The 144179-nt window shown below is 48.9% G+C and overlaps 3 protein-coding genes and 1 long non-coding RNA gene across 16 annotated transcripts; 2 read left to right on the forward strand and 2 right to left on the reverse strand.

Annotated features, from left to right (window-relative positions):
- Nucleotides 1-6375: 6375 nt before the first annotated feature.
- MAPRE3 (microtubule associated protein RP/EB family member 3) lies at nt 6376-87351 on the forward strand. 12 transcript variants are annotated; one of them, XM_044288968.1, is made up of 9 exons: nt 6376-6504; nt 45766-45819; nt 51228-51356; nt 67516-67643; nt 67809-67954; nt 72008-72209; nt 72789-72937; nt 81779-81931; nt 82344-83739. In XM_044288968.1, exons 3-9 carry the CDS (start codon nt 51277-51279, stop codon nt 82410-82412), a joined length of 927 nt encoding a protein of 308 aa, XP_044144903.1. In that variant the 5' UTR covers nt 6376-6504; nt 45766-45819; nt 51228-51276; the 3' UTR covers nt 82413-83739. The 12 variants fall into 12 exon arrangements, 10 of the variants coding, with proteins under 10 accessions (XP_044144903.1, XP_044144907.1, XP_044144906.1 ...); XM_044288971.1 differs by lacking the exon at nt 6376-6504 and adding an exon at nt 27644-27659; XM_044288970.1 differs by lacking the exon at nt 6376-6504 and adding an exon at nt 45354-45569.
- On the reverse strand, nt 19013-21469 carry LOC122935199 (extensin-like). Its single transcript, XM_044290962.1, has one exon. The coding sequence runs from the start codon at nt 21467-21469 to the stop codon at nt 19013-19015; it is 2457 nt and encodes an 818-aa protein (XP_044146897.1).
- LOC122933914 lies at nt 82911-87302 on the reverse strand. The gene is made up of 3 exons (XR_006388578.1): nt 84850-87302; nt 84298-84540; nt 82911-83644 (listed from the first exon to the last, which is right to left on the reverse strand). It is a non-coding gene; the product is annotated as an uncharacterized LOC122933914 (long non-coding RNA).
- Nucleotides 87352-98030: 10679 nt separating the features above from the next.
- On the forward strand, nt 98031-116570 carry TMEM214 (transmembrane protein 214). Of its 2 annotated transcripts, none has more exons than XM_044288873.1 (17): nt 98031-98200; nt 100101-100315; nt 100844-100994; nt 101189-101323; nt 106443-106531; nt 107213-107318; nt 107408-107489; nt 107568-107669; nt 107898-108039; nt 108124-108215; nt 109951-109999; nt 110187-110297; nt 111147-111264; nt 111433-111529; nt 111612-111780; nt 113016-113167; nt 115477-116570. In XM_044288873.1, the coding sequence occupies exons 1-17, from the start codon at nt 98080-98082 to the stop codon at nt 115601-115603; spliced, it is 2058 nt and encodes a 685-aa protein (XP_044144808.1). In that variant the 5' UTR covers nt 98031-98079; the 3' UTR covers nt 115604-116570. The 2 variants fall into 2 exon arrangements, with proteins under 2 accessions (XP_044144808.1, XP_044144809.1); XM_044288874.1 differs by having other exon boundaries at nt 106443-106525.
- Nucleotides 116571-144179: the final 27609 nt, after the last annotated feature.

The raw sequence follows: 144179 nt of genomic DNA on the forward strand, positions 1-144179 counted from the left end.
TGTTCTGCCATTATAGGACACTATTATTGGGGCACTGAATGGCAGCATTGGCTAGATGTATTATTTGGGTATTGTAAGGCAGTATATTTTGGGCAATGAATGGCAGTATTGTGTGGGCACTGTATTGAACGGCAGTGTATCTTCCAGGGCCAGGGCTTCCTGTACACGGGCCAGTCTGGAGGCTGTGTGAGAAAGCACAAGGTCGCGTACTAGAGGTGAAAGAGAAGCGGGTACAGAGCTTGTGGCGCTGCACGTCTTCACCCGGCCTCCGGTCTTTCGGACATGGCTTCAGACACCGCAACACAAAATAAAGCTAAATTACTTGGTATATTGTGAGTAAAATGTAAACTTGGAAAGAGAGAATCATAACTATCTGACAACTGCTCCAAAGCAGGGGGGGGGAGAGGAGGATGGGAACGGCCAGGATAAGACCAGACCAAGGAAAGCCTGGCCGACAAAACTAATCTCGCCCACCTATATCTACCCTCTTATACCCGCTATATACTATATCCCCTTCTTGTGTCCCCACTCATCATGGCCACCAACCGAGTACATAATGATCCAATGCTCTGAGCCTTAATACTAGGAGCATCAGGCACTCATGGACCTGTCGGCCTCAGGACGATGATACAGTTGAATACTGCAGCGGGGTCGGTGGTATTTTCTGCTGCACTGTGGTATTCAATTGTGCTGGGGCGGTATTTCTGGCCTCGCCATGTGTCAGTTTGGACCCTGATGTTGGAGGAGAGGACCTGGCTCCCAATCTCCATTATGGGGTTGAGGTCAGGGCTCTGTGGGGACAGCCACCAGACCCCCCCCCCCCCTTCCCCATCCATGCTGCCATGGAGCCTGCTTTGTGCACAGGGGCCCAGTCATGCTGGAAAAGAATTGTCCAAAATGTCTTCTCTGATGAAAAATTAAGATTAACCTTCCCTGGAATTAAGGGTCCGACCCCTGAAGAACACCCCACAGCATTACCCCTCCCCCAGCCGGCACAATGCAGTCAGGCAGGTGACGTTCTCCTGGCTTTCACCAGACTCCAGAGAAGTGTGATCCATCACTCCACAGAAGACGTGTCCACTGCTCCACAGTCCAGTGGTGACGGCTTTATACCGCTCCATCTGATGCCCGGCTTGGTGATGGAAGGCTGGCATGCATCTGCTCGGCCATGGAGACCCCTGTCATGAAGCTCTGGGCACAGAGAAGGTCTGGACTCTGCAAACATGGAGTCTGCAGAGCGGTGGTGACTTTTATGCTCCTCAGCACTCTGTGACCTCGCTCTATAACTTTACGTGGTCTCCATTTCGTGGCTGAGTTGCTGTGGTTCCTTCCACTTTACAATAATGCCACTCATAAGTGATGGTAGAATATCTAGGAGGGAAGACATTTCTGGAAGTGAATTGTAGCAGCGGTGACTCCTACTGCAGAACCATTACAGCTGGGATTAATTGAGCTCTTTACAATGAGCCATTTTTCACAAATGTCTGTAAAGGCAACTGCATGGCTGGTGGCTGGATGTTATACACCTGTGGTAATGGCAGACTGCATGGCTAGAAGCTGGATGTTATACACCTGTGGTAATAGCAGACTGCATGGCTGGTGGCTGGATGTTATACACCTGTGGTAATAGCAGACTGCATGGCTGGTGGTTATACACCTGTGGTAATGGCAGACTGCATGGCTAGAAGCTGGATGTTATACACTGTGGTAATCGCAGACTGCATGGCTAGAAGCTGGATGTTATACACCTGTGGTAATAGCAGACTGCATGGCTGGATGTTATACACCTGTGGTAATGGCAGACTGCATGGCTAGAAGCTGGATGTTATACACCTGTGGTAATAGCAGACTGCATGGCTGGATGTTATACACCTGTGGTAATGGCAGACTGCATGGCTAGAAGCTGGATGTTATACACCTGTGGTAATGGCAGACTGCATGGCTGGATCTTATACACCTGTGGTAATGGCAGACTGCATGGCTAGAATCTGGATCTTATACACCTGTGGTAATGGCAGACTGCATGGCTAGAATCTGGATCTTATACACCTGTGGTAATCGCAGACTACATGGCTAGAAGCTGGATCTTATACACCTGTGGTAATCGCAGACTGCATGGCTAGAATCTGGATCTTATACACCTGTGGTAATCACAGACTGCATGGCTAGAGGCTGGATGTTATACACCTGTGGTATTCACAGACTGTATATTATCCAGCACCTAGCCATGCAGTCTGTGATTACCACAGGTGTATAAGATCCAGATTCTAGCCATGCAGTCTGCGATTACCACAGGTGTATAAGATCCAGATTCTAGCCATGCAGTCTGCCATTACCACAGGTGTATAAGATCCAGATTCTAGCCATGCAGTCTGCCATTACCACAGGTGTATAAGATCCAGCCATGCAGTCTGCCATTACCACAGGTGTATAACATCCAGCTTCTAGCCATACAGTCTCTCATTACCACATTGTATATTATCCAGCACCTAGCCATGCAATGTGGTAATGAGAGACTGTATGGCTAGAAGCTGGATGTTATTCACCTGTGGTAATGGCAGACTGCATGGCTAGAAGCTGGATGTTATTCACCTGTGGTAATGGCAGACTGCATGGCTAGAAGCTGGATGTTATACACCTGTGGTAATGGCAGACTGCATGGCTGGTGGCTGGATCTTATACACCTGTGGTAATGGCAGACTGCATGGCTAGAAGCTGGATGTTATACACCTGTGGTAATCACAGACTGCATGGCTAGGTGCTGGATAATATACAATGTGGTAATGAGAGACTGTATGGCTAGAAGCTGGATGTTATACACCTGTGGTACTGGCAGACTGCATGGGTAGAAGCTGGATGTTATTCACCTGTGGTAATGGCAGACTACATGGCTAGGGGCTGGATCTTATACACCTGTGGTAATCGCAAACTGCATGGCTAGGGGTTGGATGTTATACACCTGTGATACTAGCAGACTGCATGGCTAGGGGCTGGATGTTATACACCTGTAGTAATGGCAGACTGCTCGGCTAGGGGTTGGATGTTATACACCTGTGGTAATGGCAGACTGCATGGCTAGTGGCTGGATGTTATACAACTGTGGCAATGGCAGACTGCAAGGCTAGAAGCTGGATGTTATACACCTGTGGTAATGGCAGACTGCATGGCTAGGGGCTGGATGCTATACACTGTGGTAATGGCAGACTGCACGGCTAGGGGTTGGATGGTATACACCTGTAATAATAGCAGACTGCACGGCTAGGGGTTGGATGTTATACACCTGTGATAATAGCAGACTGCATGGCTGGTGACTGGATGTGTAATACACCTGTGGTAATAGCAGATTGCACTGCTAGGGGCTGGATGTTATACACATGTGGTAATGGCAGACTTCCTAGCTAGGGGCTGGATGTTATTCACCTGTGGAAATAGCAGACTGCATGGCTAGGGGCTGGATGTTATACACCTGTGATAATAGCAGACTGCATAGCTGGTGGCTGGATGTTATACACCTGTGGTAATGGCAGACTGTATGGCTAGGTGCTTGATGATATACAATGTAGTAATGACAGACTGTATGAATAGAGGCTGGATGTTATAAACCTGTGGGAATGAGATTGAATGAAACATCTAAAGTCCATAATTAAGGTCAGAGGCCTAATACTTTTCTCCATATAGTGTACGTCCCTCGTGGTATCCCCTATATTTTGTATCCTCACTCCTCCCCTCCTATATCCCTGTGCCTTCATGTGCCTCATGTATTCCCTCATTCTTCCTGCGTCTTCCTCCTGTAAATACTCTTTTGCGTCTCTCCCTCCGGTGCTTCTTCACTCTTGCGTCCTCCTTTATCCCCTCTCATTCTGATGTCTCCCCCTCCTATATTTGCTCCCCTCATATGTCTCCACCCTATATCTCTCCCACTTCTAGTATCTCTTCTACCCCCTTGTGTCTCCCACTCCTTACTTCCCCTGTTGTACCCATCTCTCCCCTTATATGTCTCCCCTGTTGTACTCCCCCAGACTTTGTGTCCCCCTCTGGTATCTCCTCTCCTGTATTATTTTCTTCTCCTATGTCTCCCCCTCCTGTAATCTTATTCTCTTTGTGTTCCCCTCTTACCCCTGGTCTTTCCCTCTTATAATCTCCACATATGTCTCCCCCTCCTATATCCCCCTTCCTCTCATATGTCTCCCTCTTCTGTACCCTCCGCCTCTCTTGTATCCCCCTCTTCCCTCTGGCGTCTCCCCTCCTGTAACCTCCTCTTCTCCCATATGTCTCCCCTCCTGTATCCCCAATCCTTCTAGTGTCAGTTTCTCCCCTCTGGTTTCGATTCTCCTGTATTCCCATCATTCTTGTGTCCCCCTCTTCGCTCTGGTATCTCCCCTCCTGTATGCCCCTCTCCTCTCATATCCCCCCCCCCCTGTACCCTCCATACTTTTTGAGCCATCCTGTCCCTTTTGGTGTCTCCCCTCTTGTATCCTCCACTTCTCCTCCCGCTGTCTTTCTGTATACCCCCCCATCCTTCTTGTGTCCCCCTCTTATGTCAACCCTCCTGTATCCCCCTCTTCTCCGATGACTCCACTTTCTGGTATCTTCTATCCTCATTATGTCCCTTCTCCCTTCTGGTGTCTCCTCTACCATGTCCCCCTCTACCCTCTGGTGTCTCCCCATCCTATATCCCCTTTCTGTACCCCCATTCTTCTCATGTCCCCTCTCTCCTCTATGGTGTCTCCCCTCCTATATCCCCCTCTTCTCTCATATTTCTTCCCTTCCTGTACCCCCCATCCTTTAGTCCCCATTTCTGGTCTGCTGTCTCCTCTCTCCTAAGTATCCCCTCTTGTACCTTCCATGTTTCTTGCATTCCCCTCTACCCTCTGGTATGTCCTCATCCTATCTTATTTTCTACTCTCATATATCTCACCCTTCTGTACCCCTTTGTTTCCCCCTCTACTCTTTGGGTTCTCCTCTCTTGTATCCCCTCTCTCCTCTTCTATGCCTCCCCTTCCCGGACCCTCAATTTATCTTGTGTCTCCTTCTCCTGTATGCCATCTTCTCACGTTTCCCATTCCTGTGCCCTCCGCTCTAGTCCTCCCCTCCTGTATCACCATCTCCTCTTACATGTCTCCCCCTCCTGTACCCTCCATACCTCTTGTGTCTCCCTCTCCCTGGTGTCTCCCCTCCTGTATCCCCCTCCATCCTTCTTGTATCCTCCTTTGCTCTCTGGTGTCTCCTTTCTGGTGTCAGCTCTACCATGCTCCCCTCTGGTGTCTCCCCATTCTATATTCCTTTGTTCTCTCATGTCTCACCCTTCTGTACCCCAATCCTTTTCGTGTCCCCCTCTCCAATATTCCCTCTCATATGCCTCCCCCTCCTCTACCCTCCATCCTCCTTGCGTCCCTTTCTATCCTCTCACCATCCTATATTCTCCTAGTCTCTCATATGTCTCTACTTCAGGTATGTCCCCTTCTTCATTCTGGTGTCTCCTCTACCATGTTCCCCACTCCCCTCTACTGTTTCCCAATCCAATATCCCCCCCTTCTCTAATGTCTTCCCTTCCTGTACCCTCAATTTGTCTTGTCTTCCCCTTCTGTATCCCCTCTTCTCTCATATGTCTACCCTTCTGTACCCCCATTCTTTTTGTGTCCCCCTCTCCCCTGGTGTCCCCTCTTATATCCCTCTGTTCTCTTACGTCTCCCCTTCCTATACCTTCAATTCCTCCTGTCCCCCTCTCACCTCAGGTGTTTGCCCCTCCTGAATCCCCTTCCTGTACCCCCATGCTTCTTGTGTCCCCCTCTCCAGTCTGGTGTCTCCCCCTCCTATATCCCTCTTCTCTCATATGTCTCCCCTTCCTGTACCCTCAATTCCTCGTGTCCCGATCTCACCTTAGGTATCTCCCCCTCCTGTATGCTCTCTTCTCCCCTTCCTGTACCCCCATCCTTCTTGTGTCCCCCTCTCACCTCAGGTCTCCCCCTCCTATGACTATTCTTCCATATTCCATCCCCCAGGTGTCTACCATATTCCCCTGTCCCTCAGGTGTCTCCCCTCCTGTACCCCCATCTTTCCTGTGTCCCCCTCTCCTCTCTGTTGCCCCCTCTTCTCTCATGTCTCTCCTTCTTGTGTCCCCCTCCTATGCCTATCCTTCTATATTCCATCCCCCCAGGTGTCTTCCATATTCCCCTATCCCTCAGGTGTCCCCCCTCCGGTATCCCCTCTTCTCTCACGTCTCCCTGTACCCCCGTCCTTCCAGTGTCCTCCTCTCCGGTGTCTCCCCATCCCTCAGATGCCCCCGTTCTGCAGTGGCCCCCCCCTCCTCCGTCCCCCTCCCGTCCAGCGCACCCCTCCCGCCCAGTCTCGGCTCCGGTCTCGCACATGCGCAGTCTTCTGTGAGTTGAAGCCGCACATTGCGGCGGCCTGACCGGGATCCGGTGCCACAGGCGGGGAGCAGGGACCAGCGAACCGGGAGCCGGGAGGCCGGGTGTATGGAGGAGGCGTGATCCACACAGCGCGGTGCGTGCACGACCTGACAGCATGACAGCATGACACAGCATCTCTGCACAACCTGACACACAGGCACCGCACAACCTGACACACAGGCACCGCACAACCTGACACCCAGGCACCGCACAACCTGACACACAGGCACCGCACAACCTGACAACATGACACAGCATCTCTGCACAACGTGATACACAGGCACCGCACAACCTGACACACAGGCACCGCACAACCTGACACACAGGCACCGCACAACCTGACACACAGGCACCGCACAACCTGACACACAGGCACCGCACAACCTGACACCCAGGCACCGCACAACCTGACACACAGGCACCGCACAACCTGACAACATGACACAGCATCTCTGCACAACGTGATACACAGGCACCGCACAACCTGACACACAGGCACCGCACAACCTGACACACAGGCACCGCACAACCTGACAACATGACACAGCATCTCTGCACAACGTGATACACAGGCACCGCACAACCTGACACACAGGCACCGCACAACCTGACACACAGCATCTCTGCACAACCTGACACACAGGCACCGCACAACCTGACACACAGGCACTGCACAACCTGACACACAGCATCTCTGCACAACCTGACACACAGGCACCGCACAACGTGACACACAGGCCCCGCACAACCTGACACACAGGCACCGCACAACCTGTCACACAGGCACCGCACAACCTGTCGCACAGGCACCGCACAACCTGTAACACAGGCACCGCACAACCTGTAACACAGGCACCGCACAACCTGACACACAGGCACTGCACAACCTGACACACAGCATCTCTGCACAACCTGACACACAGGCACCGCACAACGTGACACACAGGCACCGCACAAACTGACACACAGGCACCGCACAAACTGACACACAGGCACCGCACAACCTGACACACAGGCACCGCACAACGTGACACACAGGCACCGCACAACCTGACAACATGACACAGCATCTCTGCACAACCTGACACACAGGCACCGCACAACCTGACACACAGGCACCGCACAACCTGACACCCAGGCACCGCACAACCTGACACCCAGGCACCGCACAACCTGACACACAGGCACCGCACAACCTGACACACAGGCACCGCACAACCTGACAACATGACACAGCATCTCTGCACAACGTGATACACAGGCACCGCACAACCTGACACACAGGCACCGCACAACCTGACACACAGGCACTGCACAACCTGACACACAGCATCTCTGCACAACCTGACACACAGGCACCGCACAACGTGACACACAGGCACCGCACAACCTGACACACAGGCACCGCACAACCTGTCACACAGGCACCGCACAACCTGTCGCACAGGCACCGCACAACCTGTAACACAGGCACCGCACAACCTGTAACACAGGCACCGCACAACCTGTAACACAGGCACTGCACAACCTGACACACAGGCACTGCACAACCTGACACACAGCATCTCTGCACAACCTGACACACAGGCACCGCACAACGTGACACACAGGCACCGCACAAACTGACACACAGGCACTGCACAACCTGACACACAGGCACTGCACAACCTGACACACAGGCACTGCACAACCTGACACACAGGCACCGCACAACCTGACACACAGGCACTGCACAACCTGACACACAGGCACTGCACAACCTGACACACAGCATCTCTGCACAACGTGACACACAGCATCTCTGCACAACGTGACACACAGGCACCGCACAACGTGACACACAGGCACCGCACAACGTGACACACAGGCACCGCACAACCTGACACACAGGCACCACACAACCTGACACACAGGCACCGCACAACCTGACACACAGGCACCGCACAACCTGACACACAGGCACCGCACAAACTGACACACAGGCACTGCACAAACTGACAACATGACACAGCATCTCTGCACAACGTGACACACAGGCACCGCACAACGTGACACACAGGCACCGCACAACCTGTCACACAGGCACCGCACAACCTGACACACAGGCACCACACAACCTGTCACACAGGCACCGCACAACGTGACACCCAGGCACCGCACAACGTGACACCCAGGCACCGCACAACGTGACACCCAGGCACCGCACAACGTGACAACATGACACAGCATCTCTGCACAACCTGACACACAGGCACCGCACAACCTGACACACAGGCACCGCACAACCTGACACACAGGCACCGCACAACCTGACACACAGGCACCGCACAACCTGACACACAGGCAGAGCACAACCTGACACACAGGCAGAGCACAACCTGACAACATGACACCGCATCTCTGCACAACCTGACCCACAGGCACCGCACAACCTGACCCACAGGCACCGCACAACCTGACCCACAGGCACCGCACAACCTGACCCACAGGCACCGCACAACCTGACCCACAGGCACCGCACAACCTGACCCACAGGCACCGCACAACCTGACCCACAGGCACCGCACAACCTGATACACAGCATCTCTGCACAACCTGATACACAGCATCTCTGCACAACCTGACAACATGACACAGCATCTCTGCACAACCTGACACACAGGCACCGCACAACCTGACACACAGGCACCGCACAACCTGACACACAGGCACCGCACAACCTGACACACAGGCACCGCACAACCTGACACACAGGCACCGCACAAACTGACAACATGATACAGCATCTCTGCACAACGTGACACACAGGCACCGCACAACCTGACACACAGGTCACCGCACAATCTGACACACAGGTCACCGCACAATCTGAAACACAGGTCACCGCACAACCTGACACACCATAATATAATATCACAGCTATCAGCACAGCACAGTACAGTACGATATCACGGCACAATGTGCACACAGCCCAGTGTCAGGTATTTTCCTGTGACTTTGATATAATGTTGAGCTAATTGAATGGTTTCTCCGACTGCACTGTCCCCAGGATCCGTCTCCTTTCCTGGATCTTCATGTATCTGCAACCAAATTGTATTATTGCTTAACTGTATCTAAAAGGGCACGCCCATGAAATAGTCTGCGTTAGAAATCTCTTGAGTTTTGTACTGACAGCACCTGTTAAGCGTTGTGTCTCCATGGTGACAGACTACAAACAACTCCTGTGTAGTCTGATCCTGCAGCCAGGTGCCCTTTCCTCTATTATTTCCCAGTAAGAAATGAGGACCGGACGGAAGAGAATGTGACGTCAGGATGAGACTGCGCGGGGAGCGTTTACAGTCAGTTACCATGGAAACACATCAGCTGTGATCTCTGTAATTTAGGATTAAATACGAGGACAACCTTAGGCAGTCATTATTATATTGATGATTATCGGAAACCACTGGTGGGGGCAATCTTGCTATATCAACCCCAGGAAACATGGAGGGGTGTGAATAATTTTGCAAACCGAATGTGATCATTCTGACGATCGAAACAGTTTGATCCAGTGGATTAGACGCTGGCTGTGACCTGTCAACTAGGGGTCAATATATCTATAGGCAAACGCTATGGTAATGAGGTAGCAATGGCGGACAATCGGTCATCAACTATAGGGAAGGAAAACTCCTGGCAGGGGGCAGTATGTGCGAAATCAAAGACAAGGCGAGGCCTGAAGACACCTTTGGGGCAATTTTTTCTGATTGCATTTTACTCATTTTGGACTAAAAAAAAATCATTTTTTCAATGGTCTTTATTAAATACGTCCAGCAGTTTTTGTGATACATGGGGTTAAAAAGCAGTCTATTTGCAGACTGTCCCTCCTGAGTTCCGTCAGCTGACGTCTCATATGAAGTATTAATTCTGATCTCCGGACCTCAAACACTCACTAAGCCATATTCTTATCAGTTTATGAGGTCAGAAGATCAGAGATGAGGCTTCACATGAGCCGTCAGCTGACAGAACTCAAGAGCGACAGTTTCCCAATTGACCCTATTTATCACAAAAACTACTGACATTTTTTTTATAAAGACAATAAAATAATATTTTTAGCCAAAAATGAGTAAAATGCATGAATTAAAAAAATTGCTCCGAAGGTGTCCATAGCTTTTAAGATTTCCACCAATGGCAGTGAGCTGCACTACATGCCACACACGACGCCACGTATAAACAGAAAACCTCAATTTGAGGCACGTGTCAAAACATACTGAATGATAGTAGATTATACAGGAGGGGCTAATACCCTTATACTCCAGATGCTCCTCTTACTCTAACTAGTAATACACAATAGTGATATGCGTACTTCAAGATGATAGTAATATTGGATAAGGGCTCATGTACGCAGAACTATTAATTTCAATGGGGCCGCCGCAAAAACAGTAGTGTACGTTCCATGTCTGTAAGTCCTTAAAAAAAGAGAATAAAACATGTCTTTTTATTGTCTGAATTATGGACAAGGATAGGACTGTTCTATTATGGGCCGGCCGTTCCCTTTCGCAAGATGCAGAACGCACACGGCCGGTATCCGTGTTTTCCGGATCCGCAATTTGCGCCCTGCAAAACAACAATTACCGTGTGCATGATCCCTAATACTGTATCTGATATCCCCCTGAATCCTCAATTATAATATACAGTAATATAGAGGTAATACTATCATAGGTATCACCGGATAATGTCTGATAACCCCTCACATGTAATATAGAGGTAATAATATCACAGGTATCACCGGGTTAATATCTGATAACCCCTCACATGTAATATACAGGTAATAATATCACAGGTATCACCGGGTTAATATCTGATAACCCCTCACATGTAATATACAGGTAATAATATCACAGGTATCACCGGCTAATATCTGATAACCCCTCACATGTAATATACAGGTAATAATATCACAGGTATCACCAGATAATATCTGATAATCCCTCACATGTAATATACAGTAATAGAGGTAATAATATCACAGGTATCACCGGATAATATCTGATAACCCCTCACAGGTAATATAGAGGTAATTATATCACAGGTATTACCAGATAATATCTGATAACCTGTCACATGTAATATACAGTAATATAGAGGTAATACTATCACAGGTATCACCGGATAATGTCTGATAACCCCTCACAGGTAATATAGAGGTAATAATATCACAAGTATCACCGGATAATGTCTGATAACCCCTCACAGGTAATATAGAGGTAATAATATCACAGGTATCACAGGATAATGTCTGATAACCCCTCACAGGTAATATAGAGGTAATAATATCACAGGTATCACCGGATAATGTCTGATAACCCCCTCACAGGTAATATAGAGGTAATAATATCACAGGTATAACCGGATAATGTCTGATAACCCCTCACAGGTAATATAGAGGTAATAATATCGCAGTTATCACCGGATAATGTCTGATAACCCCTCACAGGTAATATACAGGTAATAATATCACAGGTATCACCGGATAATATCTGATAACCCCTCACAGGTAATATACAGGTAATAATATCACAGGTATCACCGGATAATATCTGATAACCCCTCACAGGTAATATAGAGGTAATAATGTCACAGGTATCACCGGCTAATATCTAATAACCCCTCACAGGTAATATAGAGGTAATAATATCACAGGTATCACTGGATAATGTCTGATAACCCCTCACAGGTAATATAGAGGTAATAATATCACAGGTATCACCGGGTTAATATCTGATAACCCCTCACAGGTAATATAGAGGTAATAATGTCACAGGTATCACCGGCTAATATCTGATAACCCCTCACAGGTAATATAGAGGTAATAATGTCACAGGTATCACCGGCTAATATCTGATAACCCCTCACAGGTAATATAGAGGTAATAATGTCACAGGTATCACCGGCTAATATCTGATAACCTCTCACAGGTAATATAGAGGTAATAATATCACAGGTATCACCGGATAATATCTGATAACCCTTCACAGGTAATATAGAGGTAATAATGTCACAGGTATCAACGGATAATATCTGATAACCCCTCACAGGTAATATAGAGGTAATAATGTCACAGGTATCACCGGCTAATATCTGATAACCCCTCACAGGTAATATAGAGGTAATAATGTCACAGGTATCACCGGATAATATCTGATAACCCCTCACAGGTAATATACATATGTGACACATATGATAATTTCCCGCTCTCACAGGTGGCGTTATATGGGGATTCTTGTGCCCCATGACATCATGGAGAACTCAGAGTACTTTCACACTAGCGTTTTAGTTTTCCGGTATTGAGTTCAGTCATAGGGGCTCAATACCAGAAAAAAAAAACGCTTCAGTTTTGTCCCTATTCATTGTCAATGGGGACACAACTGAACAGTATAACAATAGCAGAGACAGGTGCACTCTGCGGTCTGACTAAGGCTACTTTCACACTTGCGTTCGGGGCTCCGCTTGTGAGTTCCGTTTGAAGGCTCTCACAAGCGGCCCCGAACGGATCCGTCCAGCCCTAATGCATTCTGAGTGGATGCGGATCCGCTCAGAATGCCTCAGTCTGGCAGCGTTTGTCCTCCGCTCCGCTCAGCAGGCGGACACCTGAACGCAGCTTGCAGCGTTCGGGGGTCCGCCTGGCCGTGCGGAGCCAAACGGAACAGTCCAGACTTACAATGGAAGTCAATGGGGGCGGATCCGTTCAAAGGTGACACAATATGGTGCATTTTTCAAACGGATCCGTCCCCCATTGACTTTCAATGTAAAGTCTGGACGGATCCGTTTGCAAACAGATCCGTTCTGAACGGATCTAAGCGTTTGCAGTATAGGTGCGGATCCGTCTGTACAGATACCAGACGGATCCGCACCGAACGCAAGTGTGAAAATAGCCTTAACCCTCAAACTGATGATACAATTTAGAGATTAGCCAACATGTCCTACGGTGGAGGACATGTCTGAGCCCGGGCACCGCGCCAAGGTTTCTCAAGTAGCTCGGGACCTAACACTCATCTACCTGTGCCATGTGGGCGATACCAGGAGCCAGTGGGGCATGAGTCCGACTCACAGACCACTCACTAGTCACCTCCAGCATGTAGCCATGCCAGCAATGGGAGGAGGGAGGAGGCTGCGAGTCCCACTCCAGACTGGCTGATATGGCCCAGGCCTCACAGGTCACCTAAATGTGGCCTGTAGATGGAGAGCTGGGGATCGTCATTAGCAACGGGCCACAAGTGCAGGATCTGCTCCCCTGTATATATGCACGACTGCATGTGGGTCTGAGCACCTCCTGCTAATACCGCGCCATTCTTTTCAGTTTGTATATATAGAGATGTCTGGAGGTGAATAAACTCCAATGTAAATGAGCCTGTCTTCCATCTACAGACCACATGTAGGTGACCTGTGAGGCCTGGGCCATATCAGCCAGTCTGGAGTGGGACTCGCAGACTCCTCCCTCCTCCCATTACTGGCATGGCTACATGCTGGAGGTAACTGGTGAGGTGACTGTGAGTCGGCCTCACGCTCCTGTAATTGCCCATACGGCCCAGGTAAGTGAGTGAGTGTTAGGTGATGCAGACGCTTGGATTATCAGTAACGGAAGCGTTTTTTCTCAACCCTGCCGGATCCAGTAGACAACACTAGTGTGAAAGTAGCCTTACCTCAGTCTCCTGCTGGATCTGATGGTCACTTACCTCAGTCTCCTGCTGGATCTGATGGTCACTTGCCTCAGTCTCCTGCTGGATCTGATGGTCACTTGCCTCAGTCTCCTGCTGGATCTGATGGTCACTTGCCTCAGTCTCCTGCTGGATCTGATGGTCACTTGCCTCAGTCTCCTGCTGGATCTGATGGTCACTTGCCTCAGTCTCCTGCTGGATCTGATGGTCACTTGCCTCAGTCTCCTGCTGGATCTGATGGTCACTTGCCTCAGTCTCCTGCTGGATCTGATGGTCACTTGCCTCAGTCTCCTGCTGGATCTGATGGTCACTTGCCTCAGTCTCCTGCTGGATCTGATGGTCACTTGCCTCAGTCTCCTGCTGGATCTGATGGTCACTTGCCTCAGTCTCCTGCTGGATCTGATGGTCACTTGCCTCAGTCTCCTGCTGGATCTGATGGTCACTTGCCTCAGTCTCCTGCTGGATCTGATGGTCACTTGCCTCAGTCTCCTGCTGGATCTGATGGTCACTTGCCTCAGTCTCCTGCTGGATCTGATGGTCACTTGCCTCAGTCTTCTGCTGGATCTGATGGTCACTTGCCTCAGTCTCCTGCTGGATCTGATGGTCACTTGCCTCAGTCTCCTGCTGGATCTGATGGTCACTTGCCTCAGTCTCCTGCTGGATCTGATGGTCACTTGCCTCAGTCTCCTGCTGGATCTGATGGTCACTTGCCTCAGTCTCCTGCTGGATCTGATGGTCACTTGCCTCAGTCTCCTGCTGGATCTGATGGTCACTTGCCTGAGTCTCCTGCTGGATCTGATGGTCACTTGCCTCAGTCTCCTGCTGGATCTGATGGTCACTTACCTCACACAGTGCAGTGATAGGAGGAGCCAGGCGTTGGCTCCACCTCTTATGCTACTTTCACATCTGCAGAGGATCGCACCCGTTTGACTAATAGAACTGGCGGCATCCGTTCAGAACTGGTCGCATTATATTGAAAATGAATGTGCCGGATCCGGCATCAAATACCATTGTAAGAAGTAAATGAACGCTGGATCCGTTTTTTTGTGTTTTGAAAAAAACTGATCCGACACCATTGACCTAGGCCTTATGCACACGACCTTTGTGTGTTTTGCGGTCCTCAAATTGCGGATCTGCAAAACACGGATGGCGTCCGTGTGCGTTCTGCAATTTGCGGAACGGCACGGACATCCATCTTTTGCGGCCCCATTGAAGTGAATGGGTTTGCATCCGAGCCACAAAAACTGCGGCTCGGATGCGGACCAAAACAATGGTCGTGTGCAAGAGGCCTTACCTGTTTATTTTATGCCGCCATGTTCCGTTTTCCATGCCGCACACAGTAACGCTGCTTGCAGCATTTTTCTGCCCGGCTTGGGAACACCACAAAGCCTAACGGAAAGCCTTCCGCTGCGCTGCGCTCCGTTTTGACAATAAATGGGACACAACTGAAGCGTTTTGTGATCCTCTGCCGGAAAGGAAAACTCTGATGTAAAAGTAGCCTTAGACGCCACTGTGTCCATGGCAACCATAACACTGCTAATGCGACCAGTACCTAGGGACGTTGCCAGGGCTTCAAAGGATCTGGGGCCCAAGGCCAAATGCTAAGGGGATACATTTGTGTTCAAAATAATAGCAGTGTGTTTAACCCTTTAAGGACCCTGGGATTTTCCATTTTTTGCGTTTTTCACTCCTCGCCTTCCCATAGTTCTAACTTATTATATTATTTTTCCATTCACATAGCCTTATGAGGGCTTATTTTTTGCGGGACAAGTTGTACTTCCACATGGGGTAGAATAAAAAAAAAAAATATTATGATATAAAGGTTTTTATATATTATTTTTTTTTACACTCTACACTATGCGGTAAAACTGACCTGTTATCTTCATTCTTCAGGTCCGTACGGTTCCAACGATACCACACTAGTATAATTGTTCTTGCGTTTTAATACGAAAAAAAAAATTAAAACCTTTGAGGAAAAACATTTTTTTTTCTTAACCATATTCTGACCCCTATAACTTTTTTGAGGCTGTGTGAGGGCTCATTTTTTGCAGGACGGTCTGTTCTTTTCAGCAATCCCAATTTTAAGTGTGTGCAACTTTTTGATCACTTTTTATTAAAAAATTATTGGGTAGTTGAAGTGACAAAAAATTGCAAATTGGCTGTTTTTATTTTTTCCCCCGCTACGCCTTTTGCCGTATGCCATTAATATTGTTATATTTTATTAGTATCGGCATTTTCGCACGTGGCGATGCCCATGATGTTTGAGGGTGATTTTGAACTTTTTATATATATATAATTTGTAAAATAATTTTTTTACTTTTTTTTTAAGTGACCTTGGGTGACAATAACTGGCAATCATTCCATTGCCCATAGTATTCAGTGATGGCCACCATTGAAGACTTCATTTGCACTATATCAATACAAGGCTGCCACCTAGTGGCCTGTATTGATATATACATCTAATGGACTCGGAAGCCTGCTTGAGGCTTCGGTCAATTAGTGCAAGGTAACAGGTTCCCTGATCTCAGCCGGGGAAAGCTGTTACCGGACCGGAAGCGCGCAGATGCCGTGGCCACATTTGACCACGGCATCTGAAGAGTAAGATGTATGCGATCACCCTTATGGCTGATTGCATACATGTGCCGCGGGTCTCTGCTATTTAAAATAGAAGAAACCCTGCGGCTAAGGCGCCCGCTGCACGTGCGAGAGGGCGCCATGTTGAGGGATTGGACCCATGACGTACAGCTATGTCATGTGTGCTTAAAGGGTTAAAAAAGTGAATAAAGCTTAAAATCATTCTATTTCCATACACACAAATGCATTGGGAACACTACACATTCTTTTCCAAATCAAAACATGAAGAAAAATATATCAAATTAGTGTTGTTCCTCTACATTTTTTTTTAAGAAAAGTGAATATTAGACTGTTAAAAATAGCAGTGTTTGTATTCTTCTTTACAAACTCAAACATTCTCTATATAAACTGAGAAATGTTTGAAGATTTTGCTTTCCTCTGAATCACTTCACTAATATTTCTGAGATCTGCTGGACGTCTGTGGTGCTTGGAGTCACCACCTTCTGCCCCTGTGACCAGGTTCTCCAGCCCAGGATGATTGGACGACATTCCACAGTTCTTCTCTATTTCTTGGTTTTGCCCACAAGTTTTCTATTGGATTAAGATCCGGGGATTGGGCCGGCCGCTCCATAACATCAATCTTGTTGGTCTGGAACCAAGATGTTGCCCGTTTACTGGTGAGTTTGGGGTCCTTGTCTTGTTGGAACACCCATTTCAAGGGCATTTCCTCTTCGGCATAAGGCAGCATGACCTCTTCCAGTATTCTGATGGATTCAGACTGATCCATGATCCCTGGTCTGCGATAAATAGGCCCAACACCGTAGTATGAGACACATCCCCATAGCATGACGCTTGTCCACCATGCTTCACAGTGTACTGTGGCTTGTATTCAGTGTTTGGGGGTCGTCTGACAAACTGTCTCCGGCCACTAGACCCAAAAAGAACAAAAATGTTCCACAAAATGTCTCTTTAGGCCGTCGCTGTGCTCTTTGGCAGATTGTAACCTCTTCAGCACGTCTGGGACTTTGCGGGGGCTTCTGGCAGATCGCTTGGCTTCACATAGGCCTCTTCTAATAGTAACAGTACTCACAGGGAACTTTACACCTTCTGTTATCTTCCTGGAGCTGATTGTTGGCTGAGTCCTTGCCATTCTTCTATCCATTTGAATGGTAGTTTTTCGCTTTCTTCCACGTCTTTCAGGTTTTGGTTGCCATTTTAAAGCATTTGCGATCATTTTAGCCAAGCAGCCTATCATTTTCTGCACTTCTTTATATGGTTTCCCTTCTCTAATCAACTTTTTAATCAAGGTACGCTGTTCTTCTGAAACGCACTGTAACCAGCATGTACATTTGCTGCCTTCCTTCCTTAAATAAGGGCAATAATTGCCACCTGTTTTTCAAAGAATGAATGACCTCACTCATTGAACTCCACACTGCTGTTATTTTGAACATGCCCCTTTTAATAAGTGAGAATCGGCAGCATGCATGTCCTGACTGTTGGGTCTGTTGGGTTTCTATTACTCTACTACACCTGCTAGTAAATTATTTGCCGTGTAGAAATATCATTTCTACCAAAAACAGTGATTGATCAGGTTAGTGATGTCTGACTGCTATTATTTTGAACACAACTGTATGTGGACAGCAGCAATCGGCACCACATTCCCCTATTAGGAGAGGTGCCCCTCATATTGAGCCCAATAATAATAATGACCCCAGTAGGCATACATCACCCCAAAGTGTCTCTAGTACTTATAGTGGCCCCCCTGTAGTGCTCCCTAGTAATTATAGTGGCCCCCATAGTGTCCCTAGTACCTATAGTGACCCCTCTGTACTGCCCCCCAGTACTTATAGTACCCTCTAGTACTTATAGTGCCCCTCCCCCGTTGTGAGCCCAGTACCTATAGTAGCCTTCCTGTAGTGACCCCAGTACTTATAGTGGACCTCTGTAGTGCCCTCCAGTACTTAAAGTAGCCCAGCCCCCCCGTAGTGCCCCCAGTACTTATAGTTGCCCCCCCCTGTAATACCCCAGGCACTTTTAGTGGCCCCCTGCAGTTCCCCCTAGTACTTATAGTTGCTCCCACTGTAGTGCCCTCTAGTACTTATAGTCCCCCCCCATAGTGACCCCCTACTACCAGCTTCCTCCAATGCCAGCTTCCGGCTGGCATCTGTGATGCAGGCCACTGGCGTCCCCAGCTGCAGCCTGTCCCTGGCTTCTGGGCTCAGGTGGTCATATTGAAGTCAACGTTCCGGCTGTGGCTCGGCCTAGGGGTGCGTGATAGTGTAGTCACACCGCCTGAGAGCCTGTGCAGCCAGCTCCTCAGGGACCTCCTGCACTCTTCTACTCTCTCTTAGGCTTCTGGCCTAGTGGGCTGTGTCCTGTGAGAACGGGTGGTATGGCGATGGCGGGGGGCTCCTTTGTCCTGTGAGAACGGGTGGTATGGCGGGGGGCTCCTGTGTCCTGTGAGAACGGGCGGCATGGCGGGGGGCTCCTGTGTCCTGTGAGAACAGGCGGTATGGCGGGGGGCTCCTGTGTCCTGTGAGGACGGGCGGCATGGCGGGGGGCTCCTGTGTCCTGTGAGAACGGGTGGTATGGCGGGGGGCTCCTGTGTCTTGTGAGAATGGGCGGTATGGCGGGGGGCTCCTGTGTCCTGTGAGAACGGGCGGTATGGCGGGGGGCTCCTGTGTCCTGTGAGAACGGGTGGTATGGCGGGGGGCTCCTGTGTCCTGTGAGAACGGGCGGCATGGCGGGGGGCTCCTGTGTCCTGTGAGAACGGACGGCATGGCGGGGGGCTCCTGTGTCCTGTGAGAACGGGCGGCATGGCGGGGGGCTCCTGTGTCCTGTGAGAACGGGCGGTATGGCGGGGGGCTCCTGTGTCCTGTGAGGACGGGCGGCATGGCGGGGGGCTCCTGTGTCCTGTGAGAACGGGTGGTATGGCGGGGGGCTCCTGTGTCCTGTGAGAGTGGGCGGTATGGCGGGGGGCTCCTGTGTCCTGTGAGAACGGGCGGCATGGCGGGGGGCTCCTGTGTCCTGTGAGAACGGGCGGCATGGCGGGGGGCTCCTGTGTCCTGTGAGAACGGGCGGTATGGCGGGGGGCTCCTGTGTCCTGTGAGGACGGGCGGCATGGCGGGGGGCTCCTGTGTCCTGTGAGAACGGGTGGTATGGCGGGGGGCTCCTGTGTCCTGTGAGAGTGGGCGGTATGGCGGGGGGCTCCTGTGTCCTGTGAGAGTGGGCGGTATGGCGGGGGGCTCCTGTGTCCTGTGAGAACGGGCGGTATGGCGGGGGGCTCCTGTGTCCTGTGAGAACGGGTGGTATGGCGGGGGGCTCCTGGGTCCTGTGAGAACGGGAGGTATGGCGGGGGGCTCCTGTGTCCTGTGAGAACGGGCGGCATGGCGGGGGGCTCCTGTGTCCTGTGAGAACGGACGGCATGGCGGGGGGCTCCTGTGTCCTGTGAGAACGGGCGGCATGGCGGGGGGCTCCTGTGTCCTGTGAGAACGGGTGGTATGGCGGGGGGCTCCTGTGTCCTGTGAGAATGGGCGGTATGGCGGGGGGCTCCTGTGTCCTGTGAGAACGGGCGGTATGGCGGGGGGCTCCTGTGTCCTGTGAGAACGGGTGGTATGGCGGGGGGCTCCTGTGTCCTGTGAGAACGGGCGCCATGGCGGGGGGCTCCTGTGTCCTGTGAGAATGGGCGGTATGGCGGGGGGCTCCTGTGTCCTGTGAGAACGGGTGGTATGGCGGGGGGCTCCTGTGTCCTGTGAGAATGGGCGGTATGGCGGGGGGCTCCTGTGTCCTGTGAGAACGGGCGGTATGGCGGGGGGCTCCTGTGTCCTGTGAGAACGGGTGGTATGGCGGGTGGCTCCTGTGTCCTGTGAGAACGGGCGCCATGGCGGGGGGCTCCTGTGTCCTGTGAGAATGGGCGGCATGGCGGGGGGCTCCTGTGTCCTGTGAGAACGGGCGGCATGGCGGGGGGCTCCTGTGTCCTGTGAGAACGGGCGGCATGGCGGGGGGCTCCTGTGTCCTGTGAGAACGGGCGGTATGGCGGGGGGCTCCTGTGTCCTGTGAGGACGGGCGGCATGGCGGGGGGCTCCTGTGTCCTGTGAGAACGGGTGGTATGGCGGGGGGCTCCTGTGTCCTGTGAGAGTGGGCGGTATGGCGGGGGGCTCCTGTGTCCTGTGAGAACGGGCGGCATGGCGGGGGGCTCCTGTGTCCTGTGAGAACGGGCGGTATGGCGGGGGGCTCCTGTGTCCTGTGAGGACGGGCGGCATGGCGGGGGGCTCCTGTGTCCTGTGAGAACGGGTGGTATGGCGGGGGGCTCCTGTGTCCTGTGAGAGTGGGCGGTATGGCGGGGGGCTCCTGTGTCCTGTGAGAACGGGCGGTATGGCGGGGGGCTCCTGTGTCCTGTGAGAACGGGTGGTATGGCGGGGGGCTCCTGTGTCCTGTGAGAACGGGCGCCATGGCGGGGGGCTCCTGTGTCTTGTGAGAATGGTCGGTATGGCGGGGGGCTCCTGTGTCCTGTGAGAACGGGCGGTATGGCGGGGGGCTCCTGTGTCCTGTGAGGACGGGCGGCATGGCGGGGGGCACCTGTGTCCTGTGAGAACGGGTGGTATGGCGGGGGGCTCCTGTGTCCTGTGAGAACGGGTGGTATGGCGGGGGGCTCCTGTGTCCTGTGAGAATGGGCGGTATGGCGGGGGGCTCCTGTGTCCTGTGAGAACGGGCGGTATGGCGGGGGGCTCCTGTGTCCTGTGAGAACGGGTGGTATGGCGGGGGGCTCCTGTGTCCTGTGAGAACGGGCGCCATGGCGGGGGGCTCCTGTGTCCTGTGAGAATGGGCGGTATGGCGGGGGGCTCCTGTGTCCTGTGAGAACAGGCGGTATGGCGGGGGGCTCCTGTGTCCTGTGAGAACGGGTGGTATGGCGGGGGGCTCCTGTGTCCTGTGAGAACGGGTGGTATGGCGGGGGGCTCCTGTGTCCTGTGAGAACGGGGGGCATGGCGGGGGGCTCCTGTGTCCTGTGAGAACAGGCGGTATGGCGGGGGGCTCCTGTGTCCTGTGAGAACGGGCGGTATGACGGGGGGCTCCTGTGTCCTAAGGACGGCTTTACAGTTGAAAAGATCCACAATCCTGTACCAGGCAACAGTCTGGTGATCTGCCTGTCAGGGAATTCTGGGTGATGTGGTTCTACAGATGCTGTTTTTTCATGGTGTGTGTGTGAAAGTAATGGGGGCGCTGTGGATGTCACTGTCATGGGGCGCTGTGGATGTCACTGTTATGGGGGGCACTGTGGATGTCACTGTTATGGGGGCGCTGTGGATGTCACTGTTATGGGGGCACTGTGGATGTTACCGTTATGGGGGTACTGTGGATGTTACCGTTATGGGGGCACTGTGGATGTTACCGTTATGGGGGCACTGTGGATGTCACTGTTATGGGGGCACTGTGGATGTTACCGTTATGGGGGCACTGTGGATGTTACTGTCATGGGGCGCTGTGGATGTCACTGTTATGGGGGCACTGTGGATGTCACTGTTATGGGAGCACTGTGGATGTCACTGTTATGGGGGCACTGTGGATGTCACTGTTATGGGGGCGCTGTGGATGTCACTGTTATGGGGGCACTGTGGATGTTACCGTTATGGGGGCACTGTGGATGTCACTGTAATGGGGGCGCTGTGGATGTCGCTGTTATGGGGGCGCTGTGGATGTTACTGTTATGGGGGCACTGTGGATGTCACTGTTATGGGAGCATTGTGGATGTCACTGTTATGGGAGCATTGTGGATGTCACTGTTATGGGAGCATTGTGGATGTCACTGTTATGGGAGCACTGTGGATGTCACTGTTATGGGGGGCACTGTGGATGTCACTGTTATGGGGGGCACTGTGGATTTCACTGTTATGGGGGCACTGTGGATGTCACTGTTATGGGGGCGCTGTGGATGTCACTGTTATGGGAGCACTGTGGATGTCACTGTTATGGGGGCGCTGTGGATGTCACTGTTATGGGGGCGCTGTGGATGTCACTGTTATGGGGGGCGCTGTGGATGTCACTGTTATGGGGGCGCTGTGGATGTCACTGTTATGGGGGCGCTGTGGATGTCACTGTTATGGGGGCGCTGTGGATGTCACTGTTATGGGGGCACTGTGGATGTCACTGTTATGGGGGCACTGTGGATGTCACTGTTATGGGGGCACTGTGGATGTCACTGTTATGGGGGCACTGTGGATGTCACTGTTATGGGGGCGCTGTGGATGTCACTGTTATGAGGGCGCTGTGGATGTCACTGTTATGGGGGCACTGTGGATGTCACTGTTATGGGGGCACTGTGGATGTCACTGTTATGGGGGCGCTGTGGATGTCACTGTTATGGGGGCACTGTGGATGTCACTGTTATGGGGGCACTGTGGATGTCACTGTTATGGGGGCGCTGTGGATGTCACTGTTATAAGGGGCACTGTGGATGTCACTGTTATGGGGGCACTGTGGATGTCACTGTTATAAGGGGCACTGTGGATGTCACTGTTATAAGGGGCACTGTCACTGGGGCAGGAAGAGGACAGAAGGTACATGTGGTCCATCTGGAGCCTGGGAGCATACCCTTCAGGATTCTGGGCTGAAGAGCTTACAATCTGCTCAGGAGCTGCAGCGTGGCTGTTGATCTGAGTGCGAACAGCAGGGAAGTTTCCAGCAGAATCAGGACTGAGTATAATCCTCAGCATTGTGTGCGGATCAGTGGATCTGATGGTGGTGATGACCCTGCAAATACTGTTCAGTGCGATAGATGGTGGAGTGCGGTGTGATGTGTACCGCCTGGTGGATGGAGACGAATGTCACTTGTTACGTCATATACTCCAGTCACATCCAGAGCTGCATTTCCAGGATAACTGTAAGGTCTGGAGGCTCGTCCAGGATCTGGCATCAGCAAGGTGACCACAGTGTCTGCGGGCTGCGGTACATGGCGGCAGTATTCTGCTGACGGACAGCCTGGTGACGCTCTCCTGTGTGTATTCCTGACGAGATCTGCCTCTCCATCTGATACCATTGTGTCAGGTGATCAGTGGGCGCCCGCTGACAGTACCACATTGTTCTATAACTGGTGCCCGGGGGCATCGGCGCTCGCTGCCAAGTGTTGTGCCATACTTAATATACTCCCCATTCATGTATCACATGTAGCCAGTGTTAAAGGGCTGCTTTCTCCAGCAGCACAGAGGATTTCAGGAAAGGAGTATGCTTTCAAGAGAGTGAAGCCATCAGCCATAACAATAAAACCACTACCGGGTGACGTGAATGACACTGATCACCTGGGGACAATGGCACCTGTCGGGGGAGATAATTCAGGCAGCAAGTGAACAGTCAGTTCTGGAAGTTGATATATTGAAAGCAGGAATAATGAGCAAGCGCGAGGATTGGAGCGACAGTGACTAGATCATGATTGTGGGGTGTTATCGGGATGTAGGGGTTAGTACCTACCAAAAGTGGTCCAAGGAAGGACAACCAGGGACCAGGGACAGGATCATGGCCACCCATGGCTCATTGATGAGTGTGAGGGGGTGAAGGCTAGCCCGTCTGGTCCCGTCCCACAGAACAGCACCAGGTGCACTATGGTCTGATGAATCGCATTACATCATGTGGATGGCTGTGTGCACGGGAGTCACTTACCTGAAGAAGAGATGGCACCAGGTGCTCTGTGGGAAGAAGGCGGCCTGGTCTGATAAATCACATCACATTATGTGGATGGCTGGACCCACGGATGCCGCACTGACCACGTACAAGATGTGACTCCTCAGGACACCCGTGAGATCTGGTGGAGTCCGGGCCTCCATAGATCAGTGCACAGTATCGGGCAGGTGGTCGTACGTGTGTTATGACCACCTCTAGGGGAAGCCATGTTTGTGCATCTCCTGTCCTCATGTGAGACCTTTCTGTGACGGCCTGATAATCTGGAATATCTGATAATCCGGAATATCTGATAATCCGGCACCTGTTGGTCTCGTAGATGAAAGGTATTGTACTGCGGTGTATGGGAACGAGGTCACACGCAGGGAGACAGTCAGCAGTCTCATTAATGGCCTGTCACCAGGAATGTGATGAGGCGGCACATTTGGCCGTGTTTTGTTTCGGTGACCCCCAGAGAGGCCGCCGTCCTTGTATCTCCACAGTAAATTGTCTAATAACATGTAGCAAATAAGAGGGAGGTAAGTGGCCCTGGGGGATCTTCATGGCTAGAAGTGGTTACTGTCTCTACTGTGCGGGGATATTGCGGCGTATACTTCATCCTTAAAGGGGAAGACCACCGGTGGCACCCTGCAGGACCATGGGTGACAGTGGTGTGGCTGTATGTATGAGAATGGTGCAGCCGGCGTATGCCGCACACTGCTCCGGGGCCACACTGCCTTCCTCCTCACCTCATGTCACATTAGAAATTACTGCCCTCATGGTCAATATTCAGTATGGCGGTATTATTATTGGCACCCATCCAGGGCTGTATATAGCTCGTGCTGCCCTAGGCACTGAGTCTGAATCCTTTCTATCAGGGCCAGGATGGGGGGGCACAGTGCGGCACAATATACTGCACCCAGCATAACCAAGTACCACAGTGCGGCACAATATACTGCACCCAGCATAACCAAGTACCACAGTGCGGCACAATATACTGCACCCAGCATAACCAAGTACCACAGTGCGGCACAATATACTGCACCCAGCAGAACCAAGTACCACAGTGCGGCACAATATACTGCCCCAGCAGAACCAAGTACCACAGTGCGGCACAATATACTGCCCCAGCAGAACCATATACCACAGTGCGGCACAATATACTGCACCCAGCATAACCAAGTACCTCAGTGCGGCACAATATACTGCACCCAGCATAACCAAGTACCACAGTGCGGCACAATATACTGCACCCAGCAGAACCAAGTACCACAGTGCGGCACAATATACTGCCCCAGCAGAACCAAATACCACAGTGCGGCACAATATACTGCACCCAGCAGAACCAAGTACCACAGTGCGGCACAATATACTGCCCCAGCAGAACCAAATACCACAGTGCGGCACAATATACTGCACCCAGCATAACCAAGTACCACAGTGCGGCACAATATACTGCACCCAGCATAACCAAGTACCACAGTGCGGCACAATATACTGCACCCAGCAGAACCAAGTACCACAGTGCGGCACAATATACTGCCCCAGCATAACCAAGTACCACAGTGCGGCACAATATACTGCCCCAGCAGAACCATATACCACAGTGCGGCACAATATACTGCCCCAGCAGAACCAAGTACCACAGTGCGGCACAATATACTGCCCCAGCAGAACCATATACCACAGTGCGGCACAATATACTGCACCCAGCAGAACCAAGTACCACAGTGCGGCACAATATACTGCACCCAGCATAACCAAGTACCACAGTGCGGCACAATATACTGCACCCAGCATAACCAAGTACCACAGTGCGGCACAATATACTGCACCCAGCAGAACCAAGTACCACAGTGCGGCACAATATACTGCCCCAGCAGAACCATATACCACAGTGCGGCACAATATACTGCCCCAGCAGAACCATATACCACAGTGCGGCACAATATACTGCCCCAGCAGAACCAAGTACCACAGTGCGGCACAATATACTGCCCCAGCAGAACCATATACCACAGTGCGGCACAATATACTGCCCCAGCAGAACCAAGTACCTCAGTGCAGCACAATATACCGCCCCAGCAGAACCATATACCACAGTGCGGCACAATATACTGCCCCAGCAGAACCATATACCACAGTGCGGCACAATATACTGCACCCAGCAGAACAAAGTACCACAGTGCGGCACAATATACCGCCCCAGCAGAACAAAGTACCACAGTGCAGCACAATATACCGCCCCAGCAGAACCAGATACCACATTTGACTGTGGCAAATATAACTGTGTGGCCCCCCGTGTCCTGCTGTGACTGTGTGCCCCCCCCCAAGTCCTGCTGTGACTGTGTGCCCCCCCAAGTCCTGCTGTGACTGTGTGCCCCCCCAAGTCCTGCTGTGACTGTGTGCCCCCCCAAGTCCTGCTGTGACTGTGTGCCCCCCCATGTCCTGCTGTGACTGTGTGCCCCCCCATGTCCTGCTGTGACTGTGTGCCCCCCCCATGTCCTCCTGTGACTCCCTGCCCCTGTGCCCCCCATGTCCTGCTGCGACTGTGCCCCCCCCATGTCCTGCTGCGACTGTGCCCCCCCATGTCCTGCTGTGACTGTTTGCCCCCCCCATGTCCTGCTGTGACTGTGTGCCCCCCCATGTCCTCCTGTGACTGTGTGCCCCCCCGTGTCCTCCTGTGACTGTGTGCCCCCCCGTGTCCTCCTGTGACTGTGTGCCCCCCCGTGTCCTCCTGTGACTGTGTGCCCCCCCCCCCCGTGTCCTCCTGTGACTGTGTGCCCCCCCGTGTCCTCCTGTGACTGTGTGCCCCCCCCCATGTCCTGCTGTGACTGTGTGCCCCCCCATGTCCTGCTGTGACTGTGTGCCCCCCCATGTCCTGCTGTGACTGTGTGCCCCCCCATGTCCTGCTGTGACTGTGTGCCCCCCATGTCCTGCTGTGACTGTGTGCCCCCCCCATGTCCTGCTGTGACTGTGCCCTCCCCCCCATGTCCTGCTGTGACTGTGTGCCGCCCCATGTCCTGCTGTGACTGTGTGCCCCCCCATGTCCTGCTGTGACTGTGCCCCCCCCCCATGTCCTGCTGTGACTGTGTGCCCCCCCATGTCCTGCTGTGACTGTGTGCCGCCCCATGTCCTGCTGTGACTGTGTGCCCCCCCATGTCCTGCTGTGACTGTGCCCCCCCCCCCCATGTCCTCCTGTGACTCCCTGCCCCTGTGCCCCCTCCCCTCGGTCAGTTGTCTTACAGTAATAGTTTGGTTTGCAGCCGCTGACCAAGGAGCAGCACATTCCTGGGTCACATAGTAACAGCGCGCAGGGGCTGCTGCCTCCGGCCGGGTAAGTGGCTGTGCACGCTCACCTACATCAGGAGATCATTTATTTACTCCATGCATCAGCGTCCTGTACCCCGGGTGTGAGCGTCCTGTACCCAGAGTGTGAGCGTCCTGTACCCCGGGTGTGAGCCTCCTGTACCCAGAGTGTGAGCGTCCTGTACCCCGGGTGTGAGCCTCCTGTACCCAGAGTGTGAGCGTCCTGTACCCAGGGTGTGAGCGTCCTGTACCCCGGGTGTGAGCCTCCTGTACCCAGAGTGTGAGCGTCCTGTACCCAGAGTGTGAGCGTCCTGTACCCAGAGTGTGAGCGTCCTGTACCCAGAGTGTGAGCGTCCTGTACCCAGAGTGTGAGCGTCCTGTACCCAGAGTGTGAGCGTCCTGTACCCAGAGTGTGAGCGTCCTGTACCCAGAGTGTGAGCGTCCTGTACCCAGAGTGTGAGCGTCCTGTACCCAGAGTGTGAGCGTCCTGTACCCAGAGTGTGAGCGTCCTGTACCCAGAGTGTGAGCGTCCTGTACCCAGAGTGTGAGCGTCCTGTACCCAGAGTGTGAGCGTCCTGTACCCAGAGTGTGAGCGTCCTGTACCCAGAGTGTGAGCGTCCTGTACCCAGAGTGTGAGCGTCCTGTACCCAGAGTGTGAGCGTCCTGTACCCAGAGTGTGAGCGTCCTGTACCCAGAGTGTGAGCGTCCTGTACCCAGAGTGTGAGCGTCCTGTACCCCGGGTGTGAGCCTCCTGTACCCAGAGTGTGAGCGTCCTGTACCCAGGGTGTGAGCGTCCTGTACCCCGAGTGTGAGCGTCCTGTACCCCGGGTGTGAGCGTCCTGTACCCCGGGTGTGAGCGTCCTGTACCCAGAGTGTGAGCGTCCTGTACCCAGAGTGTGAGCGTCCTGTACCCAGAGTGTGAGCGTCCTGTACCCAGAGTGTGAGCGTCCTGTACCCAGAGTGTGAGCGTCCTGTACCCAGAGTGTGAGCGTCCTGTACCCAGGGTGTGAGCGTCCTGTACCCAGGGTGTGAGCGTCCTGTACCCAGGGTGTGAGCGTCCTGTACCCAGGGTGTGAGCGTCCTGTACCCAGGGTGTGAGCGTCCTGTACCCAGAGTGTGAGCGTCCTGTACCCAGAGTGTGAGCGTCCTGTACCCAGAGTGTGAGCGTCCTGTACCCAGGGTGTGAGCGTCCTGTACCCAGGGTGTGAGCGTCCTGTACCCAGGGTGTGAGCGTCCTGTACCCAGGGTGTGAGCGTCCTGTACCCAGGGTGTGAGCGTCCTGTACCCAGGGTGTGAGCGTCCTGTACCCAGGGTGTGAGCGTCCTGTACCCAGGGTGTGAGCGTCCTGTACCCAGGGTGTGAGCGTCCTGTACCCAGGGTGTGAGCGTCCTGTACCCAGGGTGTGAGCGTCCTGTACCCAGGGTGTGAGCGTCCTGTACCCAGGGTGTGAGCGTCCTGTACCCAGGGTGTGAGCGTCCTGTACCCAGGGTGTGAGCGTCCTGTACCCAGGGTGTGAGCGTCCTGTACCCAGGGTGTGAGCGTCCTGTACCCAGGGTGTGAGCGTCCTGTACCCAGGGTGTGAGCGTCCTGTACCCAGGGTGTGAGCGTCCTGTACCCCGGGTCTGTATTGAGAATTGGGGTTCGGGGGTGCTCTCTCCTTGCAGTTGTCACTGCACACTCATGTACGGCGAATCTCCTGACCATGAATGACAGGATGTCCTGTCACTGTCACTCCCAGTCCTGCATATGAAGAGTTAATAGCCGCAGACTGATTCCTCGTCAGTCAGGAGAAGGTAACGCGGCAGATTACAGGGCGTCCTCGTAGCATCCTAGTGTAGATGAGCCAACCAGAAAGCAGGACTGAACCCCACAGGTATGTACTGTAATGTACACCTACCGACCCTAGTGACAGGAAGATTACAGGGAGATGTGGATTAGATGTATATGTGGATTAGATGTATATGTGGATTAGATGTATATGTGGATTAGGTGTATATAAGATATAGGAGGATTAGGGGTATATGTGGATTAGATGTATATGTGGATTAGATGTATATGTGGATTAGATGTATATGTGGATTAGATGTATATAAAATATATGAGGATTAGATGTATATGTGGATTAGATGTTCTGTGGCTTAGCTGTATATACATCTCGGGGATTGATGTTGTGCGGATTAGATGTTTGCGGATTAGGTGTATCTAGATATGTGAGGGTTGATGTATTTAGGTTAGATGTATATAGATATAGGAGGATTAGGGTATATGTGGCTTAGTGTATTGAGGATTAGCATGTATCTGTGGATTAGCTGTCTGTGGGCTTCAGCTGTATATAACTTATGGGTTTAGATGTACTATGCGATATTGTGGATTAGCTGTATATGGCTTAGATGTCTGTGGGCTTCGCTGTATATGTGGATTCGGTGTTATCGCTATCGGGTTCGATGTTATTTCGGCTTAGTGTATCTCCGCATCGGCGGCTTCGGGGTCTCTGTGGCTTCGCTGTCTCTGCGCTTCGCTGTCTCTGTGGCTTCGCTGTCTCTGGGGCATCGCTGTCTCTGCGCTCTCTGTGGCTTCGCGTCCTGTGCTTCGATGTCTGCTCCGTGGCTTCGCTGTTCTGTGGCTTTCTGTTTCTCCCCTCTCTGCGGCTTCGCCTGTCTCTGGGGCTTCGCTGTGTCTGGGGTCTCTGTGCTTCGCTTTCTCTGCGGCTTCGCTGTCTCTGGGGCTTCGCTGTGTCTGGGGTCTCTGTGGCTTCGCTTTCTCTCGGCTTCGCTGTCTCTGGGTCTCTGTGCTTCTCTGTCTCTCCTGTCCTCTGCCGTTCTCTGTGTCTGCGGCTTCTCTGTGTCTTCGGCTTCGCTGCTCTGCTCTGCTCTGCGGCTTCTCTTGTCTGCGGCTTAGCTGTCTCTGGGCTTCAGCTGTCTCTCGCTCTGCGGCTTCGACTGTCTATGGGGCTTCGATGTCTCTGCGCTCTGCGGCTTCGCTGTCTCGTGGCTTCGCTGTCTCTGGGGTCTCTGCCGGTTCGCTGTCTCTGTGGCTTCCTGTTCTGGGGTCTCTGCGGCTTCGCTGTCTCTGTGGCTTCGCTGTCTCTGTGGCTTCGCTGTCTCTGTGGCTTCGCTGTCTCTCCCCTCTGCGGCTTCGCTGTCCTGTGGCTTCGCTGTCTCTGTGGCTTCGCTGTCTCCTCCCCTCTGGGGCTTCGCTGTCTCTGCGGCTTCGCTGTCTGTGCGGCTTCGCTGTCTCTGCGGCTTCGGTGTCTCTCCGCTCTGTGCGGGTTCGCTGTCTCTTCGGCTTCGCTGTCTCTCCGCTCTCGGCGCTTCGGGGTCTCTTGCTTCGCTTTCTGCCGCTTCGCTGTCTCTGTGGCTTCGCTGTCTCTGGGGCTTCGCTGTCTCTGCGCTCTCATGTGGCTTCCGCTTTCTCTGTGGCTTCGCTGTCGCTCCGTGGCTTCGCTGTCTCTGTGGCTTCGCTGTTTCTCCCCTATCTGGCTTCGCTGTCTCTGGGGACTTCGCTGTCTCTGGGGTCTCTGTGGCTTCGCTTTCTCTGCGGCTTTCGCTGTCTCTAGGGGTCTCTGTGGATTCTCTGTTCTCTGCGCTGTCTCTGCGGCTTCTCTGTGTTTCTGCGGCTTCGCTGTCTCTGCGCTGTGTCTGCGGCTTCTCTGTGTCTGCGGCTTCTCTGTGTCTGCGCTTCGCTGCTCTGGGCTTCGCTGTCTCTGCGCTCTGCGGCTTCGCTGTCTGGGGCTTCGCTGTATGCGCTCTCTGCGGCTTCGCTTCTGTGGCTTCGCTGTATCGGGGTCTCTGCGCTTCGCTGTCTCTGCGGCTTCTGTACTCTGGGTCTCTCGGCTTCGCTGTTCTCTGCGGTCTATGCGCTTCGCTGTCTTGGGTGTCTGCGGCTTCTCTGTCTCTGCGGCTTTGCTGTCTCTCTGTGGCTTCCCTGTGTCTGCGGCTTCGCTGTGTCTGCGCTCTCTGGGGCTTCTCTGTCTGTGGTGTGTCTGCTATGGGCTATGTAAGGGGATATGTGGTGATGTGTATGCGGATTAGCGTGTCTATGGCTTATTCGCTGTATGGATTGGGATTAGATGTAGATGGGGTATATGTGGATTAGATGTATATGAGGTTGTTCTGAGGTTCGATGTCTTGCGATGTGTAGCTGGGGTCTTCGGATTAGCTGTATGGGATCTGATGTAGATGGGGATTGTGGATTGATGTATGCGATATGCGGTTAGATGTACGATGGGGTATATGTGGTTAGTGTTGAGCTATGGCTTAGATGTGATGGGGTCTATGTGGTTAGATGTAGAGTTGGGATGTGTAGATGGGGTATATGTGGATTAGATGTGTATGAGGATGAGGTATGAGATATATGAGGATTATATGTGAGGATTATATATTGAATGGACTAGAAAAGCTGCAGAATCGATGTAACAAGTACATCAGTCTGAGGGGGACTATGTTGACTAAATGTGTAGTTTCAAAACTCTGACTCTATTCTTTCAGCATCCCCTCGTATCTAATATATAAAGCTGAGTGTGTGTATGTCCGCTAAAGGAATCCGCACCGTCACATTTACAGTCACGAAATTTGGCACACAGGTACATCAGGTGTCCGGGAAGGTTTTAGACCGGTCTCAGCTCCCTAGCATGTACTGTTCCTGAGATATTCCCCCAAAAAATGAATAAGCCAATAGAAGCCTGGTCACATGACCCTTATCAGCCAATAGAAGTTCACAGGCCCTTAGTCTCCACATACACACAGTTTTACACCAGGTTTCCATAACAAACCAGCCATTTTTCTTCACTGCTGTAGGTCAGCTTTAAAGCGGCGGGCGCTGTGGAGGTCTCTGTTAAGGGGGAAGGGAACAGTGGAGGTCACAGTTAAGGGGGCGATCTGCTATGGAGGTCAGTGTTAAGGGGCGAGGTGCTGTAGAGATCACTGTTAAGGGGGCGGGTGTTGTGGAGGTCACATTTTAAGGGAACGGAGCTCTGTGGAGGTCACTGTTAAGGGGGCGGGTTATTGTCCAAATAGCTGTTAACGAGACGGGGTACTGTGGAGGTCACTAATAAAGGGGCAGCCGCTGTGGAGGTCACTGTTGGGGTCCATTCACATGTCCGCAACTGTTTTGCGGTCCACAAATTTTGGATACACAAAAACACGGAGACCGGCCATGTGCGTTCTGCATTTTGCGGATTGCACATGGCCAGCACTATTCTTGTCTGCGGACAAGAATAGGACATGTTCTATTTTTTTGCGGGGCTGCGGAACAGAAGTGCGGATGCATCTTTTTGCGGCCCCATTGAAAATAAATGGGTCCGCACCCGTTCCGCAAAATTGAAGAACGGATGTGGACCCATTTTGCGGACGTGTGAATGGACCCTTAAAGGGGAGGGCACTGTGGATGTTACTGTTAAGGGGGCAGGCTGCTGTGGAGGTCACTGTTAAAGGGGCAGAGTACTGTAGATGTCACTGTTATAGTGGATACTGTGGATATCTTTTAACGACACACACAAACATTAAATGAGATTAAATATACCCGTGAGAAGCCAGGTCCTTCTGCTAGTATTAGATATACAGTACAGACCAAAAGTTTGGACACACCTTCTCATTCAAAGAGTTTTCTTTATTTTCATGACTATGAAAATTGTAGATTCACACTGAAGGCATCAAAACTATGAATTAACACATGTGGAATTATATACATAACAAAAAAGTGTGAAACAACTGAAAATATGTCATATTCTAGGTTCTTCAAAGTAGCCACCTTTTGCTTTGATTACTGCTTTGCACACTCTTGGCATTCTCTTGATGAGCTTCAAGAGGTAGTCACCTGAAATGGTTTTCACTTCACAGGTGTGCCCTGTCAGGTTTAATAAGTGGGATTTCTTGCCTTATAAATGGGGTTGGGACCATCAGTTGCGTTGTGGAGAAGTCAGGTGGATACACAGCTGATAGTCCTACTGAATAGACCGTTAGAATTTGTATTATGGCAAGAAAAAAGCAGCTAAGTAAAGAAAAACGAGTGCCCATCATTACTTTAAGAAATGAAGGTCAGTCAGTCCGAAAAATTGGGAAAACTTTGAAAGTGTCCCCAAGTGCAGTCACAAAAACCATCAAGCGCTACAAAGAAACTGGCTCACATGCGGACCGCCCCAGGAAAGGAAGACCAAGAGTCACCTCTGCTGCGGAGGATAAGTTCATCCGAGTCACCAGCCTCAGAAATCGCAGGTTAACAGCAGCTCAGATTAGAGACCAGGTCAATGCCACACAGAGTTCTAGCAGCAGACACATCTCTGGAACAACTGTTAAGAGGAGACTGTGTGAATCAGGCCTTCATGGTAAAATATCTGCTAGGAAACCACTGCTAAGGACACGCAACAAGCAGAAGAGACTTGTTTGGGCTAAAGAACACAAGGAATGGACATTAGACCAGTGGAAATCTGTGCTTTGGTCTGATGAGTCCAAATTTGAGATCTTTGGTTCCAACCACCATGTCTTTGTGCGACGCAGAAAAGGTGAACGGATGGCCTCCACAGTCACCGGACCTGAACCCAATCGAGATGGTTTGGGGTGAGCTGGACCACAGAGTGAAGGCAAAAGGGCCAACAAGTGCTGAGCATCTCTGGGAACTCCTTCAAGTCTGTTGGAAGACCATTTCAGGTGACTACCGCTTGAAGCTCATCAAGAGAATGCCACGAGTGTGCAAAGCAGTAATCAAAGCAAAAGGTGGCTACTTTGAAGAACCTAGAATATGACATATTTTCAGTTGTTTCACACTTTGTTGTTATGTATATAATTCCACATGTGTTAATTCATAGTTTTGATTCCTTCAGTGTGAATCTACAATTTTCATAGTCATGAAAATAAAGAAAACTCATTGAATGAGAAGGTGTGTACAAATTTTTCCTTATATACATCTATGTGGACTCTAGTTTCTCAGTTTTTTAGTTGGTGCTCTTTACAGGTTCCCTGGGAAATACTATAATTTCGGACTTTGGCATTAGTTGTGAAGCTTTCTTGAGTGTTGATGTTACACAGATTCCCTGCTGTCCTCTGCTAGGCCGCATCTGAAGCCTGTACTGAGCCGTTCTGTCCTCTGGCTCTTCATGGTTAGTACAGAGACACACTTACAGTTACCACTTGGCCAGTAAACCTATCCTAGCCAGTAGTTGTCTTCCTTTTTTTTTTTTTTTTTTGCTGGTGCTTCAGTCCAATAAAGTGCCAGTATTTTTACTGCTCTGCTTTTGGAGTCTGTGACAAAAATGTAACGGATCTCCTGGCACCCCGACCTGGTACCTCCGTTGAATGATGCTCCTAGCACTTCCCGAGGACTCCAAGCACTCCACTTGACACCGTAAGCACTGTAGACCCCACGAACCGCTGAAGCTTGGTTGAGGTCTCGCCGTTGAGGTCTCCACTGCTCCCGGAACAGATACCTGTGGTCTCCACTGCTCCCGGTACAGATACCTGTGGTCTCTACTGCTCCCGGTACAGATACCTGTGGTCTCTACTGCTCCCGGTACAGATACCTGTGGTCTCTACTGCTCCCGGTACAGATACCTGTGGTCTCTACTGCTCCCGGTACAGATACCCGTGGTCTCCACTGCTCCCGGTACAGATACCCGTGGTCTCCACTGCTCCCGGTACAGATACCCGTGGTCTCCACTGCTCCCGGTACAGATACCTGTGGTCTGCACTGCTCCCGGTACAGATACCTGTGGTGCCCACTGCTCCCGGTACAGATACCCGTGGTGTCCACTGCTCCCGGTACAGATACCTGTGGTGTCCACTGCTCCCGGTACAGATGCCTGTGGTGTCCACTGCTCCCGGTACAGATACCTGTGGTGTCCACTGCTCCTGGTACAGATACCTGTGGTGTCCACTGCTCCTGGTACAGATACCTGTGGTGTCCACTGCTCCCGGTACAGATACCTGTGGTGTCCACTGCTCCCGGTACAGATACCTGTGGTGTCCACTGCTCTCCGGTACAGATACCTGTGGTGTCCACTGCTCCCGGTACAGATACCTGTGGTGTCCACTGCTCCCGGTACAGATACCTGTGGTGTCCACTGCTCCCGGTACAGATACCTGTGGTGTCCACTGCTCCCGGTACAGATACCTGTGGTGTCCACTGCTCCCGGTACAGATACCTGTGGTGTCCACTGCTCCCGGTACAGATACCTGTGGTGTCCACTGCTCCCGGTACAGATACCTGTGGTGTCCACTGCTCCCGGTACAGATACCTGTGGTGTCCACTGCTCCAGGTACAGATACCTGTGGTGTCCACTGCTCCCGGTACAGATACCTGTGGTGTCCACTGCTCCCGGTACAGATACCTGTGGTGTCCACTGCTCCCGGTACAGATACCTGTGGTGTCCACTGCTCCCGGTACAGATACCTGTGGTGTCCACTGCTCCCGTACAGATACCTGTGGTGTCCACTGCTCCCGGTACAGATACCTGTGGTGTCCACTGCTCCCGGTACAGATACCTGTGGTGTCCACTGCTCCCGGTACAGATACCTGTGGTGTCCACTGCTCCCGGTACAGATACCTGTGGTGTCCACTGCTCCCGGTACAGATACCTGTGGTGTCCACTGCTCCCGGTACAGATACCTGTGGTGTCCACTGCTCCCGGTACAGATACCTGTGGTGTCCACTGCTCCCGGTACAGATACCTGTGGTGTCCACTGCTCCCGGTACAGATACCTGTGGTGTCCACTGCTCCCGGTACAGATACCTGTGTTGCGCGGCATTTGGTTCCACTGCTCCCGGTACAGATACCTGTGGTGTCCACTGCTCCCGGTACAGATACCTGTGGTGTCCCTGCTCCCGGTACAGATACCTGTGGTGTCCACTGCTCCCGGTACAGATACCTGTGGTGTCCACTGCTCCCGGTACAGATACCTGTGGTGTCCACTGCTCCCGGTACAGATACCTGTGGTGTCCACTGCTCCCGGTACAGATACCTGTGGTGTCCACTGCTCCGGTACAGATACCTGTGGTGTCCACTGCTCCCGGTACAGATACCTGTGGTGTCCACTGCTCCCGGTACAGATACCTGTGGTGTCCACTGCTCCCGGTACAGATACCTGTGGTGTCCACTGCTCCCGGTACAGATACCTGTGGTGTCCACTGCTCCCGGTACAGATACCTGTGGTGTCCACTGCTCCCGGTACAGATACCTGTGGTGTCCACTGCTCCCGGTACAGATACCTGTGGTGTCCACTGCTCCCGGTACAGATACCTGTGGTGTCCACTGCTCCCGGTACAGATACCTGTGGTGTCCACTGCTCCCGGTACAGATACCTGTGGTGTCCACTGCTCCCGGTACAGATACCTGTGGTGTCCACTGCTCCCGGTACAGATACCTGTGGTGTCCACTGCTCCCGGTACAGATACCTGTGGTGTCCACTGCTCCCGGTACAGATACCTGTGGTGTCCACTGCTCCGGTACAGATACCTGTGGTGTCCACTGCTCCCGGTACAGATACCTGTGGTGTCCACTGCTCCCGGTACAGATACCTGTGGTGTCCACTGCTCCCGGTACAGATACCTGTGGTGTCCACTGCTCCCGGTACAGATACCTGTGGTGTCCACTGCTCCCGGTACAGATACCTGTGGTGTCCACTGCTCCCGGTACAGATACCTGTGGTGTCCACTGCTCCCGGTACAGATACCTGTGGTGTCCACTGCTCCGGTACAGATACCTGTGGTGTCCACTGCTCCAGGTACAGATACCTGTGGTGTCCACTGCTCCCCGGTACAGATACCTGTGGTGTCCACTGCTCCCGGTACAGATACCTGTGGTGTCCACTGCTCCCGGTACAGATACCTGTGGTGTCCACTGCTCCCGGTACAGATACCTGTGGTGTCCACTGCTCCCGGTACAGATACCTGTGGTGTCCACTGCTCCCGGTACAGATACCTGTGGTGTCCACTGCTCCCGGTACAGATACCTGTGGTGTCCACTGCTCCCGGTACAGATACCTGTGGTGTCCACTGCTCCCGGTACAGATACCTGTGGTGTCCACTGCTCCCGGTACAGATACCTGTGGTGTCCACTGCTCCCGGTACAGATACCTGTGGTGTCCACTGCTCCCGGTACAGATACCTGTGGTGTCCACTGCTCCCGGTACAGATACCTGTGGTGTCCACTGCTCCCGGTACAGATACCTGTGGTGTCCACTGCTCCCGGTACAGATACCTGTGGTGTCCACTGCTCCCGTACAGATACCTGTGGTGTCCACTGCTCCCGGTACAGATACCTGTGGTGTCCACTGCTCCCGGTACAGATACCTGTGGTGTCCACTGCTCCCGGTACAGATACCTGTGGTGTCCACTGCTCCCGGTACAGATACCTGTGGTGTCCACTGCTCCCGGTACAGATACCTGTGGTGTCCACTGCTCCCGGTACAGATACCTGTGGTGTCCACTGCTCCCGGTACAGATACCTGTGGTGTCCACTGCTCCCGGTACAGATACCTGTGGTGTCCACTGCTCCCGGTACAGATACCTGTGGTGTCCACTGCTCCCGGTACAGATACCTGTGGTGTCCACTGCTCCCGGTACAGATACCTGTGGTGTCCACTGCTCCCGGTACAGATACCTGTGGTGTCCACTGCTCCCGGTACAGATACCTGTGGTGTCCACTGCTCCCGGTACAGATACCTGTGGTGTCCACTGCTCCCGGTACAGATACCTGTGGTGTCCACTGCTCCCGGTACAGATACCTGTGGTGTCCACTGCTCCCGGTACAGATACCTGTGGTGTCCACTGCTCCCGGTACAGATACCTGTGGTGTCCACTGCTCCCGGTACAGATACCTGTGGTGTCCACTGCTCCCGGTACAGATACCTGTGGTGTCCACTGCTCCCGGTACAGATACCTGTGGTGTCCACTGCTCCCGGTACAGATACCTGTGGTGTCCACTGCTCCCGGTACAGATACCTGTGGTGTCCACTGCTCCCGGTACAGATACCTGTGGTGTCCACTGCTCCCGGTACAGATACCTGTGGTGTCCACTGCTCCCGGTACAGATACCTGTGGTGTCCACTGCTCCCGGTACAGATACCTGTGGTGTCCACTGCTCCCGGTACAGATACCTGTGGTGTCCACTGCTCCCGGTACAGATACCTGTGGTGTCCACTGCTCCCGGTACAGATACCTGTGGTGTCCACTGCTCCCGGTACAGATACCTGTGGTGTCCACTGCTCCCGGTACAGATACCTGTGGTGTCCACTGCTCCCGGTACAGATACCTGTGGTGTCCACTGCTCCCGGTACAGATACCTGTGGTGTCCACTGCTCCCGGTACAGATACCTGTGGTGTCCACTGCTCCCGGTACAGATACCTGTGGTGTCCACTGCTCCCGGTACAGATACCTGTGGTGTCCACTGCTCCCGGTACAGATACCTGTGGTGTCCACTGCTCCCGGTACAGATACCTGTGGTGTCCACTGCTCCCGGTACAGATACCTGTGGTGTCCACTGCTCCCGGTACAGATACCTGTGGTGTCCACTGCTCCCGGTACAGATACCTGTGGTGTCCACTGCTCCCGGTACAGATACCTGTGGTGTCCACTGCTCCCGGTACAGATACCTGTGGTGTCCACTGCTCCCGGTACAGATACCTGTGGTGTCCACTGCTCCCGGTACAGATACCTGTGGTGTCCACTGCTCCCGGTACAGATACCTGTGGTGTCCACTGCTCCCGGTACAGATACCTGTGGTGTCCACTGCTCCCGGTACAGATACCTGTGGTGTCCACTGCTCCCGGTACAGATACCTGTGGTGTCCACTGCTCCCGGTACAGATACCTGTGGTGTCCACTGCTCCCGGTACAGATACCTGTGGTGTCCACTGCTCCCGGTACAGATACCTGTGGTGTCCACTGCTCCCGGTACAGATACCTGTGGTGTCCACTGCTCCCGGTACAGATACCTGTGGTGTCCACTGCTCCCGGTACAGATACCTGTGGTGTCCACTGCTCCCGGTACAGATACCTGTGGTGTCCACTGCTCCCGGTACAGATACCTGTGGTGTCCACTGCTCCCGGTACAGATACCTGTGGTGTCCACTGCTCCCGGTACAGATACCTGTGGTGTCCACTGCTCCCGGTACAGATACCTGTGGTGTCCACTGCTCCCGGTACAGATACTGTGGTGTCCACTGCTCCCGGTACAGATACCTGTGGTGTCCACTGCTCCCGGTACAGATACCTGTGGTGTCCACTGCTCCCGGTACAGATACCTGTGGTGTCCACTGCTCCCGGTACAGATACCTGTGGTGTCCACTGCTCCCGGTACAGATACCTGTGGTGTCCACTGCTCCCGGTACAGATACCTGTGGTGTCCACTGCTCCCGGTACAGATACCTGTGGTGTCCACTGCTCCCGGTACAGATACCTGTGGTGTCCACTGCTCCCGGTACAGATACCTGTGGTCCGCACTGCTCCCGGTACAGATACCTGTGGTCCGCACTGCTCCCGGTACAGATACCTGTGGTCCGCACTGCTCCCGGTACAGATACCTGTGGTCCGCACTGCTCCCTGTACAGATACCTGTGGTCCGCACTGCTCCCGGTACAGATACCTGTGGTCCCCACTGCTCCCGGTACAGATACCTGTGGTCCCCACTGCTCCCGGTACAGATACCTGTGGTCTCCACTGCTCCCGGTACAGATACCTGTGGTCCCCACTGCTCCCGGTACAGATACCTGTGGTCTCCACTGCTCCCGGTACAGATACCTGTGGTCTCCACTGCTCCCGGTACAGATACCTGTGGTCTCCACTGCTCCCGGTACAGATACCTGTGGTCTCCACTGCTCCCGGTACAGATACCTGTGGTCTCCACTGCTCCCGGTACAGATACCTGTGGTCCCCACTGCTCCCGGTACAGATACCTGTGGTCCCCACTGCTCCCGGTACAGATACCTGTGGTCCCCACTGCTCCCGGTACAGATACCTGTGGTCCCCACTGCTCCCGGTACAGATACCTGTGGTCCCCACTGCTCCCGGTACAGATACCTGTGGTCCCCACTGCTCCCGGTACAGATACCTGTGGTCCCCACTGCTCCCGGTACAGATACCTGTGGTCCCCACTGCTCCCGGTACAGATACCTGTGGTCTCCACTGCTCCCGGTACAGATACCTGTGGTCTCCACTGCTCCCGGTACAGATCCTTGTTGCACCCCGCTGCTGACTTTAACCCATCTTGACTATGTACCATTCACAACTACTCATTGTCCTCTGCCCCATAACCAGTTCTTCATCCATGTGCAGATATTGTCCCCTAGTCCCTGCATTTGTAGCTTCAGCACAAGGCTCTTGTGTGGCAATCTATTAAATGTGTTTACAAAATCCAGATACATTGCCGCACCATCTACCGTATGACCAAAATCCAAATTTGCACTTACCTCCTCATAGAAACCAATCATGTTGGTTAGGCGCAAACAGTTTTGCATGAATACACACAGGATATCAGTTATTAGTTTATTCACCATTTTATACTCCTGCAGCTCGTCTCTGAGAGTACCTTCAAATATTCTACATACCACAGGCATCAGACTTACCGGTCAGTCGTTATGCAGTTCCACCTTTTTACCCTTATTAAATATTGGTACCACATCAGCCCCCCCCCCCCCCAGTACTGTGGTACTGACCTTGTTACAAAAAAGTAAAAGACGATGAGATACAATGGTCTTTACCAAACTTAGTTCCCTCTGTACCCATGGATGAATTCCATCTGGGTCAGGGCTTTATCAATAGTCAGTTTGCTCAGCCATAGCTGCACCTCTCCTTGTTTTATGATAGCGCCCTCCTGAATGATATCTGGCTCTGGCAACTCCCTGAAGAGTTTGATGTCTCTGCCTTCACTTTGTCCTCTGCAGTTATATCCCTGTGGTTTTATCTTTTAGAGAGCCAGTGTTATTACATTCTGTAGGAGAACTCTTTCTGGCAATGCATATAGGGGACGTTTGATTGTCTTTTGATATAAGGGACCTCTGGTTGGCATTGTTATTAGGGGGACCTCTCAGGGCCACTGTTTATTGGGGACCTCTAGGTGGTAGTCTTCATAGGAGACCTACAGCTGTCAGCCTTCACAGAGGACCTCTTTCTTGCACTGTTATATAGGGGACCTCTGGTTTGCACTGTTTGTAATGTAACTAGGTGGCACTGTTTATAGGGGACCCATTTTTCAAATGCTGTTTTTCCCGGGTCAAAAATGTTGTGTCAAAACAGGACAGCATGGTGGCTTAGTGGTTAGCCCTGTTGCCTTGAAGCGCTGGGGTCCTAGGTTCAAATCTGACCAAGAACAATATTTGCATGGAGTCTGTATGTTCTGCATGGGTTTCCTCCATGCTCCAAAGAACTTGGATAGGCACTGTTTATTGGGGACCTTTAGGTGGCACTTTTCAAAGGAGACAGCTGTCAGCCTTTATAGAGGACATTCTGCTGGAACTGCTTATAGGAGACATATGGCTGTTACTCTTTAGAGAGGTCCCCTGTGGTCCTCCTACTGACACTGCTGATACGGGACCTCTGGGTTGACTGTTTATAGGGGACCTTTAGGTGGCACTCTTCATAGGAGAGATACAGCTGTCCGCCTTTATTGAGGACCTCTTCAGGCACTGTTTATGGAGGACCTATGGCTGTTAATCTTCAGAGGGGTTCTCCGTGGTCGTCCTATTGACACTGCTGATACGGGACCTCTGGGTTGACTGTTTATAGGGGACCTTTAGGTGGCACTCCTCATAGGAGAGATACAGCTGTCAGCCTTTATTGAGGACCTCTTCGGGCACTGTTTATGGAGGACCTATGGCTGTTAATCTTCAGAGGGGTTCTCCGTGGTTCTCCTATTGACACTGCTGATACGGGACCTCTGGGTTGACTGTTTATAGGGGACCTTTAGGTGGCACTCTTCATAGGAGAGATACAGCTTTCAGCCTTTAGTGAGGACCTCTTCAGGAACTGTTTATGGAGGACCTATGGCTGTTAATCTTCAGAGGGGTTCTCAGTGGTCCTCCTATTGACACTGCTGATACGGGACCTCTGGGTTGACTGTTTATAGGGGACCTTTAGGTGGCACTCTTCATAGGAGAGATACGGCTGTCAGCCTTTTTATAGGGAATTTCTGGTTAGTAGTGTTCACTGGTGACCTTTTAGGTGGCAGTCTATAGAAGACCTATGGCTGTCCTGCTGACACTGTTTATGGGACACCTCTGGCACTGTTTATAGTGACAGCAATATTTGGGGAGGATCGTAGTATTTCAGTCCACAGCTCATTTATAAAACGTATGTAGTGACGCTCCATGTGAACAATTTGCTCCATGCTCGTCTTTCTTTGAAGTAGGATAACATACAACAATGGTTCTGTTCTGAGCCTGGCAGTGTTGTCAGTGCTGTATCCCTTGGGGGTGGTTGCGTGGTGAGGTGTGCACAGAGATAGCAGTCAGGAGGCTGGTTGTGTAAATACTGATCAGAGTCTTGTTTGTAGTCACCTGGGGGCTGAGGACGCCCGGAGACAATACCGACAATGTGTACGCACATTCCTGTCCAGAGCAGGGAACCTTCCTGTAGGTCTGTGACTTCTCGTGTCTCCCAACCGGTTTGTGTCACTGCTGTAGTTTTGCTTCATTTTCATCTGTTTGTATCAGTGAACTATAACATTTCCTGGCATTGCTGCAGGATTTTTTGAAGCGTCACCTTAGACTGCACACCACGGGGTAAGAAGACAGATTGTAGGTATAGTGCTCTTTTAAACCGTTTACACAGCGCTTTTCTTGTCTGGTCTTCCAAGTTCTTATGTTTCGACAAAATCTGGGGGCTCCTCCGGGATCTTCAGTGCTGTGTATGTACGGATGTGTCTCTCTTTGTATTACACCACACATTTCATGATTACCTGCCTATAAATACCTCTCTATATAGAGAGCACCTTGAAGTCGCTGGTTGCCCCCTCCAAAGAATACACGCAGCATCTCTGTAACCAAGGACAAGGCCTTGTAAACATGGCCACCTCTTGTACAGTTCTGAGATTTAGGCTACATGTATTTTGTTTCTGTGTCCGCTCCGTCTTTTTTGCGGATAGGATGTGGACCCATTAATTTCAATTGGTCCGTAAAAAATGCGGACAGCACACCGTGTGCTGTCCGCAACAGTATGTCCGTTCCATAGCCCCACAGAAAAAATAGAACATGTCCTATTCTTGTCCGTTTTAGGCTTTGTTACAATGGATATGCTTAAAAAAAAATGGATGGCATATGGATATCATCCGTTTTTTTTTTTGGGCGAACCGCAAAACACATACGGTCGTGTGCATGTAGCCTTAATAAAACAAATGTAAAAACAAGCTGCCCATTCATCCCCATTGGTGAATACATCAGTGTAGAGGCTCCTGGGTATGTTTAACCTTGCCTGTGGGGGGCAGCATTTTGGAAGAGATACAGTCCATACGTGGTCTTTCCATTTCCAGAGGAGAAGAAGGGAGGCACCATTTCAGATTCAAAAACTAAAAAACAAAACAAAAAACAAACAAACTTGGTTTTAGTCATCAGTGTTATTGATCCCCACCTCTCCGTGTGGTAATACACAGGACTCGTTAGGTCCTTTGATTTCATCCTGATGACCTTCATTTGAAGTACTTTGGTAGATCTTTTGAGCGGTTCATAAAAGTCATAGAAATCATTAGAAATCTCCCTCGGACATTAATGCACAGTCGTGGCGTTGTGTTGTGACCACCGAGCACCTGACGGCAGAGTCATACATGGAGGAGGAGAGTGCGGCTCCAGGTGGTTAAACATTCACTCAACGTGACCGCGGCTGAGCAGGAATGTGAGAGCGTCCACTGAGGAGGACTGCAGGTACATGGGAGGCCAACGACTCTGATCCCTGTGTTTACCTAGTGATACAGGGTGTGAATGGTATCAGGTGACATAAACACAGGAGTATCTGTCTATCTCATATCTCTATCTTATGTCTCATATCTATCTTATATCTCATATCTATCTATCTTCGTAACCCATCGTCGTGGTGGATCTTCTGGATTGTGGAGTTTCCATCTATTTGTCCCTCGTGGGATTCTCCCCTGGTCGGACCGCAGTGTTTATGAATCTGTGTGAAGATCCCCACATGATTCTTCTGTGTCTGGAAAACCCCAGTGTTGTTCCGTGGGATGTGAGTCGTCCAGAGCTGAGAGGAGAAGGTTCTGATCTCTGCCTCATAATCCCCCACTAAGCCTGCTGTCAATTTTCTGGAAATGTTATCCACCATTTCTTGATGACCGCCATAGTGCTCCTCACCCAGCTCCCTACAACCCCTGGAAGGAGGATTGGTGTCTATTAGGGAATGGTCATTTGCCTCTTTAATCTCCGGCCTTGATCTCCATTATTTTCCTGCATAGTTACATGATCTTATCTGTCTGCCTCCACCACTAGGGGGAGCTCACCGCATACTGATTATACATGGAACTCAATAGCCAGCTTGTCCTCAGTAAACTAATGAGCTCCCTCTAGTGGTGGCTTCAGACTCTGTGCACCGTAATATAATGAGAAACGTAACAGAAGTAACACATCCAGCTTGTTGATGGTTTCCATGTCTCAACAGGAGATTTCAGCCCTACGCTGTACCTTCTGAAAGACAGGCAGAACGAGTACTGTAGGTGCTGGACTGTAGTGAAGGTGGCGCGTCACTTTATGAAGGGAGCGGTAGATGGATAAACCTGTAAACCTCAACAGCACAGTACAGATCGTATCCAGCAGCACGCCATGACGGAGCTTTTATGAGATTTCACAATTATCCTGCCCTGATATGAGATTCTTGTCTGGACTCGCAGAGCCTCCTCCAGCAGGATCCGGGATGTCCTCCACACTCCTGGGATCTGGGAGCTCCATACTCTAGAGGGTTCGGCTCCTTAAAGGAGCTTTAGGACGCATCTTCTCCAGTCCTGAGGAGGACTCAGGTGATAAGGATATGGCGGTATAGCGGATCTATAATAATCCTGGCCTGCACAACTGGCACTCACATCCGATGGTCTTAGGGAAGACCCTTCCATTTCAGACAAGAGGAGGAGCCAAGAGTTGATGGGTGTGTCACATGGTGGGGATGGATCGGGGGTACAGGATGTTCTTCTCATGATGGCTGTTTTCTCTCTGCAGGAATTTCTGCTGCGGTGATCTGTCCGGTAATTAGAGATATCTATATGCAGAAAGGTAAGAGACTTCCTGCGGCCTCTCCCGCATCCCCCGCCGCCCCACTCCTCTCCCGCATCCCCCGCCGCCCGCTCCTCTCCGGCATCCCCTGCCGCCCCGCTCCTCTCCCGCATCCCCCGCCGCCCCGCTCCTCTCCTGCATCCCCTGCCGCCCCGCTCCTCTCCTGCATCCCGCGTTCCTATCCATTGCCCCGCTGCTCTAGATAGATGGCGCTATTCTATACTGATTATACAGTAGATAGATGGCGCTATTCTATACTGATTATACAGTAGATAGATGACACTATTCTATGCTGATTATCCACTAGATACAGTCAGGTCCATAAATGTTGGGACATTGACACAATTCTAACATTTTTGGCTCTATACACCACCACGATGGATTTGAAATGAAACAAACAAGATGTGCTTTACCTGCAGACTGTCAGCTTTAATTTGAGGGTCTTTACATCCACATCAGGTGAACGGTGCAGGAATTACATCAGTTTGCATCTGTGCCTCCCACTTGTTAAGGGACCAAAAGTAATGGGACAGAATAATAATCATAAATCAGACTTTCACTTTTTAATACTTGGTTGCAAATCCTTTGCAGTCAATTACAGCCTGAAGTCTGGAACGCATAGACATCAGCAGACGCTGGTTTCATCCCTGGTGATGCTCTGCCAGGCCTCTACTGCAACTGTCTTCAGTTCCTGCTTGTTCCTGGGGCATTTTCCCTTCAGTTTTGTCTTCAGCAAGTGAAATGCAGCTCAATCGGGTTCAGGTCCGGGGATTGACTCGGCCATTGCAGAACATTCCACTTCTTTCCTTTAAAAAACTCTTTGGTTGCTTTTGCAGGATGCTTTGGGTCATTGTCCATCTGCACTGTGAAGCGCTGTCCAATGAGTTCTGAAGCATTTGGCTGAATATGAGCAGATAATATTGCCCGAAACACTTCAGAATTCATCCTGCTGCTTTTGTCAGCAGTCACATCATCAATAAATACAAGAGAAGCAGTTCCATTGGCAGCCATACATGCCCACACCATGACACTACCACCACCATGCTTCACTGATGAGGTGGTATGCTTAGGATCATGAGCAGTTCCTTTCCTTATCCATACTCTTCTCTTCCCATCACTCTGGTACAAGTTGATCTTGGTCTCATCTGTCCATAGGATGTTCTTCCAGAACTGTGAAGGCTTTTTTAGATGTCGTTTGGCAAACTCTGATCTGGCCTTCCTGTTTTTGAGGCTCAACAATGGTTTACATCTTGTGGTGAACCCTCTGTAGTCACTCTGGTGAAGTCTTCTCTTGATTGTTGACTTTGACACACATACACTGTATTCACTGAGGAAAATAAACTGTCAGATGAAATGCTGAATGTTGAAATAAATTCCCCATTAAAAGTGTCCTGTCTGACCCAGGAAGAAGTGCAACAGCGACTTAAAAAGATTAAAATAGACAAATCGCCAGGACCGGATGGCATACAGCCCCGTATCCTAAGGGAATTAAGTAATGTCATAGCCAGACCCTTATTTCTGATATTTGCAGACTCTATGCTGACAGGGAATGACCCACAGGATTGGCGCATGGCAAATGTGGTGCCAATATTCAAAAAGGGTCCAAAAACAGAGCCCGGAAACTATAGGCCGGTAAATTTAACATCTGTTTTGGGTAAACTGTTGAAAGGTTTTCTAAGAGATGCTATGTTGGAGGATCTCAATGTACTCCTGTATGTATGCACGGCTTCCAGTCGTGGTGGCTGTGGCAGGTAAGCGTGTTGTCTGGTGTTCTTACCTGCCAACTCTGTTGCTGTATTTAGTCTTCCACTTTTCCCTGCGCTAGGCCATTTGAGACTCCTGTTCCTCCGTGTGTGGGAGGACCAGGTCGTCTCTCCCCTGCTCCTATGTGAGGAATTATCATGGCGACTGAGGGCCAAAGGAACCAGGGTATGAGCCGTCCTACCATCAAGGTCCGCTCATACGGTTAGGAGTTAGGGCGAGGATTAGGGACGCAATAGGAGGTGACCTTCATCCTGATCCTGGTGTCTTGGCCGAGCTGCTCCCCCTTTATACTTGACATTGTACGGTGGGGGGGGGTTCCCCACCGTGACCTGAGATCACCGGTGCGTTCCTTCTTCTTAAGAATGTTCCAAACAGTTGTTTTGGCCAGGCCTAATGTTTTTCTATCTCTCTGATGGGTTTGTTGTGTTTTTTCAGCCTGATGATGGCTTCACTGATAGTGACAGCTCTTTGGATCTCATCTTGATAGTTGACAGAAACAGATACCAAATGCAAATATCAGACTGGAAATGACCTCTGGACCTTTTATCTGCTCATTGTAATTGGGATAATGAGGGAATAACACACACCGGCCATGGAACAGCCGAGAAGCCAGTTGTCCCATTACTTTTGGTCCCTTAACAAGTGGGAGGCACATATGCAAACTGTTGTAATTCCTGCACCGTTCACCTGATTTGGATGTAAATACCCTCAAATTAAAGCTGACAGTCTGCAGGTAAAGCACATCTTGTTTGTTTCATTTCAAATCCATTGTGGTGGTGTATAGAGCCAAAAATTTTAGAATTGTGTCAATGTCCCAATATTTATGGACCTGACTGTAGATGGCGCTATTATATACTGATTATCTGATAGATAGATGGCGCTATTCTGTACTGATTATCCCTCTGTCACATACACTGCTATGGTCCCCCCTACACAGGCTGCTTTTACACAGACTGTGCTGCATACTGCCATGTCTCTAAGGGGTATTACAATGTGGGTATTGTCTGATTTGGTCACATCCTCTCAGGGACTTTGATGTTATTTTTGTGAATTAGGGTGCTGATGTAAACACTAAAGATTCTGTTCTGCAGATGCCGCTGTTCTTCCTGTATTTTAAACTTATTTTGGGATGTCCACTAGCAGTATTCCAACCTGATTGTTTATCCACTAGATGGCACTATTCGCTTTATCCACTAGATGGCACGACTCGCTTTATCTACTAGATGGCACGACTCGCTTTATCCACTAGATGGCACGACTCGCTTTATCCACTAGATGGCACTACTCGCTTTATCCACTAGATGGCACTACTCGCTTTATCCACGAGATGGCACGACTCGCTTTATCCACGAGATGGCACGACTCGCTTTAGCCACGAGATGGCACGACTCGCTTTATCCACTAGATGGCACTAATCACTTTATCCACTAGATGGCACGACTCGCTTTATCCACTAGATGGCACGACTCGCTTTATCCACTAGATGGCACGACTCGCTTTATCCACTAGATGGCACTACTCGCTTTATCCACTAGATGGCACTACTCGCTTTATCCACGAGATGGCACGACTCGCTTTATCCACGAGATGGCACGACTCGCTTTAGCCACGAGATGGCACGACTCGCTTTATCCACTAGATGGCACTACTGTAATGTGATCAGCTCTGTTTTGATTTTGTTATGTTATTATTTCTCCACTAGATGGCACTGATCCATTCAGGAGTCACCATGAGGTCTTTCTAGTCAGGATACAGTCGGTGCCCCATACAGTGAGAGTGCAGCACCCAGGGGGGATTCATTCTGTCAGTGGTTTTTATTATCTCCTGCAGTCTGTTGACTATTAGAGGATGACTTGTGCCTCCCTGTTCCCTCAGTGCTGCCCCGTGCCTCCCTGTTTCCCTCAGTGCTGCCCCGTGCCTCCCTGTTCCCTCATTGCTGCCCCGTGCCTCCCTGTTCCCTCAGTGCTGCCCTGTGCCTCCCTGTTCCCTCATTGCTGCCCCGTGCCTCCCTGTTCCCTCATTGCTGCCCCGTGCCTCCCTGTTTCCCTCAGTGCTGCCCCGTGCCTCCCTGTTCCCTCATTGCTGCCCCGTGCCTCCCTGTTCCCTCAGTGCTGCCCTGTGCCTCCCTGTTCCCTCAGTGCTGCCCTGTGCCTCCCTGTTCCCTCAGTGCTGCCCTGTGCCTCCCTGTTCCCTCAGTGCTGCCCTGTGCCTCCCTGTTCCCTCAGTGCTGCCCTGTGCCTCCCTGTTCCCTCAGTGCTGCCCTGTGCTTCCCTGTTCCCTCAGTGCTGCCCTGTGCCTCCCTGTTCCCTCAGTGCTGCCCTGTGCCTCCCTGTTCCCTCAGTGCTGCCCTGTGCCTCCCTGTTCCCTCATTGCTGCCCCGTGCCTCCCTGTTCCCTCATTGCTGCCCCGTGCCTCCCTGTTCCCTCATTGCTGCCCCGTGCCTCCCTGTTCCCTCATTGCTGCCCCGTGCCTCCCTGTTTCCTCATTGCTGCCCCGTGCCTCCCTGTTCCCTCAGTGCTGCCCCGTGCCTCCCTGTTTCCCTCAGTGCTGCCCCGTGCCTCCCTGTTCCCTCATTGCTGCCCCGTGCCTCCCTGTTCCCTCAGTGCTGCCCTGTGCTTCCCTGTTCCCTCAGTGCTGCCCTGTGCCTCCCTGTTCCCTCAGTGCTGCCCTGTGCCTCCCTGTTCCCTCAGTGCTGCCCTGTGCCTCCCTGTTCCCTCAGTGCTGCCCTGTGCCTCCCTGTTCCCTCAGTGCTGCCCTGTGCCTCCCTGTTCCCTCAGTGCTGCCCTGTGCCTCCCTGTTCCCTCAGTGCTGCCCTGTGCCTCCCTGTTCCCTCATTGCTGCCCAGTGCCTCCCTGTTCCCTCAGTGCTGTTATCTGTTGCTCCTGTTGTCAGCCTTTTCTGTCAGGATGAGTGCAGAGACCTCCCTGTTCCCTCAGTGCTGCCCTGTGCCTCCCTGTTCCCTCAGTGCTGCCCCGTGCCTCCCTGTTCCCTCAGTGCTGCCCTGTGCCTCCCTGTTCCCTCAGTGCTGCCCTGTGCCTCCCTGTTCCCTCAGTGCTGCCCTGTGCCTCCCTGATCCCTCAGTGCTGCCCTGTGCCTCCCTGTTCCCTCAGTGCTGCCCCGTGCCTCCCTGTTCCCTCATTGCTGCCCCGTGCCTCCCTGTTCCCTCAGTGCTGCCCCGTGCCTCCCTGTTCCCTCAGTGCTGCCCCGTGCCTCCCTGTTCCCTCATTGCTGCCCCGTGCCTCCCTGTTCCCTCAGTGCTGCCCTGTGCCTCCCTGTTCCCTCAGTGCTGCCCTGTGCCTCCCTGTTCCCTCAGTGCTGCCCTGTGCCTCCCTGTTCCCTCAGTGCTGCCCTGTGCCTCCCTGTTCCCTGCCTTTTCTGTCAGGATGAGTGCAGAGACCTCCCTGGCCTCGCAGGCCCTGCCTTATGGCACATACCACCAGTGCAGAGACCCTCCATAGGTGCTCCTGGGCTCTGATGTCATTATGATAAGTGCCTCCAGAGGGCAGCATTTCTCCTCGTTCCCGATCCCTCTCTCACACCTGGTAACCTGTGCTGTCTGTATAAGTGACGGGTGGGGGCCCTGGCTGCCGTGGGTGTCATATCCGCTCAGAAGCACAATGGGTGATTGTTGTCTCTTTTCCCAGAGCCTCCTGGCTGACGACAATATTCTGGATTCACCAGTCAGGTACCTCCATGACTGCGCCCTCTGCTGGTCATCTCTCTGCTATAGCTAGAGGACCCAAATGGAAGAGTTCTTCTGGATCACTGGTCAGGTGGCGTTACTTGTGGCACCCATGTTGTCTGTGTGTTACAGCAACGGCTTGTGTGCTATTGCCGGTTCAGCAGCATGCGCGTTGTCCTGCCTGACATCTCTAACTGGTGACCCAAAGGGGTAGTCCGAGCACAAGCGGAAAAGGTGGGGGTTGAGGCTGTGATTTCATTCAATGTTGTCATGAAAATAGCTATTTACCTGGTTATAGAGGACGCCTGTGAGTCCTGCACCCCTCCCCCCCACTCATAGAGAAAGCCTGTGAGTCCTGCACCCCTCCCCCACACTCATAGAGAAAGCCTGCGAGTCCTGCTTCTCCCACCCACTCCCAGAGAGAGCCTGCGAGTCCTGTGTCCTCCACCCACTCCCAGAGAAAGCCTGCGAGTCCTGCTTCCTCCACCCACTCACAGAGAGAGCCTGCGAGTCCTGCTTCCTCCACCCACTCCCAGAGAGAGCCTGCGAGTCCTGCTTCTCCCACCCACTCCCAGAGAGAGCCTGCGAGTCCTGTGTCCTCCACCCACTCCCAGAGAAAGCCTGCGAGTCCTGCTTCCTCCACCCACTCCCAGAGAAAGCCTGCGAGTCCTGCTTCCTCCACCCAGTCCCAGAGAAAGCCTGCGAGTCCTGCTTCCCCCACCCACTCCCAGAGAAAGCCTGCGAGTCCTGCTTCCTCCACCCACTCCCAGAGAAAGCCTGTGAGTCCTGCTTCCTCCACCCACTCCCAGAGAAAGCCTGCGAGTCCTGCTTCCCCCACCCACTCCCAGAGAGAGCCTGCGAGTCCTGCCTCTTCCACCCACTCACAGAGAGAGCCTGCGAGTCCTGCTTCCTCCACCCACTCCCAGAGAGAGCCTGCGAGTCCTGCTTCTCCCACCCACTCCCAGAGAGAGCCTGCGAGTCCTGTGTCCTCCACCCACTCCCAGAGAAAGCCTGCGAGTCCTGCTTCCTCCACCCACTCCCAGAGAAAGCCTGCGAGTCCTGCCTCCTCCACCCACTCACAGAGAGAGCCTGCGAGTCCTGCTTCCCCCACCCACTCCCAGAGAAAGCCTGCGAGTCCTGCTTCTCCCACCCACTCCCAGAGAGAGCCTGCGAGTCCTTTTTCCTCCACCCACTCCCAGAGAGAGCCTGCGAGTCCTGCTTCCTCCACCCACTCCCAGAGAGAGCCTGCGAGTCCTGCTTCCTCCACCCACTCCCAGAGAAAGCCTGCGAGTCCTGCTTCCTCCACCCACTCCCAGAGAAAGCCTGCGAGTCCTGCTTCCTCCACCCACTCCCAGAGAAAGCCTGTGAGTCCTGCTTCCCCCACCCACTCCCAGAGAGAGCCTGCGAGTCCTTCTTCCTCCACCCACTCCCAGAGAAAGCCTGCGAGTCCTGCTTCTCCCACCCACTCCCAGAGAGAGCCTGCGAGTCCTGCCTCCTCCACCCACTCACAGAGAGAGCCTGCGAGTCCTGCTTCCTCCACCCACTCCCAGAGAGAGCCTGCGAGTCCTGCTTCTCCCACCCACTCCCAGAGAGAGCCTGCGAGTCCTGTGTCCTCCACCCACTCCCAGAGAAAGCCTGCGAGTCCTGCTTCCTCCACCCACTCCCAGAGAAAGCCTGCGAGTCCTGCTTCCTCCACCCACTCCCAGAGAAAGCCTGCGAGTCCTGCTTCCCCCACCCACTCCCAGAGAAAGCCTGCGAGTCCTGCTTCTCCCACCCACTCCCAGAGAGAGCCTGCGAGTCCTTTTTCCTCCACCCACTCCCAGAGAAAGCCTGCGAGTCCTGCTTCCTCCACCCACTCCCAGAGAGAGCCTGCGAGTTCTGTTTCCCCCACCCACTCCCAGAGAAAGCCTGCGAGTCCTGCTTCCTCCACCCACTCCCAGAGAAAGCCTGCGAGTCCTGCTTCCCCCACCCACTCCCAGAGAAAGCCTGCGAGTCCTGCTTCCTCCACCCACTCCCAGAGAGAGCCTGCGAGTTCTGCTTCCCCCACCCACTCCCAGAGAAAGCCTGCGAGTCCTGCTTCCCCCACCCACTCCCAGAGAAAGCCTGTGAGTCCTGCTTCCCCCACCCACTCCCAGAGAGAGCCTGCGAGTCCTGCTTCCCCCACCCACTCCCAGAGAAAGCCTGCGAGTCCTGCTTCCCCCACCCACTCCCAGAGAAAGCCTGTGAGTCCTGCTTCCTCCACCCACTCCCAGAGAGAGCCTGCGAGTCCTTCTTCCTCCACCCACTCCCAGAGAGAGCCTGCGAGTCCTTCTTCCTCCACCCACTCCCAGAGAGAGCCTGCGAGTCCTTCTTCCTCCACCCACTCCCAGAGAGAGCCTGCGAGTCCTTCTTCCTCAACCCACTCCCAGAGAGAGCCTGCGAGTCCTTCTTCCTCCATGTGCAGCAATTCCTTCATTAAAGGGTCTTCTGTCATAAAAAAAAATTGTCAGAGCTGTATAGAATAAAGAAAATCCATACTCGCCTTTTAAATGTCCTGCTTCAGCATCACCCACGTCCACACTCATGGCTGTTTGTACCTGTGGTGGTGCACTGCTCACCATCCCGTAAGTGATATCTGGTGATCAAGGCACCTGTCAGGGGAAAGTGTATCAGGCAGCAAAAGAACAGCCAATGTCAAGAAGATGAACAGGCATAATGAGCGAGCGGAAAGATCTGAGAGCCTCTGACAAGTACCAAACCATGATGGCTAGACAAATGACCAGAACATCTCCAAAGAGCAAGTCTCATGGGGTGTTCTGGTATGCAGTGGTCAATATCTTCGTAAAGTTGTCAGAGGAAGGACAACTGGTGAACTGGTGACCGGATCATGGTCGTTCAAGGCTCGTTGATGTGTTTGGGGGTGAAGGCCCGCCTAGTCCAGTCCCACAGCAGAGCTACTGTAGCACAAAATGCTGACAATGTTCCTGCTGGTGATGATAGAAACGTGTCAGGACACACATGACATCACAGCTTGCTGGCTAGGGGGCTATGTCTCCACAGAATGGTCAGAGGGCCCATGCTGACTCCACTGCCGAAGGTGCCTACAGTGGACAGGTGAGCATCAGAACTGGAGCATGGAGCAATGGAAGAAGGTGGCCAGGTCTGATGAATCATGTTACATCATGTGGATGACCAGCTGCGTGTATATGACTTACCTGGGGAAGAGATGGCACCTGGTGCAGTATGGGACGGAGACAAGCTGGTGGCGGCAGTGTATTGCCTTGTAAAATGTTCTGCTAGAACCCTACGCTCTTGGCACCATGTTGATTTGACCTATAACACCTATCTTGCCACCCTTCATGGCCCCGGTACCCCCTAATGGCAGTGCCTTCTTTCTACAGGATAATGCCTGAGCCAACTTGCAGAAATTGTCCAGGAATGGACATAGAGGTCAAGGTGATGACTTGTCTTCAAATTCCCTGATCTTAATCTGATCTTCATTTGTGGGATTTACCTGTAAAATAAGTCCAATCCATGAAGGCCTAACCGAGCAACTTACAGGATCTGCTGCTGATGCCTTGTGCATTCCTCGGGGCGAAGTGTGCTTGGACCCGGCGCCCCATTACAGGCTCAAATCAGTTTAAGGAACCAAGACTTGGCCTGGTCAGCACCTTCTAAGCAGCATGACCACAATAGTCTAAAGAAACCTTCTTTAGCAAGCCAGCAGGACAAATGTTCTAATATGTGTCTGACAACAATCAGACAAGCTCCTCTTATATGTATTTCACTAAATCCACAGCATTTTTCGACTCCAGTTTTGTGTTGTTTTCCTCCATTTTAACCTCGGAACAATAATGTGTTCTGGAGGAGCCCCAGACTTGACTGTCCCCCTAGAATATTACTTTAGTTATCTCATGCTATAGAGGTTTTTACCCTCTGAAACTACAATTCTCATGATCAATGGTAAAGTTATGATGAGAGTTGTTTCACAACCTGGCAAATTGGCAGAAATCATCTTGCTGCAGATGTGACTACAGCTCTGATCAGATGCAGAGTCAAAATTTACATCCAGTGACTCACAGGTGGCATCTTCTTTCCTTTTATTCTCCTATAGGCCCACACTGCCATGACAACTTCTTCCGTTTACATCCTCTCTGTAAAGAGTTTGCTGTCAACATGTTTTTGGGTCCTCATTTTTAGAGCAGATCCTCATCCTGTACTAGCTCCAAATACCGCCAAACAATATCCCCCAAAAATAAGTAACCCTGACCACTGTGCCCCCTGAGAGCACTCGCTTGTCCCAGGTCCAACACTGTCATGTAGCTGTGCAGGTCTGTGCCCTTCTCATCCGGCCTGGATACTACACAACGTCAGGTCAGGAAGGCGAGGACCCTCTGGCACCCGCCAGCACCTGGTTATTCAGTCATGCTGCGAACACAGTTGAATCTGGGGACACTGGGTCAGGATCCCTGTTCTTACTGGTTCTGCCAACAGCCTCCACGTCATTTCCCCATTATTGGTATTGTTATGTTTGCACTCTTATTCTTTCGTGTGAAGTGTGGAGGTAGCAGGACGTGGTCACTGCCTGAGGGGGCTGCGTAGGGTTGAAGAATGTGTAGTATTGTGTGCTGGTGGCGGGTGTAATGGCGGGGGCGGATTTTAATAAGAAAAATCATAATATAAAAATATATCTGGGTGTGTGTGAGGGGGCGACTCCCTGCTTGTGGTGTAGATTGTGATTTTACTTCATCCTTCGATGGATTCCAGGAAACCTTTGTGGACATTTGGATCTTCTAGCGACATTACAACTATTCGGTTTTTATTAATTTGCTTTTTTTTTATTCCTCTCCTTTTTGTTTTATTTTTTTATGTAATTTTATTTTGAGGTCTGGTAATACTTTCCTCCATCCACAGCTCCCCACAGCCCACGAGGCCTGCATTACGTCCAGCTGTCCTGGACCTTCATTGTCCCATGTTCTAGACCCAGAAGGGTCCACAAGGTGCACTAAGCCCTTCTCACAATGAGACCCTCATGTAGGAACCAGCAGAGTGGCTGTGTACATATGAGGTTGGCACAGTATGGTCCTCTCCTGTTATCAGTGGCTGTATACATGTGAGGTTGGCACAGTGTGGTTGTATACATATGTGAGGTTGGCACAGTGTGGTCCTCTCCTGGTATCAGTGGCTGTATACATGTGAGGTTGGCACAGTGTGGTTGTATACATATGTGAGGTTGGCACAGTGTGGTCCTCTCCTGGTATCAGTGGTTGTATACATATGAGGTTGGCACAGTGTGGTCCTCTCCTGGTATCAGTGGTTGTATACATATGAGGTTGGCACAGTGTGGTCCTCTCCTGGTATCAGTGGCTGTATACATATAAGGTTGGCACAGTGTGGTCCTCTCCTGGTATCAGTGGTTGTGTATATATATGAGGTTGGCACAGTGTGGTCCTCTCCTGGTATCAGTGGTTGTATACATATAAGGTTGGCACAGTGTGGTCCTCTCCTGGTATCAGTGGTTGTATACATATAAGGTTGGCACAGTGTGCTCCTCTCCTGGTATCAGTGGTTGTGTATATATAAGAGGTTGGCACAGTGTGGTCCTCTCCTGGTATCAGTGGTTGTATAGATATATAAGGTTGGCACAGTGTGGTCCTCTCCTGGTATCAGTGGTTGTATACATATAAGGTTGGCACAGTGTGCTCCTCTCCTGGTATCAGTGGTTGTGTATATATATGAGGTTGGCACAGTGTGGTCCTCTCCTGGTATCAGTGGTTGTATACATATAAGGTTGGCACAGTGTGCTCCTCTCCTGGTATCAGTGGTTGTGTATATATATGAGGTTGGCACAGTGTGGTCCTCTCCTGGTATCAGTGGTTGTATAGATATATAAGGTTGGCACAGTGTGGTCCTCTCCTGGTATCAGTGGTTGTATACATATGTGAGGTTGGCACAGTGTGGTACTCTCCTGGTATCAGTGGTTGTGTATATATATGAGGTTGGCACAGTGTGGTCCTCTCCTGGTATCAGTGGTTGTATACATATAAGGTTGGCACAGTGTGGTCCTCTCCTGGTATCAATGGTTGTATACATATAAGGTTGGCACAGTGTGCTCCTCTCCTGGTATCAGTGGTTGTGTATATATATGAGGTTGGCACAGTGTGGTCCTCTCCTGGTATCAGTGGTTGTATAGATATATAAAGTTGGCACAGTGTGGTCCCCTCCTGGTATCAGTGGTTGTATAGATATATAAGGTTGGCACAGTGTGGCCCTCTCCTGGTATCAGTGGTTGTATACATATAAGGTTGGCACAGTGTGGTCCCCTCCTGGTATCAGTGGTTGTATACATATAAGGTTGGCACAGTGTGGTCCTCTCCTGGTATCAGTGGTTGTATACATATAAGGTTGGCACAGTGTGGTCCTCTCCTGGTATCAGTGGTTGTATACATATAAGGTTGGCACAGTGTGGTCCTCTCCTGGTATCAGTGGTTGTATAGATATATAAGGTTGGCACAGTGTGGTCCCCTCCTGGTATCAGTGGTTGTGTATACATATGAGGTTGGCACAGTGTGGTCCCCTCCTGGTATCAGTGGTTGTATACATATAAGGTTGGCACAGTGTGGTCCCCTCCTGGTATCAGTGGTTGTATAGATATATAAGGTTGGCACAGTGTGGTCCTCTCCTGTTATCAGTGGCTCTATACATATAAGGTTGGCACAGTGTGGTCCCCTCCTGGTATCAGTGGTTGTATAGATATATAAGGTTGGCACAGTGTGGTCCCCTCCTGGTATCAGTGGTTGTATAGATATATAAGGTTGGCACAGTGTGGTCCTCTCCTGGTATCAGTGGTTGTATACATATAAGGTTGGCACAGTGTGGTCCTCTCCTGGTATCAGTGGTTGTATACATATAAGGTTGGCACAGTGTGGTCCTCTCCTGGTATCAGTGGTTGTATAGATATATAAGGTTGGCACAGTGTGGTCCCCTCCTGGTATCAGTGGTTGTGTATACATATGAGGTTGGCACAGTGTGGTCCCCTCCTGGTATCAGTGGTTGTATACATATAAGGTTGGCACAGTGTGGTCCCCTCCTGGTATCAGTGGTTGTATAGATATATAAGGTTGGCACAGTGTGGTCCTCTCCTGGTATCAGTGGCTGTATACATATAAGGTTGGCACAGTGTGGTCCCCTCCTGGTATCAGTGGTTGTATAGATATATAAAGTTGGCACAGTGTGGTCCCCTCCTGGTATCAGTGGTTGTATAGATATATAAGGTTGGCACAGTGTGGCCCTCTCCTGGTATCAGTGGTTGTATACATATAAGGTTGGCACAGTGTGGTCCCCTCCTGGTATCAGTGGTTGTATAGATATATAAGGTTGGCACAGTGTGGTCCTCTCCTGGTATCAGTGGTTGTATACATATGTGAGGTTGGCACAGTGTGGTACTCTCCTGGTATCAGTGGTTGTGTATATATATGAGGTTGGCACAGTGTGGTCCTCTCCTGGTATCAGTGGTTGTATAGATATATAAGGTTGGCACAGTGTGGTCCTCTCCTGGTATCAGTGGTTGTATAGATATATAAGGTTGGCACAGTGTGGTCCTCTCCTGGTATCAGTGGCTGTATATATATGAGGTTGGCACAGTGTGGTCTTCTCCTGGTATCAGTGGCTGTATAGATATATAAGGTTGGCACAGTGTGGTCCTCTCCTGGTATCAGTGGCTGTATATATATGAGGTTGGCACAGTGTGGTCTTCTCCTGGTATCAGTGGCTGTATAGATATATAAGGTTGGCACAGTGTGGCCCTCTCCTGGTATCAGTGGTTGTATACATATAAGGTTGGCACAGTGTGCTCCTCTCCTGGTATCAGTGGTTGTGTATATATATGAGGTTGGCACAGTGTGGTCCTCTCCTGGTATCAGTGGTTGTATAGATATATAAGGTTGGCACAGTGTGGTCCTCTCCTGGTATCAGTGGTTGTATAGATATATAAGGTTGGCACAGTGTGGTCCCCTCCTGGTATCAGTGGTTGTATACATATAAGGTTGGCACAGTGTGGTCCTCTCCTGGTATCAGTGGTTGTATAGATATGTAAGGTTGGCACAGTGTGGTCCTCTCCTGGTATCAGTGGTTGTATAGATATATAAGGTTGGCACAGTGTGGTCCTCTCCTGGTATCAGTGGTTGTATAGATATATAAGGTTGGCACAGTGTGGTCCTTTCCTGGTATCAGTGGTTGTATAGATATGTAAGGTTGGCACAGTGTGGTCCTCTCCTGGTATCAGTGGTTGTATAGATATATAAGGTTGGCACAGTGTGGTCCTCTCCTGGTATCAGTGGTTGTATAGATATATAAGGTTGGCACAGTGTGGTCCTCTCCTGGTATCAGTGGTTGTATACATATAAGGTTGGCACAGTGTGGTCCTCTCCTGGTATCAGTGGCTGTATAGATATGTAAGGTTGGCACAGTGTGGTCCTCTCCTGGTATCAGTGGCTGTATAGATATATGAGGTTGGCACAGTGTGGTCCTCTCCTGGTATCAGTGGTTGTATAGATATATAAGGTTGGCACAGTGTGGTCCTCTCCTGGTATCAGTGGCTGTATACATATAAGGTTGGCACAGTGTGGTCCTCTCCTGGTATCAGTGGCTGTATAGCTATGTGAGGTTGGCACAGTGGGTATGGGTGGCATCTCGGGCTCCTCCCCTGGCCTCTCATCTGTCTCTGCGGTGGTGCTGACTGGAGTCAGACTTCTCTCCGCTGCAGCAGAGACACCTCCACACCCAATGCCCTCCCCGCTCCTTCCCTCCCGAGGCCGCTGCAGCCCCGAGGAGCATCGTCTCGTCCCCTTCAGGAAGCACGTTGTCAGGGAGGAGCGATGGTACAGGTAGGACGCTGGGGGTCACAGATTGTGTGTGGTCCTGGTGCCATCACCGCTGCCCACAGCCTCACTCCTCTGCACCAGACACTGCAGGTATATGTTCGGAGATGTATGGTTTACCTGCATCCTATGCAAATCTAACACTACTACATCTGCATTCCAGCTCTGCTACATGTGACAAACTCAGCTCCATCACATTTCACACACCCGTCCATAGTAGCTCTGCTACACTGCCCGAAGTGACTTGTGCTGCATCGGACGACAATAGCTCTGCTACATTTGACGCGCTTTGTGCTGCTGCATCTTGAAATTATCCAGCTCTGCTGTATCTGTATGTGTGAGTTATGTAACCCCATTGCAGTGCCGGCCGTGTGACCCCGCAGAGCTGAGCTGTGTGCGTGTGTTCATATTTAATTGATGGTAACCTAATTCCCACAGCACACGATCCCCGGCGGTGGGTCTTATTGTCTGAGCCCTGGTGCCGCACGCACTCCTCTCTGCTCAGTCACTGTGCAGAGCTGCAGAGCATCTTCATGGAGAGTTCTGGGGGTTCACATATTATACAGGAGCCCATGTGGATCCGTGCAGGGAAGGTAGATGTAGTCATGCCACCTGTGAGGGGGCAACAAAAAGGGTCTGTCACCCGGATTTCCATGGACCCGGAGCGCTCTCTAACGTGCTGTCGCATCGCCGTTGCTTCCTCTCTCCTATTGCACTGTATGTGTGATTGCCAGTCTTTACTGCACTTCTCCCATGCTGTTCAGGAACCAGGAGGCTCAGGCTGAACAGTGCTATGGCATGAGATTATTAATGATTGGATGGAGACCCTTGAATGCAGATGTTATGACGGCATCCATGTCTGAGGCCACTGAGGGGTTCAGTAAAGCCGAACCGACTAAGGCGGAGCCTGAGGGTTCGAAAAGCCCCTCTCCCATCTAAGACATGGTAGCTGGGGCCCTGGCAGAGTGTTTTTACATTGGGGCCCCGGAATTTCAGGTTAGACCCGTGTAGCAAATACTCCACTGGTTCCTAGGTGTTTATACAGGTTAATTCTTCCTGGCACAGTATAGTTTAATCAGTGGAGCAGCGCTTCCTGGCACAGTACAGGTTAATGGCTGGTGCAGCAGTTCTTCCTGGCACAGTACAGGTTAATGGCCGGTGCAGCAGTTCTTCCTGGCACAGTACAGGTAATGGCCGGTGCAGCAGTTCTTCCTGGCACAGTACAGTTTAATGGCTGGTGCAGCAGTTCTTCCTGGCACGGTACAGGTTAATGGCTGGTGCAGCAGTTCTTCCTGGTATGCTACTTTAGAATTAGGGGGACAACTCTTCCTGGCATTGTACAGTTACATTTCTGGGGCAGTTCTTCCTGGCACAGTACAGGTTAATGACCAGTGCAGCAGTTCTTCCTGGCACAGTACAGGTTAATGGCCGGTGCAGCAGTTCTTCCTGGCACAGTACAGGTTAATGGCCGGTGCACCAGTTCTTCCTGGCACAGTACAGGTTAATGGCCGGTGCAGCAGTTCTTCCTGGCACAGTACAGGTTAATGGCCGGTGCAGCAGTTCTTCCTGGCACAGTACAGGTTAATGGCTGGTGCCCGCAGTTCTTCCTGGCACAGTACAGGTTAATGGCTGGTGCAGCAGTTCTTCCTGGCACAGTACAGGTTAATGACTGGTGCAGCAGTTCTTCCTGGCACAGTACAGGTTAATGGCTGGTGCAGCAGTTCTTCCTGGCACAGTACAGGTTAATGGCCGGTGCAGCAGTTCTTCCTGGTACAGTACAGATTAATGGCCGGTGCAGCAGTTCTTCCTGGCACGGTACAGGTTAATGGCTGGTGCAGCAGTTCTTCCTGGCACAGTACAGGTTAATGGCTGGTGCAGCAGTTCTTCCTGGCACAGTACAGGTTAATGGCTGGTGCAGCAGTTCTTCCTGGCACAGTACAGATTAATGGCCGGTGCAGCAGTTCTTCCTGGCACGGTACAGGTTAATGGCTGGTGCAGCAGTTCTTCCTGGCACAGTACAGGTTAATGGCTGGTGCAGCAGTTCTTCCTGGCACAGTACAGGTTAATGGCTGGTGCAGCAGTTCTTCCTGGCACAGTACAGGTTAATGGCTGGTGCAGCAGTTCTTCCTGGCACAGTACAGATTAATGGCTGGTGCAGCAGTTCTTCCTGGCACAGTACAGGTTAATGGCTGGTGCAGCAGTTCTTCCTGGCACAGTACAGGTTAATGGCTGGTGCAGCAGTTCTTCCTGGCACAGTACAGGTTAATGGCTGGTGCCCGCAGTTCTTCCTGGCACAGTACAGATTAATGGCTGGTGCAGCAGTTCTTCCTGGCACAGTACAGGTTAATGGCTGGTGCAGCAGTTCTTCCTGGCACAGTACAGGTTAATGGCTGGTGCAGCAGTTCTTCCTGGCACAGTACAGGTTAATGGCCGGTGCAGCAGTTCTTCCTGGCACAGTACAGGTTAATGGCTGGTGCCCGCAGTTCTTCCTGGCACGGTACAGGTTAATGGCCGGTGCAGCAGGTCTTCCTGGCACAGTACAGGTTAATGGCCGGTGCAGCAGTTCTTCCTGACACAGTACAGGTAATGGCCGGTGCAGCAGTTCTTCCTGGCACAGTACAGGTTAATGGCTGGTGCCCGCAGTTCTTCCTGGCACAGTACAGGTTAATGGCTGGTGCCCGCAGTTCTTCCTGGCACAGTACAGGTTAATGGCCGGTGCACCAGTTCTTCCTGGCACAGTACAGGTTAATGGCCGGTGCAGCAGTTCTTCCTGGCACAGTACAGGTTAATGGCCGGTGCAGCAGTTCTTCCTGGTACAGTACAGATTAATGGCCGGTGCAGCAGTTCTTCCTGGCACAGTACAGGTTAATGGCTGGTGCCCGCAGTTCTTCCTGGCACAGTACAGGTTAATGGCCGGTGCAGCAGGTCTTCCTGGCACAGTACAGGTTAATGGCCGGTGCAGCAGTTCTTCCTGGCACAGTACAGGTTAATGGCCGGTGCAGCAGGTCTTCCTGGCACAGTACAGGTTAATGGCCGGTGCAGCAGTTCTTCCTGACACAGTACAGGTTAATGGCCGGTGCAGCAGTTCTTCCTGGCACAGTACAGGTTAATGGCTGGTGCCCGCAGTTCTTCCTGGCACAGTACAGGTTAATGGCCGGTGCAGCAGTTCTTCCTGGCACAGTACAGGTTAATGGCTGGTGCCCGCAGTTCTTCCTGGCACAGTACAGGTTAATGGCTGGTGCCCGCAGGCTACACATCTGTCCTCCACTAATCCCACTCACAATTTCATTTTCTCTGCTGGCGCTCAGTCTGAGCTCCTGGTGACCCCAATACCGCAGCGCTGCACACGTTACATAACGGCACACAATGCCCATTCTGCGGGCACTGGGATGATGATGGCACTGCCAGCCCTGGGGGGGGGGGGTATGTAGAGACTGCCACCCCTGACCTGCACAGGAGCCATAGGCAGTAATGAAGAACAGTAAGATGGCGCCATCTAGTTTTAGCACTTCTCTATCATCTGCTGCCACCCGCATGTGGGCACCCAGGACCCTCCAGGCATTAGGGCCCGGGCACTGCTGCCACATTTGTAACCCTGATGGCCCCATTGCTGCCCAGAAGGCCTGTCCCATTCATGACACCAAGCTTGGTTTTGGATTGTGCCTTCAAATTTGAGGTTCTGCTGGTGACAGACGCTCCTGCTTGTCATCACGTTGGCGGTATTGGTTGTCAGCCAGCTTTCCACGGACTGTGCATGAGAATATAATAGTGCTGTGTTATTTAGTGCTATGTCTGAATGTCAGTCTTTACTGCAGTTCTAGGGTTCTCTTCATGCATCAGGATGAACAGTGCTAGTGCAGGGGATTGTAAGAGGACACAGATGGAGGGGCTGCACACTCTGTGACCATCATCAGTGAGACCGCTGTATGAGGGGATCTATAGATTATAGGAGGGGGTCTGTAGGAGATGGTCTACAGGAGGGGGTCCATAGGTGGGGCCTATAGGAGGGGAGCTGTAGGAAGGGGTCTGTAGGAGATGGTCTACAGGAGGGGTCTGTAGGAGATGGTCCATAGGTGGGGGCTATAGGCGGGGATCTGTAGGAAGGGGTCTGTAAGAGATGGTCTACAGGAGGGGGTCTGTAGGAGATGGTCTACAGGAGGGGGTCTGTAGGAGATGGTCTATAGGAGGGAGTCTGTAGGAGATGGTCTACAGGAGGGGTCTGTAGGAGATGGTCTACAGGAGGGGTCTGTAGGAGATGGTCTATAGGAGGGGGTCTGTAGGAGATGGTCTATAGGAGGGAGTCTGTAAGAGATGGTCTACAGGAGGGGTCTGTAGGAGATGGTCTACAGGAGGGGTCTGTAGGAGATGGTCTACAAGAGGGGGTCTGTAGGAGTTGGTCTATAGGAGGGGGTCTGTAGGAGATGGTCTATAGGAGGGGGTCTGTAGGAGATGGTCTATAGGAGGGAGTCTGTAAGAGATGGTCTACAGGAGGGGTCTGTAGGAGATGGTCTACAGGAGGGGTCTGTAGGAGATGGTCTACAGGAGGGGGTCTGTAGGAGATGGTCCATAGGTGGGGGCTATAGGCGGGGATCTGTAGGAAGGGGTCTGTAAGAGATGGTCTATAGGAGGGGGTCTGTAGGAGATGGTCTATAGGAGGGAGTCTGTAGGAGATGGTCTATAGTAGGGGTCTGTAGGAGATGGTCTACAGGAGGGGGTCTGTAGGAGATGGTCTATAGGAGGGGGTCTGTAGAAGAGGGTCTATAGGAGGGGGTCTGTAGAAGAGGGTCTATAGGAGGGGGTCTGTAGAAGAGGGTCTATAGGAGGGGGTCTGTAGAAGAGGGTCTATAGGAAGGGGTCTGTAGAAGAGGGCCTATAGGAGGGGGTCTGTAGGAGATGGTCTGTAGGAGATGGTCTACAGGAGGGGGTCCATAGGTGGGGGCTATAGGCGGGGATCTGTAGGAGGGGGTCTGTAGAAGAGGGTCTATAGGAGGGGGTCTGTAGAAGAGGGTCTATAGGAGGGGGTCTGTAGAAGAGGGTCTATAGGAGGGGGTCTGTAGAAGAGGGCCTATAGGAGGGGGTCTGTAGGAGATGGTCTATAGTAGGGGGTCTGTAGGAGATGGTCTACAGGAGGGGGTCTGTTAGAGATGGTCTATAGGAGGGGGTCTGTAGAAGAGGGTCTATAGGAGGGGGTCTGTAGAAGAGGGTCTATAGGAGGGGGTCTGTAGAAGAGGGTCTATAGGAGGGGGTCTGTAGAAGAGGGTCTATAGGAGGGGGTCTGTAGAAGAGGGCCTATAGGAGGGGGTCTGTAGGAGATGGTCTACAGGAGGGGGTCTGTAAGAGATGGTCTATAGGAGGGGGTCTGTAGAAGAGGGCCTATAGGAGGGGTCTATAGGAGAGGATGTATGTCAGGAGGGGAGCCTGCAGGGTCACACTGGACCCCCCTCCGTCATCTGACACTAATCCATCTTAGCTGCCACCGCTCGTCCTATCAGGCTGACGAGACACCTTGCATTAAATAACCCCTAAGTACACTCTACAACCGCTAGCATTCACAGGGTAAGGCCTCCTGCACGAACGCGTGCGCCCCGTTGCCGTATTGTGGACCGCAACACACGGGTGCCGTTCCGTGGGCATTCCGCATCACGAATGCGGACCCATTCACTTGAATGGGTCCTCAAATCCAGAGATGCGGAATGGTGTGGAACGGAAGCATGGAACGGAACCCTGCAGAAGAACTACGGAGTGCTTCCGTGGGGTTTCGTCCCGTACTTCCATTCCGCAAAAAGATAGAACATGTCCTATTTTTTTGTGGAACGTCCTGATTGCGGACCCATTAAAGTGAATGGGTCCGCGATCCGCTGCGGCTGCCCTGCGGATGGTATTCGTGCATTGCGGCCCGCATTTTAGCACGATAAAACGTTATATGACGGTTAAGACGGTTGCCTGGGGAAGCAGAAATACGGGTCAGTACATCAGCTAGTGATCCCTAAAGAAATGGGTGATTCCCCCCCACCTGTGATGTCAGAGGAGGCCGGCGAGTACGTGATGACCTTTTCGGAGATTTTTTGCGACCACTTGCTGGGAACCAGGTCTGCCTCAAACTCTTTGTATTGGAATATCTTTTCGGGTATTCACCCTAGCAATTTCAGATTACCTCCACCCACACGTGCGTACCAGACATGGTGGAGGTAATGGCAGGATGGACGGCGGTCTCTAATTGCTCCCTGTTACTGAGCTGGGATCTATTTGCTTTTGATACCATGGAAGCATACCCATGGCCTGAGCTCTCAGGAGGAAGCACGTGGCTCAGATATGGATTAGACCACGTATTTCTTTGATGTATAATGCCAGATAGGGGTTTCTTGTGTGATCTCGGCTGGTGAGGACACGAGCCTTCTCCTGACCCCTCTAACAGGTCTGGTCTGTCTAACGCTGGTGTCTGATATCTTCACGGTTTATGATGGGGGGTCTCTGTGAGGTTCTTCCATCTTACTGGTCTGTATTGCTACAATCTCCGGCCATGGAAGGACAAGGACGAGGTGATGACCCCCTACAGCAATGTAAAGGGAGGGGGTGCCTACTCCTAACCACAATGTTCCTATCTGGATCCCTCTATCGCCACAATCTATAGGACGGGGTCTATAGGAGGAGATCCCATAGATCTATAGAAAGGGGTATATAGTACGGGATCTATAGGAAGGGGTCTATAGGAGGAGATCCCATAGATCTATAGAAAGGGGTATATAGTACGGGATCTATAGGAAGGGGTCTATAGGAGGAGATCCCATAGATCTATAGAAAGGGGTATATAGTACGGGATCTATAGGAAGGGGTCTATAGGAGGAGATCCCATAGATCTATAGAAAGGGGTATATAGTACGGGATCTATAGGAAGGGGTCTATAGGAGGAGATCCCATAGATCTATAGAAAGGGGTATATAGTACGGGATCTATAGGAAGGGGTCTATACTATGGGGTCTATACTATGGGGTCTATATGAAGGGGTCTATACTATGGGGTCTACATGAAGGGGTCTTCCCAGCTTTTAAAGCTCAATGTATAGTTCTGCAGATTTCCATTTGAGATCTCTGCTTGCAGTCAGTAAATGGATACATTCTGGTTTGTATTGAGATGCTAAATATACTTCTCACAGCTGAGGGTTTGTACCAGTGTATCAGTAGGTAGGGGCCACAGGGGTGGAGGCCAGAACCAGAGAGCTATCTAGGATATTGCTGAGCTTACAGACGATTGTCCAAACTGATACATTGTAACAAACCCGCCGGCTGTATGAGCAGGACTAGGCCAGGATGTTCCCATTCACTGACTGCAAGCTGAGATCTTACACTCGTACATTATACCGGACCATACGTCATGATGATTTTTGTCTTGCAGCTGGGGGATGGCGGTCAATGTGTACTCCACGTCTGTGACCAGTGAAAACCTGAGTCGCCATGATATGCTCTCCTGGGTCAATGACTCCATACAGCTCCACTACACCAAGATAGAACAGCTGTGCTCAGGTGAGGAGGGCGGGGGAGCGGCTGGCCGGTATGGGGGCACACACAGCTGTGTATAGAGCGCCTCCCGCTGGTGCAGTCCTATTGTTCCCTGCTGTCAGCCATGGAGGTTTGTCCGGCCCCAGAGGTGCGCTGTCCCCCGTCTGACGTCCCCTCCTGTCTCCTCAGGAGCAGCCTACTGTCAGTTCATGGACATGCTTTTCCCCGGATGCATCTTACTGAAAAGAGTGAAATTCCAGGCGAAGCTGGAGCACGAATTCATCCACAACTTCAAGGTCTTACAGGCCGCCTTTAAGAAGATGGGCGTGGACAAGGTACGTGTCCCCCTACAGAGCGTATATGTGTTATTATACATGTGACCCCGGTCCTGCAGACAGTATACAGGACACTTCTCCTCAGTATCCTCCCTACAGAGCGTATATGTGTTATTATACATGTGACCCTGGTTCTGCAGACAGTATACAGGACACTTCTCCTCAGTATCCTCCCTACAGAGCGTATATGTGTTATTATACATGTGACCCTGGTTCTGCAGACAGTATACAGGACACTTCTCCTCAGTATCCTCCCTACAGAGCGTATATGTGTTATTATACATGTGACCCCGGTCCTGCAGACAGTATACAGGACACTTCCCCTCAGTATCCTCCCTACAGAGCGTATATGTGTTATTATACATGTGACCCCGGTCCTGCAGACAGTATACAGGACACTTCCCCTCAGTATCCTCCCTACAGAGCGTATATGTGTTATTATACATGTGACCCTGGTTCTGCAGACAGTATACAGGACACTTCTCCTTAGTATCCTCCCTACAGAGCGTATATGTGTTATTATACATGTGACCCCGGTCCTGCAGACAGTATACAGGACACTTCTCCTCAGTATCCTCCCTACAGAGCGTATATGTGTTATTATACATGTGACCCCGGTCCTGCAGACAGTATACAGGACACTTCTCCTCAGTATCCTCCCTACAGAGCGTATATGTGTTATTATATATGTGACCCCAGCCCTACCGACTGTATACAAGACACTTCTCCTTAGTATCCTCCCTATAGAGTATATGTGTTATTATATATGTGACCCCGGTCCTACCGACTGTATACAGGACACTTTCCCTCAGTATCCTCCCTATAGAGCGTATATGTGTTATTATATATGTGACCCCGGTCCTGCAGACAGTATACAGGACACTTCTCAGTATCCTCCCTATAGAGCGTATATGTGTTATTATATATGTGACCCTGGTCCTACAGACTGTATACAGGACACTTCTCCTCAGTATCCTCCCTACAGAGCGTATATGTGTTATTATATATGTGACCCCGGTCCTACCGACTGTATACAAGACACTTCTCCTTAGTATCCTCCCTATAGAGTATATGTGTTATTATATATGTGACCCTGGTCCTACAGACTGTATACAGGACACTTCTCAGTATCCTCCCTATAGAGTATATGTGTTATTATATATGTGACCCCGGCCCTACCGACTGTATACAGGACACTTCTCCTTAGTATCCTCCCTATAGAGCGTATATGTGTTATTATATATGTGACCCCGGTCCTGCAGACAGTATACAGGACACTTCTCCTTAGTATCCTCCCTATAGAGCGTATATGTGACCCCGGTCCTGCAGACAGTATACAGGACACTTCTCCTTAGTATCCTCCCTATAGAGCGTATATGTGTTATTATATATGTGACCCCGGTCCTACCGACTGTATACAAGACACTTCTCCTTAGTATCCTCCCTATAGAGTATATGTGTTATTATATATGTGACCCTGGTCCTACAGACTGTATACAGGACACTTCTCAGTATCCTCCCTATAGAGTATATGTGTTATTATACATGTGACCCTGGTTCTGCAGACAGTATACAGGACACTTCTCCTCAGTATCCTCCCTACAGAGCGTATATGTGTTATTATACATGTGACCCTGGTTCTGCAGACAGTATACAGGACACTTCTCCTTAGTATCCTCCCTACAGAGCGTATATGTGTTATTATACATGTGACCCTGGTTCTGCAGACAGTATACAGGACACTTCTCCTTAGTATCCTCCCTACAGAGCGTATATGTGTTATTATACATGTGACCCTGGTTCTGCAGACAGTATACAGGACACTTCTCCTTAGTATCCTCCCTACAGAGCGTATATGTGTTATTATACATGTGACCCCGGTCCTGCAGACAGTATACAGGACACTTCTCCTCAGTATCCTCCCTACAGAGCGTATATGTGTTATTATATATGTGACCCCAGCCCTACCGACTGTATACAGGACACTTCTCCTTAGTATCCTCCCTATAGAGTATATGTGTTATTATATATGTGACCCCGGTCCTACCGACTGTATACAGGACACTTTCCCTCAGTATCCTCCCTATAGAGCGTATATGTGTTATTATATATGTGACCCCGGTCCTGCAGACAGTATACAGGACACTTCTCAGTATCCTCCCTATAGAGCGTATATGTGTTATTATATATGTGACCCCGGTCCTGCAGACAGTATACAGGACACTTCTCAGTATCCTCCCTATAGAGCGTATATGTGTTATTATATATGTGACCCTGGTCCTACAGACTGTATACAGGACACTTCTCAGTATCCTCCCTATAGAGCGTATATGTGTTATTATATATGTGACCCCGGTCCTACCGACTGTATACAAGACACTTCTCCTTAGTATCCTCCCTATAGAGTATATGTGTTATTATATATGTGACCCTGGTCCTACAGACTGTATACAGGACACTTCTCAGTATCCTCCCTATAGAGTGTATATGTGTTATTATACATGTGACCCCGGTCCTACAGACTGTATACAAGACACTTCTCCTTAGTATCCTCCCTATAGAGTATATGTGTTATTATATATGTGACCCCGGCCCTACTGACTGTATACAGGACACTTCTCCTTAGTATCCTCCCTATAGAGCGTATATGTGTTATTATATATGTGACCCCGGTCCTGCAGACAGTATACAGGACACTTCTCCTTAGTATCCTCCCTATAGAGCGTATATGTGTTATTATATATGTGACCCCGGCCCTACCGACTGTATACAGGACACTTCTCCTTAGTATCCTCCCTATAGAGTATATGTGTTATTATATATGTGACCCCAGCCCTACCGACTGTATACAGGACACTTCTCCTTAGTATCCTCCCTATAGAGTATATGTGTTATTATATATGTGACCCTTGTCCTACAGACTGTATACAGGACACTTCTCCTTAGTATCCACCCTATAGAGTATATGTGTTATTATATATGTGACCCCGGTCCTACCGACTGTATACAGGACACTTCTCCTTAGTATCCTCCCTATAGAGCGTATATGTGTTATTATATATGTGACCCTTGTCCTACCGACTGTATACAGGACACTTCTCCTTAGTATCCTCCCTATAGAGTATATGTGTTATTATATATGTGACCCCGGTCCTACAGACTGTATACAGGACACTTCTCCTTAGTATCCACCCTATAGTGCGTATATGTGTTATTATATATGTGACCCTGGTCCTACCGACTGTATACAGGACACTTCTCCTTAGTATCCTTCCTATAGAGCGTATATGTGACCCCGGTCCTACTGACTGTATACAGGACACTTCTCCTCAGTATCCTCCCTATAGAGTATATGTGTTATTATATATGTGACCCCGGTCCTACAGACTGTATACAGGACACTTCTCCTTAGTATCCACCCTATAGAGTATATGTGTTATTATATATGTGACCCCGGTCCTACAAACTGTATACAGGACACTTCTCCTTAGTATCCTCCCTATAGAGCGTATATGTGACCCCGGTCCTACTGACTGTATACAGGACACTTCTCCTCAGTATCCTCCCTATAGAGCGTATATGTGTTATTATACATGTGACCCTGGTCCTGCAGACGGTATACGGGGCACTTCTCCTCAGTATCCACCCTATAGAGCGGAGCGTATATGTGTTATTATACAGGACACTTCTCCTCAGTTTCCTCCATATAGAGCGTATATGTGTTATATATGTGACCCCGGTCCTGCAGACGATATGCAGGACACTTCTCCTCAGTATCCTCCCTATAGGATCGGGGTCACATATATAATAACACATATATGCTCTATAGGGAGGATATTGAGGAGAAGTGTCCTGTATCAGTATACAGACTGCAGGACCGGGGTCACATGTCTATATCCTCCCTATAGAGCGTATATGTGTTATTATATATGTGACCCCGGTCCTGCAGACAATATGTAGCACACTTCTCCTCAATGTAGAATGTATATTCCTATATGAGTTCTCTGGTTCTCACCAGTTTCTTATCTTGACTGCGTCGAGTCTGTCTTTCAGATAATTCCCGTAGAAAGATTGGTGAAGGGGAAATTCCAAGATAATTTTGAGTTTATCCAGTGGTTCAAGAAATTTTTTGATGCCAATTACGATGGGAGGGATTATGACCCTATTCTGGCAAGACAAGGGCAGGACATTGCACCCGCACCGAACCCTGGAGACCAGGTCTTCAACAAACCCAAGAAGCCCATTGTGACATCAGGTATAGTGGAACCTCACCTAAACTGGAGATAGAGGCTGATAGTGAGGTCTTCAGTGCAGGAGATAGAGCCTGATAGTGAGGTCTTCAGTGCAGGAGATAGAGCCTGATAGTGAGGTCTTCAGTGCAGGAGATAGAGCCTGATAGTGAGGTCTTCAGTCCAGGAGATAGAGCCTGATAGTGAGGTCTGCAGTGCTGGAGATACAGCCTGATAGTGAGGTCTGCAGTGCTGGAGATAGAGCCTGATGGTGAGGTCTGCAGTGCAGGAGATAGAGGCTGTTAGTGAGGTCTGCAGTGCAGGAGATAGAGGCTGTTAGTGAGGTCTGCAGTGCAGGAGATAGAGCCTGATAGTGAGGTCTGCAGTGCAGGAGATAGAGCCTGATAGTGAGGTCTGCAGTGCTGGAGATAGAGCCTGATGGTGAGGTCTGCAGTGCAGGAGATAGAGCCTGATGGTGAGGTCTGCAGTGCTGGAGATAGAGCCTGATGGTGAGGTCTGCAGTGCTGGAGATTTGCAGAGCAGACCTGATATTTGCACCTTGTGGTTGATACCTAATATTCATCTCTTCTCCCCATTACTGACAGTCCCACAAAGAACATCTCCCACAGGTCCCAAGACCATGCAGCCTCCAGCACGATTACAAAGCATGGCTCATCCGGTCAGGAAAAACCCACCCATCACCAGGAATGGTGGCAGCGAGCTGGACTCACAAATAATGGAGCTGAACCAGCAGGTAAGAGGAGAGAACCCGATACCTACGTGACCGTTGTCATAGTGTTGGTTGATGACCTCTCCATCCATTATCTGATAGTAGGACAGTCAGTGGTTGGGTGTCCTTGATCATCTAAAAGAAACCTTCAACCTTAGGGACAACATGTGTTTCTGTGGTACATGGTCTCCTCTGCTATGACCTGTGAGCACTGCAGTAGAATATGCTCCTGTGTCTTCTGGTCTTCAGAGTCCAGTCACCACTTATTTTCCTCTCTCGTGACTTTCATTCCAATAAGAATTGCTTCATGTACAGAAATGGTTGCAGGAATTTCTACCTGGTTAGACTGTAAGCTCCAGGGTGGCAGGTGCTAGGGGGCCAAAGAGCTAGGGGGCCCCATTTCAGCTAGGACGTCTAAAGATACAGTTAGTGATATCTATGGAATATTGAATGTGGACCCAATCTGTGGGGCCCTATGGTTTTCCCGGCTGTGTGCATTATCATTTCCTCCTTGCTATGCAGGGTTACTGATCTGTGTACAGTGACATTATTTGTGTATTTTGTGTTATTTATGTACTCTGAGATCATGGTCTGCATTATCCCTGTACTGTGACATCACAATGTGAGTGTTCCCTGTACTGTGACATCACTGTGTATATTATCCCTGTACTGTGACATCACTGTGTATATTATCCCTGTACTGTGACATCACTGTGTGTATTATCCCTGTGCTGTGACATCACTGTGTGTATTATCTCTGTACTGTGACATCACTGTGTTTATTATCCCTGTACTGTGACATCGCTGTGTTTATTATCCCTGTACTGTGACATCACTGTGTGTATTATCCCTGTACTGTGACATCACTGTGCTTATTATCTCTGTACTGTGACATCACTGTGTATATTATCCCTGTACTGTGACATCACTGTGTTTATTATCCCTGTACTGTGACATCACTGTGTGTATTATCCCTGTACTGTGACATCACTGTGCTTATTATCTCTGTACTGTGACATCACTGTGTTTATTATCCCTGTACTGTGACATCACTGTGTATATTATCCCTGTACTGTGACATCACTGTGTGTATTATCCCTGTGCTGTGACATCACTGTGTGTATTATCTCTGTACTGTGACATCACTGTGTTTATTATCCCTGTACTGTGACATCGCTGTGTTTATTATCCCTGTACTGTGACATCACTGTGTGTATTATCCCTGTGCTGTGACATCACTGTGTATATTATCCCTGTACTGTGACATCACTGTGTTTATTATCCCTGTACTGTGACATCACTGTGGTTATTATCCCTGTACTGTGACATCACTGTGTTTATTATCCCTGTACTGTGACATCACTGTGTTTATTATCCCTGTACTGTGACATCACTGTGTTTATTATCCCTGTACTGTGACATCACTGTGTTTATTATCCCTGTACTGTGACATCACTGTGTTATTATCCCTGTACTGTGACATCACTGTGTTTATTATCCCTGTACTGTGACATCACTGTGTTATTATCTCTGTACTGTGACATCACTGTGTGTATTATCCCTGTACTGTGACATCACTGTGCTTATATCCTCTGTACTGTGACATCACTGTGTTTATTATCCCTGTACTGTGACATCACTGTGTTTATTATCCCTGTACTGTGACATCACTGGTGCTTATTATCCCTGTACTGTGACATCACTGTGTATATTATCCCTGTACTGTGACATCACATGTGATTATTATCCCTGTACTGTGACATCACTGTGTTATTATCCCTGTACTGTGACATCACTGTGTTATTATCCCTGTACTGTGACATCACTGTGTATATTATCCCTGTACTGTGACATCACTGTGTTTATTATCCCTGTACTGTGACATCACTGTGTTTATTATCCTGTACTGTGACATCACTGTGTTTATTATCCCTGTACTGTGACATCACTGTGTTTATTATCCCTGTACTGTGACATCACTGTGTTTATTATCCCTGTACTGTGACATCACTGTGTTTATTATCCCTGTACTGTGACATCACTGTGTCTATTATCCCTGTACTGTGACATCACTGTGTTTATTATCCTGTACTGTGACATCACTGTGTGTATTATCTCTGTACTGTGACATCACTGTGTGTATTATCCCTGTACTGTGACATCACTGTGCTTATTATCTCTGTACTGTGACATCACTGTGTTTATTATCCCTGTACTGTGACATCACTGTGTTTATTATCCCTGTACTGTGACATCACTGTGTTATTATCCCTGTACTGTGACATCACTGTGTTATTATCCCTGTACTGTGACATCCCTGTGTATATTATCCCTGTACTGTGACATCACTGTGTGTATTATCCCTGTACTGTGACATCACTGTGTTTATTATCCCTGTACTGTGACATCACTGTGTTTATTATCTCTGTACTGTGACATCACTGTGTTTATTATCTCTGTACTGTGACATCACTGTGTTTATTATCCTGTACTGTGACATCACTGTGTATATTATCCCTGTACTGTGACATCACTGTGTATATTATCCCTGTACTGTGACATCACTGTGTATATTATCCCTGTACTGTGACATCACTGTGTTTATTATCCCTGTACTGTGACATCACTGTGCTTATTATCCCTGTACTGTGACATCACTGTGGTTATTATCCCTGTACTGTGACATCACTGTGGTTATTATCCCTGTACTGTGACATCACTGTGGTTATTATCCCTGTACTGTGACATCACAATGTGAGTTTTCCCTGTACTGTGACATCACTGTGGTTATTATCTCTGTACTGTGACATCACTGTGGTTATTATCCCTGTACTGTGACATCACAATGTGAGTTTTCCCTGTACTGTGACATCACTGTGCTTATTATCCCTGTACTGTGACATCACTGTGGTTATTATCCCTGTACTGTGACATCACTGTGTGTATTATCCCTGTACTGTGACATCACTGTGTATATTATCCCTGTACTGTGACATCACAATGTGAGTGTTCCCTGTACTGTGACATCACTGTGTATATTATCCCTGTACTGTGACATCACTGTGTATATTATCCCTGTACTGTGACATCACTGTGTGTATTATCCCTGTACTGTGACATCACTGTGTTTATTATCCCTGTACTGTGACATCACTGTGTTTATTATCTCTGTACTGTGACATCACTGTGTTTATTATCTCTGTACTGTGACATCACTGTGTTTATTATCCTGTACTGTGACATCACTGTGTATATTATCCCTGTACTGTGACATCACTGTGTATATTATCCCTGTACTGTGACATCACTGTGTATATTATCCCTGTACTGTGACATCACTGTGTTTATTATCCCTGTACTGTGACATCACTGTGCTTATTATCCCTGTACTGTGACATCACTGTGGTTATTATCCCTGTACTGTGACATCACTGTGGTTATTATCCCTGTACTGTGACATCACTGTGGTTATTATCCCTGTACTGTGACATCACAATGTGAGTTTTCCCTGTACTGTGACATCACTGTGGTTATTATCTCTGTACTGTGACATCACTGTGGTTATTATCCCTGTACTGTGACATCACAATGTGAGTTTTCCCTGTACTGTGACATCACTGTGCTTATTATCCCTGTACTGTGACATCACTGTGCTTATTATCCCTGTACTGTGACATCACTGTGTGTATTATCCCTGTACTGTGACATCACTGTGCTTATTATCCCTGTACTGTGACATCACTGTGTGTATTATCCCTGTGCTGTTATTATCCCTGTACTGTGACATCACTGTGCTTATTATCCCTGTGCTGTGACATCACTGTGTTCATTATTCCCTCTCTGTGACATCACTGTTTGCATTGTCCCTGTATTGTGACATCACTGTGTGCACACTTTTTAATAGTGAAAACTGAAGATTTACATCTCCTAGCAACCATCAGTGAAAAATCCATTGCATCCAGGTGAGGGCGGGTTCTCACCAGCGCTAGGAATTCTGTAATAGATTTCACTTATAACAGAATATATAACGGAATTCTAGGACAGAATGCAAAACGGAAGCCTTTAGCCCGTTTTTGTGTTCTAATTTTTCTTCCCATCTTTCTTTAGCCATAACTTTTTTATAGTTCCGGTCACATCGCTGTATGAGGGCTTTTTTTTTTGCGGAACAATTTGTACGTTCCGTTTCCACCATTAATTATGGAATGCAATGTAGTGGGTAGGGTAAAAAAAAATTCCAAATGGGGTGGAATTGGAAAAATAAAAACGCAATTCCTCCACCGTTTTATGGGTTTTGTTCCCACGTCGTTTTGTTTGCAGCAAATCTGACCCATGTCCTTTATTCTCTGGGGCAGTACGACACCCCATATGTATAGTTTTTTTTATGTCTAATTAGTGTAAAAATAAATTTAAACTTGTTTTTTATTTTTTTTAAGTTTTTTTTCATTCACCATATTCTGACCCCCATAACTTATTATAGTTATATATACGGAGCTGTTGGGGGGGCTCATTTTATGTGGGACAATCTGTAGTTTTTATTGATACTATGTTGGAGTGTGTGACTTTTTTATCACATTTTATTACATTATTTTGGGTAAGAGAAGCAATGAAAAAATGTCAAATTGGGCATTTTGACCTTTTTTTACGTTACGCCATTCGCCGTATTGAAACAATATTTTTATATTTTAATAGTACGGGCGTTTCCGGTCATGGTGATACCCATGATGTTTATATTTTTTGTTATTTAGGTATTTAGTTTATTATACGGAAAGGGGCGTGATTTAAACTTATGCATTTTTTACTTTTTTGTAATGATTTTGAAGCTCCTATTTGAGCTTATAAAATAAAAAATGTAAATTTTAATTTTGAACAATCATGGATTTTTAAAATAGAACTATTGCTCATTTCTTATGTTGGCCTGCCACCTAGTGGCCAAAATAAGAATTGCATTTTGAATACCCTCTGCCTCTTCAGTGAGGCTGAGTGCTTTCAAACCAATTACAGGCATCCTCACTGGCCACAGAGGATGCCAGTAACAAGCCCGGAAGCGCAAGTTTCCAGGCTTTTTACCATTTTAGGCTACTTTCACACTTGTGTTCGGGGTTCCGCTTGTAAGTTCCGTTTGAAGGCTCTCACAAGCGGCCCCGAACGGATCCGTACAGCCCTAATGCATTCTGAGTGGATGCGGATCCGCTTAGAATGCATCAGTATGGCTCCGTTTCGCCTCCGTTCCGCTCAGCAGACGGACACCCGAACGCAGTTTGCAGCGTTTTAGTGTCCGCCTGGCCGTGCGGAGCCAAACGGATCCGTCCTAAATTACAATGTAAGTCAATGGGGACGGATCCGTTTGACGTTGACACAATATGGTGCAATTGCAAACGGATCGTGAAAACTCAGATCCGACAGTATATTCTAACACAGAGGCGTTCCCATGGTGATGGGGACGCTTCTAGTTAGAATATACTGAGAACTGTGTACATGACTGCCCCCTGCTGCCTGGTAGCACCCGATCTCTTACAGGGGGCTGTGGTCCGCACAATTAAACCCTCAGGTGCCGCACCTGAGGGGTTAATTGTGCGTATCATAGCCCCCTGTAAGAGATCAGGTGCTGCCAGGCAGCAGGGGCAGACCCCCCTCCCTCCCCAGTATTAAATTCATTGGTGGCCAGTGCGGCCCTCCCCAGTATTAAATTCATTGGTGGCCAGTGCGGCTTCCCCTCCCTCCCCGGTATTAAATTCCTTGGTGGCCAGTGCGGCCCCCCCTCCCCCCCCAGTATTAAATTCATTGGTGGACAGTGCGCCCCCCCCCCCTCCCTCCCCAGTATTAAATTCCTTGGTGGCCAGTGCGGCTTCCCCTCCCTCCCCAGTATTAAATTCCTTGGTGGCCAGTGCGGCTTCCCCTCCCTCCCCGGTATTAAATTCATTGGTGGCCAGTGCGGTCCCCCCTCCCTCCCCAGTATTAAATTCATTGGTGGACAGTGCGCCCCCCCCTCCCTCCCCAGTATTAAATTTATTGGTGGCCAGTGCGGCCCCCCTCCCTCCCCTGTATTAAATTCATTGGTGGCCAGTGCGGCCTCCCTTCTCCCCCCCCCCCCCTAATTAAAATCACCCCCCGCATCATTGGTGGCAGCGGAGAGTTCCAATTGGGAGTCCCAGTTTAATCGCTGGGGCTCCGATTGGTTACCATGTGCCATGGCAGCCAGGACGCTTCTGCAGTTCTGGCTGCCATGGTTACTTAGCAATTTTAGAAGCATTATACTTACCTGCGCTGTCTGTGGCCGGGCGCTCCTCCTACTGGTGACAGGTCTGTGCTATAAGCAATGCGCCGCACAGACCTTTCACTTACCAGTAAGAGGAGCGACCGCACTGGCCACCAATGAATTTAATACTGGGGAGGGAGGGGGGTCTGCCCCTGTTGCCTGGCAGCACCTGATCTCTTACAGGGGGCTATGATATGCACAATTTAACCCCTCAGGTGCGGCACCTGAGGGGTTAATTGTGCTGATCACAGTCCCCTGTAAGAGATCGGGTGCTGCCAGGCAGCAGGGGGCAGTTATGTACACAGTTCTTAGTATATTCTAACTGTCGGATCTGAGTTTTCACGATGTGAAAACTCAGATCTGAAAAATCTGTTATGCAGACGGATCCGTTCTGAATGGATGCAAGCGTTTGCGTTATAGGTGCGGATCCGTCTGTGCAGATACCAGACGGATCCGCACCGAACGTGTGAAAGTAGCCTTAGATGCTGTGATCTCACTTGATCACGGCATCTAAAGGGTTTAATTACCGCGATCGGCATTATTGCCAGTCTCGGTAATGAGCCACAGGTCTCTGCTGTTTTAAACAGCAGAGACCTGCCGGCCATGACTGCTGTGGCACGTGCGAGTGGGTGCCATATTTGCCTATCGCTCCAGCGCCATACAGAACCGTGATTTGCGGCCATAGACATGTATTAGGATGGAGCAAAACAAAATGGCTCTTAAGGGGTTCCGTTTTTTCATTTCGTCCTAGAGTTCAGTTATATTCTGTTATAACGGAACACTATTACGGAATTCCTAGCGCTGGTGAGAACCCGCCCTAACCTGGATGCAATGCGTTTTTCACTGAAGCCCCATTCACTTCTATGGGGCCAGGGCTGTGTGAAAAACACAGAATATAGAACATGCTGCGACTCACGCAACGCAGAACTGATGCCTGAAAAAATAACGCTTATGTACTGAAACCTATTGAAGTGAATGGGTCAGGATTCAGTGCGGGTGCTATGGGTTCACGTCACGGATCAAAACTGCGCGGAAAACTTGCTCATGTGAAAGGGGCTTAATGGAGCTGAAGTTGTCTGTCTCTCTCCCGGGTGTGTATTGATAATGGAGCTGTCTGTCTCTCTCCCGGGTGTGTATGGAGCTGTCTGTCTCTCTCCCGGGTGTGTATTGATAATGGAGCTGTCTGTCTCTCTCCCGGGTGTGTATTGATAATGGAGCTGTCTGTCTCTCTCCCGGGTGTGTATGGAGCTGTCTGTCTCTCTCCCGGGTGTGTATTGATAATGGAGCTGTCTGTCTCTCTCCCGGGTGTGTATTGATAATGGAGCTGTCTGTCTCTCTCCCGGGTGTTTAGCTAATGGAGCTGTCTGTCTCTCTCCCGGGTGTGTATTGATAATAGAGCTGTCTGTCTCTCTCCCGGGTGTTTAGCTAATGGAGCTGTCTGTCTCTCTCCCGGGTGTGTATTGATAATGGAGCTGTCTGTCTCTCTCCCGGGTGTGTATTGATAATGGAGCTGTCTGTCTCTCTCCCGGGTGTGTATTGATAATGGAGCTGTCTGTCTCTCTCCCGGGTGTGTATTGATAATGGAGCTGTCTGTCTCTCTCCCGGGTGTGTATTGATAATAGAGCTGTCTGTCTCTCTCCCGGGTGTTTAGCTAATGGAGCTGTCTGTCTCTCTCCCGGGTGTGTATTGATAATGGAGCTGTCTGTCTCTCTCCCGGGTGTGTATTGATAATGGAGCTGTCTGTCTCTCTCCCGGGTGTGTATTGATAATGGAGCTGTCTGTCTCTCTCACGGGTGTGTATTGATAATGGAGCTGTCTGTCTCTCTCCCGGGTGTGTATTGATAATGGAGCTGTCTGTCTCTCTCCCGGGTGTGTATTGATAATGGAGCTGTCTGTCTCTCTCCCGGGTGTGTATTGATAATGGAGCTGTCTGTCTCTCTCCCGGGTGTGTATTGATAATGGAGCTGTCTGTCTCTCTCACGGGTGTGTATTGATAATGGAGCTGTCTGTCTCTCTCCCGGGTGTGTATTGATAATGGAGCTGTCTGTCTCTCTCCCGGGTGTGTATTGATAATGGAGCTGTCTGTCTCTCTCCCGGGTGTGTATTGATAATGGAGCTGTCTGTCTCTCTCCCGGGTATGTATGGAGCTGTCTGTCTCTCTCCCGGGTGTGTATTGATAATGGAGCTGTCTGTCTCTCTCCCGGGTATGTATGGAGCTGTCTGTCTCTCTCCCGGGTGTGTATTGATAATGGAGCTGTCTGTCTCTCTCCCAGGTGTGTATTGATAATGGAGCTGTCTGTCTCTCTCCCGGGTGTGTATTGATAATGGAGCTGTCTGTCTCTCTCCCGGGTATGTATGGAGCTGTCTGTCTCTCTCCCGGGTGTGTATTGATAATGGAGCTGTCTGTCTCTCTCCCGGGTATGTATGGAGCTGTCTGTCTCTCTCCCGGGTGTGTATTGATAATGGAGCTGTCTGTCTCTCTCCCGGGTGTGTATTGATAATGGAGCTGTCTGTCTCTCTCCCGGGTGTGTATTGATAATGGAGCTGTCTGTCTCTCTCCCGGGTGTGTATTGATAATGGAGCTGTCTGTCTCTTTCTTGGGTGTTTAGTTAATGGAGCTGAAGTTGACTGTGGACGGACTGGAGAAAGAACGAGATTTTTACTTCAGTAAACTGCGAGACATCGAGCTGATATGTCAGGAGCACGAGAGTGAGAGCCAGGGGGTTCTTTCCAAAATCATCGACATCCTGTATGCCACAGAGGTAAGCTCGCCTACCCACACACGTGAATGATAGTACATGTTTATGGTTTACATCCACATCCAGAGCTGCACTCACAATTCTGCTAGTGTGGTTAGGAGTTCCTGCAGCATATGAGATCTACCCCTCGTCAGGGTATGTAGCAGTCACACTTATTACTTCCATGGGTGTAGCTATAGCCATAGTAACTGCCACGGATCCTGTTTGCCTGCAATATCACAGACAACCTGTGATCAGGAGTGGCGCTGTTTTAGATAAATCTGCCATGTTTCATAATGTTGTACAATCCCTTCAACCTGTGACATCATGTTCAGAGGTGGAGCTGCATTTTTAAGATAGTCATGGGTTTGGTGGAATTTCATTGTAACGCGCTCCGATCCCGTTTCTGTAAACCTTTGTTGTGGTTTCATTACAGGAAGGATTTGCTCCTCCAGAAGAGGATGAGAATGAAGAACTTCAGGCTGAGGACCAGGATGAATATTAACCACGTCCCTTGCTTTTCCTGATCCCCTTCGCTCAGTTGCTTTGTAAAATAATATCGCTCCTCGCGGCCATTTTTTTGCAAGATGAACTTGTTAGGTTGGAGTCTCAACACACGCACTCGTGAACCATCTTCCATCCCTGCAATTAATAGCCAGAATGGGCAATTATCCCGCGGGCCACCACCCTCCGAAATGTGAACAGAGCAGCCGGGACATGGGAGAGGATGTCTTCTACGGCATGGATTTATCTATCAGGAGATTGTTTTTCAGCCCCCCTGTGGACAGACATGTAGCTGACCCCATACGTCTCTGTCCCACCCTTTTTGGCCTGACACTTGGGCGCCCTTGCGATATTTTATTGTCGTGTTTTTTACCTCTGGATTTGTCTTCCTCTTACATTTTTACTCCCTCTTTGCTTTTCTTTCTGGAGTGGTGTATTTGACATGGAAAACAGGGCCGCCCGTCATTATCTTTTTCTTTTTATAATTTTTGGGAAAGTCATGGAGATTATCGGAGAAAAACTTCGACCAGATGTCGACAGTCAAAGACGACTGGGAACAATGTCCTGCATATTCTACAAATGTCCAGACTACAACTATCCACATTCTTCTATCCGTAAATATTGTAGGTGGCACCGGACTTGGTCACGTTCATACAGGAAGGAAAGTGGTTATTAGGCAACATACTATGGAAACGACTTAAAGGGATTGTCCTTCGACAACTCCTTTTTTCTTTTATAACCCTTCAGTCAGACGGGTCATGGGTTTTTAATGTAACGTTGTCAGCTGTACAGAGGACGAGAACGTTTGCAGCCTGATTCCATCGTGATCTCTTGATGAGTGACATCTGTTGTATGTTTCCAATTGACTTCTTGATTAGTAGTTATCAGTCATAATCACTATTTGAGAATCCGTACTTCACCTTCTCCCCTCACCGCCTGTGCAAAGTTTGGGACACCTGTACATGACACCATTTGTGCACTGAGACAACTGTGCATGAGAAGGACCCTAAAACATGAGAACACCTACACCAGGACCCTGATACATGAGAACACCTACACCAGGACCCTGATACATCAGAACACCTACACCAGGACCCTGATACATCAGAACACCTACACCAGGACCCTGCTACATGAGAACACCTACACCAGGACCCTCATACATGAGAACACCTACACCAGGACCCTGATACATGAGAACACCTACACCAGGACCCTGATACATGAGAACACCTACACCAGGACCCTGATACATAAGAACACCGACACCAAGATCCTCATACATGAGAACACCTACACCAAGATCCTCATACATGAGAACACCTACACCAGGACCCTGATTCATGAGAACACCTATATAACAGGACACTCGTACATGAGAACACCTAAATAACAGGACACTCGTACATAACACCTATATAACAGAACACTCGTACATGAGAACACCTATATAACCGGAAACTCGTACATGAGAACACCTGTATAACAGAACACTCATACATGAGAACACCTACACCAGGACCCTGATTCATGAGAACACCTATATAACAGGACACTCATACATGAGAACACCTATATAACAGGACACTCGTACATAACACCTATATAACAGAACACTCGTACATGAGAACACCTATATAACAGGACACTCGTACATGAGAACACCTATATAACCGGAAACTCGTACATGAGAACACCTGTATAACAGAACACTCGTACATGAGAACACCTATATTACAGGACACTCATACATGAGAGCACCTATATAACTGGAAACTCGTACATGAGAACACCTGTATAACAGAACACTCATACATGAGAACACCTATATTACAGGACACTCGTACATAACACCTATATAACAGAACACTCGTACATGAGAACACCTACACCAGGACCCTGATTCATGAGAACACCTATATAACAGGACACTCGTACATGAGAACACCTAAATAACAGGACACTCGTACATAACACCTATATAACAGAACACTCGTACATGAGAACACCTATATAACAGGACACTCGTACATAACTATATTACAGGACACTCATACATGAGAACACCTATATAACCGGAAACTCGTACATGAGAACACCTACACCAGGACCCTGATACATGAGAACACCTATACCAGGACCCTGATACATGAGAACACCTACACCAAGATCCTCATACATGAGAACACCTACACCAAGATCCTCATACATGAGAACACCTACACCAGGACCCTGATTCATGAGAACACCTATATAACAGGACACTCTTACATGAGAACACCTATATAACAGGACACTCGTACATAACACCTATATAACAGAACACTCGTACATGAGAACACCTATATAACAGGACACTCGTACATGAGAACACCTATATAACCGGAAACCCGTACATGAGAACACCTGTATAACAGAACACTCATACATGAGAACACCTACACCAGGACCCTGATTCATGAGAACACCTATATAACAGGACACTCGTACATGAGAACACCTAAATAACAGGACACTCGTACATAACACCTATATAAAAGAACACTCGTACATGAGAACACCTATATAACAGGACACTCGTACATAACTATATTACAGGACACTCATACATGAGAACACCTATATAACCGGAAACTCGTACATGAGAACACCTACACCAGGACCCTGATACATGAGAACACCTATACCAGGACCCTGATACATGAGAACACCTACACCAAGATCCTCATACATGAGAACACTTACACCAAGATCCTCATACATGAGAACACCTACACCAGGACCCTGATTCATGAGAACACCTATATAACAGGACACTCTTACATGAGAACACCTATATAACAGGACACTCGTACATAACACCTATATAACAGAACACTCGTACATGAGAACACCTATATAACAGGACACTCGTACATGAGAACACCTATATAACCGGAAACTCGTACATGAGAACACCTGTATAACAGAACACTCATACATGAGAACACCTACACCAGGACCCTGATTCATGAGAACACCTATATAACAGGACACTCGTACATGAGAACACCTAAATAACAGGACACTCGTACATAACACCTATATAACAGAACACTCGTACATGAGAACACCTATATAACAGGACACTCGTACATAACAACTATATTACAGGACACTCATACATGAGAACACCTATATAACCGGAAACTCGTACATGAGAACACCTATATAACAGGACACTCGTACATGAGAACACCTATATAACAGGACACTCGTACATGAGAACACCTATATAACAGGACACTCGTACATGAGAACACCTATATAACAGGACACTCGTACATGAGAACACCTATATAACAGGACACTCGTACATGAGAACACCTATATAACAGGACAGTCGTACATGAGAACACCTATATAACAGGACACTCGTACATGAGAACACCTATATAACAGGACACTCGTACATGAGAACACCTATATTACAGGACACTCGTACATAACACTTATATAATAGGACACTTGTACATGAGAATATCTATATGACATGACATTTATACTTGAGTACACCTGTACAACAAGACACTCGTACATGATAACTCCTGTATGCCAGTGCACTCCAACCTGAGAACACCCAAACACTAAGACAGTTGTACGTGATGATTTCCCAGTGCACAGGTGTCCTCATGTAAGGCAGCCTTGGAATAAAGATGTCCTCATGTGTGGGTGCCATGTTGTACATTTGTCCTCCTGTACAGGTGTCCTATGCATTCCCCATGGTGAGAGGTTGTCCAAACTGAGTGATGCTGCAATGTTTAGTTTTCGGGGGCTCAGTTCTGTGGGACTCGAAAGGAAGGGGGACATTTTCTTTTAGAAACATTAATTTTAAAAGCCCTGGTATTCTTAATGAACACAGGACTAACTGAAAAGTTATAGTCCAAAAAGATGTTTAGCATAAATGGTCTTCCCACCAATCAGGTACAAAATACTTATGTTTGTTTCTCTTATATGGGATCACTGTAGGGTTGGATGAAGGCCCAATTATGGTTCAGGTACAAATGACTAATTGTCTCCTATAAACGGGATGTAATTCTTCATTCACAGATATATTTCACAGCCTTCCATCTTTATATGAAAGCTTGTTGTTCCGTTGCTTATATGTGAACAGAAATCCTAATGATCCCGATGATATTCGGTTCCGATCATTTTACATGGGCCTTAAGGCTCCTCTTTCCATGGTCTTTTGCAGAGACCATGGAACCCCCCCACAGATATGTCCTCTTCTGTCTTCTTAGTTTCACGTTGTCTTCTGCTTTGTCCTTCTCCTGGACTTGAAGCCTTTTGTGTCATCTTAGTTTAATTTCTGACTCCAGGTTTATGGCTGTACATTCAGTCGGTGCCCGGCGGTGTATACTGCTTAGATGTGTATAATTTTTCTTTTAATAGATTTTTCATGCACTTTTTATTGTCTTTTTCGAAATCTCAGCATAAGTGAGGTTTTTGTGAAAGCCCTAGCACGGCTTCCATCTCGCAGACATATCTTGGTGACAACATGGATTATGGCTGAAGAGCCGCAGGACGATGCGCGTAGCGATAATCTCTTGGAAAGGCCGTTGGTGCTGAGCTCACATCCAGTAATCGCGTCATGTTGTCCGTCCTCTGACCATTATCGTGTATGATTTGACGGCAGAGGACCGATGATGACATCTAATTGACTAAATTCTATTTTTGCCGTTTTTTTCATATATTTTCTGAAGGTTGTTGTTCCTTAGATTTTTTTCTTCTGTTGATGAAATGAGATTGGAAATTACTTATTTATTTTTTATTTAATTTACTCAGATCGTACTTTTTTTTTGCCTATTAGGTTGTTACCAGTGCTCGTGTGACCTGGTTGGACCAATGAACTGTTGGTAGGAGATAAGGTCCTTTTATTTGGCCCACTTCCGGGCCATAATGAGCACCGATTGAAGAGAAAACGACTCGATCGGCACAGGCTGATGGAAACTGCATGGGGAAGAAGGACCGTAGGGCAACCCCCATACTCTTGTACACGGGGAGAGGTGCCAACGACTGTTGAACATGAAGTGTTTGCTCCCGTATCGACTGATCGCTGGTCCCAAAGGACCCATAGAAAAAGCAAAGAGATCTTCATTTCTGCCCGAAGGACGTGGAATCAGTAGGAGAAGGGATGTAGCTTTAGTAGAAAGCCACAGAAGGTGAATCTGTCAGTCTGATGAGGCGCACGGATGTTCAGTGGACCTGTTATGATGTTTCAGGTCCAGGGGATGCAACAAATTAAAGGGGTTGTCCAGCGGTATTACATTTTTATATATGGCTCACTGTGGGTTAAAAAACCCAAACATACTATTATTCTCTGACCCCACCCGCTACTGCCGTACCAGCGCTGTTCCAGTCTCCACTGATCTCCACTTTCTGGTCCTGGCTTGAAATGCTGGGAAAGATCCCGCTCAGCCGGTCACTGGTGGAGGTGGGTCACCAGTACAGTCGGCGACTGGCTGAGCGGAGGTCTCCTAGTCAAGCTGGGACCAAAGCAGTTGCAGAAAAGCAGTGGTCCGGTGATCGATGAGGGTGAGGATGACTTCCTTTTTTAATTTTACCCCTCTGTGTGTCGTATGTACAAACTTTAATACCGCTTTACGACTGAAAAGCTCCATATGGAAGGGAAAGTTGTCTGACTTGCACCTTGCATGTGTCCGCGTGGCGGCCATGAAGATCCTTGACAACGCTTAGGCAAGGAACAGGAAAAGCATTAGTGTCGAAGAATCGCTCATGCTGCCTACAAACTACCAAACAGCGATTTTATGTTACTGAAAACACATTGAATTTTTTCAATTTGTGAGATTTTATGTTTTTTCCCCGCCGACACTGTCCATGTTTCAACATCTGTTCACTTTCGATTGACAAACATATCCACGTAAGTGCGCGTTCACATCACCATTTTGTTTTCCATTCTTTTGATCCGTCAGAAGAACAGAATTTTTTTTTTTTTTATTTAATCTTTTTTTTTTTTTTTGAGCATCTGTTATGATTCGTTTGCATCTGTTTTGGTCAGTTCCGTTACTGATTCGTTATTTAAGATGTGTAAAATAACGGATTTCTGACGGAAATTATGCAGACTGATCATAAGGGAGGCTCAAAAAGATACGGATCAGGTGTCTTTTGTGCAAACTGAGCATAACGGAAAAAAAATTAATAATTATGATGTTTTTTTAATGGATCCGAAGAACGGAAAACAAAGCAGTGATGTGAATGCGCCCTAATCCATTCTAAGACTGATCCGGCAGGGGCTTCCGTTTTTGATGATACAACAGGCTGCCTCCGTTATGAACGGATCCGGTTGTATTATCTTTAAAGTATCCGTGACGGATCCGTCATGAACTCCATTGAAAGTTTTCTATTGTGTCAGAGAAAAACGGATCCGTCCCCATTGTCTTACATTGTGTGCCATGACTGATACGTTTTGCTCTGCATCCCATGCCGGACAGAAAAACACTGCTTGCGTTGGTTTTCTGTCCGGTGTGGGAACGCAACCAAATGGAACGGAATGCATTGCGTTCAGTTTTGTCCCCATTGACAATGAATGGGGACCAAACGGAAGCATTTTTCTCCAGTATTGAGATCTTCTGCAGGATCTCGATACCGGAAAAGAATAACGCGGATCTGAAAGTGGCCTAAGTCGGTGTAAATGACGGAAGGGACGGGGGACCCTCACGGCCTGTTATGTGACGCGGTCGGGAGCACTGGTTGATTAGGTTTTTTGTGGTGCTGCTGCTGCTTATCTCGTATCATATCTGAACCTGCAGAAGATGGCTGCAGAGTTTTGAGTTGCTTTCTTTACTATCCTTCTATGAGTTGAGAGATTCGATGCAGGAATTTCGGGGTGGTCTCCTTTTCAAGGCTTTTGTGGAAAGCTAATCCCCATGCACGGGGCCCTGGTGTCAACTGTCACTCAGCGCCGCGGACCTGACACTATTCATCAAATCCTGCATCTGTGTTATGTTTTATTTCAAATAAACTGGTGTGGAAATATTCTGCTTGTGTTACTTGTATGTGTTCTGTTAAAGGGGCTTTCCGGGAGCTCACTATTGATGACCGATCCTCAGGAATAAGTCATCGATATCTGGTGAGGGTCGACTCCCGGCTCTTTGAAGAGGTCATGAAGATCTGTAGCCTCTTGCTACACCAGTGACGTCACGTTCATCGGTCACATGGCCTGGGTGCTCCTATAGAAGTGAATGGGAGCGCAATGCTCTGGGGGAGACTGAAATAGGCTCGGCTATTTTCGGCGGCCCCATAGAAATTAATGGAGGGCAGCTGCTCCTATCAGACTATGAGGACATATCCTAGCGATATGCCCCCATTGTCTGAGATGGTAAAACACCTTTAAGGTCCTCATACACATTAGTGTCTTGTCTAAACCTGCTGAGGAGTCATGTGTATGGCAGGCTCCCGACATCATCAGTCGGAGGAGAGAAGGAGCGGGCAATCCGAATGTGTGTTCTCCTAGGAGATAAGTCTCCACCAGAAGTGTCCTCCTCAGTGACGACACATACACACATGGCTGATCTGAACCTCAGGAGAGAGAGCTCTTGGCCAGTTGTTCATTGGGTTCATTTCAATTAAGGAAAAAAGGTTATGTGACCATGAATTGTGAATACATCCTGACAGCCACTTGCTCTCCCATGCAAAAATAATCTGGAAAGAATCACAACAAGCACAGCTCCCTCCCCAAAAAATACTGGAGGGGTGCGCTTCTAGAATGAATACGAACCAACAGGCCAGCCAGGACATCAGAGATACGGGGAGAGCGGGGTCACCTGGGTTATGGTGACCACAACATATGTTTTCATTTAGGCTTAAAGGCTATGGACACTTTTGGGGGCAATTTTTTTTTTTTACAATTGCATTTTTGAATTGGAGCCCTTTTTTCTGTACAGAGCTGAGATGCCCTAGTGGCAGCATCTGGGTTTTCTCTGTGTTCCATCAGTTGGGGAGATGACGGGCTCCTGCTCTCTGACCTCCTAAACACTCATTATAGCTCAGTCCTTATCTTACTGATCAGAATGTGGCTTCAATAAGTGTTTATGACCTCTCAATAATAATTAGATGACCACCACAAAGTGAAAGTACCAGTCACACAGCTAGACAGTTAACCCTTTGTGACAGAATAGCTCAATATTTTTAATAAAGGCCAAGTGAAAAAATGAATTTTAACCAAAAATGAGTGACATGCAATCATTGAAAACAATTGCCTCCAAAGGTGTACATAGCCTTTAAAGACACATTCTTATCAGTAATGAGCTAAAATGTGTGTTTATAGGGTGAAAGATAAGGAGCCGTCAGAACAGAGTGAAAATTCAGAGCCTGCTACTAGAGAATCTCAAGGCTGTAGAGAGAAAGGGGCTCAACATTTTTAATAAAGACCCATTTAAAAAAATATTTCTAGCTCAAAATGAGTACAATACAATTATTTAAAAAAATTACTTAGCCTTTAAATGGGTTCTCCACTTTTCCTATATTAATGATCTATAGTCGGGGGAGGTCATCAATATCAGATCGGCAGGGGCCCAACTGCTGGCACCCCCGACAATAAGCTGTATGAAGAGAACGCAGCACTTGTATGAGAGCGGCCTTCTCATCACAGTTTACCTGCTTCCTGTGAAGCTGTCACACCATCAGCTGTTTCTTGCAGCTGCTGTAAATATCAATGTGAACAGAGCCAAAAGCACAGCTCCATCCAGCGGGTAGTGGCCGTGCTGGGTTACTGCAGCTCAGCTGCCACTTGTAAAGCCTAGCAGGAGCTGAGCTTGGCTGTTTTCATGTCCCATAGCAGTGAATGGAGAAATGGATGCTCGTCATCCTCAGCTTTCACGGCAGGTGCCAGAGCAGGAACCTGCACCTAACAGACATTTATGGCATCTCCTATCAATATCCAGAGGGGAATACCGCTTTATACAGGTTGTCCAGTTTCAGGAGGAAAGCGGAGAACCCCCAGGATCTGCCTGAAATAAAGAACAGGTAAGTACTTACACGCCAGATCCTGACCTGCCGACCCATCTTCCCCACTGCGCCCCATTTTCCTGGCTGCAGCAGTAACGTTGCACTGTAAAAGGGGTTGCTCTGAACCTGGACATATCCCCTCCTTCATCCCTCCGGAACCTCTGACATCTGATGCTCTCCCTCACCCTGTGCTGTATCTGGCAGAGCAAGGGCCGTTTGTTTATATTTGTTACACTGCTAGGCGAAGGCTTTAGCCTAGCAGTGTTACGGGTGACGTCATAGCGCTGCCCTAACCCTTCTACAGCCAGACTCACTGCTAGGTGGAAGCCTCCATGGATACCAGCCATTTGTATTCTGTATTTTGCGGAATGGAACAGCTGCCCTTAACCCCCTAAGGACCTGGTGGACGTGACTTAAAGGGGTTCTCCACTTTTATTTAACTGATGATCTATCCTCTGGATAGATCATCAGCTTCTGATCGGCGGGGGTCCGACACCCGGGACCCCCGCCGATCAGCTGTTTGAGAAGGCAGCGGCGCTCCAGCAGCGCCGCGGCCTTCTCACTGTTTACCGCCGGGCCGCCCGCCCACTGACGTCACGACTTGTATCAACTAGAGTGGGCGCGGCTAAGCTCCATTCAAGTGAACAGAGCTTAGCCGCGCCCACTCTAGTTGATACTAGTCGTGACGTCAGTGGGCGGGCGGCCCGGCGGTAAACAGTGAGAAGGCCGCGGCGCTGCTGGAGCGCCGCTGCCTTCTCAAACAGCTGATCGGCTGGGGTCCCGGGTGTCGGACCCCCGCCGATCAGAAGCTGATGATCTATCCAGAGGATAGATCATCAGTTAAATGAAAGTGCAGAACCCCTTTAAGGACCAGCGCCGTACATGCACCCGCCCGATCAGTCACTCATAGCTGGACCCCTGCTGTATGCGTCGGCATCAGTAAAAACACAGATGCTGGCGCATTAACCCTTGCACTGCTGCGGTCAGCGCTGACCGCGGCACGTGCAGTATTGTGCGGGGTGGCCATCAGGTCCCCACACTGCTGTGACTGGAACCCAATGGCAGGGAAGGCAGCCCGATGCCTTCCTTAGGCATCGTGGCCGCCTTCCGGGAGAGCCTGTGATATCCAGCCCCTGTATTACACTGGTAATACACTTACAGCCAGTGCATTACAATACAGAAGTATTGTAAAGGGGATCAGACCCCCAAAAGTGGAAGTCCCAGAGTGGGAATAAAAAAAAATTGTTTTCCAAAAAATAATTAAGTTTCAAGTAAATTGAAAGCATCCTTTTCCCAAAATAAAATAAAATAAAAATAGGGGGAAAAAAGAAATGTATACATATTAGGTATCGCCGCGTCCGTATTGACCGGCTCTATAAAAATATCACATGACCTAACCCCTCTGGTGAACACCGTAAAAAATAAAATTAAAATACTTTTTTTTTTTTAAGTGTAACAGCAAGTGATCAAAAAGTCATACGCACCCCAAAATAGTACCAAGCTAACAGTCACCTCATCCCATAAAAATGATACCCTACCTAAGATAATCGCCCAAAAAGCAAAACGAAAAAAAAAAATGATGGCTCTCAAGATTTGCTTCTAAACTTCTAAACCTTCTAACATCCCCAAAAAATAAAATGTAATTTACAAAATGATCCAAACATGAAGCAGACATATGGGGAATGTAAAGTAATAACTATTTAGGAGGTATCACTATCTGTTTTAAAAGCAGATAAATCGAAATTTTGAAAATTGCTAATTATAATATTTTTTTTTTTATAAAAATGAAATATTTTAACTGAAATTTACCAGTGTCATGAAGTACAATATGTGACGAGAAAACTGTCTCAGAATGGCCGGGATAAGTCAAAGCGTTTTAAAGTGACCACCACATAAAGTGACGCTGGTCAGAGTTGCGAACGTGTTTTCTTTCCGCTTCCATTTTGTCGTGGACCGTATGTGGAGCCGTTCACTTCAATGGGGCTGTAGAAAATACTGAAGTTACTCGGTGTGCATTCCCTTTCCGTTTCCCGCATGGCCGTTCTAATTTACAAATCGGAATCTCAATAAAACAACATTTAATTCAAACTAATTAAAAGGCCCAAATAATCTATAGGAATCAAAATGGCAAAAAGCCGCCACAGTTGTTGCTGAATGCACCTACAAGTTGTGGTTTGTCGGCCTATGTCCCAGGCACACACAGGTAATGAGGGACACCCGTGCTGGGTCTCTGACCCTACCTAACCCTATGTGTCCCTGGTTAACCCTATCGATGGCCGGCGATGACTGCCCAGCTTCGTCCTAAAGAATAGAAAGGGGAAAATGGCTACACTATTGTCCACTTGAGAAGAATATATACCGTCCCAACGCGTTTCTATGGCGTAGGCCAAGTCATCAGGGGACCATCTGGTAAGATAGTATTCAAATGCTTATATGGCCCCAATATTAGGGCCAAAATCAATAAAATCATAAAGTACATATATGGCGGTGATCAGTCGCCAGCAGTGAATACTTATCTATCCATAGTTGAAGTACATGGACAGGTAGGTCTCATGGCACACTTGTGGCGCATAACATCCTGCGCGTGGCAGCAGCGCTAAGACGCCCAATGCCCGCCCCCAAGGCGTCACATGGCCGGTCACGTGATACGCCATGTGACTGGACGCACCACGTGATCGCTGGATGCTACGAAGGGAACGCGTTTAACAGATAGAGACACGCCCCCTTCCCTGAGGTCAGAGGTGGGCGGACCTAAAGTACCGGAGTGCAGGAGGCCTGGATGGGCCACTCACACGACCTCGTGCGTCTCCAGGTTAGTTCAAAGCCTAGCATGACAGGAAAGTAACTGTCTGCTATAGGCTAAAGCTACATGTACATGACCGTATGTGTTCTGTGGTCCGCTAATTGTGGATCCGCAAAAAATATGGATGACATCCGTATGCCAGAGACAGAGAACCGATAGCGGACCGCGGACCATTCTCACATCTTTGGCTGCCGCATCATAATCGCCTATTCAGCGGATCTGATTTGCCAAGGCTTCCGTTGTCTTTATTCTAGGATGCAATCGTTCCGTACCATTGCTATTACATGCGCTCTTATAGGCTGCCTTAAGTACGCCGTCAGGGTATCCTGTGTCCGAAAACCTGTTGCAGAGATCATCCGCTTGTTCCTTGAAATCCTTATCATTGGAACAATTCCTTCTCTTCCTGAGGTATTGTCCCGTTGGGATACCTTTTTTTAGAGATGAGGGAGGATAGCTAGTCCGATATAAGAGTGAGTTGGCAGCCGTAGGTTTTCTAGCTGTGATCTCACCCTGTTGACCCCCTGGCAATCACAATGTCTAAAAACGGAAGTGCATCCATCGGAAACTCAACGGTAAACCTTGTGCCGATCTCATCTGCATTCAATTCCTGCACAAAGTTGACAAACTCATCCTTTCCGCCTTTCCAAATCAGGACGATGTCATCACATTGTTAAAGGGGTATTCCCATCCCAGACAATGGGGGCATATCGCTAGGATATGCCCCCATTGTCTGATAGCGGTGGGACCCGCACCTACAACGAGATACGGAGCAGGGAGCGCTGTGGCTGGAGGACCCGGGGTCTGTTCACCACAACTGCTGCTCCCATAGAAATGAATGGGAGCCCACTGCGCATGCGCGGCCCATGCTGCCATTCATTTCTTTGGGGCAGGCGGCAATGGCCGAGCCTGTGCTCCGCTTTTTTCGGCGGCCCCATAGAAATGAATGGAGGTCGGCTGAGTGATATGCCCCCATTGTCTGAGATGGGAAAACCTCTTTAATGTAAATATTGGAGACAATGGTCCTCTCCCACCAGCCCAGGAACAGATTAGCGTACGATGGGGCACATGGACTCCCCTGAGCTGTTGGTAGAAGGAACCACCAAACACAAAGTAGTTCCAGTAACTGTAGCATCAATCTGTTATGGACTTGGTACTGACAACCCCTCATAGCAAGAAAAAATCCAACTGCCTTCAATCCCAGAGGATGGGGGATGGAGGAGCCTCTACATCAATGGATGCGGGTGCCATACCCTCGATACCCCTTCAAACGTCCAAGGAGGTCCCTAGTGTCTCTACCATACAAATGGTGCTAAGACGTGATTAACATAAATACCCACATTTTGGCTTAAAGGGAACCTGTCACCGGGATTTTGTGTATAGAGCTGAGGACATGGGTTGCTAGATGCCGCTAGCACATCCGCAATACCCAGTCCCCATAGCTCTGTGTGCTTTTATTGTGTAAAAAAAAAAAGATTTGATACATATGCAAATTAACCTGAGATGAGTCCTGTCCGACTCATCTCACGTACAGGACTCATCTCAGGTTAATTTGCATATGTATCAAATCGTTTTTTTTACACAATAAAGGCACCCAGAGCTATGGGGACTGGGTATTGCGGATGTGCCAGCGGCGATCTAGCAACCCATGTCATCAGCTCTATACACAAAATCCCGGTGACAGGTTCCCTTTAAAGGGCTTGTCCGGGTTCAGAGCTGAACCTGGACATTCCTCCATCTTCACCCCTGCAGCCCCCCTGACTTCAGCATTGGAGCAGTTCATGCTCCGATGCTCTCCTTTGCCCTGCGCTAAATCGCGCAGGGCAAAGGCATTTTTTGGAGATCCGGTGACGTACCGGGGCTCTCCATGGGGTTGCCAAGAAGCCAGGTGACGTCATAAAACGGCTAGGGCAGCACTAAAGCCCGCCCATCAGAGCTGGTGACGTCACCGAACACACTGCCCGGCGGAAGTTTCCGCCCGGCAGTGTGTTATGATAAACAAAAGAGCCCGTGCCCTGCGCGATCTAGCGCAGGCGCTCCGATGCTAGCCTCAGCGGGGCTGCCTGGGAGAAAATAAGGGTATGTCCGGGTTCAGCTCTGAACAACCCCTTTAAACTATTTCTGCCTGATACAATAGGGCGTCCTTTTAAAGGACTTGTCCCCTTGTGGATTTTCGGCAGGCTGTAAAACGTCGCCACAGTGGGTTGTTTTTTATACATAAACTCAAACTCGTCTTCCGATATTAGTTCCTCCGATTCGGCTGCGCATAAGATCTCATATAGCTTCTTCTGATAAACTTCTCATCTGCATTTCTATCAGTCAACAAGTCCAAACGCGTTTTTTTGTATTGAGAGGACTCCATCTTGGGAGACCTGCGTAACAAAAACCGCATGGCTGTTCCACAAAAAAGTAGTGCGTGTCCTATTATTGTCCGCAAATCACGGTCCGAGGCCCCATTCAAGTCAATGGGTCCGCAAAAAATACAGAACGCATCCGTATTTTGCGGATCCATACTGTAGAAATGCTATTCCCAGCCCATATTGCTCGTGTGTTTGGTGATTAATAAGTTACTGTTTCCGTTCTGCAAAAAATGAATCAAATACGGATATGTTTTGTGGAATAAGGCTCCGTCCACAAGTGTTGTCCGCACCCGTTCCGCAATTGTGTGGAACGGGTGCGGATCCATTCATTCTCTATGGGGACTGAATGGATGCGGAGAGTACACAGTGTGCTCTCCACATCCGCATTTCCGGAGCGCGGCTCCGATCTTCCGATCCGCAGCTCCGGAAAAAAATAGAACATGTATTCTTGTCCGAAGGCAGTTCTATGGGGTGCCGGCCGGGGGTATTTGCGAATCCGGAATACACCACGGACGTGTGAATGGACCCTTAATGTGAGCCAACACCGGGTTTGGGTCAAAAACTCAGAACAGGAGGGAATCTTTCCATTATACCTGATCTCTGAGGCGGCTTCACTACAACTGAAGTGTGAACGCGGCCTGATCGCTCACACTGATATATACGGAGGAATATAATAATACTGGTATTATACCAAGTGCGGTGCCGGCCGGGAAAGTCTCAGCCGACCCCATAAAGTAGTTATTCAGAGCTGTCGAGACTTAAATCAGGAAAAGACATAAAAATATATAATATATCACTAATCTACATAATTAATGCCACAAAAATGCATCAAATGTGCCCTAATACAACTAACATGTAATATATGATATAGCCTATAGTATCATGCGCAGCCGCCCTCCATTCACTTCTATGGGGCCGCCACAAATAGCCCACAGAAATGTCTGCGCAAGCGCGGTGCGCCCCCATTCACTGCTGCGGGGAGAGCGTAGGGTAGGCGGACCGGTCAGACCGTAGGATAGCCCCCACTGTCTGAGACTGGAAAACCCCTTCAAATATAAAAGTGCCTTTTCAGGTTGCAGTTTTTGGCGCAGTGCGCACGGACAGAGCTGTTTCTTTGACGCTCCCATTCATTTCTATGGGAGATTCGGTGCGGAGTCTCCCCCAATGCAGGGCATGCTGAAGTGCTGCTACCTATCGACATGAATGGGAAGCCCCTTTAAGGCGTTTTTGGGAGACAGTGTGAACTGGTCCTAGCAGCCACATGACGCCTCCAGCTGGGCTCCAGGCAACCGCTGTGTCACGTGACCCGCCCCTCCCCCTTCAGCCGTCTCTAGACTGACGTTACCCTAAAGAACAAGGACGTGGCGAAGAGTGACGTCAAACTCCGCCGCCGGCGGCTCGGCCAATCAGAGCGAAAGACGTCACCGGGACAGGGAAGAGGCGGGGCTAGGAGCCTCCAGCTTACCGGAAGTGACGCCGGGCTGTGAGCGGTGAGAGCAGACATGGCTTCTAGAGGAGCCGGTGACGGCAGTTGGAAAACGGTGGGCAAGAACAAGAAGAACGGGGACCGGAGGAGGGCGCTGGGCGAGAACAACCTGCTGCCGGCCGCCAGCACTGCGGGAGGTGAGTGCTCACTGCACGGCCTGTGGACTACAGATCCCAGCATGCTCCGGGACACGACACCCGGCCATCAGGTGCTGACAGGAGGCTTGTAGTTCTGGAATATCACACACTTCAGTTTTGTTTCTACTTGGACTACAGGGCTCAGCATTCTCTGTCAGAAATTAATGGCTGGGAGTTGTAGTTGGAGACCACAATATGATGAGAGTGGTGGGTCAACTCTGCTGTGGGGAGGTCACTGTGGAGGAGACGTCTGTGCGGTGGGGGGGGGTCACTGTGGAGGAGACGTCTGTGCGGTGGGGGGGGGTCACTGTGGAGGAGACGTCTGTGTGGTGGGGGGGGGGGTCACTGTGGAGGAGACGTCTGTGCGGGGGGGGTCACTGTGGAGGAGACGTCTGTGCGGGGGGGGGTCACTGTGGAGGAGACGTCTGTGCGGGGGGGGGTCACTGTGGAGGAGACGTCTGTGCGGGGGGGGTCACTGTGGAGGAGACGTCTGTGCGGGGGGGGTCACTGTGGAGGAGACGTCTGTGCGGTGGGGGGGGGTCACTGTGGAGGAGACGTCTGTGTGGTGGGGGGGGGGTCACTGTGGAGGAGACGTCTGTGGGGGGGGGGTCACTGTGGAGGAGACGTCTGTGCGGGGGGGGTCACTGTGGAGGAGACGTCTGTGCGGGGGGGGGTCACTGTGGAGGAGACGTCTGTGCGGGGGGGGGTCACTGTGGAGGAGACGTCTGTGCGGGGGGGGTCACTGTGGAGGAGACGTCTGTGCGGGGGGGGTCACTGTGGAGGAGACGTCTGTGTGGCGGGGGGGGTCACTGTGGAGGAGACGTCTGTGTGGGGGGGGGGGTCACTGTGGAGGAGACGTCTGTGCGGTGGTGGGGGGGGGTCACTGTGGAGGAGACGTCTGTGCGGTGGTGGGGGGGGGGTCACTGTGGAGGAGACGTCTGTGCGGTGGTGGGGGGGGGTCACTGTGGAGGAGACGTCTGTGTGGTGGGGGGGGTCACTGTGGAGGAGACGTCTGTGTGGTGGGGGGGGTCACTGTGGAGGAGACGTCTGTGTGGTGGGGGGGGTCACTGTGGAGGAGACGTCTGTGTGGTGGGGGGGGTCACTGTGGAGGAGACGTCTGTGTGGTGGGGGGGGTCACTGTGGAGGAGACGTCTGTGTGGTGGGGGGGGTCACTGTGGAGGAGACGTCTGTGTGGTGGGGGGGGTCACTGTGGAGGAGACGTCTGTGTGGTGGGGGGGGTCACTGTGGAGGAGACGTCTGTGTGGTGGGGGGGGTCACTGTGGAGGAGACGTCTGTGTGGTGGGGGGGGGGTCACTGTGGAGGAGACGTCTGTGCGGTGGTGGGGGGGGTCACTGTGGAGGAGACGTCTGTGCGGTGGGGGGGGGGTCACTGTGGAGGAGACGTCTGTGCGGTGGGGGGGGGGTCACTGTGGAGGAGACGTCTGTGCGGTGGGGGGGGGGGGTCACTGTGGAGGAGACGTCTGTGCGGTGGGGGGGGGGGGTCACTGTGGAGGAGACGTCTGTGCGGTGGGGGGGGGGGGGTCACTGTGGAGGAGACGTCTGTGCGGTGGGGGGGGGGGGTCACTGTGGAGGAGACGTCTGTGCGGTGGGGGGGGGTCACTGTGGAGGAGACGTCTGTGCGGTGGGGGGGGGGGGTCACTGTGGAGGAGACGTCTGTGCGGTGGGGGGGGGGGGTCACTGTGGAGGAGACGTCTGTGCGGTGGGGGGGGGGGTCACTGTGGAGGAGACGTCTGTGCGGTGGGGGGGGGGTCACTGTGGAGGAGACGTCTGTGCGGTGGGGGGGGGGTCACTGTGGAGGAGACTTCTCGAGGGGTTACACAGGCAGGGCTGAGGGGGGGCGTCTCCTCGGTGGTCTCCCCCTCACGTCTTGTGTCTTGCAGTTCCCATAAAGCCCACCATCTATGAGCAGGGCTTCGAGACGATCATGAAGAAGCAGAACAAGGAGCAGGTTCCTCCTCGCAGCGCCGCGGAGCCCCAGAACCAGAAGAAGCCGCAGCAGCCGAGTACCAGCAAGAGCTCCAAGAAGACGTCTTCTGGGGGGGGCGCCCCGTCTTCTCCCAGGAAGCATGCCACACTGGAGGAGGCTGTGCGGGCGGTGAGTGTATCATGTGTCATACTCCAGTCACATCCATACTATTGCATCATGTCTTATACGCCAGTTACATCCAGAGCTGCAGTGCCGTTTTATAATGTATTGTGAATGCAGCTCTAGATGTAACAGGAGTGCAATCCCGCTGTTACATTGTGATATACTCCAGTCACATCTAAAGCTGCATTCACAGTCCTGCTTTTACATCATGTATTTTACTCTGGTTTCTTCCAGAGCTGCAGTCACAATCCTGTTACATTATGTCATATACTCCAGTCACAATCCTGCTGTAATATCATGTATAATACTCCAGTCACACCCAGAGCTGCAGGTTCCGTTCTGCAGGCACAGTACCTTATGTAGAGGTGCGTTGCAGGGAGGTGCAGTGCATCATGGGATCCCTGCTGATGTGTTTAGCGGAAGCTTCAGTACGTGACTGACTATTGACCAAGTAACTGTGACTGCAGCTCTGGATGTGAGCGGAGTAGAAGCCGTGGCGTGTCAGGCCCCTGTAAGCTGTTCCTCTCTTTCCAGCTGGACCTGGCCGAGTTTCAGAGGACGATGCAGAAGAGTCTCACCATGTTCCCGGGGAACCCCCAGATCTGGGTGAAGGACCTGGCCGGCTACCTGAACGACAAGCTGCAGACCCCCAAGAACGAGCCGGTGCCGAGCCACCAGTCTCACGGTCAGTCATGTGACTAGCGGAGGCGGTGCTGTCACTGCTGCACCTGTACGTGGCCACTCAGAAAACTGTCTGCCAGAGGTTGTCACCCAGACGTGTGCCCCTCGTGGTGGTCACCGACCTCGTGTCTCGTCAGCGCTGTACAGGTGGAGCAGCATTTGTTGTGCGGTGTGTCACCCTGCGTTCTCTCCGCACAGATTATCCCTACTGCCTGGCGAACAAGGAGCTGCGCGGCATCATCCGCTCCGTGCTGGTGAAGGCGCCAGAGCTGCAGGAGATGTTTGTGGACCACTGCATGTTCTCCATGCTGCAGGAGCTGGATAAACCCACAGGTAACGGCCCAAGATGCAGGGAGGGCGGAGCTTAGCACCTCGCTCCACCAGTCACACCCAGAGCTGTCAACGCAAAACTTCTGTGCGCGATGTCGTGTTATGATCTCGTCAGACTGTTCGACATCACTGCATCGTCCACCACAGAGCATGGTCTGTATGGTTGGTGAGGCGTGTATTGTGAATGCAGCTCTGGATGTGACTGGAGTAGACCTCATAAAAGCAGTGTTACTAGTGAAGTCAGTGAGCGCCAGGTTGAATTTTTTTTATTTTTATCTTGTATCAGGGGGGAAATTAGTTAACAATGAAGGGGGTGGTAGTAGGGAGGGCGGAGTCTAACCAATTCCCTACCCCTGTGATATTGCTAATCGCACACTTTTAACCCCTTCAATGCAGTGGTCAAATTTAACCGCGGCATCTGAAAGGTAAAAGGAAGCATGCCTCCCTAGCAGGGACGCCTTCCCCTGGCTGAGGTCGGGGAAGGCATTCCTTAGTAAGTAGTAGGCCACAGCCAGTACAAACCTTCTAGGCCTATTACTGGTGTATTCCAATGCCGGCCTGCAGGTGGCAGCACTGGATTTTCTATTCAGTAATGGATAAAAGTGCATTACTGAATGATATACAGGTCCTTCTCAAAAAATTAGCATATTGTGATAAAGTTCATTATTTTCTGTAATGTACTGATAAACATTAGACTTTCATATATTTTAGATTCATTACACACAACTGAAGTAGTTCAAGCCTTTTATTGTTTTAATATTGATGATTTTGGCATACAGCTCATGAAAACCCAAATTTCCTTTCTAAAAAAATTAGCATATTTCATCCGACCAATAAAATAAAAGTGTTTTTAATACAAAAAAAGTCAACTTTCAAATAATTATGTTCAGTTATGCACTCAATACTTGGTCGGGAATCCTTTTGCAGAAATGACGGCTTCAATGCGGCGTGGCATGGAGGCAATCAGCCTGTGGCACTGCTGAGGTGTTATGGAGGCCCAGGAGGCTGCAATGCGGCGTGGCATGGAGGCAATCAGCCCATGGCACTGCTGAGGTGTTATGGAGGCCCAGGATGCTTCGATAGCGGCCTTAAGCTCATCCAGAGTGTTGGGTCTTGCGTCTCTCAACTTTCTCTTCCCAATATCCCACAGATTCTCTATGGGGTTCAGGTCAGGAGAGTTGGCAGGCCAATTGAGCACAGTAATACCATGGTCAGTAAACCATTTACCAGTGGTTTTGGCACTGTGAGCAGGTGCCAGGTCGTGCTGAAAAATGACATCTTCATCTCCATAAAGCTTTTCAGCAGATGGAAGCATGAAGTGCTCCAAAATCTCCTGATAGCTAGCTGCATTGACCCTGCCCTTGATAAAACACAGTGGACCAACACCAGCAGCTGACATGGCCCCCAGACCATCACTGACTGTGGGGACTTGACACTGGACTTCAGGCATTTTGGCATTTCCCTCTCCCTAGTCTTCCTCCAGACTCTGGCACCTTGATTTCCGAATGACATGCAACAGTCCAGTGCTGCTTCTCTGTAGCCCAGGTCAGGCGCTTCTGCCGCTGTTTCTGGGGAATGCGGCACCTGTAGCCCATTTCCTGCACACGCCTGCACATGGTGGCTCTGGATGTTTCTACTCCAGACTCAGTCCACTACTTCCGCAGGTCCCCCAAGGTCTGGAATCGGTCCTTCTCCACAATCTTCCTCAGGGTCCGGTCACCTCTTCTCGTTGTGCAGCGTTTTCTGCCACACTTTTTCCTTCCCACAGACTTCCCACTGAGGTGCCTTGATACAGCACTCTGGGAACAGCCTATTCGTTCAGAAATGTCTTTCTGTGTCTTACCCTCTTGCTTGAGGGTGTCAATGATGGCCTTCTGGACAGCAGTCAGGTCGGCAGTCTTACCCATGATTGCGGTTTTGAGTAATGAACCAGGCTGGGAGTTTTTAAAAGCCTCAGGAATCTTTTGCAGGTGTTTAGAGTTAATTAGTTGATTCAGATGATTAGGTTAATAGCTCATTTAGAGAACCTTTTCATGATATGCTAATTTTTAGAGATGGGAATTTTGGGTTTTCATGAGCTGTGGCCAAAATCATCAATATTAAAACAATAAAAGGCTTGAACTACTTCAGTTGGTGTGTAATGAATCTAAAATATATGAAAGTCTAATGTTTATCAGTACATTACAGAAAATAATGAACTTTATCACAATATGCTAATTTTTTTAGAAGGACCTGTATATGGCAATCTAATGAGTGCATGTTGGGGTCCCCTTGGGGGGAGGTTAGGGGTGAAGAAAAAGTTAAATAAAAATGAATAAATTATTTTTATATATATATCACACACACAGTACAGACCAAAAGTTTGGACACACCTTCTCATTCAAAGGGTTTTCTTTATTTTCATGACTATGAAAATTGAAGATTCACACTGAAGGCATCAAAACTATGAATTAACACATGTGGAATTATATACATAACAAAAAAGTGTGAAACAACTGAAAATATGTCATATTCTAGGTTCTTCAAAGTAGCCACCTTTTGCTTTGATTACTGCTTTGCACACTCTTGGCATTCTCTTGATGAGCTTCCAGAGGTAGTCACCTGAAATGGTTTTCACTTCACAGGTGTGCCCTGTCAGGTTTAATAAGGGGGATTTCTTGCCTTATAAATGGGGTTGGGACCATCAGTTGCGTTGTGGAGAAGTCAGGTGGATACACAGCTGATAGTCCTACTGAATAGACTGTTAGAATTTGTATTATGGCAAGAAAAAAGCAGCTAAGTAAAGAAAAACAAGTGGCCATCATTACTTTAAGAAATGAAGGTCAGTCAGTCCGAAAAATTGGGAAAACTTTGAAAGTGTCCCCAAGTGCAGTCACAAAAACCATCAAGCGCTACAAAGAAACTGGCTCACATGCGGACCGCCCCAGGAAAGGAGGACCAAGAGTCACCTCTGCTGCGGAGAATAAGTTCATCCGAGTCACCAGCCTCAGAAATCGCAGGTTAACAGCAGCTCAGATTAGAGACCAGGTCAATGCCACACAGAGTTCTAGCAGCAGACACATCTCTAGAACAACTGTTAAGAGGAGACTGTGTGAATCAGGCCTTCATGGTAGAATATCTGCTAGGAAACCACTGCTAAGGACAGGCAACAAGCAGAAGAGACTTGTTTGGGCTAAAGAACACAAGGAATGGACATTAGACCAGTGGAAATCTGTGCTTTGATCTGATGGGTCCAAATTTGAGATCTTTGGTTCCAACCACCGTGTCTTTGTGCGACGCAGAAAAGGTGAACGGATGGACTCTACATGCCTGGTTCCCACCGTGAAGCATGGAGGAGGAGGTGTGATGGTGTGGGGGTGCTTTGCTGGTGACACTGTTGGGGATTTATTCAAAATTGAAGGCATACTGAACCAACATGGCTACCACAGCATCTTGCAGCGGCATGCTATTCCATCCGGTTTGCGTTTAGTTGGACCATCATTTATTTTTCAACAAGACAATGACCCCAAACACACCTCCAGGCTGTGTAAGGGCTATTTGACCATGAAGGAGAGTGATGGGGTGCTGCGCCAGATGACCTGGCCTCCACAGTAGGGATCGACCGATTATCGGTTTTACCAATTTACCGATATTATCGGCCGATATTCAGGATTTTGACCGCTATCGGTATCGGCATCTATTTTGCCGATATTCCGATAGCGTATTGGGAACACAGATCGCGCTGCTGTCAGCGCTCTCCGTGTTCCCTCAGCAGCACAGGGGAGAAGGAAGCAGTGTCTCCTCCCCCTGTGCTGCTGCTGCCGCCAATGAAAGGACAGGGGACAAGAGAAGGGGAGGGGCTGTGGCCACTGCGCCACCAATGAAGATAAGTCTCATTTATTCATATACAGGAGGCGGGAGCTGCAGAATCACATAGCCGGCTCCCGACCTCTATGAGCAGTAGCTGCGATCCGCGGTAGTTAACCCCTCAGGTGCCGCAGATCGCAGCTACTGCTCATAGAGGTCGGGAGCCGGCTATGTGATTCTGCAGCTCCCGCCTCCTGTATATGAATAAATGAGACTTATCTTCATTGGTGGCGCAGTGCGCCCCCCCCAAGCCCAGTATTAGACATTGGTGGTGCAGTTCTCCCCCAACCCCAGTATTAGACATTGGCGGCGCAGTGCACTCCACAGTCACCGGACCTGAACCCAATCGAGATGGTTTGGGGTGAGCTGGACCGCAGAGTGAAGGCAAAAGGGCCAACAAGTGCTAAGCATCTCTGGGAACTCCTTCAAGACTGTTGGAAGACCATTTCAGGTGACTACCTCTTGAAGCTCATCAAGAGAATGCCAAGAGTGTGCAAAGCAGTAATCAAAGCAAAAGGTGGCTACTTTGAAGAACCTAGAATATGACATATTTTCTGTTGTTTCACACTTTTTTGTTATGTATATAATTCCACATGTGTTAATTCATAGTTTTGATGCCTTCAGTGTGAATCTACAATTTTCATAGTCATGAAAATAAAGAAATCTCTTTGAATGAGAAGGTCTGTACTGTGTGTGTGTGTATATATATAATTTTTTATTTTTTTTCTATAATTAACTTCACCCCCAAACAAAAAAATTGCATAAAATGTTATCTAATGGTCACGCACTCCTCAAAATGTTAGCAATAAAAACTACAGATCATCCTGCAGAAAATGAGCCCCCGCACAGAGCTCAGTGGACATAAATAAAAAATGTTATGGGTTCAGAATATGGTTATGACGAGAGAACATTTTTTTTTAAATTTTTGTTTTTATTACTAATATAAATGTGGTATTGTCGTAATCAAGAATGAAGGGAATAGGTTGATTTTACCGCATAGGGAACGGCGTAAAAACAATATCCATAAACTATTGTGGAATTTTTTATTTATTTTTTCCCCCCAATTCAACTCCATTTGGAATTTTTATTTCCCGCTCTCCACTACATCCTATATAATAGTAACTGGTCACATTAGAAAGTTAAACTTGTCTCGCAAAAAGCTAGCCCTCATACGGCCATGTGAGCTGAAAAATAAATGGCAGAAAATGGCCCGGTAATGAAGTGGTTAATGTTGACTGACACGTGTGTGGCGTGCTCTCTCCCCTTCTCTTTTTAGCGGTGTCTGTCCACGGCTACCGGATCTGTATCCAGGCGGTTCTGCTGGACAAGCCCAAAATCGTCACCGCAAATCTAAAGAAGGTAACAGTGAGCGCGGGGAGGTGCGGGGCTATCTGCTCTCATTCATTGGTAGGGCGACTGTAAACCTGTAGAGACCTAATGACGGTCACAGCTGAGTGTTTGTTACAGTTGTATCCAGTCTAGTCAATCCTGTGTGCATTAAACAGTCTGATACACTGTAACGAATCCTCAGCACAGCAGGGACATTTGTGTCGCTGTTGTCTTCTTCTGTTCACTGAGCGTTGCGCAGACTGTAACAAACCTCGTGTGTGTGTGTGTATATAGGTTTTCACAGGTTTCCATTCACTGACAGCAAGTAGAAATCCTGAAAATGGTGAGGGACTGAAATGCAGAGGTTCCTACATAGATTATTGGGTGACACCCCCCCCCCCCCCCCTGCCTTATATCAGGTGGAATGGGTCTGGGCCGCTGACTGCGCTGCACGACCACCCAGTGTATGTCCTCCGGGCGGCTTCCTGTTGTCAGGCTGGAGCTGGCCTGTGACATGCTGCTGCGCAGTGTGCTGCCTCTCCTGGGCCTTAGATCTGCTCTCCAGCCTCCTGCTCAGGGTCTCAGCATCTTCTGGTCGGTGTGATCTGCCTCCCTGAGTGAGGCATCATGGCACCAGGGCTGTGGGGATGATTGTGTCTGCCGGAGTTTCCCTTTAAGCTGTATTCACTGAAGACCCCTTTAACCCTCTCTCCTCAGTACCTGGACATGCTGCGGGCTCAGCAGAACAAGCCGGCGTGGTGCCTCGCGCTGATGTGGGCTGTGGGACAGGCAGGGTACGCTGACTTAACAGAGGGACTGAAAGGTGGGTGCACAGGACTCTTTTTGGGGTGCAGCACCCCCCTGGCGGTCCCGCACTCTGGATTCATGCCGGCTTCTTTCTTATGCTTGCAGTGTGGCTCGGCCTCATGCTCCCGGTCCTGGGGATCAAGTCGCTCTCGCCCTTCGCCATATCCTACCTAGACCGTCTCCTGCTGTGAGTCCTCTGCCGCCACCTGCTGGCTGCTCGGTGCTAGCGCTAATAGCTGTGATATCTGGTTGTTTCCTCTTCTAGGATGCACACTAATCTGACCAAAGGATTCGGCATGATTGGAGCCAAGGAATTCTTCCCGCTCCTGGACTTCGCCTTTATGCCAAACAACTCGCTGTCTGCCAGGTACGAGGACGACGTAGAACCTGTGGAAATAGGGACTGCGGACGTCACCCTGCACCTCTCTTTATATCGTGCTACAGTTATCAGTAGAATATCTTATAATTGGAAGACATGGTGTTCAGAATCAGAGCAGTGATTTCTGTGTGCAGTCAGCACGCTAGGGTCCCCCCACCACCGGGGGCGCTGTTGAGTGACGTGGCAGTTAACGTGCTGCTTGTTCTTATGTTCCAGCCAGCAGGAGCATCTTCGAGACTTGTTTCCCAGGCTGAAGGTTCTGGCGTTTGGAGCGACCCCCGAGAGCACCCTGCACACTTACTTCCCTTCCTTCCTGTCCAGAGCCACCCCGAACTGCCCCCCAGTCATGAAGAAAGAGGTGCGCAGCTGGAACCCCACCCCTGCAGAGCGGTGCGCAGGGTGAGCGCAGCACTGACCGCAGCTCCTTTTTTTTATTCTACAGCTTCTCCATAGTCTCTACCAATGTCTGAACCTGGACCCACTCAGCTTCAGCGTCTGGAGGCAGCTCTACACCAAGCACCTGACACAGTCCAGGTAAGTGTCCGCCACTGCTGATAGGAGTGCTCCACCCTGTAGAGACCTGTTCACGCCACATATATACCTCATCGCAGTCACTGCTGCACCCTATAGAGACCTGTCCGTGTCTCAAAGCAATCTCATTGCGGTCACTGCTGCACCCTATAGAGACCTGTTCACACCACATATCTACCTCATCTCGGTCACTGCTCCACCCAATGGAGACCTGTCCATGTCTGATAGCAATCTCATCGCGGTCACTGCTGCACCCTATAGAGACCTGTCCACATCACATATCAACAGTGAGGGCCAGTTCGCAGTGTTCGCCAGCGACCACATGCGGGCTGCCACCTTGACTCACAAGTCCGGCGATGCACAGGTAAGCCGATCTGAAATAAAATGCGGTCACCGGGAGCAGGCAGTTCTCAGAACAGCCCGATGAAGGCCCCCCGGCGGCTGTTCTGAGAACTGCCTGCTCCCGGTGACTGCATTTGATTTCAGACCAGCTCACTGCACAGGTAAGGGCTTACCTGTGCATCGCCGGACTTGAGTCAAGATGGCAGCCTGCATGTGTTTGCTGACCTGTCCAAATCACATATGAACCTCATCCCGGTCACTGCTCCACCCTATAGAGACGTGTCCACATCACATATCAACCTCATCCCGGTCACTGCTCCACCCTATAGAGACGTGTCCACATCACATATCAACCTCATCCTGGTCACTGCTCCACCCTATAGAGACCTGTCCACATCACATATCACCCTCATCCCGGTCACTGCTCCACCCTATAGAGACCTGTCCACATCACATATCAACCTCATTCCGGTCACTGCTCCACCCTATAGAGACGTGTCCACATCACATATCAACCTCATCCCGGTCACTGCTCCACCCTATAGAGACCTGTCCACATCACATATCACCCTCATCCCGGTCACTGCTCCACCCTATAGAGACCTGTCCACATCACATATCAACCTCATTCCCGGTCACTGCTCCACCCTATAGAGACGTGTCCACATCACATATCAACCTCATTCCCGGTCACTGCTCCACCCTATAGAGACCTGTCCACATCACATATCAACCTCATCCCGGTCACTGCTCCACCCTATAGAGACCTGTCCACATCACATATCAACCTCATCCCGGTCACTGCTCCACCCTATAGAGACCTGTCCACATCACATATCAACCTCATCCCGATCACTGCTCCACCCTATAGAGACCTGTCCACATCACATATGAACTTCATCCCGGTCACTGCTCCACCCTATAGAGACCTGTCCACATCACATATCAACCTCATCCCGGTCACTGCTCCACCCTATAGAGACCTGTCCACATCACATATCAACCTCATCCCGATCACTGCTCCACCCTATAGAGACCTGTCCACATCACATATGAACTTCATCCCGGTCACTGCTCCACCCTATAGAGACCTGTCCACATCACATATCAACCTCATCCCGATCACTGCTCCACCCTATAGAGACCTGTCTGTCTCCGATCTTAATCTCAGCCGCCGTCACTGCTCCACCCTACAGAGACCTGTGGTTCCAGTTCCCATGGTGATCACCCAGCTTTCCCCGGACCCTGGGTGTCAGTGAGCAGATGAACCTCATATAAGACGACCTTTATCAGTTTCTCCACACAAATTTTTTTTGCCACCAAGACCCCCAGCCCCGCACCCCATGAGATTGAACAGATTGTCTGTGACCTCCTGCTTCACCATCTTGTTTTTCAGTTTGCTCCTGCAGGATCTGGTCAAATCCTGGGACAAGACTTCTAAACTGGTGAGTTAACCCTTGCTTTGTATTCAGAAACTTAGTGGGGACCAGGCTAGGGGGGTCATTCAGAAATGCTCCTAATTCACCAGGATCAAGCAGAGATCACGACAAGAACACACAGTATACACCAACGTAATAGATGAAACTGACCTGGTCATGAAGGGTTAATCTGACGTTTTTTCCTGTCTTTTAGATGAGGAAGTCGGTGAGGGAGACGGCGCAGTCGTTCCGTGTGACCAATGAAGAATTCTCAAAAAAATCACCAAATTCAAGGGAGATTGCGCAGTGTGAATCTGCGTGTAAGGTGAGGGCCCCGGGGGCGCAGGGTGCCACACGTGACCTATCAGTTCTGATCCCCACTGCTTCCCTCTCTGACATTCAGCACCCAAATCCTCTGGCACCGGTCAGAGACCCTCAGTAGGGGTGTACAATGCATTGTAGCTGAGAGATACCTTCTGTACCGACTCAGGAACCCGCCCTGCCAGCAAGAGGGTGCTGGGGAGAGGCTGCTGCTTCTAAGGAATGGTGGCATTACCATCTAACCTAGTGGAATCTCAGAAGCCCATGTCACCCTAACAATGCTACTTTTAGTGTGTGTATAATATATATATATTACTGTATTTTATACTCCAGAGCTGCACTCACTATTCTGCTGGTGCAGTCACTGTGTGCATACATTACTTATCCTGTACTGATCCTGAGTCACATCCTGTATTATACTCCAGAGCTGCACTCACTATTCTGCTGGTGCACTCACTATTCTGCTGGTGCCGTCACTGTGTCCATACATTACTTATCCTGTACTGATCCGGAGTTACATCCTGTATTATACTCCAGAGCTGCATTCACTATTCTGCTGGTGCAGTCACTGTGTACATACATTACTTATCCTGTACTGATCCTGAGTTACATCCTGTATTATACTCCAGAGCTGCATTCACTTTTCTGCAGGTGCAGTCACTGTGTACATACATTACTTAACCTGTATTATCCTCCAGAGCTGCACTCACTATTCTGCTGATGGAGTAGCTGTGTACATACATTACATTACTTATCCTGTACTGATCCTGATGTACATCCTGTATTATACTCCAGAGCTGCGCTCACTGTTCCAGTTTTCATTATACATTGATCGTGGTGTCATTTCCTCCAGGCTGTCCTGAAGAAGATGAAGAGGCAAGGATTTCCCTGGTTCCGGATTTTCCTGGTCGCCCTCATGTTCGCATCCGGCTTTGTGATCCATGACGTTCGGACACACGACTCTTTTGAAGGTCAGTGATATTCTGCCGGGCAGACCTAGTGGTGGAGTCCGGTTTCACTACAGAGTTGTAGAGAAGCTGCGGACCTGGGTCTGTTCTGTAGAATCTGTGCAGTAATGGTGCTGGTCATAATGGCACGACACTGCAGCTGTACAACAACCAGTGTCTTAATGATTTCAGCCTCCTCCACGGCCGGCGTGCTGCAGCACACGGGGCTCATGACCCTCGCCCAGCAGACGTGGACCACCGGCTCCTACGCTCTTCAGCAGTGTCACAGGTGAGCTCCCTACAGCCCTGCACAATGACCACCCCACGTGTCCCCTGGATCTAACGACCACCCCTGTGACATCACTCCACAGCTGGTTACAACGCAATGTGCCGGTCTATTACTCTCGGGCAGTGGAGGTGCTGGGACCAGTTCTGGAGCTGTTATGGGAGAAGAGTCGGGACGGATTTCTACTGGTCTCGCAGAAATGTTCCACACAGCTGACGTACCTGAGTGACCATCTGCTGTGGCTTATTGAGTGGGTAAGGAGAGCGGATAGGAGCAGGGATAAAGGGCAACTCCAGAAAAAGCGGTGGCACCATAGATCATCAATAGCCCTTTAAAGGGAACCAGTCATCAACTTTATGCTGACCTCACGGAGGGCAGTATGAAGTAGGGACAGAAATGCTGATGTCAGCGGTGTGTCACACATCAGCTAAAAGCAAGTGGCTGCTGAGAACCAGCATCATAATCACTGCAGCCCAGGCCTGGAAAAGGAGTCAAACCTACCTGAGAAGAGTCATAGTTATTCCTAATCTCGTGCACTCCCCACCCATCTGCTGATGATTGGCAGGGAAAGGGAGAAAACTGGGTATTAGACTCAATCATAAGCAGGTGGGCAGGGAGAGCAGGAATTCATAAATAACGATCCGGGCAGTTTAACACCTTAGATGCTGCGGTCAATAACAACCGCAGTATCTAAGTGGTTTTAGAGGCAGGGAGCTCCCTTTGACTGGTATCGGCACCCAGTGAGTGAGATCGCAGGTTGCCAATGTCGTTGCATGGCAGCTGGGGGCCTAATGAAGCCCCCCCCCCCAGGTGTGCCTGCAGTGTTTGACTCTAAAAATAGAAGAAGGCAGCAGCACAGCAGGCGTGAAGTGAAGAACTTTTAATCCAGTGATCAGTCCAGTAGATGCGGTGGTTCGGCTATCGATGAGCCTTTTTCAAGCTTGTCTGTAGCTGAAATGTTGCATCCTCTGGATTTATCACAAAAGACCCTCACTGCTTGATCATCAGGGCCGCGTGCTGCCTCCCTTTTTTTTTCCCTCTATGGAATTTGATTTTGGGATTGGTATGGACCCAGCATCTCATTGTGTGCACCTACTTCCTGCATACATGGTCTTGGAGTGCCGTCCAAATTCTTCCTCATTGTATGCCAGTGGTAGTCTCTATTAGTATAGGACTGACTGTATAATACACTGTACTACATAAGTAGTACAGTGTATTATAGAAGCCATAAAAGGATCACATGTCAGAGTCCTCGTGTGCGACTAATAAGTGGTTAAGATAATAGCTAAATAGTTGTGTTTTTTTTAAAACGTTGAAAAATACCCCCTTTTCCACTGAAAACCCCTCCCCTTAACATATTTTGTATCCTGCGTCCGTAACGACTCGCACTACACAATCATCCTGCCTTATTGCTTACTTGCCATGAAAAAACGGAATAAGGGCAGTGTTCATGGTGTGTATGTGTAACCCCTGGCCATTGTCCTGACAGCTCCAGTCCCGGATCCCTGACTCCGTCTTCCAGCTGCTCGAGGACCTGAGAGAACTTCTTATCCTTCTCTACCACAATTACGTCCTGCCCGCTGTGCAGTATTGTGAGGCCACCCTCCAGAGGACGTGGCAGCAGTATGTGGACTCTTGCAGGTATGTAACCCTGCCCCCCGCATTACCTGTATTCACCTCTGCCTCTCAGAGATCAATTCCTGGTTAGGGGGTGGTTGGCAAACTAACTCTTCCTGTTACTCTATTATTTAGAGCCTGGTGTGACTATGTGTCACCCACCTGATGTGATTGCGGTGACCAATGGTCGTCTCAGATGTCATTTCACTATGGATGACACAACATTGCATCAGGATTCGTATCTTCTGGGGGCTCTTCTGTAGTTGAGCTATCCTGAAAATAGGACTTTTCCATCAGTGTCTGACTCCTGGCACCCTTGGTGGTCTGCTGTTGGAAGGGGCTGCAGTTCTGTGGTCGAGCTCCTGTAGTGTCATGGCCATGGGTCAAGTGGCCTTTGTTCACATCATGTCCATTGAAGTGAATGGGATTGAACCATAACACCAAACAATGCCACTGATACATGCTGTGTGCCCTTTAAGCACCTGATCGGAGGGGGTGCTGGGAGTCAGGCCGCACCAATCAGATCCCGAGGATAGGTCATTAATATTTAAATCCAAGAAAACCTCTTCAACCTGATAACGACCAGGATCTGTACATATACGGCGCTTGGCATCAGTCAGGTCACAGCCGGGGAACCCGAGGATAAGGCAAGTGGTCTATTACTGCTACTGCCTTCTTCTGGTTGCTGTGCAGTGAACAGAGGAAGCAGCTGTCACCTCCTGTGTTGGACCCGGCGATCACGTGATTGCTAGGTGTCTCGGGCAGACCTGAGTTGCCGGATCTTAGCAGACCCTGATCAGCTCTGTGTACGGTGTTTTCCACTGTATCTGAGTGTCCTTAAACAGTGGAAAAGTGCAAAACATGAAAAAAAATAAAAATTGTGCCCCCTCAAGGTCTTTTAATAACCTCTTGGGGGGGAAACAACTAAAAAATGTATAATAAAATACAAATAAAAAGGTATTAAAACGCCCATGTTAACTGAAACCATTGCCATTATCGCCCCATTTATGCAAAACTATACATGATATAAGTCAAAAAGACTGCAAAATAGAAAACTCACTTGAATTAATTTTGGGGTCAGTTTGCATACTTAAAGGCTATGTACACCTACAGAGGCAATTTATGTTTATAATTGCATTCTATTCATTTTTGGATAGAAGTCATATATTTTCAATTGGCCTTTATGAAACTGTTCTGTCACAAAGGGTTAACTGTGTGACTGGTACTTTTACATTGTGCCGTCATCTAATGACCCTCATCTCTAAACCACTAAGAGGTCATTACATAAACTTATGTAAGCCACATTCTTATCAGTAGGATAAGTACCCAGCTCTTATGAGTGTTTGTAATGTCGGAGATAAGGAGTCAGTCTGTTCCCCAGGTGACGGAAAAGATTAAATACAGAGGCTGCTACTACAGCATAAAAGCTCCATATTTTTAATAAATACTAATTGAAAAAATGATTTTTTTTAAGCTCAATTTAAGTACAATGCAATAATAATAAAAAAAAATGCCTCTAAAGGTGGACATCGCCTTTAACCTCTTAATTACCCCCTTCCTTACCAGGCCAGTTTTTCAGTTTTAGCGGTCGGCCTATCTGCCAACAACTAATACATTTCTGCGCCATCTACAGTACATGTATTTGATATAATTTTTCCTTATCAATATTTTTTTCTATCTGTTGGCCCCATAGAAAATAAATGGAGGGCGGCGGCGGCGCATGCTCAGTGCGCCCTCCTTCACTTGCGGGGCTCTGTTCTCTATATGCACCCATTGTCCATGATGGGACAACACCCTTTAAGGCACAGCCAGCAGGGGGCGCTCACATCAGCAATAGCACTCCCCTGCCGGCATTTACATGCAGTGGATTGCTGTACAGAGCGCTTCTGCTGGCCTTGGGCGGACTTGCTGTGACTGCAGCGGTGTAATGACAGCGGGTCACACCAGTATGCAGCGCTACGGGGCACTGGTCCATTGCAATGTAACCCAGTACTTTTCTATGTTGTGTTTCGGTTAAGAGCTTACCGCCATGACACAAAGTGAAGCAGTGGTCAGCAAAAGATTAAAGAATAAGGAGCTATAGTTAGGGAAAAAAAGTGACTTTTTAAAAATATTTTCTGCACAGTTTTCCTCAAATAAGACAAAAAAAGAACTATAAAATGTAATAAAAGCTCTGTGCAAAAAAACATAGTAAAAATTGTTGATAGGACTGTTAAACCACCACGTGCGCAAAATCACAAAAAGTGTCTGATTGTGGAAGGAGTAAGCCCGCGGCGGTTGAACGTGTCCTTTATGGCAATTTATATATAACGTTTCTGTTTTTTCCTGTGCAGCGGAGAGGTGACGTGGGACTGCACGAGGGCGCACCTGACCAACATCACCCAATCCTCCTGGAGGTTCCTGCAGAACACCACATTGGCCATTAAGGACTGGGCGGTCGCCATGATCTCCACTCACTAGACCGGGACCTACAAAGACTTTATCATTGGCTTCCCTCCCCTCTTCCCGCCTGAGTCTGTGGGTGGTATCTCACCTGCTATGGGGACCAGGATAATGACTGGTGCGGATATTTTAGGATCGGACACACATATCCCCTCACCCCACCCCACCCCTGAGTTGTGTGATTGAGTTTCAGGGTCAGTTCAGGAGCCGGCCGCTGGAGTGACTGGTGGGATTATGTATGTAACGTGGAGAGGTCTTCCTCTAGAAGTCTTATGAGATGGTGATGACTGTGGAGCGTTATCTTTATTTTGGGGTGACTGACATTTGGGGAAGGTTTCTGTCCTTTTCCTGTGAACGTCCTCCTTGTCCCTCTGCTCAGATTTGTCACATTTGTCCCACTGTGGACACGACTGAGCCTTGGTCTTGGCCATTTTTATTTTTTTTGTTCATTTTTCTCATTAAATATGTGTCGGGTCTTGTGCGCCTCCAGCTCTGCAGCGTGCGATGTCTTCACAGCTTCCCTTCTATCATCCCGTGCATTTTAATAAACTCGGCAATGAGCCAGAAGATGCTGAAGAACCTGGTTTTCAGATATTGGTGCCTCCTCGCATGTTCTCTTTGGACTGACCTGGATTCCTGCATTGTATAAAATGTGGTCTGATTGTTATCCAAGTCTCAGTCCTAGACAAACACAATGTAACTACACTAATAACACACAGCTGTACCGCTCACGTCTTTTATGGATTGATTCAGTAACTGAACCCCGGTATGTTATGTCCTGTTCATACCACTTGCAGTAGTCGCCATCTCCAAAAGCATCCTGCACAGCAATGAGGAGGGATTTTGGACCATTCCGCCCTGCAAATGTGTAGAGTCTTTGTGTGCATAGTCGTCTTGATATCATGTCACCATATCTCCATGGGGTTCAGGTCAGGATTCTGACTCGGTCATTCCAAAATACAAATACTCTTCTTTCTCTGCCATTCTTAAGTTGTTTTGCTTGTGTGCTTTGGTTCATTGTCTTATTGCATCAATCAGTTTATCTTCAGCTTGGGGTCATGGACGCTGCCCTTAGATCATTTTCTGAAATGAATTTCATAAACCTTACAATTCATAATTCCCTCAATGTAAGGCATATAGATCCAAGGCAGCAAAGTATTCCTAAACCTTGATGCCTCCTCCACCATGCTTCACAGTGGGGATGAGGTTTTAGTGTTCGTGTTCATTTATGCTAAAAACGGCCACCTTTGTCTCAGTGGCCATAGAACATATTCCCAGAAGCGTTGTGGAACATCTAGGTGGTCTCTGGGCAACCTTGAGATGGGCTGTAGTGTGTATTATGGACAGCAGAGCCTGCCCTCATGGTGTCCTTCAATGATCACCATTTTTGTTCAGAGTTTCGGAAGCTTTTGCAGCTTCTTGCATATCTCGGACACGTCTTCTGAAAAATCGCATCAAGGCATGACTGACGTTAACCAGTCTTTCTTGAGAAGAACAGATTGGTCAGTAACCAGGCTTTGTGTGCCTTTCTTTACTAGAAAGGATGCAAATGTGTTCTTAGCAAGCTCCTCCTCTGATGCCACCAGATGTAAGGCACTTATCCTGTAAGTCAATGTTCGACCCTCTAAACAGGCCTTGAGACATGACTCTGATATTAAATAAACCAGCATCTCATCTGCAGACAGCTGTTTCGGGGGCTGATTGCCCCTCATCAGTACAGAACGCAGGGTACTGGCTTAACTGGGTGAGACGCCAAGTCAGGATTTCTATGGTGTCGCACTGCAACTTGTGACGCGACGAGACAGTCACACAAAAATCCAACTTGGACGGATTTTTTGCAACTGTCATGTCACAGTCGCAAGAAAGACTTAGTGAGTCCAGGAGATTACACCCCTATAAGAAGCGCCAAAACCCAAAATGTATATCAAGGAGAAAAAATAGGTGTCGCAGCATGTTGCCAGTCACAATGTAAAGTTAAATCCACGGCACTCCAAAAGTTTCTGCAAGATAAATTATCTCATTTAATACTTAGTAAACAGAATGCTGTTAATGTACATCCAGTGCAAATTAATTTACATATAGTAAGTATTTATGACATATCGGATAGATAATTCCCGAACGTTTCGGTCTGTGCGACCTTCTTCAGCGGGGTCTAAAGAGATATAGAACATGCATATAATGTAATCACACAAGCTTGAGTATAACGGACATACTGTTATAATTAAGAAAAATGAGAAAAGTGGCATATTTCAGAGGTTTTTATTTTGTCCTAATAGTAAATCTAAAAAACAAAGGAGGAGGGAGGGTGAAAAAACACAGGGTGGGGGGGTTATAATCTCACCCATGTTCGCCTAGTCCCCATCAACGATTCTAGAACAAAGAAATGAAGAATAAATTGTCATCATGATAATATACTAAAGTCACATTCCCTATGGAGACCTTTCGGTGTCCAGTTTGTGACTCCAGTATGATTCCCTTTGTTGTAGAAGTGTTGCCCCCGCGTCTCGGTTGGTGTACCACCTGTTCGATGACCTGGAACCGGAGTTGTGCGATTTGATGTTTATGTTTTTCAACGTGTGCCGGTAGAGGTAAAAGGAGTTGCTTTGTCCGTATTGTGGATTTGTGTTTACATGTACGATGGCGGATGTGTTGGGTGGTTTCCCCGACGTAGACGAGTCCGCACGGACATTTGATCATGTAAGCAACAAAGGCTGAGTCACATGTGAAGTAATCCTTGATATGGAACCGTTTACCTGTTCGTGGATGTGTGATCAAATCAGCTTTCAAAATGTTGGAGCATTGACCACAATGCAGGGATGGAAAGGTTCCATATTTAGGATTTTGCAAAAAACTTTGTTTCGGGATCTTTTGGATCCCACCGAAGTCCGCCCGGATTAGTTTGTCCTCTTTTGTAGCACGTCCGTGGGGGATTTTCGAATTCTTTGACCGATGGGTATGCGTTTTGTAGGATCGACCAGTTCTGGCGCACTATACTATGTATTTTAGGCATGAGGGGGTGGTATGTGGTAACACAGGGGATACGAGGTGCGTCTATCCTTGGTATAGTAGGTGGTTTTTTACTTTTTTGTTTAGTTAGATCAGATGGGTATCCCTTGTTGGTGAATTTTGTACTCATTTTGGCGACCCTCTGCGAACGTGTTGCTGGGTCTGAGACTATTCGTTCGACCCTAGTAATTTGTGATAGTGGGATCACTCTCTTGGTGGTGTGGGGATGGCAGCTGGAATAGTGGAGTAGACTGTTCCTGTCGGTGGGTTTTGTGTATAAGTCGAATTGGAGCTGATTATTAATGTCTTTTTTTTTTACTAATGTATCCAAAAAACGGACCACTTTATTGTCGATGTGTATCGTGAAACCTAGTTCCGGATAAATGTTGTTAAGGTAATTATAGAATGATTCTAGATGGGCTTTGGGTCCGTCCCATATGATGAAAATGGCATCTATAAAGCGCAACCACTCTCACAGGCACCTGCACTGAATCCGAGGTGTGCAGAGTACATATTTATCCATTTATCCGCAATTTACAATGTGACACCAATAACTGTCAATGAATGTCGCACGACACGTCGCTGTGTAGCCCTAGCCTAATAAAGGCCGTGGTGCCTACCAGCTACGCAAGCCTATGGGGTCCAGCTCCCAGGGTGCGTCTCAGGTGAACTATCAGTGCAGTGGAACAGGAAATAGACCCCCAAAAGTAGAAGTACCATAGTCGGACAAAGTAAAAAAGTGCCCCCCACACACACACACACACACACACTATTTTAAAAAAAAGATATTAGTAAACGCTGTAAAAAAAATGTAGTCACATCACAAAAAGCATAATATAAAGAGATCAAAAAGTTGTATGTACCCCAAAATAGCATTAATGAAAACGTCACCTCATACTGCAAGACCATCGCCAAAAAAAAGGGGGCAGAGACAGAACTGCTGCCATTTCTTTATCCTGTTTCCCACATAGAGAAATAAGTGATCAAAAAGTTGTACCACAAAATAGAACCAATGATGATGACAATTCATCCCGCAAAAAATAAGCCCTCACACAGCCCCGTCGAGAAAAAACATAGGGTTGTCAGAGAATTACCCATAGGCCGTTCAATAGCAACATGGCGCCCGTAAACCAATCCATCAACATTGGCGCTGCTTTAACCAAAAGCTGCACCCTGCACAGCGGTGTACATCCACATGTCTATGCCATATCTGTGGAAAATATGCCATTTTCATTTTGTACAGCCATCTGCTGTGGCCTGTGGGATCAAAATCTTTACTTCACCCCTCAGTATCTTGATGGACGGAGTTTTCACAATGGGATCACTTCTCTGGGTTCCAATTATTATTTCACCCCAGAGCCTCTACAGTTGTCAGCACAAGATACATAAATCCCTCAAATTACTCCTGAGCCCTGGCAAAAAGATTAGGGCCACATGTAGGGTGTTTATAAAACCAGGAAGCGTGGCACAATAAGAGGGCTTGTTTTTCACAGTGGCACACGCTGGGCACATCACATTGGGTACTGAGATTGCATATCTGTGAATTTTTTCAAATATGACATGGCCCCCTAAAAACATTCCAGCTAAATCTGCCACCCAAAAGTCTTATGGCGCTTCTTCCCTTCTGAGCCCTGTGTTGTGCCCTTACAGCAGTTCAGAACCACATATGGGGTGTTTCTGTAAACTGCAGAATCAGGGCAATAACCCCTTCAACCCCGGGCCATTTTTTGCAAATCTGACGTGTCACTTTATGTGGTAATAGCTTTGGAACACTTTTTTTTTTACTTATCCAAGCCATTCTGAGATTGTTTTCTCGTGACAAATTGTACTTCATTATAGTCATAAACTTGAGTCAATATATTTTTTAGAAAGCAGACTTATAAAGGTTGAAGTTGAAGATATACTACACGTACAAAGTTTAAGTTTTAAAGAGTATAGAATTTAACGTGCTTAAATTTAAAACGATACCTTTATTATTCAACTGGGTTATAGAGCAAAAGGAGGTTTGCTCCAAGTGATATCCCGACTATGATACATACATTGGGACAAAGACTCCTCTTATAGAAAGGGAATAGATTCTAACATACGGTCAATAAAGTGCCGACTTGGTAAAAAAGAGAATGGGGGTGGTGGGTAGATGGATGGGAAAATACTCTTTCCCTAGATGACCCTCAAGATCTAAGATCCTGTGCCCAGGGTTGTCCCCTGATGGTGGAGACACCCTGTCCCCGTACCTAAGTCTCTTTATTGCCCTAAAAAGGCCCTACTAGAAAACCTGGATTGAAAGCAAATAAATCCAGGGAAAACAAAAAAACACACATATACAGATGAAATCATGTGTAAACAATAAAACAACCCCAACGCGTTTCAGCTGCAGATGGCAGCTCATCAGGAGGTGATGTGAACGTAGGGAACAACAAAAATAAACGGATAACGTAAAATGATACTTAGCTCCTATATAATATATATAACCTGTTAGGTTCTAATGACGATGATGAGCGACCTCTGTCAAGGGAGACATTACCGATCAGAGGGGGGCCCTTGGAGAAGATGCATCCAGGGTATAGGAGGCTGGAGGGCTCAGGTGGGACTGGCTGTATCCAGAATTTAAACGCCGGCGTGTGGTGACCCTTCCGGACGCCGAGAAAATGAACTTCCGGTTGGTGGAACGCATAGCAGTGATGCGATACGTCACTTCCGGTATTTGGAACGCATGTTGGAACGCATCGGACCCGGAAGTGCGGCCAGACAGCCTGGGAGATCGTCAAGGCTCAGATAAAGGGTTTAGATGTATATATAATATTAAAACTTTGTGAACAGCCAATCCTGGCCCCCACTATTTATAGGCCAAGGACAAAAGACCTCCCCAGGAAGTTTTTTATACCCATATATATGTCTTCCTATTGAGCCCTCATATAGAGGAATAGGAGGAGTCAGCCAACTGAAATGGCAGAAATATTTAACTCCACCTCCTACATAATCCAACAATATATGACTAGAATATATGTAGATGGGGCAAAGATATGGTGACAATAATATGTGTCACTACTAAAGTAATGGTGCTTCCCGCACCCGCATGGTGAAAAGGGACATAGTTACAGATATCCAAAAGAGCGGAGGATGGGACTAATTCAGAGACAAAGGAAAGAACAACGGGCCGTGTATTATGGCATTGTCAAATGAAACATGTATATGTCAGCCGTTCGTTTAGGCCTCCCGGTGACTGGGATCGGAAGCGATAAATCCACTCAGACTCCTTTTGGAGTATCCTCCGGTCCCAGTCACCTCCCCTCGGGGGGAAGGGAACGACTTTGAGTACAGAGAACTTGATGGAACCAGGATCACCTCCATGTTGATCGTTGACATGATTGGCTATGGAGGTGTCCTTTTTTTTGGCTATATCATTTAAATGTTCACATACTCTGCGTCTAAGTTCTCTGTATGTTTTGCCAATATAGTCCTTGGGGCAGGAACACTGGCAAATGTACACAACCCCCCGTGTTTTGCAGTTAGCAAAGGTGCCGATGGTGTGGACAAAATTAGTCATCGAGCAAGTGATTGTTTTAGAGGTACATATAAATTTACAGGCCTTACAGGTCCCGCATCTAAAAACCCCTTTTGGTTGTCTGTCAAGCCATGTGCCCTCCTTCTTAACGCCGGTGTAGTGGCTATGCACGAGTCTATCTCTCAGACTCCTGCCCCTACGGTAAGTTATTTGTGGGAAGGGGGAAATGGCTTTGGACAGATCATCATCCATCATTAAAATGGGCCAGTGATTTTTCAAAATAGCCGTGATATCTCTATTGGCAACGTCGTAGGTGGAAACCAGGCGAATCACGTTTGTGTCCCCTTTTTTTCTATTTCTAGGTACCAGTAGGTCCCCCCTATCACTATTCTCCGCTGTCTTAAATGCTTCTCTTAGAGTGGACACAGGGTAGCCTCTCTGTATCAGTCTATTTTTTAATTTCCTTGACTCACTATAGAAGTTCTCCTTGACCGAACAGTTTCGGCGTGTACGGAGATATTGGCCTTTTGGGATGCCTCTTTTTACGGCCAGGGGGTGGTGACTGTCCCAATGTAATATATTGTTAGTGGCCGTCGGTTTACGATACATGTTTGTCACAAGATTCCCAGCTACCGATGTAATCTCCACATCGAGGAAAGTTATATTTTTGGATTGTATCTCGCTCGTAAATTTAAGGCCCACATCATTTACATTCAGAGCAGACACAAAGTTCCCAAATTCCTCTTTACTGTCACTCCACACCAGGAAAATATCGTCAATATAGCGGGTCCAAAATATATTACTGTTCCACCACATTGCGTGGTCAGGGAACACGTACTTATCTTCCCACCAGCCCAGGAAGAGATTTGCATAGGTAGGGGCGCAAGGACTGCCCATAGCAGTCCCCCTGAGCTGGTGGTAGAAGGACCCGCCATATATGAAGAAATTATGTGTAAGGGTATACTCCAAGAGGGACACGATGAAGTTGTTGTGGTTTAAACATTGTACACCTCTAGACCTCAGGAAATGGGCTGTTGCTGCTATGCCCTTTTCGTGTGGAATCGATGTGTATAGGGACTCGACATCGATGCTTGCGAGGTAACAGTGGGAGTCTACAGAGATGGTCTCAATTTTTCTCAAGAAATCCATCGTGTCCCTCGTGAAGGAAGGCAAACATGACACAAAATCTCTCAGGACTTTATCAAGATATATACCACAATGATGGGTCAAGGAGTCAATACCTGATACAATTGGACGTCCTTTAAGTGGGTTGACACCCGTATGTATTTTTGGTAAGCTGTAGAAGGTTGCCAACTGTGGGTTTTTGGGGAGAAGGAAAGCATGTTCAGATTTGCTGATCACTCCCTGCTCTAAGCCCTGCTGGAGAATTACCTTCAGTTGTGATTGGAAAATGGAGCTTGGGTCGCATGATAGTACCCTATAGCTTTTGGAGTCCTTAAGTAGATCAAGACACATTTTTTGGTAATTCGAATGGTCTAGAATTACCAAATTGCCTCCCTTATCGGATGGCTTGATGACGACACTGTTGTCTGTCTCAAGGTTCCTAAGGGCGATGGATTCACATCGGGACAGATTAAAACCCCCAGAGTGTTTACAATTCAGTTGTTCTAGGTCATTACTGACCATTTTCAAAAAGATATCAATATGCTCTGAGTTCATGGGGGGTGGTAATTTAGTGCTGGTTGGGTGAAGGTCAGTGAAGGGACCGTCCCCTGGTTCCCTATTCCCCTCCTCACTTAAGTCCATAAGGATTTGGAATTCAGGGAAGTCTTCAAAGTCTATTCCTAACTCGTGGCAAGTCTGTCTGTTGTTGTTGTGATAAAATTTATGCCATTTGAGCTTTCTACAGAATAGGTTAAGATCCTTGATCCATGTAAAGATATCAAATCTTGTGGTGGGTACAAAGGAAAGACCTTTCTGTAGTACAGTCGTTTCCATGTCTGTCAGTGGCCGAGATGAGAGATTAATGATCTGCAAATTGTCCGCTAACGGCGATTTACGCCTCCCCTCACCCGATCTCTCAGATCGTATGGACCTTGGCTGTTGGCCAAAAAAGGAACCAGAGGTTGTTGAGTAGAGGTGTGAGAGGAGGCGGAGTTAAATATTTCTGCCATTTCAGTTGGCTGACTCCTCCTATTCCTCTATATGAGGGCTCAATAGGAAGACATATATATGGGTATAAAAAACTTCCTGGGGAGGTCTTTTGTCCTTGGCCTATAAATAGTGGGGGCCAGGATTGGCTGTTCACAAAGTTTTAATATTATATATACATCTAAACCCTTTATCTGAGCCTTGACGATCTCCCAGGCTGTCTGGCCGCACTTCCGGGTCCGATGCGTTCCAACATGCGTTCCAAATACCGGAAGTGACGTATCGCATCACTGCTATGCGTTCCACCAACCGGAAGTTCATTTTCTCGGCGTCCGGAAGTGTCACCACACGCCGGCGTTTAAATTCTGGATACAGCCAGTCCCACCTGAGCCCTCCAGCCTCCTATACCCTGGATGCATCTTCTCCAAGGGCCCCCCTCTGATCGGTAATGTCTCCCTTGACAGAGGTCGCTCATCATCGTCATTAGAACCTAACAGGTTATATATATTATATAGGAGCTAAGTATCATTTTACGTTATCTGTTTATTTTTGTTGTTCCCTACGTTCACATCACCTCCTGATGAGCTGCCATCTGCAGCTGAAACGCGTTGGGGTTGTTTTATTGTTTACACATGATTTCATCTGTATATGTGTGTTTTTTTGTTTTCCCTGGATTTATTTGCTTTCAATCCAGGTTTTCTAGTAGGGCCTTTTTAGGGCAATAAAGAGACTTAGGTACGGGGACAGGGTGTCTCCACCATCAGGGGACAACCCTGGGCACAGGATCTTAGATCTTGAGGGTCATCTAGGGAAAGAGTATTTTCCCATCCATCTACCCACCACCCCCATTCTCTTTTTTACCAAGTCGGCACTTTATTGACCGTATGTTAGAATCTATTCCCTTTCTATAAGAGGAGTCTTTGTCCCAATGTATGTATCATAGTCGGGATATCACTTGGAGCAAACCTCCTTTTGCTCTATAACCCAGTTGAATAATAAAGGTATCGTTTTAAATTTAAGCACGTTAAATTCTATACTCTTTAAAACAATATATTTTTTACTTTTATTTTTGAAAAAATCCAAATTTACCCAACATTTTGAAAAATTCCCAAATTTACCCCATTTCAATGTCTCTACTTTTATAATAGATAGTGATACCTCATATAATAATTATTACTTTACATTTCCCATATGTCTACTTCATGTTTGGATAATTTCTAAAATGACATTTTTTTTTTGGGGGGGGGGGGGGGGGGACGGCACGTTAGAAGGCTTAGAAGTTTGGAAGCAAATCTTGTAATTTTTCGGAAAATTTCCAAAACCCACTTTTTAAGGACCAGTTCAGGTCTGAAGTCACTTTGTGAGGCTTACATAATAGAAAATGTCACGAACTATGGATCCGAGTGCTCCGGATCCCACAAAGCTGTGACGTAGTGGTCTGTGACGGAGTCTGCGCACACACAGAGACCTCACTTGACCGGGGTATTACCATTCGGCTAACACCCCCCACTACACTTCGGTAACTGCCACCACGTGAGTTCCCGGTCCACGAGCCGACTATCCGGGTCATTCACTATCACACAGATCAGTGGATAAACCGGATATCACCCCCAGCTACAATTCCTAAATGCAATTTAACTAACTACCTGGTAACGTCTCTTCAAAGGCAAGGTACGTTGTTCAGCAGCTTAGAATATGGAAGACTTGGCCACTTAGATTTTATAATCTTTAATAAGCGGTAAAAAGCAGTGCATACAAGTCTAATGAAAATGACTATAAAACTACAGAATAATAATAACAATATAAATAATCACGACAGTTCAAATGAAAGGGAAAAAGATGAAAGAATACTTCGTTTCTCTGAAGGGTTTCAGATGGTCGTTCATATGTCCTTTTTGAATCCTTGCAAACCCCTTTTCAGTATGTATCAGGGGAGACCCTCAAAGTTCTTCTGATACAGGGATATGCTGTCAATGTCCAATTAAGTGTCTGGTGATGTTCCATGGGTCTCTCTCCTCTGTCCTTGTGCGCAGATTTTTATGAACTCTTTCATGGGCAGGAGACTTACTCCTGTCAGCCAATGGCAGCAGAGTGACTGTGAAGCCTAGGGATGGCCCCCAAGTGTTTTATGACCCCATCAAAGTTCAGTTCCTACAATGAGGATTATACTTAAGCCTGTATCTCCTTGATACATCGGCATATTTTTTATACAGAATACATATTTGCGATCCTTATTTATTTACCTACAGAATGAGACCACACACGGTAATGCTGGGACCTGTAGTTCTTCTACCACCCATAGGTCAGCTAAGGAATCACATCCTCTAGTCCTATTTGATACCCACTTAACCACAATACTCTGTAGAGCCTGGATCTGGTGTCAGAAAGGGCATAAGTTGATTCATAAATGAAATATGAAAGTGGACTGGTTTTATGCCCAGAGCTAATTAAGGGGCTATTAGCTCTCCTCAAACCAGACCTGGAAATTAATGACGTCACGCTCCAGCCAGGCTTGACAGCGAGCTGATCTTATCTTAAAGGACAGGATGAGCTGGGCCTGGTATAGCCTTTATGACCTTTTTATAGCTGGCCTCAAAGAGTAGTGGTAATAAAAGTGTCCATCTATATCATAGGAGACCCAGGCTTCAGGAAGATGAGAGTTCACAGGGTTTTTTTTTTACATATGCCAGAAGCATATAAGATGGCTACCCAGAGGAATTATGTATGTATGCCGGCACACCTCCCTCTTTTAAAAGGTTGCCTGGGGAAATGGCCACAAGCCTATTCCACAGCAACCCAGCCGTCTCCGGACGATTCTCCCTGCTGCGACAACCCGTTGGCATTTCCATGTAAACTACCTTTTCTGTGCTGCACGGTGAAGTTGTACTGCTGCAAAATCAGGCTCCATCTCAGCAGTTTCGCATTGTCTCCTGCGAGACGTGCCAACCAGCTGAGGGGATTGTGATCAGTGATCACTGTGAAATTGCCTCCATACAGGTAGTGTTGTAGCTTTTGCAGGGACCACACAATAGCTAAACACTCCTTCTCTATTGTGGAGTAGCTGGTCTCCCTGGCCAGTAATTTACGGCTCAGGTATAGTACAGGATGCTCCTCCCCGGCCTGGTTCACCTGACTCAGGACTGCACCCAAACCAAAGGCGGAAGCATCCGTGTGGACCACAAACTTCCGAGTGAAATCTGGGGCCTGAAGCACAGGAGCACTGGCTAGTGCATCCTTCAGGGCCTGGAAGCCTTGCTCGCATTCCGGCGTCCATGACACCATCCTGGGCAGCTTCTTCTTGGTCAAGTCTGTCAGAGGCTTGGCCAGGGCGCTATAGTTCGGGATGAACTTCCTATAGTACTCGGACGTTCCCAAGAAAGACATGACCTGCTTCTTGGTGAGAGGTGTTGGCCATCTCGTAATGGCTTTCACCTTCTCTATTTCCGGCCTCAGTGTGCCTCCTCCTACTCTGTGGCCTAAGTAAGTGACCTCATTCATGCCCAGCTGGCACTTGCTAGGCTTAACAGTTAGTCCAGCCGCAGCAAGTTTGTCCAGTACTTGCGACAGGTGCACCAGATGCTCCTTCCACGTGGGGCTATACACGGCAATGTCGTCTAAATAGGCGACAGCACATTCTTCTAGTCCTTCCAGCAAGTCATTCACAAGCCTTTGAAAGGTGGCTGGCGCATTCTTCATCCCAAACGGCATTACAGTAAATTCGTATAAGCCGAAAGGGGTGATGAAGGCCGACTTCTCCTGAGCCTCCGAGGTCAGGGGAATCTGCCAATACCCCCTGCTCAGGTCCATGATTGTCAGGTAGCTGGCTCCTGCCAACTTATCTAACAGTTCATCAATCCTGGGCATGGGGTAAGCATCCGAGGTTGTGATGGCATTCAGTTTCCGATAATCCACACAGAACCTGGTTGTCTGATCTTTCTTCGGGACCAGAACCACTGGTGAGGCCCAAGCGCTGTGGGATTTCTGAATGACCCCGAGCTGCTTCATCTCCTCGATCTCCCTCCTGAGGTCTGCCTGGACCTCCAGTGAGACACGGTAGGCGGACTGCTTTGTGGGAGCATGTGTACCTGTGTCCACATGATGGACTGCAAGGTGAGTTCTCCCAGGTTTCCCTGTAAAAGTGTCACGGTGAGCCGTCAACACTTCTAAGAGCTGAGATCTCTGCTGGGACGAGGGTTGAGGGTTAAGTCCACCTCCAACTCTCGAGTGTCAGCTAGCAGATCTAGTAGGGGGTCGGCCTCCTCCCTTTCGGGCAGGCTGCAAACCGGCATAACATGTGGCGTTCTCTCGTGATGCTCCTTGAGCATGTTGACGTGAAACGTCTTCTGTCTCCTACCTCCCTCTCCAAGGCCCACCACATAATTTACCTTACTCAGACATTTGACAATGGGGTACGGCCCTTCCCATGCAGCTTGCAGTTTGTTTTGCCGCATTGGCAGCAGGACATAGACCTTCTGCCCCTCCTGGTAGATTCTCTCTCGGGCAGTGCGGTTATACCACTGCTTCTGTTTGCTTTGGGCCTGCACCATATTCTCCTGTACCAGACCTACAAGCGACTCCATTTTGTCTCGGAACCTGAGGACATAGTCTACTACAGAGACTTCAGTTCCAGCAACCTTGCCTTCCCAAGACTCTCTGATTAGGTCTAGGGGACCTCTTACTCGTCGACCATACAGGAGTTTGAAGGGCGAAAACCCGGTTGACTCCTGGGGAACCTCTCTGTAGGCAAATAGCAGGTGAGGTAGATATCGCTCCCAGTCCTTTCCTTGCGCCTCCACGAACGTCTTCAGCATCTGCTTCAAAGTCCCGTTGAAGCGCTGACAGAGGCCGTTTGTTTGTGGGTGGTAAAGGCTGGCTACAATATGGTTCACCTGTATTTTCCTACAGAGCCCCTGCATTAGTTCAGACATGAACTGAGGTCCTTGGTCGCTGAGAAGCTCAGCTGGGAACCCCACTCTCGTGAAGATCCCCAGCAGGGCGTCTGCAACCTTGTCCACCCTAATGGAGGATAACGCCACTGCTTCCGGGTAGCGCGTTGCGTAATCTACCAGGGTTAATATGAACCGTTTACCCGAACTGCTGGGGATGGCCAATGGACCAATGATGTCCACGGCCACCCTCCTGAAGGGTTCATCAATTATCGGTAAGGGATTCAATGGAGCTCGGTGACGGTCTCCTGCTTTGCCAACTCGCTGACAGGTGTCGCAGGACCTGCAGTACTTAGCGACATCTGCCCCGAGGCCAGGCCAGAAAAAATTCTGCATCACCCGGGACTTTGTTTTGGTTATTCCCAGGTGACCAGCTAAGGGGATCTCATGAGCCACTTGCAGTAATTGTTCCCTGAACTGCACAGGTACAATGAGCTGCCTCTTGAGTGGCCCCACCCTACTGTCACTGTGGGAGATGTCCTCCTTATACAGTTTCCCATTGTCCCAACACACTCGGTATTTGTCTCCCTCAGTGGGAGGGCTGGCAGCTAACCCTCTTAGCTGCTCCAAGGTAGGGTCATCTCGCAGGGCCTGCTCAAAGGCGGCACTACAAGTCCCAGGCAGCTGTCCTGTGGCGAACAGGGACAGTGGCTGAGGCTCTGACGCGGTTAAGTCCACGGGGTCCGAACCGGTGGAAGGGGACACTTTTGCAGCCCTGCGAGTGACGGGCAACACAGGCACAATAATGTCATCACATTTAACATTTGCACAACTTGAATCAGTTAAACACATGTCCGCTACCTGTGTACATACACCCGCCATCCCCTCTACATCTCCTGTCATAGGAGAACTGCTCCCACACACCCCACCTCCCGAGGTCCATCCCCAAGGTTATCTGATGTTACGCAAACATCCTTGCACAGTACCTCGGTATGTCCAGGGACCTCCATAGGGACGGGTGAGTCCTGTGTGCTTCCAGGGGGCACGTAGCACGAGACCAATCGTCCTAGGTCAGTGCCTAATAAAACATTTGTGGGGATCTCTGCAGAGACTCCCTTACTCCACTCCCAGCCCCCCAATCAAGGAAAACACGAGCTAGGGGAACATTAGGGCTCACCCCCCCAACTCCCGTGATGGTGAGGCTTTTGCCGGGAATAAGGTCTGCGTCATCCACTAGTTCAGGCCGAACTAGTGTGACTTCGGCTCCTGTATCGCGGAAGCCTGTGGTGCACCGGTTGCCCACAGTAACCGACTGTAGGTTGTCTGCGGGGTGTCTTGCAGCTCCATTCACTAACAGCACAGATGATGGGTTGCGGGCAAGCTTGCCAGGGGGTGCTGTCTTCTTCTCCGGGCACGAGTGGCTGAGGTGTCCTGGCTTGCCGCACGCATAGCACTTGCGTACGTCTGTCGGTGCTGGCTTGACTCCTTCAGGTCTTTGTGCAGGCCTGTGAAAGGGTCGCTGGACAGGAACCGACAAAGCTGGCCGGGAGGAAGAAGCAGATGAAGAGGTTCCTCCCAGACGGGACAGAGTGTCTTTGAATGCCCGAGTGCTGGGCATGGCGACATATTCATCGGCTAGCTCGGCCGCCTCTCGCGCACTCTTCGGGTTGTGCTCACATACATATTTTTGCACATCTGTGGGGCAATTGGAGACAAACTGTTCTCGGACCATCAGATCCGCCAGGGACTGCTTGGTGTCCTCTGTGAGGGGATCAGACCACTGTTGGAAGGTGGTCTGCAACTTGCCCAGATGGTTCATAAAAGTATCTCCGGGCCCTCTCCGCAGGGACCGGAACCGTAAACGGTAAGTCTCTGGAGTCAGCTGGTACTTGACCAGAATAGCCTTTTTGATGACCGCGTAACTGGTACGCTCTGCTAATGGTAGTCCGACCAGGGCCTCCATAGCTTTGCCCTTCAGTGCGGACATTAGATGTCCCGCCCACTGTGGCTCTGGTACCTGGTACTGCTGGCATGAGGTTTCAAAAGCATGCAGGAAAAGATCAATGTCACAGTTCTCAGACTCCATCACAGGCAGTTTTGGCTTGACCATCAGGGATGGGCCTGTGGATGTAGCATGCCGGTCGGACCCCTGAAGCTGTACTCGGGCCATGTCCAGTTCATGCCTGCGGACAGCTTCCCGTTCTGCAGCCTCGCGCTCAGCCTGGCGCTCTGCCCGACGTGCCTCCAGCAGCCGAAAATATAAGTCCGGGTTACTGAGCATTAGTTGGTCCAGACCATTTTAGGATGGCATAGACACAGAGTTATGTCCAGCTAGAGGACTGCAAGCCCCAGCAGGCTGTCCTCCTCCCAGTTCATCATCCTCATTCTGGAAGGGGTCACCTGGCTCAGGGGCCCCAGAGTCTCCTCCATTCTCTGAATCCTGCAGGGATGACTCTTGACTCCTCCGTGCACATAACTCCTGGATGAGGACAGTCTTATTTTTCCCATATACTTGGCTGCCTTTGTGCTCACACAGAGCTGTGATATCAGCCACGCTCATGATGTCATAATTCACGGATTCGGACATTATTGCCAAATAAAAGATAGGACAGAAAACAAGAGAGAGGGGAGGGTACTGTCGTGAATTATTATTCTATCAAAACTAATGCACTGTGCTTCGTCTTCCAGAATTTTTCAATCCTTTAGTACAGAGTTATGGACATAACTTCATGCACTAATATTCTAAGCATACAGAATCCCGTAAGCTGCCACCAGAAAAATGTCACGAACTATGTATCCGACCGCTCCGGATCCCACAGCTGTGACGTAGTGGTCTGTGACGGAGTCTGCGCACACACAGAGACCTCACGTGACCGGGGTATTACCACTCGGCTAACACCCCCCACTACACTTCGGTAACTGCCACCACGTGGGTTCCCGGTCCACGAGCCGACTATCCGGGTCATTCACTATCACACAGATCAGTGGATGAACCGGATATCACTTACTGACCAACCGCAGTCAATCACCCCCAGCTACAATTCCTAAATGCAATTTAACTAACTACCTGGTAACGTCTCTTCAAAGGCAAGGTACGTTGTTCAGCAGCTTAGAATATGGAAGACTTGGCCACTTAGATTTTATAATCTTTAATAAGCGGTAAAAAGCAGTGCATACAAGTCTAATGAAAATGACTATAAATCTACAGAATAATAATAACAATATAAATAATCACGACAGTTCAAATGAAAGGGAAAAAGATGAAAGAATACTTAGTTTCTCTGAAGGGTTTCAGATGGTCGTTCATATGTCCTTTTTGAATCCTTGCAAACCCCTTTTCAGTATGTATCAGGGGAGACCCTCAAAGTTCTTCTGATACAGGGATATGCCGTCAATGTCCAATTAAGTGTCTGGTGATGTTCCATGGGTCTCTTTCCTCTGTCCTTGTGCATGGATTTTTATGAACTCTCCCATGGGCAGGAGACTTACTCCTGTCAGCCAATGGCAGCAGAGTGACTGTGAAGCCTAGGGATGGCCCCCAAGTGTTTTATGACCCCATCAAAGTTCAGTTCCTACAATGAGGATTATACTTAAGCCTGTATCTCCCTGATACATCGGCATATTGTTATACAGAATACATATTTGCGATCCTTATTTATTTACCTACAGAATGAGACCACAAACGGTAATGCTGGGACCTGTAGTTCTTCTACCACCCATAGGTCAGCTAAGGAATCACATCCTCTAGTCCTATTTGATACCCAATTAACCACAATACTCTATAGAGCCTGGATCTGGTGTCAGAAAGGGCATAAGTTGATTCCTAAATGAAATATGAAAGTGGACTGGTTTTATGCCCAGAGCTAATTAAGGGCTATTAGCTCTCCTCAAACCAGACCTGGAAATTAATGACATCACGCTCCAGCCAGGCTTGACAGCGAGCTGATCTTATCTTAAAGAACAGGATGAGCTGGGCCTGGTATAGCCTTTATGACCTTTTTATAGCTGGCCTCAAAGAGTAGTGGTAATAAAAGTGTCCATCTATATCATAGGTGACCCAGGCTTCAGGAAGATGAGAGTTCACTGTTTTTTTTTTACATATGCCAGAAGCATATAAGATGGCTACCCAGAGGAATTATGTATGTATGCCGGCACACCACCCAAAAATGACCCAATTTTAGAAACTACACCCTTCAAGGTATACAAAACCGATTTTTACAAACTTTGTTAACCCTTTTGGTGTTCCACAAGAATTAATGGAAAATGGAGATAACATTTCAGAATTTCACTTTTTTGGCAGATTTAAATTTTAATCCATTTTTTCCAGGAGCAAAGCATGGGTTAATAGCCAAAAGAAACTCAATATATATTACCTTGATTCTGTGGTTTACAGAAACACCCCACATGTGATTGTAAACTTCTGTACGGGCACACGGCAGGGCGCAGTAGGAAAGGAATGCTATATGGTTTTTGGAAAACAGATTTAGCTGAACTGGTTTTTAGATGCCATGTCCCATTTGGAGCCCCCGTGATGCACCCCTACAGTAGAAACTAAAAAAAGTGACCACATTTTGGAAACTATGGGATAAGGTGCCAGTTTTATTGGTACTATTTTGGGTACATATGATTTTTAATTGCTCTATATTACGTTTTTTGTGAGGCAAGGTAACCAAAAAATCGATGTTTTGACACCGTTTTTATTTTTAACAACATTTATCTGACAGGGTTGATCATGCGCTATTTTTAGAGCAGGTTGTTACGGATGCAATGATATCAAATATGTCTACTTTCTATGATTGTTTTACATAAAGCATTTTTGAAAACAAATATTAGGTTTTTGTATCTCTATTTTCTGAACACCCTATTTTTTTTATTTTTCTGCCGATCGTCTCGTGCAGGGGCTTGTTTTTTGCAGGTAGAATTGACGTTTTTATTGGTACCATTTTTGGGAACACATGATATTTTGATCATTCATTCATTATTACACTTTGGTTGTTTTGGCGCAGTTTTTATTTATTTATTTTTACAGCGTTTACCTGAGGGATTAGGTCATGTGACTTTTTTATAGAGCAGATTGTTACGGACGTGGCAATTCCTAATATGTCTACTTTTTTGTCTACTTTTTCCTGTATATCTAAGTTTTACACAATAATAGCATTTTTGAAACCAAAATAATGATATTTTAGTGTATCCACAGTCTGGGAGCCATAGTTTTTTTTTATTTTTTGACCGATTCTCTTAGGGTCTTATTTTTTGCGGGATGAGGTGACGGTCTGATTGGTACTATTTTGGAGGGCATACGCCTTTTTGATCACTTGCTGTTGCAGTTTTTGTGATGTAATGTGACAAAAATAGCTTTTTTTTTTTTTTTACACAGTTTTTATTTTTTACGGTGTTCACCTGAGGGGTAACGTCATGTGATATTTTTATAAATATGGTTGTCACGGACGTGGCGATACCTAATATGTATACAGTTTTTTTTATTTATTTCACTTTAGCACAATAATAGCAGTTTTGAAGCAAAAAATAATCATATTTTAGTGTCTCCATTGTCTGAGAGTGATAGTTCTTTACTTTTTGACCGATTCTCTTAGGTCTCATTTTTTGCGGCATAAGGTGACTGTCTGATTGGTACTATTTTGGGGGACCTATTTTGTTTTTTTTTTTTTTTTTTTTTTTTCTTTTTTCTTTTTACAGTGTTCACCTGAGGGGTTAGACCATGCATATTTTTATAGAGCTGGTTGTTACAGACGTGGCCATACCTAATATGTATATATTTTTTAAATGTACGGTGCGGGTTGCGTTGCGGGAACACCAGTGATTTTTCTGCGTGAGTGCAAAACATTGTAATGCGTTTTGCACTCGCGTGAGAAAAATCGCGCATGTTTGGTACCCAAACCCGAACTTCTTCATAGAAGTTCGGGCTTGGGATCAGTGTTCTGTAGATTGTATTATTTTCCCTTATAACATGGTTATAAGGGAAAATAATAGCATTCTAAATACAGAATGCTTAGTACAATAGCGCTGGAGGGGTTAAAAAAATAATAATTTAACTCACCTTAATCCACTTGTTCGTGCAGCCCGGCTTCTCTTCTGTCTTCCTCTTTGCTGTGCACAGTAATAGGACCTTTGACGTCACTGTGCTCATCACATGATCCAATCACATCGTTCATCACCATGGTGAGGGACCATGTGATTGGATCATGTGATGTGACGTCAGCACAGGTCCTTAGCTGGCAGCTCAACATTACAGAAGAAGACAGAGATCCGCAACTACGCGATCAAGTGGACTTGGTGAGTTAATTATTATTATTTTTTAACCCCTCCATCACTATTGTACTATGCATTCTGTATTCAGAATGCTATTATTTTCCCTTATAACCATGTTATAAGGGAAAATAATACAGATCGGGTCCCCAGCCCGATCGTCACCTGGCAACCGTGCGTGAAAATCGCACCGCATCCGCACTTGCTTGCGATTTTCAGGTGGCCCCATTCACTTCTATGGGGCCTGCGTTGTGTGAAAAACGCATAATATAGAGCTTGCTGTGATTTTCACGCAACGCACAAGTGATGCGTGAAAATCACCGCTCATGTGCACAGCCCCATAGAAATGAATGGGTTAGGATTCAGTGCGGGTGCAATGCATTCAACTCGTGCATTGCACCCGCGCGGAATACTCGCCCGTGTGAAAGGGGCCTTAGTGTCTCCATGTTCTCAGAGCTATAGTTTTTTTATTTTTTGAGCGATTGTCTTAGAGTCTAATTTTTTGCGGGATGAGGTGACTGTTTTATTGATACCGTTTTGTGGGACATACACCTTTTTGATCGCTTGGTGTTAAACTTTTTTTTTTTATACACCGTTTTTTTTTTTATGGTGTTTATCAGACAGGGTGGATCATGTGATATACACTCATCTAAATAATTATTAGGAACACCTGTTCTATTTCTCATTAATGCGATTATCTAGTCAACCAATCACATGGCAGTTGCTTCAATGCATGTAGGGTTGTGGTCCTGGTCAAGACAATCTCCTGAACTCCAAACTGAATGTCAGAATGGGAATGAAAGGTGGTTTAAGCAATTTTGAGTGTGGCATGGTTGTTGGTGCCAGACGGGCCGGTCTGAGTATTTTAAAATCTGCTCAGTTACTGGGATTTTCACGCACAACCATTTCTAGGGTTTACAAAGAATGGTGTGAAAAGGGAAAAACATCCAGTATGCGGCAGTCCTGTGGGCGAAAATGCCTTGTTGATGCTAGAGGTCAGAGGAGAATGGGCCGACTGATTCAAGCTGATAGAAGAGCAACGTTAACTGAAATAACCACCCGTTACAACCGAGGTCTGCAGCAAAGCATTTCTGAAGCCACAACACGCACAACCTTAAGGCGGATGGGCTACAACAGCAGAAGACCCCACCGGGTACCACTCATCTCCACTACAAATAGGAAAAAGAGGCTACAATTTGCACGAGCTCACCAAAATTGGACAAAAAAGTGTCACACATGTGGTATCGCCGTACTCAGGAGAAGTTGGGGAATGTGTTTTGGGGTGTCATTTTACATATAACAATGCTGGGTGAAAGAAATATCTCTGTCAAATGACAACATTGTATAAAAAAATGGGAAAAGTTGTCTTTTGCCGAGATATTTCTCTCACCCAGCATGGGTATATGTAAAATGACACCCCAAAACACATTGCCCAACTTCTCCTGAGTACGGCGATACCACATGTGTGACCCTTTTTGCAGCCTAGGTGGGCAAAGGGGCCCACATTCCAAAGAGAACCTTTAGGATTTCGCAGGGCATTTTTTACACATTTTGATTTCAAACTACTTCTCACGCATTAGGGCCCCTAAAATGCCAGGGCAGTATAACTACCCCACAAGTGACCCCATTTTGGAAAGAAGACACCCCAAGGTATTTCGTGATGGGCATAGTGAGTTCATGGAAGTTTTTCTTTTTTGTCACAAGTTAGTGGAATATGAGACTTTGTAAGAAAAAAAAAGAAACATTTTCCGCTAACTTGTGACAAAAAATAAAAAATTCTAGGAACTCACCATGCCCCTCACGGAATACCTTGGGGTGTCTTCTTTCCAAAATGGGGTCACTTGTGCGGTATTTATACTGCCCTGGCATTTTAGGGGCCCTAATGCGTGAGATGTAGTTTGAAATCAAACTGTGTAAAAAATGGCCTGTGAAATCCTAAAGGTGCTCTTTAGAATGTGGGCCCCTTTTTCCACCTAGGCTGCAAAAAAGTGTCACACATGTGGTATCGCCGTACTCAGGAGAAGTTGGGCAATGTGGTTTGAGGTGTCTTTTTACATATACCCATGCTGGGTGAGAGAAATATCTCTCTATAATGACAACTTTGTATAAAAAAAATGGGAAAAGTAGATTTTTAGAGAGATATTTCTCTCACCCAGCATGGGTATATGTAAAAAGACACCCCAAAACACATTTCCCTACTTCTTCCGAGTACGGCGATACCAATGTGTTTTGGGGTGTCTTTTTACATATACCCATGCTGGGTGAGAGAAATATCTCTCTAAAAATCTACTTTTCCCATTTTTTTTTTATACAAAGTTGTCATTATAGAGAGATATTTCTCTCACCCAGCATGGGTATATGTAAAAAGACACCTCAAACCACATTGCCCAACTTCTCCGGAGTATGGCGATACCACATGTGTGACACTTTTTTGCAGCCTAGAGGCGCAAAGGGGACCAAATTCCTTTTAGGAGGGCATTTTTAGACATTTGGATCCCAGACTTCTTCTCACGCTTTAGGGCCCCTAAAATGCCAGAGCAGTATAAATACCCCACATGTGACCCCATTTTGGAAAGAAGACACCCCAAGGTATTCAATTAGGGGCATGGCGAGTTTTTTTTTTGCACAAGTTAGCGGAAATAGTTTTTTTTGTTTTTTTTTTCGCACAAAGTCTCCCTTTCCGCTATCTTGGGACAAAAAGTTCAATCTTTCATGGACTCAATATGCCCCTCAGCGAATACCTTGGGGTGTCTTCTTTCCGAAATGGGGTCACATGTGGGGTATTTATACTGCCCTGGCATTTTAGGGGCCCTAAAGCCTGAGAAGAAGTCTGGAATATAAATGTCTAAAAAATACGCATTTGGATTCCATGAGGGGTATGGTGAGTTGTCACAAGTTAGTGGAATATGAGACTTTGTAAGAAAAAACAAACAAAAAAATAATATCAATTTCCGCTAACTTGTGCCAAAATAAAATGTCTGAATGGAGCCTTACAGGGGGGTGATCACCCCATATAGACTCCCTGATCACCCCCCCCCTCTAAGGCTCCATTCAGACGTCCGTATGTGTTTTGAGGATCCGCGGATCCATGGATCGGATCCGCAAAACACATACGGACGTCTGAATGGAGCCTTACTGGGGGGTGATCAATGACAGGGGGGTGATCAGGGAGTCTATATGGGGTGATCACCCCCCTATCATTGATCACCCCCCTGGAAGGCTCCATTCAAACGTCCGTATGTGTTTTGCGGATCCGTGGATCCGCAAAACACATACGGACATCTGAATGGAGCCTTCCAGGGGGTTGATCAATGACAGGGGGGTGATCAGGGTGTTAATAAAGGGTTAATAAGTGACAGGGGGGGGGGTGTAGTGTAGTGGTGTTTGGTGCTACTTATTACTGAGCTACCTGTGTCCTCTGGTGGTCGATCCAAGCAAAAGGGACCACCAGAGGACCAGGTAGCAGGTATATTAGACTCTTATCAAAACAGCGTCTAATATACCTTTTAGGGGTTAAAAAAATCGCATCTACAGCCTGCCAGCGAGCGATCGCCGCTGGCAGGCTGTAGATCAGCTAGTTTACCTGCACTTCTGTCAACGCGCGCTCCTGTGTGCGCGCGCGTTCACAGGAAATCTCGCTTCTCGCGAGATGACGCCCCGGCGCGTCCAGGAGGAATAACAGGGCCGCCGCAAAGACGCAATCCTGCGTTTGACGGTCCTGAGCTGGTTAAATTTATTAAAAACACTTTTTTTACTTTTTTTTTTTCTTTAATTTATTTCTGATGTTCAATTTTGGGGTCTGATCCCCTCTGCAATGCATTACAATACATCTGTATTGTAATGCATTGCCTATTACTGTATGACACGGAGTCATACACTAACAGTTTGCCTAGGAGACCGGGCCTGAGGGCAGCCTCTGCATGTCACGTATCGGGTCCCCGCCACAGCAGCGCGGGGACTCGATGCGCTCACTCACCCGACACAAACCCCCTTCTATGTCGCGGTCAGTGCGGACCGCGGCATAGAAGGAGTTAATCCGCCGGCATCGGCTTTATAAAAGGGGTTAATCCGCCGGCGGATACAGCAGGGGCCCGGCAGTGATTGCGCGTGCACCGGTCCAGTGCCTGCCCGATCACCATGACGTACTATTACGTCAAATTGCGGGAACGCAGTGGTTTCCATGACGTAGTAGTACGTCATAGGTCTGGAAGGGGTTAAGGTTTTGCTGTTTATGCTTGCAATGTTTCAGGAAAGATGGATGAAAAATGGAAAACTGCAAAAAAAAAAAAAGGGGACATTTAGAAAGTTCATCTCCATTTGCTTTGTTCTGGTGAACCATATAAAGAGTTAAAAAAAAGTTTGTAAGGTTTTAAATAATTTGACGGGTGTACTTTCTAAAATGGGGTCATTTATGAATGGTTTCTGTTCTGTTAAGCCCCTCAATATCACTTCAGAACTGAATTGTTCCTTTACAGAAAAAATTGCCTCAAATTCCAAGACTTCCAATGTCCTAAAAAACATATATAAAATGACATTTACAAAATGATGCCTGCATAAAGAAGAAATATGGCGAATAGCAACTATTTTTCTATTTTTTGTGTACATTTTGGATTTATTTTATAAGTAAAGATAAAAGACTCAAATTTTCTACTAACATGAAGTACAATGTGTCACAAAAACAATCTCAAGAGCTTGAATAAGCATTCCAAAGTTATTATTACATAAAGGGACGTCAAATTTGCAAAACTAGGGTCAGGTTGGTGGAAAATGGCAGGGTCCTGCAGGTGTGAACTGTACCACTGTTTACGTGCTATTAGTTTATTTACATTGTATTTGTCTATAATTGTGACTTGTTAACAATCGGACCACATTTTATTGGTAATCAAACCGGTGTATTGCAGACCCGCTGTATGCGAGCCGCAATACGGACACAGCCATGTGCATGAGCCCTAAGGGTGTTTCCTAATCCCCCCCCCCCCTCCTTCTTCCTGGTCTTCACCCTTTAGCCCCTGTACAAGGATCTGAACTGCACAGCAGGGGAACCACCAGGCCTTTAACTCTTGGAGTTGTCTCTTTTTAGTGACATCTAACCCACAGTGGTCAAGAGACACCACTGCAGAGCAGTGAGGGATCAGGCAACACTGTAGTCAGTGACAAGCCAAGGTCAAGGCAGGCAGAATACGAGCAATCCACTAAGCCTAAAGATCAGGGTGTGCAATACAGGGTAAGAAGGAGGGGCAGGCAAAGGACAGGTACCGAAGGATCAAATCTGGAAACAGAGTTCGGTACAAGAATTTAACACACCTTTGCATGAAAGTAGCTACAGTGCCTTGCAACAGTATTCACTTTTTTCGTGTTTTGGTGCCTCACAACCTGGAATTAACATGGATAGTTTGAGGATTTGCATCATGCAATTTACAGAACATGCCGACAACTCTGAAGATTTTTTTATTTTATTTTTTTATTGTGAAGCAAACAACTAATAGGACAAAATAACAGAAAAAGTCAATGTGCAGAACTATTCACCCCCTAAAGTCAGTACTTTGTAGAGCCGTCTTTTGCAGCAATCACAGCTCCAAGTCACTTTGGATAAGTCTCTATGAGCTTGCCACATCTCACCACTGGGAATTTTGCCCGTTCCCCCTTGCAAAACTGCTCCAGCTCCTACAGGTGGGATGTTTGCGCTTGTGAACAGCGATCTTTAACTCTGACCACAGATTTTTTGTTGGATTGAGATCTGGGCTGTGAATCGGCCATTCCAACACATTTACATGTTTCCCCTTAAACCACTCAAGTGTTGCTGTAGCAGTGTGTTTGGGGTTATTGTCCTACTGGAAGCTGAACCTCCGTCCTAGCCTCAAATCACGCACAGAGTGGGACAGGTTTTGCTCCAGAATATCCCTATATTTAGCACCATCTATCTTTCCATCAACTCTGACCAGTTTCCCAGTCCCATCCTCCCCACCATGATGCTGCCACCACCATGTTTCACTGTAGGGATGGTGTTCTTTGGATGATGTGATGTGTTGGGTTTGCGCCATACATAGCGTTTTCTTTGGTGGCCGAAAAGTTCAATTTTAGTCTCGTCAGACCCGAGCACCTTCCTCTGTACATTTTCGGAGTCCCCCACTTGCCTTTTCACAAACTAGCTGAAAGTAATGGCTTTCCTCTGACCACTCTGCCATTAAGCCCAACTCTATGAAACGTACGGCTTATTGTCGTCCTATGTACAGATACTCCAGTCTCTGCTGTGGAACTCTGCAGCTCCTCCAGGGTCACCTTAGGTCTCTGTGCTGCCTCTCTGATTAATGTCCTCCTTGACCGGTCCGTGAGTTTTGGTGGGCGGCCGTCTCTTGGCAGGTTTGCTGTTGTGCCTTGTTCTTTCCATTTGGTTATGATAGATTTGATGGTGCTCCTGGGGATCATCAAAGATTTGGATATTTTTTATAACCTAACCCTGACTTGTACTTCTCAACACCATTGTCCCTTACTTGTTTGGAGAGTTCCCTGGTCTTCATGGCAGTGTTTGGTTGGTGAAGCCTCTTGCTTAGGTGTTGCAGGCTCTGGTGTGTATATGTAATGACAGATCATGTGACACTTAGATTGGACACAGGTGACATCATGTCACTAATCATGTGACTTCTGAAGGTAATTGGTTGCACCAGAGCTTTTTATGGGCTTCCTAACAAAGGGGGTGAATACATACGCACATGGCAATTTTCTGTTATCTATTTCTAAACAATGGTTTTAGTTATATATTTTTCTCAATTCACTTCCCCGACTTAGACGATTGTGTTCTGATCCATCACATACAGTTCAGATTAACAAAACATTGAACTTAAGGCTGTAATATAACAATATACGAAAAAAGTCAAGGGGGGATGAATACTTTTTCAAGGCACTGTAACTAGAACCTACTGCTCAGCCACCCTCCCATGGGGATAGTGGCTTAACTACCTTGAAGTGGACAGCAATGGGAACCCCAATGCAGCAGTGTAACAGGAGATCTTGTCCATACACAGTAGAGGCTGCAGCAGTATAACAGGAAAACATTAACTGTCAGTCATACACAGTAGAGGCTGCAGCAGTGTAAGAGGAGAACATTAACTGTCAGTCATACACAGTAGAGGCTGCAGCAGTGTAACTGGAGAACATGACATCTTAGTCATACACAGTAGAGGCTGCAGCAGTGTAAGAGGAGAACATGACATCTCAGTCATACACAGTAGAGGCTGCAGCAGTGTAAGAGGAGAACATGACATCTCAGTCATACACAGTAGAGGCTGCAGCAGTGTAAGAGGAGAACATGACATCTTAGTCATACACAGTAGAGGCTGCAGCAGTGTAAGAGGAGAACATGACATCTCAGTCATACACAGTAGAGGCTGCAGCAGTGTAAGAGGAGAACATGACATCTCAGTCATACACAGTAGAGGCTGCAGCAGTGTAAGAGGAGAACATGACATCTTAGTCATACACAGTAGAGGCTGCAGCAGTGTAAGAGGAGAACATGACATCTTAGTCATACACTGTAGCGGCTGCAGCAGTGTAAGAGGAGAACATGACATCTTAGTCATACACAGTAGAAGCTGTAGCAGTGTACTGGAGAAGCATCAGATCTCAGTCACACACAGTAGAAGCTGTAGCAATCTAACAGAGACATCCCTCATGGTTTGGATTGAAACATACCTGATGCCCAGCAGCAGTGGCGGATTACAATAGGGGCATTCAAGTCTGCATCACCGGGCCCAGCACCACTGGAGGACCCAACGCCGACCCGAACGCCCACATACTGCAGCGGGGCACAGGGGCGCATAGTTCCCTGCCCCGCCGCCAATCTCCACCATAGGCTTCCCCAGCGGAAGAGCTGGCATCTGGGCAGAGCAGAGTTGGCCTCTGCCCTCCCCTATCCTCTTGTCCAGAGGCTGACTCCCCACAGGCTACCCCAGCGGAAGAGCTGGCCTCTGGGCAGAGCACAGTTGGCCTCTGCCCTCCCCTATCCTCTTGTCCAGAGGCTGACTCCCCACAGGATACTCCAGAGGAAGAGCTGACATCTGGGCAGAGCGCAGTTGGCCTCTGCCCACCAAGTACCCACAGCTCCAAGCTAGAGAACAACAATGAAGCAAGGAGTAGCAGACGCCCACTCAACAGCTGGGGACATACAGAACAGAGCCAGGCCCCAGAGTTCAACAGGACCAGTGTTTGTTTAAGGGTGGGCTACTCGACTAACTCAGGCACCGACCGACAGGAGGTCAGGTACCTGGTTAGTCTACTGTTGGGAGGGGAGAAATTTGACGGACTGAACCGTCACTGGGGCTGCTGGAGAAGCCTGAGGGCCAGCCTCCTTCCTACGGACTATGGACCCAGAACTATGGAGAACCCCTCACACCTTTTGGGGTTACAAGGAACTATGAACCCTGATTTATGTGTGGAATTTATATGCCACATATTTCCTATTGCCCATTAAAAAGGCATGGTGTGGATTAAGCAACACAAAAAGGGTTAACTCTGCACTGAGACTCCCACTGATTGTGTTAGTGATGGGATTAAGATAGCTGACTCTAGGAGCAGCCGACTCCTAGATGAGTAGATCACCCTATGATACACTCAGGAGATAATCCCATCATGTGTCTCTTCTCTCCCTATTCATTCATTATGGAGGGGGTGAAGATGTCTGTTTGCATGTTGTTCATGGTTGATTGCGTTATGTTGTTAGACTTCTTGAACTGTAAATATACTGAGTTGATCTTCAATAAAGAGAGTTTGTTTTACCCTCAACATAGAGCCTTGTCTCATGTGTGGGGGGGAAGGCTGTATA

The sequence above is a fragment of the Bufo gargarizans genome, chromosome 4 (assembly GCF_014858855.1).
Source record: "Bufo gargarizans isolate SCDJY-AF-19 chromosome 4, ASM1485885v1, whole genome shotgun sequence".
NCBI lineage: Eukaryota > Metazoa > Chordata > Amphibia > Anura > Bufonidae > Bufo > Bufo gargarizans.

What these genes read in the sequence shown, in the direction of transcription:
- LOC122935199 (XM_044290962.1), bottom strand. Translation starts at nt 21,469, where the DNA reads ATGGCGCCCGTTCTCACAGGACACAGGAGCCCCCCGCCATACCACCCG.
- MAPRE3 (XM_044288968.1), top strand. Translation starts at nt 51,277, where the DNA reads ATGACTGCGCCCTCTGCTGGTCATCTCTCTGCTATAGCTAGAGGACCC. An exon ending in TCTTCTGGATCACTGGTCAG is followed by an intron (nt 51,357 to 67,515) that starts GTGGCGTTACTT and finishes TTTGTCTTGCAG; the next exon opens with CTGGGGGATGGCGGTCAATG. An exon ending in GATAGAACAGCTGTGCTCAG is followed by an intron (nt 67,644 to 67,808) that starts GTGAGGAGGGCG and finishes CTGTCTCCTCAG; the next exon opens with GAGCAGCCTACTGTCAGTTC.
- TMEM214 (XM_044288873.1), top strand. Translation starts at nt 98,080, where the DNA reads ATGGCTTCTAGAGGAGCCGGTGACGGCAGTTGGAAAACGGTGGGCAAG. An exon ending in GGCCGCCAGCACTGCGGGAG is followed by an intron (nt 98,201 to 100,100) that starts GTGAGTGCTCAC and finishes TGTGTCTTGCAG; the next exon opens with TTCCCATAAAGCCCACCATC. An exon ending in CCCCAGTCATGAAGAAAGAG is followed by an intron (nt 108,040 to 108,123) that starts GTGCGCAGCTGG and finishes TTTATTCTACAG; the next exon opens with CTTCTCCATAGTCTCTACCA.